The sequence below is a fragment of the Anolis sagrei genome, chromosome 6 (genome assembly GCF_037176765.1).
Source record: "Anolis sagrei isolate rAnoSag1 chromosome 6, rAnoSag1.mat, whole genome shotgun sequence".
NCBI lineage: Eukaryota > Metazoa > Chordata > Lepidosauria > Squamata > Dactyloidae > Anolis > Anolis sagrei.
The window spans coordinates 44,536,252-44,680,430 of record NC_090026.1 but is presented as its reverse complement, the minus strand read 5'-3'; the positions used below and the strand labels follow the sequence as shown (position 1 = coordinate 44,680,430).

The following is a 144,179-nucleotide window of genomic DNA, read 5'->3' as shown; positions in this document are numbered from 1 at the left end:
GTGAAACAACTGGTTTAGGCCTGAGGGTGAATCAGTTCTGGGCACCGAAAATGTTGATGCTTATGTCCAAAGTACTTAGCTAGTGCAATTGTGGGCTTCCATGTAATGAAAAAGAAATAGACCAGTCATCCCCAAAAAGCTGTTTGGGCCTCCAATTCCCAGAATTCCTGGCCATTGAACAAGCTGGGCAGGGCTTAGGGGAGTTGGAGGCCTAAACTGCTGGAGGGCCACAGTGTGAGGATGCTTGAAATAGATTGGTCTTGACCCATGATAAAATATAGTCCCCAGTTTCAGACAACATTTTCCAGTGCCTTTATTGTAATGCCTTAGAAACCTTTTGGTTGGGACATTGAATGACAGCTGGAGAAACCCCTTGCTTTTCTACATTATGGCAAAGATGAAGTACTTTGGTCACATCATGAGAAGACGGGAAAGCTTAGAGAAGACAATGTTGCTTGGGAAAATGGAAGGAAAAAGAAAGACCAAAGGCAAGATGGATGGATGGTATCCTTGGAAGTGACTGACTTGACACTGAAGTAGCTGGGGATGGTGACGGCTGACACAGAGTTCTGGCATGGGCTGGTCCATGAGGTCACAAAGAGTCGGAAGTGACTGAATGAATAAACAACAACACATAATTCATCCCCTATAATGGCAATTATATCTCGGGAACTCCTGGTGCATATACCTGGCTATGGTTGTCTGGGAAAGTAAGCTTGACAGACACTCTGTAATCACCAAGTAAACAGGTACAACATATTAGCTGGCATTCTGTCCAGTGGTTATGAGATCATAAATTGGACAGAATATGTTTGAACTGCTGGGAAATCAGGTTTATGGTTTATGACTGAAAATGATGCCCTAAACCAGGGGTCCTCAAACTTTTTAAACAGGGTCACAGTGCCTCAAACTGCTGGAAGGCCGGATTATAATTTGAAAAAATATGAATGAATTCCTATGCACACTGCACATATCTTATTTGTAGTGCAAAAGACACTTCAAAACAATACAATAATTAAAATGAAAAACAATTTTAACAAATATAAACCTATTAGTATTTCCATGAGAAGTGTGGGCCTACTTTTGGCTGATTAGATAGGATTGTTGTTGTTGTGTGCTTTCAAGTCATTTTAGACTTAGGTTGACCCTGAGCGAGGGCCGGGTAAATGACCTTGGAGGGTCTCATCCGCCCCCGGGCCTTAGTTTGAGGACCCCTGCCCTAAACCTACCTTTTTAGCCTAGCAACACCCCAATTTAAGAGTCTCAAGGTACTGCAGAATGGGAAGCCCGGGAAATTATATCTGCATCACTCTCCCAGTCATGGGGTGCCTTGGGACAAGCAGTTCTAGCAAGAGCCTTAGTGGTTTCTTCAGCTCTGTTCTTTACATTTGGGGGCAGGGAGAGGGGCATCGTCATTTTCATGATGACAAAGCCACCCATTGTGGTTATATCTGATTATACAAACCTTGGGTGTTACCTTTGTTTCTGCTGATGTTCTCTGCTGTTACTTTTAGTAACAGGTTGAGGTTCTAGGCTTCGGGAAGACAGTTCTTAGCAATATGTGGTGTTATTAGAGTGCTTGATGTCAAGATGCAATGAGAATAGTTCTAATTGAACAAGGTATAGGAACATTTGGGGAAATGCTCTCATGTTATCATAAGGGGTAAGTATGCGGATATATTTATTTCATTGTTTTTACTATCTAAAAATCAGTAGAGCTTAAGTTTTAAATATGTTTCTTCGTATTAAAAACTAGTGAATCAGCTTTTGCTTTTTCATCATTTGACCACTGATGTAACACCAAGGTGAATGCATTAAGTTCAGGGAACCTCTGCATTGTATGTAAGTGGAATTTCTTCATCAGCTTCTTCACGAGTCCTAACCATATTTCTGTCATAGCTGCTAGCTGTAAGTGTCCCAGTGTGTACTTTCTTATGGGTGATGCTTGTTGCAAAGTACCCCACAGCACATTCTCATTGGCTGATCAAAGCATTTATGTCTCATTTCTTTTTAAAGCAAATACTTCCCAGGACAGGAAAGTCAGATGAAGTTTATCTACCAGGGCCAGCTTCTCCAAGACCAGGCCCGGACTCTCCGCTCCCTCAACATCCTGGACAACTGTGTGATCCACTGCCATCGCTCTCAGACCACTGCTTCTGCCACTGCTGATGCTGGGGCCGCACCCTCAGAAACTGGGGGCATCGCGTTGAGCATGGGCAACTTGATGATTCCGGCCTTTATGGTGATGCTGGTGATCATCTGGTATTTCCGTATCAACTACCGCCAGTTATTTACGGCCCCTGCTACAATTTCTTTGGTTGGGGTGACTGTGTTTTTTAGTTTTCTTGTTTTTGGAATGTATGGGCGATGAGCTTCAACTGGAGAAGAGGGAGAGATCCCAGTTGGTTGCTCATTGTTTTGTACTTTCACTTGTTAATACTCTGTAACAAGGAAAGCACTTTGTCTAGAAAGTCTATATTGATTGAAGGAAAATACCCACAGACCCTTTGCTTTAAATTTTTTACTTGATCTCGATCTTTTCTGTAGTCATAACATTTGGAGACTTTTGAAGACTGTAGAAGAATAAGGCGACGTGGATTGCTCTGCTGTCCCTCTACCGACACAAACAGTTCTGTGACTCGGTCATTAGAAGCATTGCTCTTTGGCTTCTATGTTTTTAGGAAAACTTAATCCAGTTGCTGTGATTCTCTTGATCATTTGGAAGACTTGGAGCTCTTGAAGCCGACTTTAGAGATCCTCATTGTACTGAAATGCAGTTCCTTCCCTTCTGGCCTTTGCCATCTTCAAAGCCCTGCAGTACAACAAAGGGGCATTCAACTTAAACATTTGGCAATGTCTTTGTTGCTGCGTTGGGAAGCATGGAAGGATTAACTTTTGATATGTTCATTTTCTGCCCATTCCACTGTGACCAATTACATAATGCTTAGGTAGGTTTTTTCCACGAATGCCAGTGTATAACTCCTTTCATCCTCTGTTGGAGTTGAACAAATGGAACATGTGCCTTTTCCTCCAAGCACCAAGAGATGTGCATGTTGGAAGTAGGTATTAGTGAGCTACCTTATGAAGACTCTTTTCCATACTGAGTGGGCTCTGTATTTACATACTTGTATTTACATACCCTTTGCTCTAGGAAAGAAAGACCCAAGCATTTGGCTATGATTCCCTGCAGGAACACAGCTAGTAAACCAAGGCATGGTGCACCTCTTGCTGGCTAAAGGAAGAGTATCAGCTGCGCTTGAGCCTCCTGTCTAGTTTTCTAGCCACATCAGACAGCTTTTGGTTGGGTGCATGCTGGCGTGCCCTTACCCTGTCAAGCTCGATATATATCTGGCGGATGGCGTCTGGATTTGTCAACACTGTCCATTGGAGGGGATTATGATTTTTCTTCTACTTTGTACCAAACATGCTTAGTACATTATGAAAGTATTAAAGCCAAAGGTACCTCCATGGAGTTAACTCCAACTTTGAGAGATTAAGCTAGAAGGCACACTGCTGAAGTAGATTCTCCATCTTTTGTCTTTTATAAAAGAAATGCTGCTGTAAGCATTTTGAGGACTGGAAGACCTGAAACATATAAGCTAAATCACCCAAGCAAGGACTCCGCCCAGTTTCTGGGTTGTCGTTTCTCAACTATTTAAACTTGTGTTTCAAGGGCAAGAATTATATTTCTCAGCCTCATTGTCGCAGACAGAAACTTGAACTGAATAGGAAGCTACATTTTTGATTATCAGTGCCAAGTAAATTTCCTGCTCCTGCTCAAAACCTGTCTTAAACATTCTTTTTAACTATTGCTTTAGCTTGTAAAAATCAAGGCATTTATAAAAAGGTTGCCAATAATGACTCTTAAGTAAATCTGTGCTTGACATCTATGGTCTGAAATGTAGTCTTCTTTAAAAAAAAATCTTTGGAGGCTTTCAAACAGAGGTTGGATGGCTATCTGTCAGGGTGCTTTGAATGTGATTTTCCTGCTTCTTGGCAGACTGGATGGCCCACGAGGTCTCTTCCAACTCGATTCTGTGATTCCTGTTTGGGAAGCCATGATGTTATGAACCAACTTAAGATTGTGTAGTCAATTGAAGCATTTCCCATCATGTTTCCAAGGGGGGGGGGGAGCATTGCCATAGTGCAGTGTTTCTCAACCTTCCTAATACCGCAACCCATTAATACAGTTCCCCATTTAGTGGTGACCCCCAACCATAAAAGTATTTTTCTTGCTACTTCATGACTGTAATTTTGCTACTGTTATGAATCGTAATGTAAATATTTGATATGCAGGATGTATTTTCATTCACTGAACCAAATTTGGCACAAATACCTGGTACGCCCAAATGTGAATACTGCTGGGATGGTGGGGGGTGGGGTATTTTGTCATTTGGGAGTTGTAGTTGCTGGGATTTATAGTTAACCAACAATCAAAGAGCATTCTGAACTCCACCAACGATGGAATTGAACCAGTCTTGGCACACAGAACTCCCATGCCCAATAGAAAATACTGGAAGGGTTTGGTGGGCATTGACCTTAAGTTTTGGAGTTGTAGTTCACCTACATCCTGAGAACACTGTGGATTCAAACAGTGATGGATCTGTACCAAATTTGGCACGAATACTCAATATGCCCAGATATGATCACTGATGGAGTTTGGGGAAAAGAGGCCGTAACATTTGAGAGTTGTAGTTGCTGGGATTTATAATTCACCTACAATCAAAGAGCATTCTGAACCCCACCAATGATAGGATTGGACCAAATTTCCTACACAGAACCCCATGCTTTGAAGGGACTTGCTAGTGTGAGCCTCCCTCCAACCTTGCATGCTCTCCCTTGCCCCACACATGCGCACTACGCTGCCATGCGCTGAGCACGCCTGCTGTCTTCTTCCTGCTTGGAGTCCTCCCACACAGAACCCCCATGACCAACAGAAAATGCTGTGTTTTCTGATGGTCTTTGGTGAGTTTTCTGACACTACCCCCCCTGGATCCCGATCCCCAGGTTGAGAAACACTGCCATAGTGGCTACATCAGGGCCATTGTTTAACTGTGAGCAGCATGGTCACTTGGCAACAGTCAAAATGTGTAAGAATACAATACAATATAATGTGCAGGTGGGGGAGCTGGCCTCCAACACAGCTATTGTAACACAGAATGGAGGAGAATGCAAAGTTGTAGGGGCCTGTTTGTGGAAGAGAACATCATGTGCGTCACGACAGTTCTAACACATGTCAGCAACGTAGCTTTGCCATCACATAGTCACAGCCTTTGATGCAGGATCTCAACCCCCATGAGATTTACACGGTTGGCTTTTTATCTGTGCAGTCAGTCCAAATTTATTTTTGGGTGAAAAAGGGGGAAAAACCTGTTACCAATTGGGATATAAATTAGCAAAGAGGTGGAGGTATTTGCAAATTAACACAGCTATCTCCATCCCTTTATCATCAGTGTATGAGATTTTTCACTGTTAGGGAAATGAAACTCCAAATTAACTTTTGGTGTTACAAATTGGCATTTACATCCCATCAGCTATAGTATCCAAGGACATGGAGGATAGAAACCACCATTATGAGAGCAGTAAATCATCTATCTCTCAAAAAACATTTTCTTAGTAATGTCTATAGAAATACTGGCACCATTTGCCAACCTGGTAAATTGCAGATGTTTGGGACTGTGATTGCCATCATCACTGCCAACTGTGGCTAGTGCTGATGGAAATTGTTTTGCAAATATCAGTGAGAGACATAGCTGTTATATGTTCAGTTCAAATTCTGGATCAAGAAAAGCTAATGTTCTGTAAGATAGAGGATTTCTTTGCCAATCTCATTATTCACACTTTTAGAAGGACACAAGTTCTATTGCCATATAAAACTTTTGAGCTAGCTCCGGGCACTGCCTTCCATCCAGGCCTGCACAACCTGTAGCCCGCCAAGTCTTTGAGACTTCCAACTTCCAGAAGCCCTAGCAGCTTGTCCAATTGTCAGGAATTCTGGGAGATAACGTCCAAACACTGGAGGGCCACAGATTGCACAGGCCTGATTCATACCATACATTCATTCAGAAATTAGTCTGAAGGCATATCCACATTGACCTGTTTCCAATGTCAAGAAAAAACCCAGACCTCAGAAAGAAAGAGTGATACAGTATACAAAGCTGAAGAGAGATAAAGAAAAAAAGCACACCATAATAATTTCTACATATTGGGACAGTAGCTCAAAGCCTGAGTTGGACTGACAAGAGATCAATCAAACTACAAGAGAGGAGATTCCATCTGAACATGAGGAAGAACTTCCTGACTGTGAGAGCCGTTCAGCAGGGGAACTCTCTGCCCCAGAGTGTGGTGGAGGCTCCTTCTTAGGAAGTTTTAAACAGAGGCTGGATGGCTATCTGTCAGGGGTAATTTGAATGCAATATTCCTGCTTCTTGGCAGGGGGTTGGACTGGATGGCCCATGAGGTCTCTTCCAACTCTTTGATTCTATGATTCTATAATCTCTTCTCCATGCTCAGGGGAAATGACATAGACTGTTCCTTTGTCCCTGGTGGCACAACGGGTTAAACTGCTGAGCTGCTGAACTTGCTGACCGGAAGGTTGGTGGTTCAAATCCAGGAAGCAGGGTGAGCTCCTGCTGTTAGGCCCAGTTTCTGCCAAACTAGTAGTTCAAAAACATGCAAATGTGAGTAGATCAATAGGTACCACTTCAGCGGGAAGGTAATGACAATCCATGCAGTCATGCTGGCCATATGACCTTGGAGGTGTCTACGGACGCCAGCTCTTCGGCTTAGAAATGGAACTGAGCACCACCCTCCAGAGTCTGACATGCATAGACTTAATATCAAAGGGAACCTTTATCTTTACCATGCTCAGGGGAAGTGACATAGATGGTTTCTCTGTCCTGCTGCATATCCAGGCATGGAAAATGGAGATTTCAGGGCAGTACAGCTCTGTCTCCTGATTCACTGACTAGTTGCACCACAAAATAAAGGCTGCTTCAGTGCTCAAATGAAGGTAGCTTGAGTCCAAGAGCCCACCAGCAAACCAGTAGTAGTTGTTATATGACAGAGTGGGGCCATGTGGAAGGAAGTGCTGGATATCTCCTTATAAAGAATCTTTAAAAGTACATAAATAAGCATAATCCTGTAATTCTACTGCTTTATGATATCAACAGAATGTGAGCCAGTGTCTATGAATTATTTGGTTTTTCAGGTGAGACTAAAAATGTTAAGAATTTGAAGTCCAGCATGATGCTTTTTTTGATAAAGAGGCTCCAGAAGGCATCTTTCAAACAACACTTTACCTCAAAAGATTTTATCAACGTTTACCTTCTTCTACAACCCAGCAGAGTCAAAAATATATTCCAAAGAGATACCAAGCAGAGTTACAGTTTATTTACACAGGCATGCCACAATCCATGGATGGGCAGAAAAAAAATAATACAGATCTGACAGTATTTTTAAAGTCTATCTACCTACCTGTACAAGCTGAGATTACATACACAAAACATTTTTTAAAAAATCAGAGACCACAGTACAGTACTTAATCCATTGATTTTTCTGCACACGTTCAAAAATATCACATAGGTGCAGTTTTTAAGTTATCACTGACAAATTAAAAACCTCTCATCAGTCATGATAGAATACATGAGTTTTTTTCTTCAAGTGAAACAGGCCTATCTTAAAAAATAAAGGGTGCAAGTGCAGATACAGAGCCATATATAAAAAAGACCTGTCCTCCCACTGCTAAATTAATGTTCAAAAATTCCCCAGATGCTATATTTCCAAAGGCATCTACAACAAGACATCCATATGCTTCAATTGCAATCGCACAGATAAAACAAGGATCTGTTCCGTTCTGGCCACTGACGCACTGCAACAAGTGAGGAAAAGTGGTCAGTTTCATGAGTGGCCTGAACCGGTCGTCAGGCACAGAAGAGAAGTGATCCTGGCTGGAATCCCAGTTTACCTCTTTCCTTCTCATTGACTATCCAGTAGTTCACTTTAAATCCATCTTTACATGGCTTTCTCAGAATACTGGTTTGTGATTTTAGAAATACTTGCTAAAGCATAACGGTAAGTCTTGGTATCTAGACATACAGAACTGATATTTGGTAATTTTGACCGGATAACAAGCTGGAACAATTTTTGCATGTTTCACATAAGTAAGGCTACTCTCATTTTGGTACTAGCCTTCCTGTCTCCAGCTCGCAAAGCAAACAAGGAGGTCTAACCTTGGTCCTGAAGACACAGAGTATTGCAGACCTTTTGCCCAGAGAGAAAAGTGTGAAGAAGGGGTGAGGAAAGTAAACAAACTTAATAGTGTTAACTTGCTGGACAGGTTAGCCATTTTTCAGTCCTTACACAATTTTCGCCACCATCAATTACATGCACCTTGTGTTCAGTGTCCGCAAGGGTGACAGCTCCATCAACATGACAGCATTTAAACTACACAACCACTGAGAGATCAATGGAAACAGGAGGCAAGGGTTACTGTCCTCTTGGTTGGCATTAACTGCTAGCACAGGTGGCACAGCAGCACATTAAAGCAACCAAAGGCCCTGCAGTGACTGGGGAGAGGGAATACAGCAGCAAAAGCCATCTCTGGAGAGAAAGCTGCTTAGGAGCCAGTACCCAAAGGTTCCCAACACCAATGCAATAGCTGGTTATGCCACATAAAGGAATCAATGAAATTCTGAGGAATGCAGGCAGCCCGCAGAGCAGAGCTAAAGGCAAAGGGAAGCGCTCAAAGTCTGCAAGAATCCTCAGGCCAAAAAATATATATTGCTGAATTTGCTAAACCCCCACAAAACAGGGAGGTTTTGCTCACCATAGTGCTCAATCTCCCTACGTGCTGCTGGGGGAGAGGTGAGAGAGAGAAAAATGGCTCTTTTTTGATTCACCATCATCAACTATTATGGCCTTCAAGGGTCTCCATAACGTGGCAAAACTGTTCTGCTTTAGGATTGTAAGTGAAACAGCCTATTGAGCTGATTATAGAACTGAGCCTAAGGATTTTAGTAGCAGCCAAGACAGACCTTTCACCTATATGTAACTGAAGGGGGTTTTTTTTCTGGTAGAAGAAGAAAAGAGAAAAGGAACTAAATTGCAAGGAAGTGCTCGGCGACCCCAATCCAGAGAACCAGTACAGACAGAAAATATTGTTGCATTCTTTGGATTTTCAGTGCCAAACATACAAGCTATAATCCATAACATCGCTGAAAGTGGTCTGTTGTCTTATCCAAAGTATAAGCAATTCTGATGATAATTCTGTAGGAGGCAACCATCCTCTCCGCACCCATACACACACACACACACACACAGACTGCATAATGTAGGACAGAGAAGAATGCTCAAGACATTCCCTTGCTGTACATTCACAAGCATTTGTCTGACTTCGCCAGAGCTTGTTGGGAAGCACACGTCTTTCGAATTCTAAATCTTATTAAGACCCAGGAAGGGATGTCAAAGGAAAGCGCATGAGCGGACGGAAAAATGGCTACACTACCTCCAGAAGCAGCTTTAAAATTTCAAGCCTATATCCTTACCTTTAGGACCACCATGATTTATGGCACTAGATTTAAAACTGCAGCGGTTTGTAGAAAGGATAAAACAAGAGCCAGGAATAGGTGAAATGGAGAGGAAAAAAGTTACTACTAACCTAAAGTATGCACTTCACCCCCTTTCCCCCTAAGTTTGGCTCTAATACTCCAGCAAGATTTCTTCAAATTTCCTAAGAATAAATAATTCTTTCCCTCACACGTACCATGACAGGGAAGAATTACAGACGAACACCCGCAGACCTCAACACAAGCCTTCCTGCTTGGTTTCCATGAACTTCTCTAGTGGAATGTTAAATACCGCTATTTTAAAATTCAACAAAAGTTCAATAAAGCCAGTTGTTGGACACATATGAAGATGCGTATCTCCGTACAAGATGTGCAGGTCTTACAAGAACGGGCTTCTCGGGGTTGCAAATGTGTGCCCAATGGATGAATGAGAGCCATCAGCTGCACCAGCTTCCTGACACACGTACATTGAGAGGAAATGCCCATATCATCATGTCCATTCTGAATATTGCTTCATACAAAATTTCCAAAATCCCACTGGTGTCGAAGCACACACCATCTGGGAAGGAAGCAATTGTGATAGTAGCGGCAACAGTTTCAAATTCTCCGCCTCGCCCAAACTGATTCAGTAAGTGGAGGAAAGGCCGCAACACGGGGGTGCAAAGGGGAGCAAAGTGTGGCTTTAAAAAAAACATCCTTTTCAACAACAGAGCACCACAAAAGCTCGGCAAGGAAGAGGATAATTCAAGATCTTGTGAGGCCTCTCAGAACAAAAAGGCGGCCACTGAAGCAGAGACCTGGAAGGAAGGGCAGGTGCTGAAGGACATCCGCCGTCCTTCGTTCCCCCTCGGGCTCTTCTATATCAGACACACAGGGACACACCTCCCAAACCTGCCCAGTCAGAGTCTAGCGTTGCGAAGTGACACAATGCCACCGGATATATAATCATGATTGAACATCCACTAACATCACAATAAATAGACATGAGTTGAACATGGGGGAGGAGGAAGAATGGCTACTCTCCGACCGATGGAGGTGTTGGCCATCCTCCGGGCCCCCACCTCAAACCACCGCCACCTCTTCCCCCCGAAAGGGTGGGTGCCCAAAAGCAGTCCGATTCTTTTGCGCCACATCCAGTGGACGCAAAGGGCTGTGCAATGTGTGCTGGAGGCTTGAGAGGAGAAGATGGGAAGACATGCAGCCACCTCTCTTTCACAGTTAATTTTTTTTCTTTAAAAAAAGAGGTGTACACGAGAGCGTGCATGAGAGGACACCGTCCAGTGCCTTCCCCGTGGATTGGGTCTGAAGGGTGCCGTGGCACATCCCCTTCATCCCAGTTTTCACATCCCAGTGTTATTATTCAATTGATGTCATCATACAGGCTGGGAGTGGGAGGTGCCAGAGGTTTAGGCTTCAGTTTCTTCTTACTGGAGCTCATTCCGGGAGCACCTCCAACCAGGCTCATGTGCGGTTTCTTCTTTTTGGTTTTTCGGGACTCTGAGTTGTTTGTACCTGGGGAGGCAGAGAGAAAAAAAGGAGGACGTAAGCATCCATACAAGCTTCTGTTCTTTCCCACTTCAAAGTTTCAGTTTCCCAGATTTTTTTTTGTCGTGTCAGAAGCGACTTGAAAAACTGCAAGTTGCTTCTGGTGTGAGAGAATTGGCCGTCTGCAAAGATGTTGCCCAGGGGACGCCCAGATGTTTTGATGGTTTACCACCCTTGTGGGAGGCTTCTCTCATGTCCCTGCATGAGAAGCTGGAGCTGATAGAGGGAGCTCATCCGCGCTCTCCCCAGATTCGAACCTGCAACCTGTCAATCTTCAGTCCTGCTGGCACAGGACTGTTGCTGTTTACTGTTTGCGTTTTTGGTTGTGTTTTGGTTTTTATTGTATTTGTTGTTTGGGCTTGGCCTCATGTAAGCAGCTCAGAGTCCCCATTGGGGAGATGGTGGCGGGGTACAAATAAAGATTATCAATCAATCAACTTTATTTATACCCTGCTACCATCTCCCCGCTACCTCACTACCATCTCCCATAATAATAATAATAATAATAATAATAATAATAATTATTATTATTATTAACCCAATTCCTTCCTATAGGCTCCATTGAGTGGGACACCTTGAGTGCCGAATTGCTCTTGGGCTCAATTATTTATTTTTTTGCCCTATTGATACCCCGCCTTTCTCTACCCCAAAGAGGACTCAAGGCGGCTTACATATAGGCAATTATTCAATGCCTTAAAACACATACAAAACATTAATTAAATTAAAATTAATACATATTACATATTTAAAATTATTATTATTTATTTATTATTTACAGTATTTGTATACCGCTTTTCTCATCTCGAGGGGGACTCAAATACCCGGCATCTAATGGTTGCCTTTTGTAAGCTGCCCTGAGACCTCTCAACCACCCCCCCAGGGTTGGGAAGGATGGGGTATAAATGCTTGAAATAAATAAAATAAAAGTATTACATTCAATATTAAAATCACACCATTCAGAAATCGTAGTCAAAGGTGTTCCATGGTCACTGTACATATTCCAACCTGTTATTGCACTGCACTATTCTCCGAAAGCCTGATCCCAAAGACAAGTTTCTTCTGAAGGCTAGGAGGGAGGGAGATGATCTAATATTGCTGCGGAGGGAGTTTCACAGATGAGGGGCCACCACTGATAAGACCGTCTCTCGTCGCGGTTACAAAGGAGGCGGGACTGAGAGCAGGTCCCCCCAGACAATCTTAATCTCCGAGATGGTGCATAGGGGAAGATACGTTCAGACATGTGAGCTGGGATGGAACTGTTTAGGGCAGTGTTCCTCAACTTTCCTAATGCCATGACCCCTTAAATGCAGTTCTGTTGTGACCCCCAACCATAAAATTATTTTCGTTGCTATTTCATAACTGTAATTTTGCTACTGTTGTGAATCGTAATGTAAATATCTGATATGCAGGATGTATTTTCATTCAATGGACCAAACTTGGCCAATATGCCCAAATCTGAGTTTTGGTGGGGTTGGGGGAGATTGATTTTGTCATTTGGGAGTTGTAGTTGCTGGGATTTATAGTTCACCTACAATCAAAAAGCACTCTGAACTCCACCGACGATGAAATTGAACCAAACTTGGCACACAGAACTCCCACAACAAACAGAAAATACTGGAAGGGTTTGGTGGGCATTGACCTTGAGTTTGGGAGTTGTAATTCACCTACATCCAGAGAGCACTGAGGACTCAAACAATGATGGATCTGGACCAAACTAGGCATGAATATACCCAAATGTGAACACTGGTGGAGTTTGGGGAAAATAGACCTTGACACAAAGAATATTCTGAACCCCAAACTTCCCACACAGATTTTAGGACATATAAAAATATTTTTGTGAAGGGGTTGTGGTAATGGTATATCCCTCCAAGACCTCCTAAAGAGAATAACGCACCACCAAAGGCTTCCAGAGTTGCCCACCCTTTGTCTAAGTCCTGCATTATATAATAATAATAAAACTTTATTTATATACCGCTTTATCTCCCCGAGGGGGACTCAGGGCAGTTTCCAAGTAACATCACCAAAACATACAAACTAAACAGCATAACATAAAATTAACAAAACAACATAAGCATAACATTATCACAATAACACATGTATATTAAAAATAATCCTGCCTGTTCATAGCAATTCAAAGCCGGGCCAAGGCTAGTGCAAACTCAAAATATGAGGGGGCCTGGAATTAAGTACAGTTCTATAACAGGCTAACGGCAATAGCTGGTACGGGTCTGTGGCTGCTCATTTCCAGGGTCTATTAGATGGATGACCAGGGTAATAGGTAAGAAGTGCAAGGCCATATTCGACAATGTTTGGGGCTGGACTAGAACTGGTCATTCTCAAAGGCTTGTTGCAACCACCAGGTCTTCACACTCTTATGAAGGAGGGGAGGGATGGGGCCTGTCTTATTTCCCTTGGAAGGGCGTTCCAGAGATGGGGGCCACCATCAAGAAGGCCGTCTCTCTCATCCCCATCAACTGTACTTGTGACAGTGGTGTGAGCAAAAGGAGGGCCTCCCCAGAAGATCTTAAGAGTTTGCACCAATTCATAGGAGATACGATTGTGGAGATAGGTGGGCCCCAAACCGTTTAGGGCTTTATAGGTCACTAGCTGTGCCCTGCCACGCGTTGCTGTGGCCTATAGTAAAACTTATCAAAGTTGAGGTAGATATCTGGACTATTATGAAAGAGAGGTACCTGCCTATTCCTTCCCCCTTTTCCTCCCCCTTTCTCTACTTTCTTCCTTCTCTACCTCTTTCTTTCTTTCCTTCTTTCACTACTTGGTTTCATCCTTCTCTCTTTCCTTCATTCCCTCCCCCTTTCTTCCTTTGCCTTTCTTCCCTCCCTGTTTGCTTCCTTCTTTCACTTTTTATTTCCTTTTATTTCACCACCATCATAACAATAACAATAATGCAATGCATTGCCTCTGGGACCTGACACCTCTCCCATTCCCCCTAAAAGGGTCTTATAGGAACAATAGCATAATAATAATAATAGAAATAACAACCTTTACCCGCCACGTGTTGCTGTGGCCAATCTTCCCTCTTTCTCTCCTTCTTTCCCTCCCTCCCTCCCTCCCTCCCTCCCTCCCCTCCCTCCCTCCCTCCCTCCCTCCCTCCCTCCCTCCCTCCCTCCCTCCTTCCTTCCTTCCTTCCTTCCTTCCTTCCTTCCTTCCTTCCCATCTTTCCTTCTCCTCTTCTTTCTCTATCTCTTTCCTTCCTTCCCCCTTTTTCTTTCTCTTCTGCTGTCTCTCTTTTCTTTCCTTCCATCTTTCCTTTTCTTTCCTTTTCTTCTTCCTCTAACTTTCCTTCCTTCCCCCTTTTTCTTTACCTCCCTTTCTCTTTCTTCCTTCTTTCCTTCCTTCCTGTCTTTCCTAGATTTTGACAGGGCAGGAAGGGGCGGGGTGGGGTTTGGAGGTGGCCTGAAGTAAAAGGAGGTAAGATTGGGGCAGGGGAGTGATGGAGCGTGGGGTTGCGTGTGTGTGTGCGGCGGCGGGGGGAGTGATGGAGCCTGGGGTTGCGTGTGTGTGTGCGGCGGCGGGGGGAGTGGGGTTGCGTGTGTGTGTGCGGCGGCGGGGGGAGTGGGGTTGCGTGTGTGTGTGCGGCGGCGGGGGGAGTGGGGTTGCGTGTGTGTGCGGCGGTGGGGGGAGTGATGGAGCGTGGGGTTGCGTGTGTGTGTGCGGCGGCAGGGGGAGTGATGGAGCGTGGGGTTGCGTGTGTGTGTGTGGCAGGGGGTGTGTGTGTGCGGGAAGCGGCGCGGCGGGGCTTGGAGTGGGCATGGTTTCCGCAGAGGGAACGTTGGCCGGAAGGCCATGTGCGCGCGCGATGGAACTTGCGGCTGGGCGCCAATGCGCATGCTCAGTTGTTTTGCCGTTTTGTGAGTGTGTTGTGTTGTTTTTCATTTTGAGTAGATATGTTTGTACCTTGTGGGTTGTGTTATGGGCATGGGAATTTTGGTTAAGTTTCGTTGGGGGATTTTTGAGTTTTGTTGTTTTGCCGTTTTGTGAGTGTGTTGTTGTGTTGTTTTTCATTTTGAGTAGATATGTTTGTACCTTGTGGGTTGTGTTATGGGCACGGGGATTTTAGTTAAGTTTTGTTAGGGGATTTTTGAGTTTTGTTGTTTTGCCGTTTTGTGAGTGTGTTGTTGTGTTGTTTTTCATTTTGAGTAGATATGTTTCTACCTTGTGGGTTGTGTTATGGGCATGGGAATTTTGGTTAAGTTTCGTTGGGGGATTTTTGAGTTTTGTTGTTTTGCCGTTTTGTGAGTGTGTTGTTGTGTTGTTTTTCATTTTGAGTAGATATGTTTGTACCTTGTGGGTTGTGTTATGGGCATGGGAATTTTGGTTAAGTTTCGTTGGGGTTTTTTTGAGTTTTGTTTCCTCGTTGGATGCCCCTAACAAATTTATATATATAGATGACCTGCACCTTGAATTTGGCTCGGTAACTTATCAGCAGCCAATGAAGCTGTTTTAAAAGAGGTGTTGTATGCTCCCTATAGTTTGCTCCAGTAAGGAGCCTGGCTGCTGCCCATTGTACCAGTTGAAACTTCCGGGCCATCTTCAAGGGCAGCCCCATGTAGAGCACATTGCAATAGTCCAATCTGGAAGTAACCAAGGTGTGGACCACCCTGGCCAAGCCAGATTCACAAGGTATGGTCGCAGCTGGTGCACAAGTTTGAGTTGTGCAAAGGCCCTCCTGGCCACCGCCGACACCTGAGCATCAAGTGACAGCGTTGAATCCAGGAGGACCACCAAGCTACGGACCTTCGCCCTCAGGGGAAGTGTAACCCTGTTGAGCACAGGTTGCCACCCAATACCCTGGTCGGCCCCACAACTGACCAGAAGGACCTCTGTCTTGTCTGGATTAAGCTTCAATCTGTTAGCCCTCATCCAGTCCATCACAGCCATCAGACACTGGTTCAGGGTCTGGGAGGCTTCCTTGGAATTCAGTGGAAATGAGTAGTAGAGTTGGGTGTCATCTGCGTACAGATGGCACCCAACTCCAAAACTCCGGATAACCTCACCCAGTGGTTTCATGTCTTGATAGACGGTAGTACATTATCATGTATAGCTTTGCTTCTTCCACAGCAGTCCACACATGTGCATCCTACCATTCTGTTGCTGGTGCACATCTATGGGGGTGACTGCACAAAGGAAGCACTGAATGCCAACTCCTGCAACCAACTTAAGATGTATAATGTCTGTATACATCACCAACAGGGTTTTGGCTAATGTGTTTTACTTGGTGCGGCTTATTCACAATGTGAACCATCAGGCAGGCGCGTACTTGTGTGAATCATTGCATCAAGCGATCAGATCCCTCTGCAAGAGTCATCAGACCTGGTGGTCGGGTGAGTAAATGACAGAGAAGTGGAGAAGGGAACAAAGGGGATGGATTTACTCACTCCTGCTTCTTGCCTAGCCACAAGTCCTGCTGCCCATTTGTGTATGGTCCCTACAGATTCCCCCATTCTTGAAGAAATGTACTATAGACAGAGATAAAGGTTGCCAAATGAACCTTTATCTCTATCTGATGAACCACAACTGTTGTGTAAGTTTGTTTATGGCTGTTTCGCACATCTAGGTCACAGCTCAAATCAGTTCCTGGTTTCGAACCCCGCCCAACTTAGAACAAGGTCAGGAGGCCAAGAAAACATAGGAGAAGATAGCTTCATGTGGCCTTTATAGAGAACATGGAACCATAGAATCATAGAGTAGGAAGAGACCTCATGGGCCATCCAGTCCAAGAAGCAGGAAAATTGCATCCAAAGACCCCCAACAGATGGCCATTCAGCCTCTGTTTAAAAGCTTCCAAAGAAGGAGCCTCCACTACACTCCAGGGCAGAGAGTTCCACTGTTGAACAGCCCTCACAGTTAGGAAGTTCTTCCTAATGTTCAGATGGAATCTCCTTTCTTGTAGTTTGAAGCTATTGTTCCGCATACTAGTCTCCAGGGCAGCAGAAACCAAGCTTGCTCTCTCCTCCCTATTACTTCCTCTCACATATTTATACATGGCTATCATGTCCCCTCTCAGCCTTCTCTTCTTGAGGCTAAACATGCCCAGCTCTTTAAGCTGCTTCTCATGGGGCTTGTTCTCCAGACTCTTGATCAGTTTAGTCGCCCTTCTCTGGACACATTCCAGCTTGTCAATATCTCTCTTCAATTGTGGTGCCCAGAATTGGCCACAGTATTCCAGGTGTGGTCTAACCAAGGCAGAATAGAGGGGTAGCATGAGTTCCCTGGATCTAGACACTATACCCCTATGGTATAGTGTAAATTAAAATGTGAGTGCACATGCAGCTTACATTTGACCCACCCCTGCCGTAAGGTCCCTATTAGTAACCACCTACTATTACTGCTTCTTCTAATAAATAATAATAATAATAATAATAATAATAATAATAATAATCTTTATTTATACCCTCCCACCATCTCACCAAAGGGGACTCAGGGCGGCTTATATGAGGCCAGGCCCAGAAATGCATTACAATACAGTAACCAAAAACTTCTATTTACTTTTCTCCATCTGGACACTATGTATTTTCTTATTGTGGCCTGTAATTAGAGTAGTTTATTTGTAGCCTCCTATACCAGGATAGGGGCCCCTGATGGCGCAGCGGGTTAAACCGCTGAGTTGCTGAACTTGCTGACTGAAAGGTCAGCAGTTCGAATCGGGGAGCAGGCTGAGCTCCCGCTGTTAGCCCCAGCTTCTGCCAACCTTTCAGTTGAAAAACATGCAAATGTGAGTAAATCAATAGGCACTGCTTCTACAGGAAGGTAAAGGTGCTCCATGCAGTCATGCTGGCCACATGACCTTGGAGGTGTCTATGGACGAAGCCAGCTCTTTGGCTTAGAAATGGAGATAAGCATCACCCCACAGTCGGACATGACTAGACTTAATGTCAGGGGGAACTTTTACCTTTACTTTTATAAGGAAACTCTGGCCATTTCAGTATCACTGAATCATACTTCTATATTTCTGGAACATTGACCATACTCACTGGAGGTGAAATGAGCTAAGAGGCCAATGGCATTTCGAGGGGCCCAGATCATCCATTCCACTCTATGCCACACAGGGAACTCGTGCCATAGTAAGAACTCTTGCCACGCTCAAAGATTCTGTGGAATCTTTGAGCGTGGCAGAGGATTCTGGGTGTATGTGTACACAAGTGGTACCAGCAAAGTCTGGTAGGCGCAGGTGACGCTCTGGACAAACTAAAGGATTGTCCACTGTGGGATCCATCAAATCCACCCTAAAAATTAAGCACCCTTCTGAACATATTTCTACCATATACAGCCAGGGAAACAGGCTGAAAAGAATGTGGGATGGGCAACACCTGGTAAAACCTGAGTAATTGGACATGGTCAAGTATGAATGACAGCACAGGTCACTGGTTCAAATTACAGGAATAGAGATTCAACCTGACCATTCGAAAAAACTTCTTGACTGCAAGAACTGTTTAACAGTGGGACTCTCTACCTCAGAGTGTGGTGGTGAATCCTTCTTTGGAGGCTTTTAAGCAGAGGCTGGATGGACATCTATTGGGGGAGCTTTGATTGGGCTATGTATTGTCAAACACAGGGGAACTCCAGACAAGAAACCATCAGGAACAGCTAATCACTTCTCAACAAAGGATTCCCCCAGGCAGTAACAAGCCACACACACAAAAAAAACCTGTCAGGCCATCAAATGCTAATCAATGTTTCCAATTGAAACATTCACACCTAGCTCCAACAGACAAGAGTTCTTTCTCCCACCCTGGAATTTCCACAGATATACAGGGTGAGGCAGCATAACTTCCTTTTTTAAAATGCGCGCCATTCAGTCGGTTGAAGACGTAATGAAGCACTAGTGGTCTCGTTCGTAAAGTTTTGTCCTGACACAGTTCAGTCGCCATCATGCATTGGAACAGTGAGGAGCATGCTTTTGCCGTTGAGGCCTACTTTTCGAGCGGATTTGGAGTGGCCGGCCTGCTCTCCAGATTTGGCCCCTTGTGATTTTTTTCTATGGGGTTTTTTGAAATCCTGTGTTTATGTGAACCGTCTAAGGACCCTACAAGATTTGAAGACCAACATCCAGGAAGAAATTGCCAAGATAACGCCTGCTATGCTGGCAAGAGTCATGACAAATGCCAGAAATCAGTTTACTCAGTGTATGGAGAATGGAGGACGTCACCTACCTAATTTGATCTTCAAAACTACGTAAAACAAAACTTTAGGTATGCGCCTACATCAGGGGTCCCCAAACTACAGCCTGCGGGCCACTTCTGGTCCGCCAAGGGCCCTTATCCGGCCCACGGAGGAGGAGCGCTCCCCCCTCCCCACACAGTGCCCCTCCGTTGGCTGGCTCACGCTATCTGTCAGGCCCGATGGACAGCGTGAGCCAGCCAAGGGCAGCTGCTCCGCGCGGTCTACTCGCACGTAAAGCACCTCGCGAGGTGCTTTACTTGCAAGTAGGCCGCGCGGGCCTGCTCCCCCCTTGGCAGGCTCACGCTATCCGTCAGGCTGGCTCACGATAGACAGCGTGAGCCAGCCAAAAGAGGCTGCCCTGGCGCTCCATGAAGTCATGCCGGCCACATGACCTTGGAGGTGTCTATGGACAACGCCGGCTCTTCGACTTAGAAATGCAGATGAGCACCACACCCCAGAGTCAGACACGACTGGACTTCATGTCAGAGGAAAACCTTTAACCAGGAAAATTGTGGAAGATCCAGGGTGGGAGAAAGAACACTTGTCTGTTGGAGGTAGGTATGAATGTTTCAGTTGGCCACCTTGATTGCTATTTCATAGCCTGAATGTTTTTAGGGAGAATCCTTTGTTGAGAGGTGATTAGCTGACCCTGATTGTTTCTTGTCTGGAGTTCCCCTGTGTTTGAGTGTTGTTCTTTATTTACAGTTATAATTTTAGAGTTTTTTTTAATACTGGTAGCCAGGTTTTGTTCAGACTAGAAATAGGAAGATTTCCCATTCTCTGCTCCTGGAATTACTGCCTAAAGAGGGCTAGAAAGAACCTCCTCTAAGGGCCCTCCCACACAGCAAAATAAGATATGTGTAATGTGCATAGGAATTTTTTATTGATTTTTTTTTTAAAAAAACTATAGTTCGGCCCTCCATCGGTCTGAGGAACAGTAAACTGGCCCCCGGTTTAAAAAGTTTGAGGACCCCTGGCCTACATTATAACACCTACAACAACCCATTTGACTGGGCATTTCCTGCATGATAGGGCATTGGACTGGATGGCCCTTGTGGTGTCTTTCAACTCTCTGATTCTATCTAGTTTTGCTGAAATATTGCATTGCATGACCTATGGGTAACAGACAGTTCAGCCATGTACTTTTCCACTACACACAGCTGCTCAAATGCCTCCCTAAACAGCAAGAACTGTACTCACTGAGTCTCCTAGGCTTATGCAATGATGTCACTGGGCTTGTGCAACCATGAATAGGATGTTACTATTGTGCAATCACCGAAGGACTTCAACTGCTTTCGTATTGGTATTTGTGCTGGTGAGTATGACCAAGAGATTCCAGTCTTAGCCCTTACCATTCCGATTAGTATTCTGAATACTATAGAAAGAATGTAAACACTCAAAAGAGTGCTGTTTAATACACTGAGGTTACTGGTTTACAGTGACCACATTTCTGTGTACGAACCCACACGATCTCTTCAATCATCTGGAGAAGATGCTCGCCCTCCCGCCTCCTTCGCAGGCGCGATTGGTAGGGACAAGGGAGAGGACCTTCTCAGTGGTGGCCCCCCAACTCTGGAATTCACTTCCAAAGGATATCAGGCATGCCCCAATATTGGCAGTCTTTAGGAGGAGCCTGAAAACATAGCTGTTCCAGTGTGCCTTCCCGGAATAAAGAAATAATTCCCAGCAAAATGTCCTCAGAATGCACTTTAACATTGCGTTGGACTGCGCCCTTACTTCTCTCAAACCCTCCTACCAGATATATCCTACCTTGTTCATGCCCAGCGTTTATTTTTTAAATTTCGGACTATTACATTTGGCCTGGCCATGGGTTTTTAAATCTTCCTGTGTTATTGTTATATGTGGTTTATATTAATTTGTATTGCATTGTATTGTTTTGTTTATTGTTTTCTTGTTTATTGATGTGTTGTTGGGCTTGGCCTCATGTAAGCCGCTCCAAGTCCCTTGGGGAGATGGTGACGGGGTATACATAAAATTATTATTATTATTATTATTATTATTATTATTATTATTATTCTCAGGGCTGATCCTTTATAGGACACACTTCACACCATCCTTGCTACTCAGAGAAACCCAAAGCATTGCCATTTAGACGCGATGCACCCAGACACCCATTCCTATTCTTACTTGCTTTTGATGAGGCTGAATCAGAGGGAGAGATGTCTGACGATCCGTCCCATTGCAATCGATTCATGAGGGCTTGACTTTCTGCCATATCAAAACTGTCGTTCTCCACGCTTCCTTCTGCCTCAGGAAGTGAGCTAGGAAAAGGGCCAGGCATGTGAGAAGGGGAGACGGAGCAAGACCACCCACCTGAATTTCTGCAGACGCTTCCTAACTAGGTTTAATTTGGTGTCTCCAGCAAAAGCAAGCAAGCCATGGCCACAAAGCTTAACGCCTGCCCCTCTTCTCCCTTTCTTCTCATTTAGCTTGTGGGTTTTCTCTACATCCCCTTTACATGACAATAAAATGCTATCTGGAAGTATTAAAAAACTTCCTAAATACAAGAAGTTTGGAGAATAAAACACCTCCAATCATAGGAGTATCTTCAAGCCACCAGAAAACAACAACGGGGATAAAACGTATTTAGTCAGATACCAATTATACAAGTTGTCCCACTTAAAAAGATGAGAGAGACCTGTAATTGACATCATAGCTAGACCTCAACTATGAGAGACAACATGAGAAAACACATCCAGAAAATCACAGTCTTATTTTTAACAAATTTATTTGCAAATTATAGTGGAAAATAAGTATTTGGTCTATAACAAAAGTTCATCTCCATAGGTAAAGGTAGTCCCCTGACATTAAGTCCAGTCATGTCTGACTCTGGGGTGTGGTGCTCATCTCCATTTCTAAGCCGAAGAGCCAGCGTTGTCCGTAGACACCTCCAAGGTCATGTGGCCAGCATGACTGCATGGAGCGCTGTTACCTTCCCGCTGGAGCAGTACCTATTGATCTACTCACATTTGCATGTTTTCGAGCTGCTAGGTTGGCACGTCGCTCCCCGGAATCGAACCTGCGACCTTTCGATCAACAAGCTCAGCAGCTCAGTGCTCCATACTCATCTCCATACTTTGTTGTATATCCTTTATTGGCAATGACAGAGGTCAAATGTTTTCTGTAAGTCCTCACAAGGTTGGCACACACTCTTGCTGGGATGTTGGCCCATTCCTCCATGTAGATCTCCTCAAGAGCAGTGATGTTTTGGGGCTGTCCGTGGGCAACACGGACTTTCAACTCCCTCCAAAAGTTTTCTATAGGGTTGAGATCTGGAGACTGGATAGGCCACTCCAGGACCTTGAAATGCTTCTTACGAAGCCACTCCTTTGTTGCCCTGGCGGTGTGCTTGGTATCATTGTCATGCTGAAAGACCCAGCCACATTTCATCTTCGGTGCCTTGCTGATGGAAGGAGTTTTGCACTCAAAATCTCACGATACATGGCCCCATTCATTCTTTCATGTATACGAAGCAGTCACCCTGATCCCTTTGCAGAGAAACAGCCCCAAAGCATGACGTTGCCACCCCCATGCTTCACAGTAGGGATGGTGCTCTTTGGATGCAACTCAACATTCTTTCTCCTCCAAACACGACGAGTTATGTTTCTGCCAAACAGTTCTACTTTGGTTTCATCTGACCATATGACATTCTCCCAATACTCTTCTGGATCATCCAAATGCTCTCTAACAAACTTCAGTCAGCCCCGGCCATGTACTGGCTTAAGCAGGACATGTGTGGCATTGCAGGATCTGAGTCCCTGGGGGCACAGTAGTGTGTTACTGATGGTAGCCTTTGTTACGTTGGTGTCAGGTCTTTGCCGGTCATTCACTAGGTTCCCTTGTGTGGTTCTGGGAGTTTTGCTAACAGTTCTTAAGATCATTTTGACCCCATGGGGTGAGATCTTGCGTGGAGCCCCAGATGGAGGGAGATTATCAGTGCTCTTGTATCTCTTCCATTTTCTAATTATTGCCTCCACCATTGATTTCTTCACACCAAGCTGCTTGCCTATTGCAGATTCAGTCTTCCTAGTCTGGTGCAGGGCGACAATTTTGTTTCTAGTGCCCTTTGACAGCTCTTTGGCCAGTAGGTGACCAAATACTTATTTCCCACCATAATTTGCAAATAAATTAGTTAAAAATCAGACAATGTGATTTTCTGGATGTGTTTTCTCATGTTGTCTCTCATAGTTGAGGTCTACCTATGATGTCAATTACAGGCCTCTCTCATCTTTTTAAGTGGAAGAACTTGTACAATTCGTATCTGACTAAATACTTCCCCCCCCCCCCCCCCACTGTATAACCACTACTGTTTTCCAATTTTGTTTCCTTAATGACTGAAAACACATTTTCTTTGAATCTGTTCACCTCATATATTCAAGTTTCTCAATTCTCTGCTTAACTAAATGGTCTGCAAAACATTAAGGTTACCAAAAGTTATCCAATTGGAACAATATAACACAGTATAGAAATGAGCTTTAAAAAAGAAAAAGAGTGAAAAGGACATATAATTCTTCTCCAGAATGTTTCCAGTTTCATTTAGTATGAACCATATTCACATCTATTGTGAGAGGAGCGTTACGCAACGCAATTGCCATGCCCCCTTCCCGTCACACTTACGCAGAGGGTCCCAGGAGGTAGACCCTGACTGACCTCCGCTGTTCATCTGTGTGCTGGGGACAGCGCAAGGACCTACAGGCAAAGGAAAAGGTCAGACTGGGCACAGGAAGTGCAATATGTATTTCCTGTTTTATTCCCATCTCCTATTACGCTAAACCCATCAAGTGTCCAAAAGGATGGGCACATCTACATGCTGAGCACTGTAATGGGTATCCAAGGTTATCACAAGGAACAATGAGTACTCTACTCATTTACTCTATAGCAGGCATAGGGAAACATCGGCCCTCCAGATGTTTTGGATTTCAACTCCCACAATTCCTAACAGCATATGCAGTAGCCCATGGGAGCTGAACAGCACTGACAGATCGCAGGGGTGCATCCAGTAAAGAAGGATTAGTCTCTACTATCAGAAACTTGTGGCTGCATTGCTGGTGGTGCAGAGTGGAACAACTATCTGCTAGACATACATACACTGGAAAAAGAGGTATGGATACCTCATTCTGCAATATTTACAATATCCTTCAGAATTTTTTTTCATTGGCACAGAATTTGATTAACATTTGTTTTAAGTGCAGGACATACATAGTCCTGGATATTCTCTTTTCAATGCAGTGAGACACATTCATTGAAGTTTCCTGTTTTTGTTTTGATTTGATTTTTTGTTTTATTGGGAAATTTTACAGATATTTTTCTATCAAGTAGACTGGAGTCCCTAGTGGCTCAATGGGTTAAACCTCTACCCGCAACCTTTCTTTGTGAGCCAGGAAATTAGCAACTTAGTGAAGCTTGGGAGCCACTTTCCAGGTTGCACACATTCTCAAGGACTACCTTTTTGTGCCTTTTAGTAAAGACGACAATAAATAATTATAAGTACAATTGTGCAATTATAATTACCATCACTACAGCTGCTTTTGGGGGGGGGCACGGTATAAATAAAGAATAATACAGATTGTTTTAATTAGAAGTGACTTTAATCAATTTTAAGGAAAAGTGCTGTTGTGTTAGGTACTCCAGTGGCCTCTGAACATGGAGCCTTTGGCAAGATTTTCCCCTTGTTCCAGAAACGGAGACAAAAATGTTGCAAAGTCATGCCCTGTTTTCATTTCCTGCCCTCCTTTCCCTTGACCATTTCCAGCTGATTTTTGCTATAATAATAATAATAATTAGATTTCAAGAGCTTTTTAAAAGTTAATGGGTAGTCTAGGACATTAAAGAGTGATTTTGGGGCCTATATATATATATATATAGAGAGAGAGAGAGAGAGAAAGAAAGAGAGAAGGGCTCAAGGACTGCAAGAAAAGGGGTTGAGAACCAGGTCGGCCACAGCCCACACTTTCGTTCCCTCATTATAGTTATGATGTAATGTTATTTCTACATCAGTAGTATTTACTAATCTTTACCAACTTGTTAGTGGTAACTGTGACACTGTAATGGTGGCGGAGGTCAACAAAGGACAGAAAAGGCCAAAACTTCCATGGAAACTCAGTCCTGTATCAAACATCCAGCTTTCAGCCATGGTTAGGTGGAGAGAGCTGTTCACATCTACGTAGTTTCAGCATCATTTGAAGCACTGCTCCTTAACACAATTTAATCAAATGGGAAAATAATGGCAGCCTCCTATAGCCACCTGGTGAAAAAGTTATCTATAGAGTTCAGATTGTGAAATGAAGCCCAAATGCCAGCACCCTTCAACACACACTCGGATTTCTACAAAAACAGAGGGACGATTCAGTTCACCAGTTAAAGGAAATCAGGCAGATTTCTCTTAAGTGGCTTCTACATCCCTTCTGCCTGTCATAATCTGTCAGTAGACGCAGTTACATCAGGTTTGTAAACACTCATTTGCTTAATTAGGTGCGGAACGTTAATTATCACTTCCAAGAAAGTAAGCAGAGACATCTTTAAATATTCAAAACTAGCCGCCCCCCTGCCACGTGTTCTGGTGAACTAGAAAATAAAGTAATGAGAAAGTGTTGGTTTCCTTGTGTGTTATTGTCTATGTGTGAGTTATATTAATTGTATTGTTTATTTTGCTTATTCCTGTTGTTTTTATTGATGTGTTGTTGGGCTTGGCCTCATGTAAGCTGCTCAGACTCCCTTGGGGAGATGGTGGGTGGGTGTAAATAAAGTTTATTATTATTATTATTATTATTATTATTATTATTATATATGTACATTCTTTCTACTTGTGGGTAAACAGTATTTCTTGCTAGTTCTTTGTCAGTGTTGATGTGGAGATTGTCTGGTTTGCCTTCTCTGGAACATGTAACCTACAATTGTTCCTCTTAAGGGGTCCCTTTCAAATCTATGATACGATATCTGTGTGTGTGTGTGTGAATCATATCTATCTATCTATCTATCTATCTATCTATATCTATGGTTGGATGGCTCTTTGTCAGGAGGGCTTTGATTAAATTTTCTTGCCCTGGTGAAGGGAGTGGAATGGATGGCCTTAAGTATTTTCAGTTGGTCATGGGAAGTTTGCTCCAATTCTGTTGTTGGTGGGGTTCAGAATGCGCTTTGATTGTAGGTGAACTATAAATCCCAGCAACTACAACTCCCAAATGTCAAAGTCTATTTTCCCCAAACTCTATCTGTGTTCGTATTTGGGCATATAGAATATTCGTGCCAAGTTTGGTTCTGACCCATCATTGTTTGAGTCCACAGTGCTCTCTGGATACAACTCCCAAACTCAAGGTCAATGCCCACCAAACTTTTCTAGTGTTTTCTGTTGGTCATGAGAGTCCCGTGTGCCACGTTTGGTTCAATTCCATTATTGGTGGAGCTCTTTAATTGTAGGTTAACTATACATCTCAGAAACTACAACTCCCAAATGACAAAATGTCTTGTGTCTTGCGACCAAATTTGGCAGCAGTTCGTCCAGAGGTTTTTGAGTTATGTTAATCCCACAAATGAACATTACATTTTTATTCACATAGACTGCAGGTTCTCTTTTAATCTGGTGATTGTAGCATTGGGAAGGGACTCCAAAGGTTTAAGTATCACAAACAACTGATGAAAGGTAAATGATCACAGGCAAAAATAAAGCTTGCAAGGCCAGCTTCAAAAAACTGGGAATTCTCCTCTTGATCCCATTTTCAAAATTTTAGTCCCTTTAACAGCAGCAGGGACTTGCATGAGTGACAGGTAGCATTGTAAGTCAATGCAACTCCAAGATTCTCCAGTTCCCAATGGAGATTGTGCACTGTCCTGAATCAAAGGCAGCGAGGGGGAAAACCAAGGCAAAAATGTTCTTTCTGATTGGATGCAATTGGCCTGGATTCCCACCCAACCACCCCAACCCTTGCAATCTTGTGAATACCTCCCACTCTCCTTGTGACCCGGGAACTGTTGCACAGGCAGAGGAACTGAAAGAGGCTACAGGGCTCAAGAAAGTGGAAGAGAGGTCTGCTCTCACCGTGTACACATCTTCTTGGTGTGTTCAGAGATCACCCCACATTGCTATAGAGAAAGGGAAATAAAAACAACAGCACATGAACAAATAACAAAAAGGAAGAGTCCATCCAGAGTTCAAAACATGACAGAAGGCTAATCTCTATTCAGCAAAATGTTTTCCATGATCGTTCAGATTGGCATGAGAAAAATGCATGCGTACAAAGAGTCATTGAATGTTATGTCTTTGTGAACCTAAAGTGTCCACCCAGAGAGGAGGCTACCTTTCTGATCTCTATGTTAGTCATTGTTCCAGGTTTGCCTTTTCCCAATCTGGAAGTGCACCCAAACAAGTGATGTCAGGAAAAATACAGCACGCAAGCACATCTGCTGATGAGTAACTGTTATTCTCAAAAATAAGCCTGTGAGAGTTTACATTTCTTTAGTTATGAGAAATTGGGAAAAAAAACTGTTCCAATTACAGGTGGAAAACTTCTCAGCAGCAATGATGCTTGCTAAAAAAAGAAAAGAAAAGACAAACTGACAGTGATGTCAATCCTAACCAAGAGGGGGATATAGCAGAAGGAGGAAGAAAAAATATATCAGGCATTTGGAACCAATATAGTCTGGCTCACTACTTCTTAAACTGTGGGCCCCAACCCCATATGCTTAGTTCAAGGTGGAGGTCATGGAAAATTTGAAAAAAATGTTCTCAATACCACCTAATAGCTGTTTTAAGCATCACACAAATCTGATATTATTTATTTATTGTAATTATATCCTGCCCTTCTCAGCCCGAAAGTCCAAGGTGGAGGTAGTGAAAAATTGGAAAATAATTAAGTTCTCAACACCACCTAATGGCTGTTTTAAACATTACACAAATCTGCTATTATTATTTATTTACTGTATTTATATGCCAACCTTCTCACCCCGAGAGAAGAAAACTCAGCAAGGGACTCAGCAAGGGACTCACCGTGGTAAGCAAAGTACGAAGCTCCTCAGGGCCAAGTGTTTCATAGTTTATTCCAGCAGAGTTGTTATACTATAACGGAGAACAGACAGAGATGGAAATATTTTAGGCGATACATCAAATCAGAGTAATTATTTTCTGCATTTAAATCTCCAAGAATAATATTCTTGAAAGCTACAATACCATTGAAAGACCTTGGAAGTCTTCTGAGATTCTAGTTGTCAGCTACAGACAAGAGCTGTAAAGACCTTGGGGTTCCGGAAGAGGGACAGAACAAGTCACAAGGTGTGATGCTGAGCTAGACTCACCTTAAATGGGTCTGGGTTACTACTCAGCTCCCCTGGGGAAGAAGGAAAAAAAGAAAACGTGTAAAAGTGGGGGTACAGGTGGCCTCCATTCTACCATGGCATTCTTAAATACATTTACCCAAGAAGTCTGTGTTTGTTCTTAAATGTAAACTTATATATACCATGATGCCACCTGAGCGTCAGGCTGCAAGACCCTCTCAAAATCTGACAGCAAAAGTGGCCAAATTTTGCTCTTTGCACAAAAACAAATATGAGAATGAGTTAAAAAATATTCGTACTTTGGTTATATTAAAACTTCTCTTGGCTCCGCAGTCCTATCAGCACTTTCCATACAAGACCTCTGTCTCCCTAGTCATTGATGTGAAGTTTTGAAAGTTTTACATCTCTTTATTTGCAACTGCAGTGGAAGGAAAAATGGCTGCCCCCTTCCAATCTGCACGAAAGAAGCGCAATAGTTTTATTTATTAATTTAGTATCAAAAGCATTGCAAAAATTAGTATAAAACCGATAAAAATAGAAGGAGCGCAGACGGCTAAATATCTTTTGACCAAAAACGGGCAACAGCAATGGCATTGTCTGTAGCCTCCAACAATTCTTCCTCTGTACATGAGGCAAGGCATCGTGGACAAGCATACAGATGTGGAGTTGTCTGTTCTGCTCCACAGTCACATAGCGCAATAGTAGAACATTACAAAAAAGTCCAACACTTTAAAGTGCTCATTGACCTTTCTGGCGGGCGGCGATGAATTTGTGATTCTTTTGGACAAACTGCTTTTTGCTGTAATTTTATGAATTGTATGAAGTGTATTTTAATGTATTTTATATTGATGACCTATAATGTTTTTCTTATTGTATTGAATTTTATGTTGTTAGCCGGCCTGAGTCCCTCCCCGGAGGACTCTAAATAAACAAACAAACAAACAAACAAATAAATAAATAAAAGTTCAATGAAGAGCTGAAGCCTAAAATTCAGACAAAATGCAGAGAACTGCTATCTAAGGGTGTTTTGCTGTTGCACGACAATTCAGATCTGCGCACTGCTGCCCATACTGTTGACCCTCTCCAAAAACTTGGTTTTGAAGTGTTAAAAACATCATCCCTACAGTGCTGATCTTGCCTCATTGAACTATCACCTGTTTGAACTCCGGAAAGAAAACCCTACGTTGATGAATGTTTGATGAAGAGGTGAAGGCAGCAGTATAAAGTGATGCAAAGGCCAGTAAACAACAACAAAAAATAAAACAAAACCCTAAAAGTAGTCCAGAGTCCAGCAATAGAAGTAGCTTCCTTTCTGCATCTCTGCATGATTTGCTGCTCCGGCCTTGCCTCTTTTAAAGCATCACTTTCAATTACATCAGTCAGCAAATGTACCTCCTCAAAAAGAACTGACTGCACATTTGGCTGCTGTGGAAGTCTATGAAACTCCTGGTGAAATATTATTATTGTGTGTATTATAGGCTCCTAGAATGTTGGGATGACTATCAAGGAACTCTCCCACAGTGGACTCACCATTTTTATGTTTCAGGGACTTGGATCTTCGAGGGGAATTGGGATTCTGAAGTAAGAGGAAAAAGGAAAAAAACAAAACAGTCACTTTTCAAAAGTAACTTCCAGGTATCTAGCTCCTAATGCTAAACCTCAAATGGAGTCACTACCTGCTCAACTCAACCTTCACCACTACATACTTCAACCATCTTTGCAGGTGTAGCAGTAAAAGGAAGGCGGAAGCCTTCTGGTATTCCTAGGATGGGCAACTATTGAGGTTAGGGGGCAGTGCTGGCACCAGAGGGCCCACACTCCCTGTCAAAAACATCATATGATCACCTCCAAATGCCTTGTAAGAGGGCCTGGTAGCAATTTCGCTATGCAATTTTGTCCTGGACATTTTGAGCACAGGAGTGGCTTGTTTTTGTTTTGTATTTTTAAATAGGAAGAGACTTGGAAGACAGTTCAGCGGGACTACTAAACATGATTACATTGCTCTCCATAAGCGTAGAAGTCATTATGACATAACTGGGGGGGGGGGGGCAGAAAATGGTGGTTGGAGGGATACTAGAGGCCATATGTCCTTAGGGAACTTCACTTTCCCATTCTGTGGTACACAAAAGTATGCAATAGAGCTACAGGTGAAGGCCTAAACTCAAATTAGTCTTTCTATCTAGAACAGTGGATCTCAACCTGTGGGTCCCCAGGTGTTTTGGCTTACAACTCCCAGAAATCCCAACCAATTTACCATCTGTTAGGATTTCTGGGAGTTGAAGGCCAAAACATCTGGGGACCCAACGGTTGAGAACCACTGCTCTAGAGTGTATTCATAAAGTTAGAAGGACATACGTAAGTTTGACTACAACTCAACAACTATCAGGCTATACTACATGGGATTAACACAGGCATGGGCAAACTTTGGTCCTCCAGGTGTTTTTGATAGGATGTTCAGAATTGTGGGAGTTGAAGTCCAAAAAACGTGGAAGGCCGAAGTTTGCCCATGCCTGGACTAACAGATTTAGGCTTTACATTTCAAACTAAGGTATTTCAAAGGAAGCTTTTTGTTCAAAACACGTTGGTCTCTATAAATACATTTCCATGCACAGAAGGTTTCCCCTTTGATGTTTTTGTACTGTCTAGCAGCATTTGAAGAGAAATGAACTTGTGATGCCTCAAGTGAGGCAGGTCACACACTGAAAGATGAAAGTGCTACGCATGCCTGAAGACTATATTTTAGGTACCTGTTTATTCAATAATTTAAAAGGAAGCTCCTACCTTATCTGATTTTCTCTTCTTTGCTGGAAAAAGGAAAGAGAGCTGTTTTAAATACCACCAGAAGAATAAATGCAACCCACTCCCCCTCAGTTCAAGATAATTTTCCCTGAAATTCCAGATTTGGGACAACATGCTCTGAGCTGATGTCTGCAGATGCTAACTGTGTTTTGATGGCAGAGCCGAGTTGCTGGGAACCTTTTACTCCCCATTTTTCACTGTGTGGATGTTCTCGGTGACTACAACTCAAAGCCTACCAGGCTCAACCCTTCTGCCTCGTACCTAAAGATTGAAATTGGGTTCTTCAAAGGTAATCAATTTGTAAGAACATGTGAAAAGCATTGTGGAAATAGATTACAAGTCTATCTGTTCGAGCATTCTTTTTCACAGAGTAGGCAACCAAATTGTAATGGAAAGCCTCCAAGGTGGATAGATGAGCAACTACACCCTCCATTAACTGTCAATATGCTGCCTTTGATACTGGAGACAATACTAATGGCGATGGATATCGTATCCTTCAAACATGAGTTCTAACAACTGCAAGAGATTTGTATTGGTACTAGTTTATTCCATTAGTCTCCACATATTTCTTTATCGTGCCAGATGCAAATTGAGAAATGCCTTTACATGACTCCAGATTATTATCCTCTGCTATCCAGAAACTTTGTCAGGGACGTACCTTTCTTCTCAGATCCATATGACCAGTCATTATCATTTATATCATCATTATCTTCTTGATCACTCTCGGATTTATTCATGTTGTTACTGCTTGCTATCCTATAGGAACAGGAGAGAAGGAAACATTAATTTGGGAAGTGTTTACAAAGGAGTAAGAGTTTAAACATAAAAGTGCAAAATACCCAGTCATGGCAGACAACATTCCTGAAAGAGAGCTTTAAACAAAATAGTTTTTTTCAGTTAACAGGGAGCACTGGGTCTGTCCTATGACAGATTCATGGTTCTCATAAAGGCAGTAATGAGACCAGAAAAGTAAGGCAAATGCCCTATGTCAGGGTGTCAAACTGATTTTTGTTGAGGGCTAGATCAGCCTTATGGTTGCCTTCAAATGGACTTTTGTAATTGTAAGACTGTATAAATGTAAGTATGTTGCCCAGGCACTAAAAGCCTTGCAGGCCACATAAAATGACCTGGCAGTCTGGATTCAGCCCATGAGCCTTACATTTGGCACGTATGCCCTATGTTAACGAGTACCTAACCTCTTGTATAGTGGTTCTGTATCTTTGGATTTCAGGTCCCAAAATTCCTAACTATGACTCCATAAACATCAGGAGAACCAAGGATTGAGAATCACCGCCCAAAACAGAACCTCATATCCTCTCAAATAAGTAGTTCTCTGTCAATATATGTTTGTGGTTGTTCATTCGTTCCGTCGCTTCCGACTCTTCATGACTTCATGGACCAGTCCACGCCAGAGCTCCCTGTCGGCTGTCACCACCGCCAGCTCCTTCAAGGTCAATCCAGTCACTTCAAGGATACCATCCATCCATCTTGCCCTTGGTCAGCCCCTCTTCCTTTTCCCCCAGCATAATTGTCTTCTCTAAGCTTTCCTTTCTTCTCATGATGCGGCCAAAGTACTTCATCTTGGCCTCTATTATTCTTTCCTCCAATGAGCTGTTGGGCTTTATTTCTTGAAGTACGGACTGGTTGGATCTTCTCGCAGTCCAAGGCACTCTCAGCACTTTCCTCCAACACCACAGTTCAAAAGCATCTGTCTTCCTTCGCTCAGCCTTCCCTATGGTCCGGCTCTCACATCCATAGGTCACTATGGGGAATACCATTGCTTTAACTATGCAGATCTTTGTTGCCAGTGTGATGTCTCTACTCTTCCTCCCAAGAAGTAAGCGTCTCCTGATTTCCTGGCTGCAGTCTGTGTCTGGAGTAATCTTTGCACCTAGAAATACAAAGTCTGTCACTGCCTCCACGTTTTCTCCCACTATTTCCCATTTGTCAATCATTCCTGTTGCCATAATCTTTTTTTTTTTATGTTTAGCTGCAACCCAGCTTTCGCGTTTTCTTCTTTCACCTTGTTTAGAAGGTTCCTCAGCTCCTCCTTGCTTTCGGCCATCAGAGTGGTGTCATCTGCATATCTAAGGTTGTTAATGTTTCTTCCAGCAATTTTCACCCAAGCCTTGCATTCGTCAAGCCCTGCACATCGCATGAGGTGTTCTACATACAAGTTGAATAGGTTGGGGGAGAGTATACAACCCTGCCGTACGCCTTTCCCAATCTTGAACCAGTCTGTTGTTCCATAGTCGACAACAATTTTATTGATTAGCCAGTTGGCCTTATCAAAAACAGACAGTGCAAACACAACATACAACATACATCTGGTCCTATTAAAATAGAATACAGATATATAGGAATTTATCAACTTAAAACCAATGTAGCTTAGCCATAGATACATGCATCAACTATCCTCGTCTCCCCTGCACTGTACCCCAATCTGATCTATGTACTCTGATCTCCTTTTAGCAAAGGGCAACTTGTGTCGTCAGAATGGGGTTAAAACCAGCCAACAAAAATGAGGTTTTAGCTGCTGTATCCCAGCTTATTTTATTGCAAATCAAAGGCCATGAATATTTTTTCCTTTCTTTTTCATATAGGTTGCAGTTATGTAAAATGTGGTTCAAATTTTCAACTTCAGGGGCTCCACAGATACAGAGTCTTTCTTCATATGGGTTATGATTGAATCTGCCATGTCTCTCCATGGATTCAATTTGTTCAAATCTTGCCCTGGTAAAAGTGGTTCTTAGGTGTCTTGGCATGTCAGCTTTTAGGTATGGCACCCTCCATAGTCAGTTCTTACTGTTGCTATTTGGTCCTTATACAGATTCCTCAGGAGAGAGATAAGATATGTGTGTGTGTGTGTGTGAAAGATGTCCAGGTAAAAAGTTGAAAGCCTTCTATATTAGGAATTAATGTGATGCTGCAGGAAAGGTTAAATATGAATTAATCGTACTGCACTGTGACCAGAGACAATTCTTCACTTCTTTTTAACAATGATTATTTTGAAGTACTGTATTTAAAGTGCTCTGGAAAAAAAAAACTCTTAGCCATGCTTTCAATGCTGAAAGCATTGCTAAGAGATTTCATGCAGACCACTCTAACTGTCCCTGTCTAAAAATGGGGGCAGAGGCAGGGAGATAAAAGGAGAAGGAGGGAAAATAGTTTAACAAAAATCCTTTGGATTCAGAAAGGTCATGTCAGAAGCAGGGACCTTGTATGATTCACACATCTGCTCATTAGTGAGGATGTCATACCAGATCAAACATCACAATTGCTGATCTGAGCCACATGTATTTCTGAAGCAAGCTGCCCAAGTGTCAAAGTTGGTTTGGGGCTCAACATTTTGCATCCTGAGAACATCCACTTTCTTCATGTACACAACAAATAAGATGTCAGCTCTGAAAGCATCAAGACTGATTTTGAAAGTGTCTAGGCTTCCTTAGGCCTCATTGTCCAAGTTTGATGGCCTTCCAAGTATAGTGTCTTGGTGGTGGATACACAGGTGACTGTAGAGCCCTATTCTTGATCCACATGCTCTTCCACAGTGAAGACATCGATTTCCAGGTGGAAGGCAGTTCTGGTAAGGGTTGGCTTGATGCGCCTTCCTCTTGGCACGTTTCTCCCTTTCGCCCTCCATTCATACCTTTTCAAATTCCACAGCACTGCTGGTCACAGCTGACATCCAGCTAGAGCACTCAAGGGCCAGGATTTCCCAGTTTTCGGTGCCTATGCCACAGTTTTTAAGGTTTATCTTTAAATCTCTTTTCCTGTCCACCAACATTCTGTTTTCCATTCTTGAGTTGGGAGAATAGCAACTGCTTTGGGAGATGGTGGTCGGGCATTTGGACAACGTGGCCAGTCCAGTGGAGTTGATGGTGTAGGTCTTTGCTTCTTCCAGCATGCTGACATTTGTCCGCCTGTCTTTCCAAGAAATTTACAAGATTTTCTGGAGGCAACGTTGATAGAATTGTGACGTCTGTAGATTGTCCACATTTCACAGGTGTATAGCAGTGTTGGGAGAACAATAGCTTTATAAATAAGCACCTTGGTTTCCCTACAAACACTCTTTGCTTCATTCAGAAAAATATTGTACTCGCAGAGCTCAGGCGGTGTTGTATTTCAGTGTCAATGCTGACTTTTGTGGAGAGGTGGCTGCCAAGGTAGTTGAAATCGTCAACATTTTCTAACATCACACCAGTAAGCTGTATTTCTGGCACTGCAGAGGGATTGGCTGGTGCCTGCTGGAAGAGCACTTTGGTTTTCTCAATGAGAGACCGAGCTTCTCGCATGCTTCTGCAAATGTGTTTAGAGTGGCTTGAAGGTCTTCTTCTGAATGTGCACAGACTACATTATCATCGACATATTAGAGCTCTAAAACAGATTTTGTTGTGACCTTGGTTTTGGCTTTCAGTCTGCTGAGGTTGAATAGCTTGCCATCTGTCCAATAGATGATTTCCACTCCGGTGGGAAGCTTCCCATCAACAAGATGAAGTATCATAGCAAAGAAGTTGGAAAATAAGGTTGGGGCAATAACTCATCCCTGTTTGACACCTGATTCCACCTTAAATGGGTCACTTTGGGGGCCATTACTGTCCAAGACTGTTGCCATCATGTAATCGTGGAGGAGCCACAAGATGTTCACAAATTTATCAGGGCATCTGAATTTTTGGAGAATGGTCCAGAGAGCACTGCGATTAACTGCGTCAAATGCCTTTGCAAGGTCAACGAATGCCATGTACAGACGCTGATTTTGTTTTCTACATTTTTCTTGGAACTGTTGTGCAGTGAAGATCATGTCCACTGTTCCTCTGGAGGGGCAGAAGACATTCTGGGAAGGTGTCTTCTGAGACAGGAAGAAGGCAGTTTGCAAGGATTCTTGCAAGTATTTTTCCAGCAGAGGTTAGAAGGGCGATACCTCTATAGTCTCCACAGTTTGTTCTTTCCCTTTTTTTTGAAAAGGGTGATGATGATGGCATCCTTGAAGTCTGCTGGGATTTTCTCGGTTACCCCGACTTTTTCAATGAATTGGTAAGAGTTGCTGTGTCAGCACAGATCCACCCTCTTTGAAGATTTCAGCAGGATCCCATCAGGTCTGCTGGCTTTGTTATTTTTTTGTTGGCTGATGGCGTTGCTGACTTCCTCCAAACTAGGCCATGTTGCAAGCTCATCCCTGGTTTCTTGTTACAACAACAAATAAGATGTCCACTCTGAAAGCATCAAGACTGATCTTGGAAGTATGTAGGCTAACAAACAAAAACTCTTAATAAGAGTGAGTTAAGATGGATGGTGGAGATGGAAACCAACATAAGCAAGGAAGGATTTCCATCTGCTAGCAGGTAGACCTTAGTAGCCATTCAGAGCTCCACCATGATGAGCAAAAAGAAAAGCAGAATCACAAAGAAACTGCATTTGTCAGCAGGGCACAGAATGTAAAAGTACAGAACAGAAGCCACATGATTGGAAAGGAAACCCAAAGGCTAGCCAAAATAGATTGCATTTGTCCCAGCTCAAATCCTAGCCCTCTTTTCTTTTGCTTCCACTCCTATCCTCTCGCTCTCTCCAGTCCTCCTCACCTCCGATTGGCGATGCGGCTGCTGTTTCTGCCCATACCAAGGCACTTCTCCAAATGTGGGGCGAAGCGGGAGGCGGCGATGCTTCGACTGCAGTTTGGGCAAACACATTCCTTGTTCTTCCACTGGTTATAGACTTGGCCAAAGATATCCAGCCCTGGCTGATCTACAATTTCTGCAGGTAAAACAGGGGGAAAAGGGAGGGTTTCTTAACAGAAGGAGGAGACAGGAAAAGATCTGCACATTCAAGGAAGTCAAGAGAACCACTGCTAGGGATTACTTTGAATCTACTGCAAATTTTTTTAAAAGATGAGCACCACTTAAGTTAGAGATCTACATTGAAATCACTACATACCAGATGTTAGGAGAAAATAGCAGTCATCACATATTGTAAAACATGAATAATGGTTTAATCAAAGTTGGACAGTCTTATCTTAAATTACAGTGTTATGTAAATATTCAAAAACATTTAACTTACTGATGCCTCAATTAATGTAATTTTATTGGTATCTATTTTTATTTTGAAATTTACCAGTAGCTGCTGCATTTCTCACCCTAGGCTTATACTCAAAGTCAATACAGTTTCCCATTTCTTTGGTAAAATTAGGTGGCTCGGCATATTTTCAGGTTGGCTAATACTCAAGTATATATGGGTATATGAGAAAGGCTTTGTACAGTATCAGATTGCTATAATTCTTGGTTTCTTTTTTATTTTATGAAAATGAATACATTATATCTACTTGACATTATGGAGAACAACTGGAGACAAAACCATTTTTTCTCTTTTTCTAATGTTGATGTGTTCAGGGTTTTTTGGGGTTTTTTTTATCAAAATTGGCAAAACCAAAGAGATAGCTCAAAATTTAGGTGCTCATTATCATTCAGACCACGGTTATTGAATTTGTAGCATTTTTAATAAGTCAATTTGCAAGGATACTTTGCTACCCCGAGTCCCCGTTGGGGAGATGGTGGCGGGGTATAAATATTTATTATTATTATAAATATATAGCACTTTTACTGTTCCAACCTATGTAATTTCAGCCTAAAAGTATATATAATGAATATTGTATTCCTTTTAACATGTACAAGGGAACTAACACTGCATTTTCTAATTTTACTGAAAAATATCATTTTTCATATCTGGAAAAAAGAATCAGGGAAAACTGGGCATGTACCGTAACTTTGAAGTTTCCACAAATTTTTCTTGACAAATTAAAAAAAAATAAAAAAAATGTTTGCAAATAGAGACTTACCAAAGTCCTTCATACTATCAGGGTCTGTGTCATCTAGAAAGAAGTAGCCACACTTGACGGCCCGGTGCACCTCAAAGCACAAGCCCAGGCAAGCATCTTCAATCAAATCTGTATAAATATCATGAGCCACAGCCTAGAAAGCAAAAAGTCCAAAAAGGTAGTGTGATCAAGATGTTACAACAGAAAGACTAGTAGAGTTTGAAAACAAATCTCCCCTGGGATCAAGATTCCTTTCTCAAAGTTGAAACCCAGAGTCAGATGCTTATCCAGACCTCAGAACCCAAAGAATATCAAGATATTAATTTGCACAAATGCACCTTACTGAAAGAAGAGGCCTCACCAACTACACTGCCCCAATTACTCTGGTGTCCAGGAATATAGAAAGAAACCACATTTCAGGGGATCGCCAGACTTTAACCACTTTCTTTCGTATCCAAATATCAATCTTAATATTTGAATACAAACCAGTCGTTGTATTGGTAGCATTTATCAATTGGTAACATTTATCAAACCCACTCATTTATTTTAAAATATTTCTACATGGCCTGCTCTATCCAGGCAACACATAATAAAAATACAACATAATATTGCTCTAACAACATGGTTGGTTCAGAGTAATAATCTATATAAATAAAATGTAATGTTAGTTTGTGAGGATTAACATAACTCAAAAACCACTGGACGAATCGACACCAAATTTGGACACAATACACCTCTCAGGCCAATGGGTGACCATCACTCATAAAAACACAGCAGAAGAGATTTTAAAAGCAAAAACAAAACAAAACTAAAAATACATTACAACGCATATGCAAACACACACACACATATATACATGCAAAAACACATATGCACAAATATATGCACACACAAAACACATATACACAGACTGGGCCACAGCAACACGTGGCAGGGGACGGCTAGTAATAATAATAATAATACTTTATAGACCGCCTTCTCTCCCTGAGGCAATTCAGGGCGGTTTACACACACACAAAAGGCAAACATACAATGCCCAAAATGGATACAAACACCTCAATATATACTCTAATACAAAATAATACATAAAGACCGTAAACTTGTAACAAAAAAGAATTAACATCGAAATGAAAAACAGAATACTAAGAATAAAATAAAACATAATTATACTGATAACATAATTAACATTAAGACATATAACCTGAGAAAACGATTAAAATACATAAAAATGGCTATCATGGTTGTTCTTTAAAATGTACCATGGCAGCAATGGGATATAAATAAGTTAGCCAGCATTTCGATGGAATTAAAAAGTGTCCTAGTCCTCCTCCTCTCCATACACTAAAGTGCATTGGTGCATTTTTAAGAGTTTTTGAAGGAGAGGAGGTTGATGGCTGTTTTTATTCATTTAGGGAGGGAATCCAGAGACAGGGAGCGATCATGGAGAAGGCCGTCTCTCTCATTCCAACTGTGCTTGGGACGGAGGTGGGACCAAGAGTAGGGCCTCCTCTGCTGACTGAAGTGCACAAGATGGCCTGCATAGAGAGATGTGACTGGACAAATAGCCTGGACCTGAACCGTTTAGGGCTCAATAGGTAATGACCAGCACTTTGTATTTAGCAAACCAGCAACCAGTGGAGCTGCCATAACATGAAAATGGTTGTCTCCCTGTACGGAGCAAAATGACATCATTAGAAGGTTACTGATGCTGCATAATCAAAAGATTACTTTTCCCTTCCTCTCCCATCTTACAAGCCACTACTCTGCAATGTTGTCACTAAGAGAGAAGCACAACATGAGTCTTGGAGGGTATGGTGAGGAAGGAAGGAAGGAGAGAATATGATACATGTTTTAATGGCATTGGAAGTTTTGTAGAGCAAGCCACTCTGAACTGTGACTTGCTCTACAAAAAAGTACTATGAGTAGGCTAGGGGTGCAAGACCCTTGAAAAAGTAGAAAAAACACAAATAAAAATAGCTATGTTCTTTTTTTTTTTTTACTTGTGAGAACACCTCTATGAATCTCCAGGCAAGAAAGCTTTTGCTTTAAAGGAGTCAACTTACCTCCAACTTGCTGTTATCCAGGTCCGACAAAGTCATTTCCTCCATTTTCATTTGCAAAAGCTATCGGAGAAGGTGCTGAGAACGCAACATGCCCGAGGCCAGGCTCAAATGGGAAGGGTTCCCCCTAAGTGAAGACAGAAAAAAGAAAGGAAGAATAAGAAAGGAAGTCAAAACATTTGACTGTTTTGTTGTTTTTGAGTGTTGCTTTGTTTTTCTTTCTTTTTTCCTTACTTATTCTGTTACTCACCTTATATGTATATCTCATGTATTATGTATATTGTACTTTGGAAAAGCTAATAAAAACTTCTATTAAAAAGTGAAGTCAGAAAAAGGACACAATGATTTGCACAGCAATTTTCTTTCAAAGGGAAGGATGAGCGACTTTGCCTCCTTACTATTAATCATCATTATTATTTATGGAGTACTTTGAAGTGTTCAGCAGATTCCAAGTTTGCTTAAAATGCAACTCTTTGTCCCAAACACAGAGCTAGGAAATGCTTAGAATCCTACCAACACGTTACAGAATAGCACAATAGTGTAAAGATAATGGCTAAAAAGTGATCAGGGGTTCTTCATTCAACTTCCTAGTGTTAGATTTAAAACCCAAATGCACAAATTTCTGACCCTTGTGCTTGAAAGCAGCAGCAATAACTGAAACCTCAGGAGCCAGACTGCTTTATGAACAAATCTTCATGATGGAGCGCCAAGGCCCATGACTAGCCAACCTGCTTCTAGAAGTAAAACAAAAATACACTGTGCAAAATAGTAGATATGAAGTTGTGACTATCTGCATAATTTTCCCACACAACAAAGGTCAATTTAAGTAGATGCAGAATGGCAAAGTAGATACATGCCAATTTGTGACAAAGGCTCTCAATGGCTGCTAGCCACAGTGACTATATATTACCCCAAATATATCAAAGGCAGGTTCGCAGCTTGCGAGTTCTCCTGAATTCCTCGTTAAGCCTGGAACTCCAAGTTTGGGCAGCATTCACACAATTAAAACCGTACTTTGGAAAGTCAGATTTGGCCATGGTGGTCCATGCTCTGGTTACATTGCAAATAGATGACTGCAATGTGGGGTTGCCTTTGAAGACTGTTCAGAAGCTCCAAATGGTCTAACGGGCAGCAACCAGATTGCTCACCGGAGTGGCATACAGGGAGCATACAACACCCCTCTTACGTCAGCTACACTGTCTGCCAGCCTGCTACCAAGCACAATTCAAAGTGCTGGATTTGATCTATAAAGCCCTAAACTGTTCCGGCCCAGATTACCTGTCCGAACAGATCTTCCCCTATGAACCATCTGAGAAATTAAGATTGTCCAGGGAGGCCCTGCTCTTGGTCCTGCCTTTGCAGGCACGTCTGGTGGGAACAAGAGACAGGGCCTTCTCAGTGGTGGCCCCTCGGCTATGGAACTTCCTCTCCAGCGATGTTAGATCAGCCCTTCCCTCTTGACCTTCAGAAAGAGAGTGAAAATGTGGCTCTGGGATCAAGAACTCAAAGAACCATAGAGCAATAGATGGTCTGGAATTATGTGCAATGATTACCGGAATGTTCTGGATTATGATTGAGTCCCCTTTGGGGTAGAGAAAGGCGGTATATAAATATAGTAAGTAAATAAATAACTAAATAATATGAATATCAGTTGTTGGGAAACACAAGCAGTGCTATCTGCTTGAGGACTTTCCACTGGCCGCTATGGGAAGAGAGTGCTGGACTAGACTGTCCTTTGGATTCATTCAGCAAGGCTCTTATGTTCTTATAACACATCAGCCTGTGTGTATCACAAGCAGTTTTATCACTCAATGGATAGCAGGAGAGAACATTAGCTAACTCAGGATCATTTGCAACAGACGATCTAATGTTTTCATCTGGAAACCACTGGCCTAAGTGGAGCAAAGCCCACTAAATTTCACCTATGAAAGCACCTCGTATACCTTTGCAACATCTAACATTATATTTGTAGGCACTGCATTTACTGATCTCCCTGTGTATTCATGAGCAGAGATAAGAACATGGGATAAAAAAGCAAGTATAATTCTTCCCAATACCTTCAATGGACCAAGATTTTAGAACAGTATATCAAGCTGAAAACTAATTAACAGACACCACCACAAAATGTCAATGTATATGTACTTAGAAATGTCAACACTGTGTTAACAGATTGTGCATGTGCAAAGTGAATGCAGCAAACAACTTGATGAAATTTTTTTATAGATTACAGAAATGGAGGACAGAACGAGGAGAAAAAACAGAAATCTGAAAATAGAACTCGAGTTTATTTTGGGGTCCATTGCCTTCCGAACCTCCACCCCAAGACAGTAAAGATTGTCTGCCTGCTACATTATACATACTACCTTCCACAAATATCAAGGAAAAGAAATTCACGCTGTTTAGAAGGGTTTATTAAAGAGGAAACAAGGAGTGGTCCCCTTCTCCAACCGCAATAATTTATCCAGGGGGTGAAGTCTATGTCTTTTTAATTTGTAACATGTTGGATCACCAAAAAACAGCAGCATGGTTCCTTCTAAGATCTCGAGTGCTGACTCACTGTCTCTTTTGCTGAAAATATCCAGGCCCTCAAGGAAAACTGCAATCTCTGTCAATACAAATAAATGCAAGAAAGCAGCAAAACACAACGCAGGATGCCTCCCAGTACTGGCTTTGGCTAAGAGAAAGGTCCTTATCCACTTTTCAGCTGCAGGTAAGGGAAAAAGAATCGAGATAAGTTCTAATCTATTTTGGATGACAACTGCGTTCAGATTTTTAGTCCAGTCAAACAACAACAGATTGAGTTCTTCAGCCTCTCAATCAAGCTCTTAGGTGGGAATGGTATGTACAAAATATGGACAGAAAGAACTGATTTGAAATTGCCGGGCCTGGTAAACAAACAAGTATACGTCAAAAGATGCCTCTTTGAACATTCATGACTACTTGTTTTAATAAATAAAAAGATACCTTTTCATTTTATTTTGCCCCTGAAGTCAGGATTTTTTAAAAAACGAATGCACTTGTACCAGAGTCACTTAAAATTATGCACAATGATAAAATGAACTACACGCATACTCTCTCTCTCTCCTCTGCAGGTTGGCTTTTTTCTTTTAAGGGCACTGCCTTCTAAAAATCTGCAATCTTCTCTCTGCATTGAGAAAAGGAAACAACAAGAAAAGAAAACAAAAACACCCTGCAATGCTGAATGCACTACTAAAGCATATCTACCTCCCTTCATAAGACCAAGCCTAGATAGGAGGGCAGATTTAAGTCATTCCCCATGACAATTATAGTCAGGAATCCCAAACAGGAAAGCCGATTGCTCCCATTCCAGGTTTTTAAAACAAAGTATGATATCCCATAAGGAAGACTGAGAGAAGGAAGATAGATGCTTTTGAATGGTGGTGTTGGAGGAAAATTCTGAGAGTACCTTGGACTGCGAGAAGATCCAACCAGCCCATATCTCAGGAAATAAAGTCCGACTGCTCATTGGAGGGAAGGATATTAGAGGCAAAGATGGAGTACTTTGGCCACATCATGAGAAGACAGGAAAGCTTAGAGAAGACAATGATGCTGGGGGAAATGGAAGGAAAAAGGAAGAGGGGCTGACCAAGGGCAAGATGGATGGATGGTATCCTTGAAGCAAGTGGCTTGACTCTGAAGGAGCTGGGGGTGGTGACGGCTGACAGGGAGCTCTGGCGTGGGATGGTCCATGAGGTCACGAAGAGTTGGAACAAATAAACAACAAGAACTCCCCCCGCCCCCCCAAAGTTAGGAGCAACTTGAGAAACTGCAAGTCAGTCGCTGCAAGGACGTCTGCAAAGACGTTGCCCATGTGGGAGGCTTCTCTCATATCTCCGCATGGAGAGCTGGAGCTGACAGATGGAATTCATCCGCACTTTCCCTGGATTCGAACCTGCGACCTGTCAGTCTTCAGTCCTGTCGGCACAAGGGTTTAACCCACTGCGCCACCGGGGGTTTCTTGTTAAAGGGTGGCTTTCTATTTGGAGTAGGAACCTAGAACTGCAGTCCATACTGAAGCAAACTGAATTATGGAAAGCAATAAGCTGTGTTTCAATACAACAATGGGAAAGAAAAAGCCAGCTTACAAAGAGTGAACCCAGCTTGTAAGACCCGCCAGCGACTTGGGGCTCTCCCTAGCTCCCCATTGTTGGAAGGAATCCTCCAATACCAGACACAGACTTCATTAGCCTAACAAAGGGCAAACCCCAGGCACCATGGGATCCCTGGATACATCCAAGGCCTTTCCACAGCCAGCCATCTGGAATCAGACCAATACACTCACCCTATTCCCATGTCTAGACCCATTTGCCAAAAATAAGGAAGGCGGGGTGGGGAGCAGGGTGGTAATGGTCTCAATTGTAAACTAAACATCTTCCTGATTCGGGGAACTCTTCCTCACATCTGCAAGATCAGAGCAGGAAAATTAGAAGTTTGTGCCTTAGTTTTTTATGATTTCCCAACTTTTCTCAAATCCAAATAATGTCCAAGGGGTTACAAATAGTAATAGATTTAATAGGTTTTATAGAATTGAACTGAGTATTTAGACAAGTTTTAACAGGTCGGAAAACATTTCAAATCTTGGCAATGAGGCTGACTAATTTCCCCGATAGTTTTCCATGACCACCACTATCTCCTCCTAATAAACCACAAAACTCTCCCCTCCAAAATGCCTCTCAGCCAACTCCCTTCCACCCCTTAATCTGCTCCCTGATTCACTATTACTCAATTCATTCAGCAAAGCTGTTGTTCCCCCCTCCAACCCTCTTGCTTCTCTGCTCCACCAACATTATTTATTTATTATTTACTATATTTATATACCGTCCCTCTCAGCCCGCAGGCGACTCGGGGCGGTTTACAGTTGGTGCCAAGACCATAAAATACAATTTCAATACAATAAAAACAATCGGATAATAAAACCATAACAAAATCAATAAAAACAAGAACATTGGGGTCTCCTGTTAAAAACATTGTCCCACTCGTAAACCTTCATGTTAACTAAAATTCCCCCAAAATATAGAATTCACTGTCAGAAAAGAAATATTAATGTTTTCCTGAAATGCTTTCTTCCTAAGCCACAAAAAACAATTCCTTGGATGCCGAATTCAACTGATGTTTAAATAAAGCTGGGTTTTATTAGGAGACTGCCATTCTCTAGCATACATAAGACACACTTTCTTCTGTGAGGCACAGTTTCAGCTCCAAATTCTTTCTAACCAAAGGGACACACCTTTATCTAAATAACATTCATGCTCACCCCAATTCCTCCCTTGTATAGAAGGGTTGCTCAATAGTAAAGAAAAATGCATTCTAGGCATGCTCAGAGGCAATCTTGTCTTCACTTCCCACATTCCAGTGTTGTTAGGAAGACATTCTGGGGCTGAGCTTTGTTAAAATTTTCTCTGGTGGGAGAAAAAGACATTCTCCTGGGGGGAAAAACATAATTTAAAACAAACCTGTAAGAGATTCACCCCATTTTGCTGCTTCTGAAAATAAAGTGAAATGGTACTCAACTGTGAATCAGCTGTTTCACACTAGAATATTTTCCCCGCTGAGATCAGAATATAACTTGCTGGCTAGTCCAATATTTATGAAGGAGTTGGGCTGCATCATATAATGAGCTGAAGTCTCTCTTAGTTGAAAATGACTCAAAGGCACAAAACAACAATAAACTCTCCCTGCCCTTTCTGCTCACTTACCAGGAACTTGTTTCCTCCACTGCTACTATAACAAGCCATCCTTACACTTTTTAAGCTATCTCTAAATTCCCAACTGAGAACTCACTCACAATTGCCAAAAGAGTCCATTCACTGCCCAGTCCCCTTGATTCACTTACAAGGCTTTGAACAAAGACTTATTAACGACTGCTTACTCACCACCTTTGTCTTCTTTTTCTGGCCACACTTCCAGTCTTCCTCTACTCCTTTATTTTCTAATCTTTCCCTTCCTCTTCACCAGCCCCACCCTTTCTCTGACCACCACCCCACCTATTTCTGCTCTCTGCAATTTATATTTTAAAACTGGAAAAGGGAAGCCTAAGGAGATTCTTACCTGATTTAACTATTATTATTTGTGATTTTTCATTGCTTGTTTTAATTGTTTTTATTGCTATTTATTACTATTTCGTTTTTGTCTTTGTAAGCCGCTTGAGATTTACAAATAAATAAATCAGGTTATAAATAAAATTATTATTAGTAGTAGTAGCTTCTGTTCAAAGGACATTTAGTATTATGTCACGTTTTTTAAACTTTGTGGTTTTTTTAATACATTACAACTGTATCCTTGGTTCGCTCCTGATACGATTAATAATAATAATAATCATCATCATCATCATCCCCCCATCGGGGATTAAAAAACAAAGTATGGATTCTCAATGTTGCAATCCCAGATGACAGCAGGATTAAAGAGAAACAACTGGAAAAGCTGACATAATATGAGGATTTAAAGATCGAGCTGCAAAGACTGTGGCACAAGCCAGTAAAGGTGGTCCCAGTGGTGATCGGCACACTGGGTGCAGTGCCTAAAGACCTTGGCCTGCACTTAAACACAATTGGCGCTGACAAGATTACTATCTGCCAGCTGCAAAAGGCTACCTTACTGGAATCTGCGCGTATTATTCGCCGATACATCGCACAGTCCTAGACACTTGGGAAGTCTCCGACATGACATCCAATACAACAGCCAGCAGAGTGTCTGCTGTGGACTCATCTTGTTGTGTTTCAAAATAATAGTAATAGTAATAGTAATAGTAATAATAATAATAATAATAATAGTAACAACAACAATAATAAAACTTTATTTGTAGACTGTCCTATCTCCTCAAAGGGACTCAGGGTGGTTTCCAACACATATGGCAAACATTGAATGCCAGCAGAGAAACATATTAACAAATTAAATCAAAACAAAACACATCAAACAATATAAAACAGGCTAACTATAATGTTAGAACCAAATAAAAGTTATTATGGGAGTGGTAGCCCAACAATCTAAGCTTTTAGTGAGCCACCATTCCCAATCTCTGCTTCAGAGAAATCCAGCCCACTGAGCAATTTACCAGATGCATCCTATATAACTAACCTCTTCACCAGAAAAGCACAACTCATCTCTATTATCCTTCCTTGTTTGTTTATTTAGATATAGGTTCCTCAAGTCCAGCATCTGTTTTGCAACAATAGCCTCTGATTAATTCTTCTTACGCTTCACATTTATGTCTCACCTCTCCTCCCAAGGGTTTGAAGTGGAAGGCATGGTTCCTCCTCCTCCCATTCTATTGTCACAACAACTATCCTGTGAGGTTGTTGAAGCTCAAAAGGACAATACCTTCGATAGCTTTGGAGAGACTTGAGTCTAAGTCCTCTAACACTTCATCCACTACACCAGTGGTTCCCAAGCTTTGCTTCTCCAGGTGCTTTGGACTTCAGCTTCCAAACTGACCAAGCTGGCTAGGGCTTCTGGGAGTTGCAGTACCAAACACCTGGAGGACAAAAGGTGGAGTAATACAGCACTACACCAATACCGACTTTCCAAGCCGATGCCTTGGAAGCAGAGTTGGGAGCTGTGAAACAAGAAAGGAATCTTCCCAAGCTCTGCCACGAAGGCGATAAGCAGGGAAACAACCCTGTCTCCCATTGCGACTGAGAGTCAACAAAGTATTATCTAAACCACAACCAGTGCTAACTTATTTTTCTTGCAACCATTTATGAGGGAGAACGGTGATGCCATTAATCCCACCCATTAAGCTTCAGAGAATTATGGGAACGGACCTCAAGTTTCCTTAACCTAGCAGTGAAAGTTCCATCCAAATAACCTATTCAAGGATGCATCTACATTGTACAATGAATCCAGTTGCGCACCACTTTAACTGCTGCAGCTCCATTGCCATGGAATCCTGAGAGTTGCAGGGTTACAAGGTCTTTACTCTTCTCTGCCAAGGAGCACTGGTGCCTTACCAAACTATGTATCCCACGATTCCACAGCTCTGAACCACAGTGGTGAACAGTGGTGTCTAACTACATTCATCCTACAGCAGACCTTTCCAAATTGTGTGTCACGACATGTTCATGTCTCAGCTGCGGTGTGTAGGTATGTCACGCGAACGTCACAAGAAACCTCTTGAGTCTATGTGAAATAAGCAATAAATCATATATTTTTTCAAAAAACACAAATGGAAGTTTTCATGAAAGATGCTGTGTTCCCATACATTCCATAATAGCAATATTGCTATGTATCTCTTATAAGGGACTGGTTTACCCTCCAGTTTCCTAATATAACTAAATTACTGTGTTGCAAAATGATGCATGTCTAAAAAGTGTGCCACCAACATAAAATGTTTGGAGAGCTCTGTTCTAAGGTAAATGTTGTCCCCTGACATTAAGTCCAGTCATGTCTGACTCTGGGGTGTGATGCTCATCTCCATTTCTAAGGCGAAGAGCCGGCGTTGTCCATAGACACCTTCAAGGTCATGTGGCAGGCATGACTGCATGGAGCGCCCTTAGCTTCCCGCTGGAGCGGTATCTATTGATCTACTCACATTTGCATGTGTTCGAAATGCTAGGTTAGCAGAAGCTAGGGCTGACAGCGGAAGCTCACGGCGCTCCCCGGAATCGAACCTGCGACCTTTCAGTCAACAAGATCAGCAGTTCAGTGCTTTAACCCACTGCGCTACCGGGGACTCTGTTCTGCAGTGTAGATAAACCGTAAGAATGCCCCCAGTCCAGTTCAGAGTATCTGAAAGAGAGAATGGGACATGACTGGACCCTAACTGCCTTCCCCCATACTGGGCCCCTGGGTGCATCTACACCAGGGGTCCTCAAATTAAGGCCCGGGGCCCAGATACAGCCCTCCAAGGTCATTTACCCGGCCCTCACTCAGGGTCAACCTAAGTCTGAAACGACTTGAAAGCACACAACAACAATCCTATCTCATCAGCCAAAAGCAGGCCCACACTTTCCACTGAAATAATAACAAGTTTATATTTGTTAGAATTGTTCCTCATTTTAACTATTGTATTGTTTTTAAGTGTTTTTTGCACTACAAATAAGATATGTGCAGTGTGCATAGGAATTCATTCATGTTTTTTCAAATTATAATCCAGCCCTCCAACAGTTTGAGAGACTGTGACCTGGCCCTCTGTTTAAAAGGTTTGATGACACCCCCCCCCCCCGATCTACAGTGTGAAATTAATGCCATTTGACCCTACTTTTAACTGCCATGGCACAATGCAGCAGAACCCTGGAATTTGTAATTTGGTGAGGCAGCAGGACTATTTGGCCTCACCTGAACTGCCATGGACTCAATGCTATGGAAGAATGGGAGCTACATAGTTTGGTGAGGCATCAACCCTCTTTTGGAAAGAGAAGGCGAGAAAGTAACACTACAACTCCCATTAATCTACTGCATAGAACCATGGTAGTTCAAGTGGGGCCAAACTTCATCAATTCTATACACCGACCAATGTTGTTTTTGTTGTTGGTATTATTCTGTTCGTTTATACCCTGCTTTTTCTCTCCACAAGGAGACTCAAAGAGGCGTACATTAAAAACATTTCAATATGGCTTAAAATCTACAAATATTAACACATTAAACAGAATTAATAGAGGGCCCTTCCACACAGCCACATAACCCAGAATATCAAGGCAGATAATCCACAATATCTGCTTTGAACTGGATTATCTGAGTCCACACTGTCATATATTCCAGTTCTGTTTTATTCTGAGTTTTATCTTTTTGTTACATGTTTATATGCTTTATTCAGTTGTATTTTATACAACTGAATAAAGCATAGGTTTTTTAATTCTTGTGTTTATTGTCTACGTGTGAGTTATACTAATTGTAGTGTTTATTTTGTTTATTACTTGTTTTATTGATGTGTTGTTGGGCTTGGCCTCATGTAAGCCGCTCCGAGTCCCTTGGGGAGATGGTGGCGGGGTATAAATAAAGTATTATTATTATTATTATTATTATATCATCATCATGTCTTGATTTAAGCACCTTGTACCTTGTGTAAGCTGCCCCAGTCCCTTCAGGGAGATGGCTATGGGATATAAGAATAAAGTTGTTGTTGTTGTTGTTGTTGTTGTTATTATTCAATGTGCATTTTATACAGCTGTGTGGAAGGGGCCTGAGTTCCCTCCCAAAGTGTGGATGCACCCCTTGAGCATGGAGATGGGAGCTGTAGTTTGGAGGAGCACAGACACTCTTGGGCAGAGAAAGCCCAAGACCTGGTACAAGCCACAACTCCCATCATCGTATTGTAGTTTGAACTGCGACCGAGCTGCATTAATTACAATGCAGGTGCACCCCTTGAACATGAAGACGGGAGCTGCAGTTTGGTGAGGTACTTCTGGCAGAAAGAAGCTAGAGGCCTGGTAAATAAAACTACAGATCCCAGGATCCCAAAGCATGGATGTTTAAAGATGGGAGATGTAGTTTAGTGAGCTGCTCTTGGGCAGAAAGACGCTAGAGGCCTGGTAAAGAAAACTAAAGATCCCATGATCTCATAGCATGGCAGTTTAAAGATGAGAGCTGTAGCTTGGTGAGACACTCTTGAGCAGATAGAGGTTAGAGGCCTGGTAAACAAAGCTACAGATCCCATGATCCCATAGCATGGGGCCATGACAATTTAAAGATGGGAGCTGTAGTTTGGTGAGGCACTCTTGGACAGAAAGAAGTTAGAGCCTGGTAAACAAAGCTACAGATCCCATAGCATGGAACCATGACAATTTAAAGATGGGAGCCGTAGTTTGGTGAGGCACTCTTGGGCAGAAAGATGCTAGAGGCCTGGTAAATAAAACTACATATCCCATGATTCCATATCATGGAGCCATGACAACTTAAAGATGGGAGCTGTAGTTTGGTGAGGCACTCTTGGGCAGAAAGAAGCTAGAAGCCTGGTAAATAAAACTACAGATCTCATAGTATGGCAATTTAAAGATGGGAGCTGTAGCTTGGTGAGACACTCTCGAGCAGAAAGAAGTTAGAGGCCTGGTAAACAAAGCTACAGATCCCATGATCCCATAGCATGGAGCCATGACAATTTAAAGATGGGAGCTGTAGTTTGGTGAGGCACTCTTGGGAAGAAAGAATCTAGAGGCCTGATAAACAAAACTAAAGATCCCATGATCTCATAGCATGGCAATTTAAAGATGGGAGCTGTAGTTTAGTGAGGCACTCTTGTGCAGAAAGAAGATAGAAGCCTGGTAAATAAAACTACAGATCTCATAGCATGGCAATTTAAAGATGGGAGCTGTAGTTTAGTGAGGCACTCTCGGGAAGAGAGAAGCTAGAGGCCTGGTAAATAAAACTACAGATCCCATAGCAAGACAGTTTAAAGATGGGAGCTGTAGTTTGGTGAGGCACTCTTGTGCAGAAAGAAGTCAGAGGCCTGGTAAAGAAAACCACAGATCCCATGATCCCACAGCAGGGTTAACTGAGGTCTCTCCCAGCATGGGCCAGCCTTGAAGGTGTGGCAGCTAAAGTGGGACCAAACTGGATTAATTCTCCAGTGTAGAAGGAGCAGGGTGAAGCGAGGTCCCTCCTCCTCCTCCATCCCCTTTTGTTTCCCTTCAGTGCAGAGCCCTGATTCCCGCTCCCTCCCTCTCCACTCCTCCTCCTCCCCTGGGGACTTACCCCCCACTCTCTCCTGAGGCGGGCGAAGGGCCCCCATGCCTGGCCCCCAGGCGGCGTGCTGGGCCCCCGGCGACGCAGCCATGCCCCCTCCCCGCCGGGCCCGGGCAAGAAGGGAGCCAGTCCGGCCTAGCGCCTCCTCCTCCGCCTCCGCCTCCGCCGCCGCCTTCCCTCCAGCTCCAGCATCGGCGGCAGCAATAGGGAAAGGGAAAGGGGAGGGGGCCACCTTTTGCAATCGGAGCGCAACCTAGCTCGCTAGGCTCCGGCAAGGAGGCGGGGCCTGGCGGGGAAGGCCGCGGAGGAGGAGGAAGCGCACGCCTAAGAGCAGCGCGAGGGGGAGGAAGCCAGCCAATCGCAGCCATCCTTTTCCCCCTCCTGTCATTCAAGGTTGTATGCGAGGAAGAGCTGCTGCTGCTGCTGTAGAGGCTGGGCGCATCTTATTCCATCAGTGTTGCCCAAGCTCTTTCTTTTTTGCCTTCATCTCCCAGAATCCCTCATCATTGTCCCAAGCAGCTGAGGCTTCTGGGAATTGGAGTCCAAAACACCTGGAGGACCAGGGTTTTGATTTACACCAGAACTGAATCCAACTTTTAACTACTCTTCTACAACAACAACAAAACTTTATTTATATACCGCTCTATCTCCCCGAGGGGACTTAGAGCGGTTTCCAAATAGCATAATCAATACATACAATACTTATATTTGAGTATATAAAGGTAAAGGTAGTCCCCTGACATTAAGTCCAGTCATGTCTGACTCTGGAGTGTGGTGCTCATCTCCATTTCTAAGCCAAAGAGCCAGCGTTGTCCGTAGACACCTCCATGGTCATGTGGCCGGCATGACTGCATGGAGCGCCATTACCTTCCCGCCGGAGAGGTACCTATTGATCTACTCACATTTGCATGTTTTCGAACTGCTAGGTTGGCAGAAGCTAGGGCTGACAGCGGAAGCTCACGCCGCTCCCCGGAATCGAACCTGCGACCTTTCAATCAACAAGCTCAGCAGCTCAGTGCTTTAACCCACTGCGCCACCGTTACCTTCCCGCCGGAGCGGTACCTATTGATCTACTCACATTTGCATGTTTTCGAACTGCTAGGTTGGCAGAGAATATACGGTTTATTTATTTATCGTGTCAGGGGCAGACCAAACAGTTGCATTACATTTTTAACAAACAAACAAACAAAACAAAACAAAACAAAGTTTGCAGGCTTGGCAGTTGATTAAATGTCCTTTGACCAGTATCTGGCCACTTGGAGTGCCTCTGGTGTTGCTGCAAGAAGGTCCTCAGCAAGCGAGAGTCCAAAAGTGGCAGGCTCAAACCCAGCAACTCAACCAATGGCTGATACCAAATGAGAGACTCCCCCCTGGGCACACAGAAAACTGGGCGACTTGGAAGGCACTGAACAGACTGCGTTCTGGCACCACGAGATGCAGAGCCAACCTCAAGAAATGGGGCTACAAAGTGGAATCCACAACATGCGAGTGTGGAGAAGAGCAGACTACAGACCATCTGCTGCAATGCAACCTGAGCCCTGCCACATGCACAATGGAGGACCTTCTTGCAGCAACACCAGAGGCACTCCAAGTGGCCAGATACTGATCAAAGGACATTTAATCAACTGCCAAGCCTGCAAACTTTGTTTTGTTTTGTTTGTTTGTTAAAAATGCAGTGCAACTGTTTGGTCTGTCCCTGACACGATAAATAAACAAACCGTATATACTCAAATAAGTATTTATGTATTTATAGTACTTATATTTGAGTATATACGTTTGAGCCTGCCACTTTTGGACTCTTGCTTGCTGAGGTGTTCCAGCGAGTGTCTCTGTGGATCTTAGAAAACTATTTCTTGATTTAAGTCATTGACGAGCTGGCTGATACCCAAACAGGGGATGAGCTGGAGATGTCACAGCCTTGGTCCTTTCACTATTAGTTGCTACTTCCCAGTGAATGTCAGGTGGTGCAATACCGGCTTTGCCTGGGGACATGAGAGAAGCCTCCTCGCAGGATTGCAAGAAATCCAAGCATCCCCTGGGCAACGTCTTCGTAGATGGCTGATTCTCTCATTCCAGAAGTGACCAGAAGCGACATGCAGCATGCAAACAAGCAAGCAAAACAACCAACAGACCTTTTCAGTATATACGGTGTATACTCAGGCATGTAACCGGGGGGGGGGGGGGGGGCTTGAGGGACTTCAGCCCCCCCCCCCCCAAATTCTCATGATGGTCCACGAGAAGGCCTTACTGGTGCATTATTTAAACTGTTATGTTTATTCATATCATGATGTGATCACCATACTCAATATTGTATTGGAGTAACAATACAAAAGATTTGCTAGGGTAGACCCTCTTTCACTCAGACTCAGCCCCCCCCCCCCCCCCCATCAAAATCCTGGCTACAGGCCTGTGTATACTTAAGATTAAGGTGTATTTGGTTACAAATTGGCCACCCCCTCTTTTTCTCTCTGTACTTGTATATTTATAATTTTACTCAGCCTAGATGTTAGCCAGAAGAGATAAGGAACTATTTTTAAATAAGCAATGCATGGAAGTGGAAGAAGACAACAGAATAGGAAGAACACGAGACCTCTTCCAGAAAATTAGAAACCTTGGAGGTAAATTTCAGGCAAAAATTGGTATGATAAGAAACAAAGATGGCAGGGACCTAACAGAAGCTGAAGAGATCAAGAGAAGGTGGCGAGACTATACGGAAGATCTGTATAGGAAGGATAATAATATTGAGGATAGTTTTGACGGTGTGGTGAATGAATTAGAACCAGACATCCTGAGGAGTGAGGTTGAATGGGCCTTAAAAAGCATTGCCAACAACAAGGCAGCAGGAGATGACGGGATCCCAGCTGAACTGTTTAAAATCTTAAAAGATGATGCTGTCAAGGTGATGCATGCCATTTGCCAGCAAACATGGAAAACACAAGAATGGCCATCAGACTGGAAAAAATCAACTTATATCCCCATACCAAAAAAGGGAAATGCGAAAGACTGCTCAAACTTCCGTACAGTGGCCCTTATTTCTCATGCCAGTAAGGTAATGCTCAAGATCCTGCAAGGAAGACTCCAGCAATACATGGAGCGAGAGTTGCCAGATGTTCAAGCTGGGTTTAGAAAAGGCAGAGGAACGAGAGACCAGATAGCCAATATCCGCTGGATAATGGAGAAAGGCAGGGAGTTTCAGAAAAACATCTACTTCTGCTTCATTGACTATTCTAAAGCCTTTGACTGTGTGGATCATAATAAATTGTGGCAAGTTCTTAGCGGGATGGGCATCCCAAACCACCTTGTCTCTCTCCTGAGGAATCTGTACAAGGACCAAGTAGCAACAGTCAGAACTGACCACGGAACAACAGACTGGTTCAAGATTGGGAAAGGCATACGGCAAGGCTGCATACTCTCACCCAACCTTTTTAACTTGTATGCAGAACACATCATGCGATGTGCGGGGCTGGATGAATGCAAAGCTGGGGTGAAAATTGCTGGAAGAAACATTAACAACCTCAGATATGCAGATGACACCACTTTGATGGCCGAAAGCGAGGAGGAGCTGAGGAGCCTTCTAATCAAGGTGAAAGAAGAAAGCGCAAAAGCCGGGTTGCAGCTAAACGTCAAAAAAACCAAGATTATGGCAACAAGAATGATTGACAACTGGAAAATAGAGGGAGAAAATGTGGAGGCCGTGACAGACTTTGTATTTCTAGGTGCAAAGATTACTGCAGATGCAGACTGTAGCCAGGAAATCAGAAGACGCTTACTTCTTGGGAGGAGAGCAATGTCCAATCTCGATAAAATAGTAAAGAGTAGAGACATCAGACTGGCAACAAAGATCCGCCTAGTCAAAGCCATGGTATTCCCTGTAGTAACCTACGGATGTGAGAGCTGGACCTTAGGGAAGGCTGAGCGAAGGAAGATCGATGCTTTTGAGCTGTGGTGTTGGAGGAAAGTTCTGAGAGTGCCTTGGACTGCGAGAAGATCCAACCAGTCCATCCTCCAGGAAATAAAGCCCGACTGCTCACTGGAGGGAAAGATACTAGAGACAAAGTTGAAGTACTTTGGCCACATCATGAGGAGACAGGAAAGCCTAGAGAAGACAATTATGCTGGGGAAAGTGGAAGGCAAAAGGAAGAGGGGCCGACCAAGGGCAAGATGGATGGATGGCATCCTTGAAGTGACTGGACTGACCTTGAGGGAGCTGGGGGTGGTAACGGCTGACAGGGAGCTCTGGCGTGGGCTGGTCCATGAGGTCACGAAGAGTCGGAGACGACTGAACGAATGAACAACAACAGATGTATACTGTACATTGTGCTTATATTGTGTGTTATGATAAGGCCAATTGGCTGATCAATAAAAATGGTTTTGCTTCAATTTAAAAAAAATACATACAAGGAAAACAGCATAAACAAACAATTCACAAGACAATATAAGCATAAAAACCACAATAGCACATAAATATTTAAAATAATCCTGCCTGTTCAAGGCAGTTTAAAAGGCCAGGCCGGGGCTAGTGTCCGGGAAATTAGGTAGAGTCTATGGCTGTTCATTTCTGGGCCCTAACAGGAGGAGGTAACCTGAGTTATTGGTAGAAAAAGATGTGGCCAATTTCAACAGTATCTGGGGCTAAGCTAGAACTAGTCGTTCTCAAAGGTTTGTTTAAACCACCAGGTCTTCAGGCTCTTACGAAAGGAGGGGAAGGATGGGGCCTGTCTAGGAAGGGAGTTCCAGAGGCGGGGGCCACCACCAAACAGGCCCTATATACTCCAACATCTAATCCCTGGTTTTCTGCTTTACATTAGGATCCCTTATAATAAATAAATAAAACTTAATTTATATACCGCTCTATCTTCCCGAGGGGACTCAGAGCGGTTTCCAAATAACATAACCCATACATACAAGGAAAACAGCATAAACATAAAATTCATAATACAATATAAGCATTTAAAAAACCACAATAGCACATCTATATTTAAAATAATCCTGCTTGTTCAAGGCAATTTAAAAGGTCGGGCTGGGGCTAGTGCAATTTTAGAGGGCCCGGGAAATTAGGTAGAGTCTATGTGGAAAATTGCTGGAAGAAACTTTAACAACCTTAGATATGCAGATGATACCACTTTGATGGCCGAAAGTGAGGAGTAGCTGAGGAGCCTTCTAATCAAGGTGAAAGAAGAAAGCGCAAAAGCTGGGTTGCAGCTAAACATTAAAAAAAACAAACCAAGATTATGGCAACAAGAATGATTGACAACTGGGAAATAGAGGGAGAAAATGTGGAGGCCGTGACAGACTTTGTATTTCTATTTGCAAAGATTACTGCAGACACTGACTGCAGCCAGGAAATCAGGAGACGCTTACTTCTTGGGATGAGAGCAATGTCCAATCTCGATAAAATAGTGAAGAGTAGAGACATCACACTGGCAACAAAGATCCGCCTGGTCAAAGCCATGGTATTCCCTGTAGTAACCTACGGATGTGAGAGCTGGACCTTAGGGAAGGCTGAGCGAAGGAAGATAGATACTTTTGAACTGTGGTGTTGGAGGAAAGTTCTGAGAGTGCCTTGGACAGTGAGAAGATCCAACCAGTCAATACTTCAGGCAATAAAGCCCGACTGCTCATTGGAGGGAAGAATAGTAGAGGCAATGATGAAGCATTTTGGCCACATCATGAGAAGAAAGGAAAGTTTAGAGAAGACAATTATGCTGGGGAAAGTGGAAGGAAAAGGGAAGAGGGGCCAACCAAGGGCAAGATGGATGGATGGGATCCTTGAAGTGACTGGATTGACCTTGAAGGAGCTGGGGGTGGTGACGGCCGACAGGGAGCTCTGGCGTGGGCTGGTCCGTGAGGTCACAAAGTGTCGGAAACAACTGAACGAATGAACAAAAACAACTATTTCCCCAAGGGGACTCAGAGCGGTTTCCAAATAACGTAATCCATACATACAAGGAAAACAGCATAAACATAAAATTCACAAGACAATATAAGCATTAAAAACCACAATAGCACATATATATATATATATATTTAAAATAATCCTGCCTGTTCAAGGCAATTTAAAAGGCTGGGCCAGGGCTAGTGCAATTTTAGAGGGCACGGGAAATTAGGTAGAGTCTATGGCTGTACATTTCCAGGGCCTAATAGAAGAAAGTGACCTGGGAAATTGGTAGAAAAAAGATATGCCCAATGTATTATCGAAGGCTTTCATGGCCGGAATCACTAGGTTGTTGTAGGGTTTTTTTTTTGTTTTTTTTTGGGGGGGGGTTATGTGACCATTATTCTAGAGGCATTCTCTCCTGAGGTTTTGCCTGCATCTATGGCAAGCATCCTCAGAGGTAGTGAGGTCTGTTGGAGTTAGGAAAATGGGTTTATATATCTGTGGAATGACCAGGGTGGGACAAAGAACTCTTGTCTGCTGGAGCTAGGTGTGAATGTTTCAACTGACCACCTTGATTAGCATTTGATGGCCTGGCAGTTATTTGGTATTCGTTTGTTAGTGCCTGGGGGAATCTTCTGTTGAGAGTCAAGGAACATGAAAGCCACTGCAGACTACTTCAGCCAGAGAAGTCAGCCATAGCAGAGCACCTGGACACAGCATATTATTTGAGAACACAGAAATGCTGGACCACTCCAACAACCACCATGTCAGACTACACAGAGAAGCCATTGAAATCCATAAGCATGTGGACAATTTCAACAGAAAAGAGGAAACCATGAAAATGAACAAAATCTGACTACCAGTATTTAAAAAAACTCTAAAATTACAACAGCAAAACAACAGAGAGGGAACAATCTGAGACATCTAATCACCTCTCAACAAAAGATTGCCCCAGGCTCTGCCAGGCCATCAAATGCTAATCAGGGTGGTCAGTTGAAACATTCACACCTAGCTCTAGCAGACAAGAGTACTTTGTCCCACGCTGGTCTTTCCACAGTTATATAAACCCTTTTTCCTAGTTGCAACAGACCTCACTACCTCTGAGGATGCTCGTCAGCAGAGAATGCCTCTAGAACATGGCCATATAGCCCAAAAAAACCTACAGCAACCCTATAGCTAAAGCATTTTCAGCTGACTCCATTGTAAACATTGCATGTCCCAGTGGCACAGTGGGTTAAACCCCTGTGCTGGCAAGACTGAAGACCGACAGGTCGCAGGTTCAAATCTGGGGAGAGGCGGATGAGCTCCCTCTATCAGCTCCAGCTCATCATGCGGGGACATGAGAGAAACCTCCCACAAAGATGATAAAAACATCAAATCATCCAGGCGTCCCCTGGGCAACGTCCTTGCAGACGGCCAATTATCTCACACCAGAAGCGACTTGCAGTTTCTCAAGTCGCTCCTGACACGACCAAAAATGTTGTTACTTACAGGTTCATGTAATATCACAATCATCCACTAGGTGGCATTCACAAACATTTTATTATTGCCAAATTTTTCGCAATCCCAACACTGAGCTAAGCAGAACCCCATTTGCGGTGGGGACCCACGGTTTAAGAAGCAGTGGCCTACAACACCTAATATGCGTTGGCAGTCTCCATCCACGTACTAACTGTTTAAATGCAAAAATGCTCCACACAAGAACAGTGCCTCATAGTGGCTGTGAGAAAAAATAGTAGAGAGGGGTCCAAATAATTGGGAAAGCTGAAAATTTCCCCCTCTTATGGTAACAATCCCACCCTGCTGTGATGTAGATCAATGTTCTCAGGTCTTTCTGCCGAGAGAGGAGGAGAGGAAGGTGAGCAGCTTCTCCTCTCCTCTCTACACAGCAACCTAGGTAGGTGCCGAGAGGGGAGGAGAGGAAAGTGCATGGCTCATCAGCCACATATCTTCCTGCCGGGACGACCCTAGCCTCTCCTCTTGGCATAGCAACCCATCTGGGTTGCTGTGCCAAGAGGAGAGGCTAGGGTCGTCCCAGCTGGGTTGCTGTGCCGAGAGGAGAGGAGAAGTTGCATACCTTCCTCTTCTTCCCACTCACCACAGTGACCCAATTTCAAAATTTATTTTGAAATTTACAAGTAGCTGCAGCATTTCTCACCCTAGGTTTATACTCGAGTCAATATGTTTTCCCAGTTTTTTGTGTTAAAATGAGGTGCCACGGCTTATATTCGGGTCGGCTTATACTCGAGTAATATGGGTGATTACATTTATATAGTCTTACAATTACAAATGGCCTTTTGAAAGCAACTATAAGGCTGACGTGGCCCTTGGTGAAAACGTCTTTGACATCGCTGAGTAGACAGACTATGGGCCCTTCCATTCAGCCCTGTAACCCAAAATATCAAGGCAAATAATCCACACTATCTGCTTTGAACTGAATTATCTGAGTCCACAATCTATATAAATAAAAACGTAATGTTCATTTGTGCTATTCACAGAACTCAAAAACTACTGGGGCAATTGGCACCAAATTTGGACACAAGACACCTAACAACCCAATGTATGTTCACTAAAAAAATTGATTTTGTCATTTCGGAGTTGTAGTTGCTGGGATTTATAGTTCACCTACGATCAAAGAGCATTCCGAACCCCACCAACGATGGAATTGAACCAAACTTGGTACACAGTTCTCCCATGACCAAGAGAAAATACTGGAAGGGTTTGGTTGGTTTGTGTCCTTTGGTTTGGGAGTTGTAGTTCACCTACATCCAGGGAGCACTGAGGGCTCAAACAATGATGGATCTGGACCAAACTCTACACAAATACTCAATATGCCCAAATGTGAACACTGGTGGAGTTTGGGGAAAATAGAATCTTGACATTTGGGAGTTGCAGTTGCTGGGATTTATAGTTCACCTACAATCAAAGAGCATTCTGAACCCCACCAACGATGGAATTGGGCCAAACCTCCCACACAGAACCCCCATGTGGGCCACAGCAACGCGTGGCAGGGGACAGCTAGTGCAATGTAATCCAGTTCAATGTGGATATTGTACAGCTGTGTGGAAGGGGCCCTCGGCCCTTTCTACACTGCCATATAAAAATCCAGTTAATCTGCTTTGAAATGGATTACATGACAGTGTAGACTCAGGCCTCTTCTACACTGCCATATAATCCAGATAATCAAAGCAAATAATACACATTATCTGCTTTGAACTGGATTATATGAGTCTACACTGCCATATAATTCGTTCAAAGCAGATTATCTGGATTTTATATGGCAGTGTAGACTCATATCTTCGAAGACCAGGTAGGATCTGGTGCCTTTAGGATATTTAAGACCTTCTCATTTAAATCCCTAACATCAAGCTTTTAGTTAGTAGTTGGTACTGATAAATTTGCAGTGGAAGGGGAAAACCCACACAATCATATGCAGACAGATCTGCTGAGAAGTAAATCTCATTTACTTTAGTTGGGCTTATCTCCGTATAAAAATAGATCTAATCTGAATGTGCCTATTCCTAAAATTTCAATGTGCCCCTTTTCTGGACAATAGAAAATTCAAGAAGGAATCTTAAATATACCTTCAGACCTCGTATTACAGCATGAACTATCAGTACCACACTCACAAAGTTATATCCAACTCCCACATTTAGGTTAGAATTATCTATCTGTTGTGTCCAACTCCCACATTTCACTGTCAGTCCTATGAATACATACCTTTTCTAGTCTCTGGATTTCCCAGTTCTAGTGTGATCTGAAAACCAGTGTTTATTTCCAGTTTTGGCTTCCTCCGTCACAGGGGTGAAGTGATGCTGATGCTCTGAAACGGAGAAGGTGGTTTTGCTGGGCAACAGTTGCCAAGCAACACAAGTTTGGAATGATGCTTCTTCAAACAGAACTTAACTGAGCATCACCGAGCGTCCAATCGTTTTGATTTATTTTCTTTCAAATTTGAACACTGGCACATACAAGCTGCAGTTATTCCTTGTGGCACAAATCTTTGGAATTCTTAATAAGATATTTTGAAGTAGATATATCTCTTTAGTGGTGGTTTAACCTCTGTTTTAGATGCCTTTGCACCTTTTTATTCATCCAATTTGGAGACTTGCCACCTGCCTGACCACTGTCCCCAAATCTTCAGGACCTAAATTTCATTTTAAAATAATAATAATAATAATAATAATGACCACTCTATCTCCTCTAGGAAACTCAGAGCAGTTTCCATGTAACAAAACACCAAAATATACAGTATCTATGCCACGTTTTGACACATGTTGTTCATTCGTTCAGTCGTCTCCGACTCTTCGTGACCTCATGGACCAGCCCACACCGTCACCACCCCCAGCTCCTTCAAGGTCAGTCCAGTCACTTCAAGGATGCCATCCATCCATCTTGCCCTTGGTTGGCCCCTCTTCCTTTTTCCTTCTACTTTCCCCAGCATAATTGTCTTCGCTAGGCTTTCCTGTCTCCTCATGATGTGGCCAAAGTACTTCAACTTTGTCTCTAGTATCCTTCCCTCCAGTGAGCAGTCGGGCTTTATTTCCTGGAGGATGGACTGGTTGGATCTTCTCGCAGTCCAAGGCACTCTCAGAACTTTTCTCCAACACCACAGCTCAAAAGCATCGATCTTCCTTCGCTCAGCCTTCCCTAAGGTCCAGCTCTCACATCCGTAGGTCACTACAGGGAATACCATGGCTTTGACTATGCGGATCTTTGTTGCCAGTGTGATGTCTCTACTCTTTACTATTTTATCGAGACTGGACATTGCTCTCCTCCCAAGAAGTAAGCGTCTTCTGATTTCCTGGCCACAGTCTGCATCTGCAGTCATCTTTGCACCTAGAAATACAAAGTCTGTCATGGCCTCCACAATTTCTCCCTCTATTTTCCAGTTGTCAGTCATTTTTGTTGCCATAATCTTGGGGTTTTTTTTATGTTTAGCTGCAACCCGCTTTTGCGCTTTCTTCTTTCACCTTGATTAGAAGGCTCCTCAGCTCCTCCTCGCTTTCGGCCATCAGAGTGGTGTCATCTGCATATCTGAGGTTGTTAATGTTTCTTCCAGCAATTTTCACCCCAGCTTTGCATTCATCAAGCCCCGCACATCGCATGATGTGTTCTGCATACAAGTTGAGAGTATGCAGCCTTGCCGTATGCCTTTCCCAATCTTGAACCAGTCTGCTGTTCCGTGGTCAGTTCTGACTGTTGCTACTTGGTCCTTGTACAGATTCCTCAGGAGAGAGACAAGGTGGCTTGGTATGCCCATCCCACCAAGAACTTGCCACAATTTATTATGATACACACAGTCAAAGGCTTTTTTTTGACACATATGAGATCCAAAATGGCTTACAATTTAAGTTTAATACAATATAGTGGTTACAATGTATAATATGGACCTTATGAATACTGTTAATGCAATTAATGCATTTAAAGACACACATCATATTAAATAAAATAAAACATTCTTCTCAACCACTGAAAAGTCAAAGGTCTGTTTAAATGTAAAACTTAATGTCTGATGAAAAGGGACCAGAGAAGAAGCCAGCTGGGCCTCCTTTGAGAGGAAATCTCATAATTTCAGAGCAGCCACCCAAGGATGAAATCAATTATGTTGACTCGTCGCAGTCTGGTTTTAGGCCTGGTTACAGAATGGAGACAGATTTGGTTGCCTTGGTGGATGACCTGCACAGAGAAATAGACAGGGGAAATACGTCTCTGTTGGTTCTCCCGGATCTCTCAGTGGCTTTCAATACCATCGAGCAAGGTAACCCTCTGGGCCGGCTCTCCGGAATGGGACTTAGGTGCTTACTTACTTACTTAGGCAATCCCATGATCCCACAGCAGGTGGAAGGCGGTCCCGGTCAGGGTTGGCTTGACGTGCCTTCCTCTTGGCACGTTTCTCTCTTTCGCCCTCCATTCATGCCTCTTCAAATTCTACAGCACTGCTGGTCACAGCTGACCTCCAACTGGAGCGCTCAAGGGCCAGAGCTTCCCAGTTCTCAGTGTCTATGCCAGAGTTTTTAAGGTTGGCTTTGAGCCCATCTTTAAATCTCTTTTCCTGTCCACCAACGTTTCATTTTCCGTTCTTGAGTTTGGAATAGAGCAACTGCTTAGGGAGATGGTGGTCAGGCATCCGGACAACGTGGTCGGTCCAGCGGAGTTGATGGCGGAGGACCATCGCTTCAATGCTGGTGGTCTTTGCTTCTTCCAGCACGCTAACATTTGTCCGCTTGTCTTCCCAAGAGATTTGCAGGATTTTTCAGAGGCAGCACTGATGGAATCGTTCCAGGAGTTGCATGTGACGTCTGTAGACTGTACACGTCTCACAGGTATATAGCAGGGCTGGGAGGACAATAGCTTTATAAACAAGCACCTTGGTATCCCTACGGATGACCTGGTCCTCAAACACTCTCTGCTTCATTCAGAAAAAACGCTGCATTCGCAGAGCTCAGGCGGTGTTGTATTTCGGTGTTAATGTTGACTTTTGTGGAGAGGTGGCTGCTAAGGTAGTGGAAAAGGACCAAGGTACCTCTCTGGCCCGGCTCTCCGGAATGGGACTTAGGGGCATTGCGCTGCAGTGGCTCCATTCATACATGGAGGACCACACCCAGATGGTGGTGCTGGGGGATATGTGCTCAGACCCTGGCCATTAGGTTCTATTTTATCTCCCATGCTTTTTAATATCTACATGAAACTACTGGGTGAGATCACCAGAGTTTTGAGATTCAGTGTCATCTGTACACAGATGACACACAACTCTACTACTCATTTCCAGTGAAGTCCAAGGAAGCTCCCCGTATCCTGAAGCAGTCCCTGGTAGCTGTGACAGGCTGAATGAGGGCTAACAAACTGAAGCTTAATCCAGACAAGACAGAGGTCATCCTGGTCAGTCGTGAGGCTGATCGGGGTATAGGGTGGTAACCTGTGCTTGACAGGGTTACCCTTCCGGAGGACACAGGTCCACACTCTGGGGGTCGTCCTGAACTCAACACTGATGCTTGAAGCTCAAGCATAGGTGCTGGCCAGGAGGGCCTACATACAATTAAAACTTGCCTGCCAGCTGCCGCTGTACCTCAAAAAGCTAGATCTGGCCATGGTGGTCCATGCCTTAGTTACATCTCAGATGGATTATTGCAATGCACTCTACGTGGGGTTGCCTTTGAAGATAGCTTGGGAGTTCCAATTAGTACAAAGATCTGCAGCCAGGCCGACTAGGGCAGGTTGTAGAGAACATACAACCCCATCTTGAAGCAGCTACATTGTTTGCCTCTTTGCTTACGGGCAACAATGTGCAGGTAATTACCTATAAAGCCCTTTAAAGTTTGGGTCCTGCCTATTTACACGACCGCATCTCCCTATATGAACCTAAGATCCATGCTTCCAAGCGAGGTGGGTGAGGATGAAGGAGAGAGCCCTCTCAATCATGACCCCCTGTTGTCTTTTGATCTGTCCACTCCCGAGTCTGTTCAGGGACTTCCAAGATGCCCATTCTTGGTTTGCCCCTAGAGGAAAACCCTTGTGGGGGGCCAGCCATCTGAAAAACAGATGTCCAAAGTATTTGTGATATTGAGCAAGAATTTGAAGGGTTTGCCTTGGAGGCAGGGACCCAGCAGATCCACCACAGAGGGTACGCAATAACCCTGGTGAGAAGGAAGCGCCCAAAAGAATTTTCCCTGATTTTCCCAAATAAATCTCACCAAAGTTAAAGAAAATGCCACCGAGTTATTTCGCTTCAGCTGGAGCAGATGTGAAACTGCAATCATTTGCCAAAGCCGACATAAAGAACAAGGCAAAATAACACGGTTTATATGGAATATACAGAGCTGTCAAATTCGAATTTCCTGTTCCCGCCCCCCTCACCGGCTTCACACTGATTGGTTGGAGTCATCAGCTGGCTGGGAAGTGCAGCCGGCTTCACTGCGCCTCAGCCAATCAGAGAGCCAGCGCCGCTTCGGTCTCCCAGTCAATGAGAAGGAAGGAGGCAGTCTGGGTGGGAAACAATGAACCGGGAGAAAAGATGAATGGATTAAGTGGTTGATGCCTGGATAAACGCAGGTGATAGCTTACTTTGAGCTCTCAGACTCGCTCCTCTGTTGTCCTTGGTTTTTGGAAGTTGATCAGGAAGTCTGTCCCTATGTAGTCCCTTGGTATGGGATATGAAATCAGCTGATGATATCTTGTCAGTTTTGGCCAAAGGGATTGTCTCGAAAGGAAAGAGACGGAGGTGACAAAAACACCTTTTGTGAGTGATGATTAAAGGTCCTTAGGATCCATCCCTCAGATGGGCAAGTCTTTGACTTCTCTGAGGTCTGAGGAAGCGGGGCCATTTGTTTATCAGTCATGCAAAAATGTTTTTGGTAAGTCCTTTTGTTTAGGGATTTAGTTGGCTGGCGCTGCTGCCACAAACGGAGGAATGCCCTTCAGGACAACAGAGGGATCACATCTGCTGAACTGATTCAACAAGATGGTGATGAATAGTAGTGCAAGTATAGGACTACAAACAAGATTTAAAATGCCAAATCATTTAATGATACAGCAAAGCGTTTTTCAGAAGGCCAACTCCTCTAGAAGAGTCCAGGGGCCCTTTATCCCAGGATCTGATCCCAGGTTTTCTGTTTATCCCAGATTATCTGGCAGCACTTATATAATCCAGTTTAAAGCAGATAACCTGGGGTCAGAGCCTGGGATATAGGTCCTGCCTGGAATAACTATATTGAGAAGAATGGTTAAAACAAAGGAAGTCAGAGGAGTTGAAGAAAACAGCCCAAACATCTTTTATTTCCTGCAACTTTTCTTTAATTGTTTCCAGTAACGACATGAGAACAGAAGTGGTTTTCACACTTTATTATACAAAAGAAAAAAAAGGGTGCGTATGAACGGAAGATCCAGTTTAAAGTCTGTCCGGACCTTAGTCCAGGTCCTAGCCGAGTTGATGCAAATAGCAAAAACATCATAAGGAAAATAATGGATCTTTAGCTCCCCAAGTCTCATTTAGCAATAGAAACTGAAAATCCAGTGCATTTTTTGGCATTTTAAAGTATTTTTTTAAAATCTACAAAAAACACTTTTAAATATTAGAAAAAAACCGACTCCTTTTCCACAAGAACGTCTGCCTGGAACATCACATTTTCTCAACAGTGCAAAAATGCACTCAGTTCCGTCATCTTACAGTACAAACTGTTCTCTCCCCATTCCCCCATAACACTTTTCTCTCTTTTTAAAAAACACATTAGTACTGTAAGAATTACATTTTAAAGAACAGATTTTTTTCTTTTTCTTTTTTACTTAAAAAAACCACATCTACTAAAATACAACAGAGCTGATATATTCAGCAGAAATCAAAGCCAGGTTTGGAGGGACGAGAGAGAAGACGGAAGATTAGGTGATAAGAAATAAAGATCCTACAAATATCAGAAAGGTTGAGGCAAGAAAAAGAGGTTGGGTTGATTACAATTGGGCATCTCGTATCAGAATGAACACATGGCAATGAAAAGCAAAGTTAAAGGACAGGGAGAGTCCAGCAAGTTATAGTTATGGCTCAGGTGTCCACCTTACTTCAAACAGGTAGCATCCAGTAGAGTAGTGGTTCTCAACCTGGGGTCCCCAGATGTTTTTGGCCTACAACTCCCAGAAATCCCAGCCACTTCACCAGCTGTTAGGATTTCTGGGAGTTGGAGGCTAAAAACATCTGGGGACCCCAGGTTGAGAACAACTGTGGAGTAGAGCAACAGAAGGTAATGTCCACATAACCCTATGGCTGAGCAGCATTGAGGACAGGAGCTTATGTGCAACCCCTTAAACAATACTATGAGTGAAATAAAAAAAATACTGTATGCTCTACTTGAGTTCTTCACGCAGCTTTCCCTACTTTGCCCACAACCCTTTTCTACATGTGATTGCATTTTCCAGATCATTCCATATTTGATAATCTTGGAAACTGGGCAATCTTTGAGGCAGGGATAGCATGGGTCACTCAAAGCATGTGCGGATGTGATCCTGCATTGGTGAAGTTGTGCCAATAATCATATGGGCAATGACATAACATTTTTCTGTAACATTGTGAACACAAAAATATAAAAAATAACCAAGAAGTATCACATATCCAACATACTCCCAGAGTATGTGCCTGTACTTTATAATATAGTCTAAATCTTATTATTAAACTTTACAAGAGTAGACACATTAATTGGATTTATCGGTGCATTAGCATCATAAACTATTAACTGAATAGATCTACTCTTGTTGTGAGTAACCAACAATATGTTAGCTGGTACTTGCTACGTGGTATCTGTGAAGAAACTATTCCTATGTGTTCACATTAAGAGATACTTACCATAGCATTCAATGAACTGGGTGGCAGGTTTTTTGTTGACTTTTAAGAAATGTATGGGAATGGTATGGTGACAATGAATAGCCTATGGGCGTTCACAGAATTATGTCTTCCATGTTGTTGTATGGAAGCAGATGAGCTTTGGGTGGGCAGAGAACAAAGAGAAGGCAAGTGGAAACACCTCAAATTTCTTCACAGGTTGGTGAAGGAAGAATCAGGATTTTCCTCTGAGTGATATACAATAACCAGTTATCGCAACCTCTAGATTGCCCAAGTATTTGGTTTCTAAATATATGTTTTTCAGAGAGAAGCACCCAACATATTGGTTACAGAGTAATGGTTGATTTGTATTACCCTTTCAAAGTAATGGTGGGTCATGCAGAATTGTAGTTAAGAACATCTTGCATATTTTGTCTTCATCAATCCAATGTTAACAGTTGCAAACAGTAATTTATTCAGCACCCCAGTGAATGTTCAGGCTCTGCAAAGCTTAAAATAGGCCACAACAAACCAGGCGTACATAGCAAAATTAACTCCTGAATTGTTTTGAACTAGTCCCATTATGTATGTACAAATCCATACTGCCATACACGTGACAAGATTACTCTTACCATATGGAATCAGTGTGTTTTCCAGCATGACAATGTGAACGGCCCATTTTTCTCTCCATAAACATGTAATGGAAAATCACAACTACCAGCACTTCACTATGCATGTTACCAGAACAATAAGCAAGGAAACAAAATATTTCTTCTTCTATGAGACCATTTCCATGAAATTACCGAATGTGACAAAAATGTAGTAAGAATAACTCTGAAAAAGAAGTTAGGAAAAGCCACAGTGCTTTAAGACACTTTCTGTATCCGTGTGTCCAATTTCTTGGGAGATTTTCACATAATGCAACTGGCAGACTGGAGTTCCGGCAACTTTAAATAACAACAGGGTGACACTATGGGGAGCAAAGTGGGGGCCTCGATCTGACACACACACCTGATTTTTTCCTGTCCCCCCTCCCCGAAATATTATTTGTCCCCACATTTCTGGCATTACTGGAATCTAAAATGCCAGTTAAGCATTTTGGCATCCAAGGAAAAGAGGTAGGAAAAACTACCAAGGAAATGTGAATACAGGGATCGTAAGTGTGTCATGCTTTACAATGATATAAATGTGGAGACTGAAACCAAATGTTATACTTATGGTAGTGAATTCATATTGGAGGTCAAGGCCCTCACTTTGCCCTCCCAACATAGTTACAGTCCAGAGATATACTACATCTCTATAGTAAAACTGAATGGCAAAGGTGCTCAAGATGAAGTAATGGATTTTGGCCTAAGCGTGAAGCTGAGACAAAAATGACTAGTGGTAAAGAACTGACAAAATGAAGGTTGTGGTTTTTTAAGTCTACCTATCCCTTAAAGGTAGATGGTACTTTGGCAGGTCAAGGAAAGATTCTAGTGCTTACTCAATGGGTCGTTGTTGCTCCCCTCCATCACCTGACCAAAAGTGCAAATATACTATGGAAGCCCATTCATATTTGCATAACATATGCAGGTTGCAAAACAGTTTTTTTTCTTAAAACACTTGAAAAACAGTTTATTTATAAGTACAAAGTACACAATGCCCCTCTTTTTTGCAGAGGTTCCAAAGACCTTCTTTAAATCCATTCACCCAACTCCTAGAACTTCTTCAGTTCTGTGTTCCTGCTCTCTGCAAAGTTTAGAACAAGATAAATGAGAAAGAACACAGCTCAAATTTTTAGGAACTCTGAAAGTCTGTGTGGTTTTAAAGAAAGACTAGTCAGTTAACTAGACCAGATGCTAGAAAAACACATCTTGCTAGGATAGTTATGGGCATTGTTTTCCCTAGAAAATGTTCCATCTATCAATGCCATCCTGCTTTTATCAGGGTAAAAATGGGTAAAGAATGCACATGCTCACTGAAATACATTGGTATTTGCACATGCCTTTCTTGTATCCAGTTTTCTTCTCAAGGAGGGACTGATCTTCAAAAGATCCTTGATTCCAGAAACACCCACTGAGGTCTTACAAGTTTACGAAAGAGGCTACAGGATATTTTTGAAAAGTCAGAGATATGCATTTTGCTTTGCTGAAGTCGCCTTGTAAAATCTCAGAATTTGGCTGTTTACATTTCTCCTTTTGGGGACACCAAGACTGGGCTGAGCGTGACTCCCACTAAAAGGGACAAAAACCCTAAGAAAAAGAGAATTTAGCATAATTTAGCTAGGCATGAATGTGGAAGAGGAAATCCTGCTCAGCCTGCGTTCATGTTCCTCTGTCTTTGGAGAATTCAATTCCAGGCTGAGATCTTCACAACCTTGAGAGACACTAATAAAACTTTTATTTAAATAATAATTGTACAAGGTGCTGGCTTATGCCCTAATACTGTTTGTGTGGAAATCACAAAACACTTTGAAGGAAAGCTAGTAAATTCATATGAAGATGACAAGGGGAGCAATTCCTAATCAGATGCATCAAGGATAGGTTTTCCCTCTACCTGTACACTTCTTTTAGTGTCATCTATAAGAAGAACACTAAAAGAACACCAAAAGAACACTAAAAGTGTTATCTTTAGTGTTATCTATAGGAGCCCTTGGTGGCACAGTGGGTTAAATCCCTGTGCTGGCAGGACTGAAGACCGACAGGTCGCAGGTTCGAATCCAGGGAGAGCGCAGATGAGCTCCCTCTATCAGCTCCAGCTCCTCATACGGGGACATGAGAGAAGCCTCCTACAAGGATAAAACATCAAATCATCTGGCGTCCCCTGGGCAACGTCCTTGCAGACGGCAAATCTTTCACACCAGAAGCTTCTGACATGACAAAAAAAGTTTTATCCATCCCTTAACACCCCTTTTCTGCTTGAAAATCCCTATGTATGGAGCCCACTTTCTTCCAGAGCCCGAGGGAGAGTTTACAGGCCCTTCTGATAACAGCAGAACTATTTTGCTCTTCACCTTTTTCAATGTCCAGACCCTCCATATGTAATATTCAACAAGGCCAATAAAACAAGGGGGGTGCAATTTACAGGGTGGAATGGGCAGACATGTTTTTAAAGAAATGGAATAGTTTTCCCTGAGTCTGCAAGAGATGTTTGTAAAGCAGAGAAAAATCTGTTTTCCTGGCACTCATATCAGAATTTCCAGATTAACCCCAAGGAAACAGGTGAAGTACATACTTTGTATTCAATTTATATCTCTCACAAATTCAAAAGGGGGGGGGGGGATAACAAGGAAGAAAAGGAATAAAATGGGTATTGCATGTGGCTTTGCAGTCCAGATCTGAGTTGCAATTACTTGCTATGGCCTTAAAACTATGAAAACACTAATATTATCAAGCGAATCTTCCAAAGAATGCAGAAATAAAGATATATTCTTAAAAGACGTCAAATTACCTAATCCTTTTGCGTGGAAACATTAAAGTGAAATGCAGAGGAGTAGACAGGGAGAAGAAATAAAAAAATAGTTGTGAATAGAATAATAGGATGTAACAGTTTAAGTTCAAACCAATTTCATTTGTCCTACCTTTGTTCTGACACAGTTTAGCCTTATGTTCACAAATACTGAGATGTATAATAATTTATACCCCCATTTCTCTTGTCAGAGACAGAAATATTGCTTCTCTTTTCACTTAAGAGTGATTTATTATCATATGTGAACCCAGAATTCCTCAAATCTCAAGGAAATGCAAGAAAGGTGTAATTTTATTTTGGATACGGTGGGAGACTGAGCTGTCTAAGGATTGGATGGACTAAACTGGAATTGACTTTCTCTCTAAAAGATCCCCCCTTGGTCCTCCAAGCGGTCATATTGCCCACAAGCTCCCTAGAACATAGGTGGGAGTTTTACCGGCTGGAAAACATGGCAAGAGTATCAAGTGGCTCATTTGTGTACCTTTTCAATTTAGTGCCCGCTGATAGTAGTAATTTTATTCTTCTGTAAGTTTCAAAGTGGGAAAAGCTACGCTAAAGCCATGATCATAAACATGAAGCCATTGCCTCAAGCTTGTTTTTCTCACCCCAAACTAAAAATGACAAGATATATCTGTCCTCTTCTCTTCTGTTAATGCCTGGGTATAGAAATACTTAAATTCTCTTGCTAATCCTTGCTAGAAAAAACTCATTCAATCAATGAAAGGTACTAATGTGTTGCCTTGTCATTCAATAATTGATTGAATAGGTTTACTCTGAACCAACCATAATGGGCAACATCAGTACATAAGAAGTTCCCTTCTCTGTTTATTGCATTTGTCATCTCTGTATTGGTAGAATCCACTTGGCTTTTATTCCTACTGGACTAAAAAGAGGATATTTCTGGTTTTGATGGCAGTCATAATGCTTTATCCTTAAATTTCAGCGCAAATATAGCAATGATATTGCTTTTTTTTTAATGAAAGAGGGTAGCAAATACACTTCCATGTTGGATTTTGTCTGTTAACCACACACTTCTGCAGTCTGAATAAAACTATTGCATACTGAGGAAAGAAATGTTTGTGTCTTTTATATACACCTTAATCCCGCTGCCCAAAACTCTTGACTATTAGACTCTGGATGAGAATGAGACATAGGAAGTGCTTGGGTGTCAAAGATAAGGTATTTGTTGTAAAAAAGATGGTTGTCTTGCTTTGTTTACAAAATGTTTTTTTTTTAAGAAAAATGCTAATGACACAGATGATCCCCCGCAACCAAACACCCCTTTCCAAAGACAAGTCAACAAAATGCCCCATTTTGGTACAATTATTGGTCACTTCATTATAAAAAAAAAGATATATTAACAACAACAACAACCCAAAGGGGTCTGGCTACTACGGTCTTTTTCCCAAATGCTGGTCAGAAAAATGACAGGAAAAAAAATTCCACTTCCTGTAAAATAAAGTCAGTCACCTTGGAAGTCTTAAAATCGTCTCCTCCAACAGCATACCAGACATTTCCCTTTGCAAAAACAAAAACAAATCGTGTTTCTCCGTTCCTTCTCTCTCCCCTCGCCTTTGCCAGACACTCACATAAAACATGCCCACCCACCGGCCCCATTTGCCTCAGCAGGAAATGCTGGATATCCAGTTCGTCATAAGAAATAGCTAAGTGCAGCTGCAGCCATTTTGTCTCTTTTTTTGTTTGCCAAAGTGTGAAATATCAAGACTATACAAGATTGTCCGCTTCAAGGAGAGGTGGGTCTCACCGGCAAAGTCCAGAACCATCCATGGCTCATGCTCTCTGGAAACCTATCTCTCCTGGGCTGTTTGCTGGGGGTGCAAGGAGGGGGAAAAGAGAGACATTGCCATGTTGTTGGTTGTTTTTTTTTTTTTTTAGAAAAGGATTTGTACAAAGTCCCAAGCTGGTGGCTAGAATTGGGGGACGGGGCGGGGGGAGAGATGTCGATGTCAGGAGGAAAATCAAAGGGGGTTGGGATTTTGCCATGACCCCTGCCCACCCCTCACAAAAAGTGGGGAAACCCCAGAGAGATTTATGACGGGGGAGAAAAACAGAGGGGCATAGAATAAATCTCTCCCTCCGCCCCCATCATGACCACTTCAAAAAAGAAAAGAAAAAATCTCTCCGCTGGTTATTAGGTATTTTCTATCTGTCCCCATCGCACACAACCCCACGCTGTTAAATACAAGTGTGAGGCCTGTGAGGAAAGGAAAATAATAAAACCACAGTGATTTCTTTACTCTCCCCTTTCCCCCCCTTTCCTCCCCATTCTAGCTCTCCAGCTGTGGATGTTATTGTTATCCGGAAAAAATAAAACCGAATAAGAGTAGAGCAAGAAAGGCGGCCGTAGGAAGGGGACGGTTCAATTGGAGTCCGAATCTGAAGAGTCTCCCGAGGAGGAGGAAGAACTGCTGCTTCCCTCTGATTCGTTGTCGTCGTCATCGTCGTCCTCATCTTCTTCATCATCCTCTTCTTCGTTCTGGGAAAGAACAGGAAGGACATAAAATTCAGTGCAGTACACGAGATGGATGACATTAAGACATGTACCTCTTTTTCGTCGTTCCTCCCATAATGTTGTCCGCTTACTGTCCTTCCCTCCACCGGTGTGAAAGCCTGTCTTAACTACTCCATAGACTACGAGTTTATTTCCTCACAAACATTTATTTTTCTTATCCAGAGTTTTATCATTTTATGTTGTACATGTGGCCCGCTCATTGTGATTGGTTTCTCATTGCATTATCTTGTTCTGTTTTATTTAGCTTTGTTTTATTGTTTTCCTATGCTTTATCTATTTTATTGTGATATCAGTTGTGTTGTTTTGGTTTTATTTTATTGTATTTTGCTGTAATGTAATTCTGGGCTTGGCCTCATGTAAGCCGCCCCGAGTCCCCTTTGGAGAGATGGTGGCGGGGTATAAATAAAGTTGTTTATTATTATTATTATTGACACAAAAGCACAGTATGTCACAGCAAACGAGATCTATATGCTGGATTTCGTATCACAAAATCACAAGTCGAACACTTCCCAAGCATCTAGGACTGTGTGATGTATGTTTATTGTTTCCAAATGCCGGTTGAGATCTTTTGGCACGGCACCCAGTGTGCCAATGACCACTGGGACCACCTGTACTGGTTTATGCCAGAGCTTTTGCAGTTCGATTTTGAGGTCCTGATAACGGCTGAGTTTTTCCTGTTGTTTTTCCTCAATGCGACTGTCACCTGGTATGGTGACATCAATAATCCAGACTTTTTTCTTTTCCACAGTCGTGATGTCTGGTGTATTGTGTTCCAAAACTTTGTCAGTCTGGATTCCAAAGTCCCACAGTATTTTTGCGTGTTCATTTTCCACGAACTTTGCGGGTTTATGATCCCACCAATTCTTTACTGCTGGCAGGTGGTACTTGTGACATAAGTTCCAGTGAATCATCTGTGCCACAGAGTTGTGCCTCTGTTTGTAGTCCGTCTGTGCGATTTTCTTGCAACAGCTGAGGATACGATCCATAGTTTCATCTGCTTCAACAATCATTTTATTAGAACAGCCCTACTCAAGACTTGGGAAAAATATAAGCCCAGACTCTACAATAAGACCCCAATGTGGCTATCGCCAATGGAAGCCAGATATAAAAGAGATATGGGAGAAAGAACTTGGTTGATCTACAAGCAAATACTTAAAAAATCTACAAGAGGAGAGCTCACTCTAAAATCCTTCGAAGAAATCAAGCTTATGGATAAGAATCTAACATGGCTCCAATATATACAACTTCAACAAAACTTCAGAGAGGATAACAAATCTGGCTTCTGCCAAGAAGAAAACTTCTGGGACTCAATATTGCAAAAAGAGAAAAAGCTGATTAAAATCATATACAAAAAATTGTCAGGATGGTTTACGGAAGATGAACAAGTCAAAAATTGCCAAATTCAGTGGGCAAAGGACCACAGCATATCTTTGGAACAGTGGGAAACAATCTGGAATAAAAAATTAAAATACACAGCGGCAAACGATATAAAAGAGAATTGGTACAAGATGTTTCACCGCTGGTATTATACCCCCGAAAAATTATCTAAATTTAATAGAGGGATATCTAATTTATGCTGGAAATGCAAGAAAGAAATAGGAACTTTTATACACACATGGTGGACCTGTAAACTAATCAAAAAATACTGGAATCAAATTCACAAAAGATGCCAAACAATTTTAAAAACCAAATTCCCACTAAAACCAGAAACCTATCTATTAGGAATATCAGATGCAGGTCTATCCAAAAACCAAGACAAAATGCTATTTCTGCTCAGCACAACAGAAAGGCTTCAAATTGCAAAAATGTGGAAACGAGAAGAGACACCGACTGCAGACGACTGGACAATTAAAGTTTTTGACATAATACAAATGGACAGTTTAACACAGAGACTGAATAATGCCCGAGAAAAAACTGACTGGTCAGGCTTCAGAGACTTCACCAACAAGAGGAAGATTCCATTCCTAATAGACTTGTCCACCCTCTGAAATCAGAACCCAACGCGAATTCGAGAGGACCTGGGCGAACCCTATATAACCGAGAAAAAATGTTTCATTTCATTCCTTTCTCTAATCCTTAGTAGACTTTGGGAAGTTTCAACCATTTTAAGAATTGTGTTGGAGAGGGGGTGGGAACCACCTGTGGTGTCAGGACCTGACACAGGTGCCATGCTAGAAGACTGTACATCTGCATCTCCCACCTATCCCCCCAAACCATCCCTCCCCCATTCTTTTCCCCGATCCCCTCCCCTATACCCCCCCCCCTTGTACCTCTTGTTTGTATGCATATATGAAAAACTCATAATAAAAATATATTAAAAAAATTATTATTATTGACACAAAAGCACAGTATGTCACAGCAAACGAGATCTATATGCTGGATTTCGTATCACAAAATCACAAGTCGAACACTTCCCAAGCATCTAGGACTGTGTGATGTATGTTTATTGTTTCCAAATGCCGGTTGAGATCTTTTGGCACGGCACCCAGTGTGCCAATGACCACTGGGACCACCTGTACTGGTTTATGCCAGAGCTTTTGCAGTTCGATTTTGAGGTCCTGATAACGGCTGAGTTTTTCCTGTTGTTTTTCCTCAATGCGACTGTCACCTGGTATGGTGACATCAATAATCCAGACTTTTTTCTTTTCCACAGTCGTGATGTCTGGTGTATTGTGTTCCAAAACTTTGTCAGTCTGGATTCCAAAGTCCCACAGTATTTTTGCGTGTTCATTTTCCACGAACTTTGCGGGTTTATGATCCCACCAATTCTTTACTGCTGGCAGGTGGTACTTGTGACATAAGTTCCAGTGAATCATCTGTGCCACAGAGTTGTGCCTCTGTTTGTAGTCCGTCTGTGCGATTTTCTTGCAACAGCTGAGGATACGATCCATAGTTTCATCTGCTTCCTTGCAGTCTGCATTTTGGGTCATCCACTGATTTTTCAATCCTGGCCTTAATTGCATTGGTTCCGATGGCTTGCTCCTGGGCTGCAACAATCAGGCCTTCTGTCTCCTCCTTCAGGGTTCCATTCATTAGTCATACCCAGGTCTTCTCTTTGTCAACTTTTCCTTCAATCTTCTCAAGGAACTGCCCATGCAATGCTTTGTTGTGCCAGCTGTCAGCTCTGGTTTGGAGTGCAGTTTTCTTTTACTGACTCTTTGTCTGCTGTGCTTTGAGAAGTTTCCGATTATTGACTTCAATTAAAGCAGGTTCTTCGCTTTCCTTGATATATTCTGCCAGGGCATGCTTTTCTTCTTCAACTGCTTATTTGACTTGTAAAAGCCCTCTGCCCCCAGACTCTCAAGGCAGATAGAGCTGGTCAACATCATTGCGAGGATATAATGAATTATGAATGGTCATGAGGTTCTTGTTTTTCTGTCCAAATTGTCTAATTCTGCCTGTGTCCCGTTTATGATGCCAGCAGTATATCTTATGACAGGTATGGCCCAGGTGTTTATGGCCTTGATGGTATTGCCTCCATTAAGCTTGCTTTTGAGAATTTTTCTGACCCTTTGAATGTATTATTTGCTGACCACAGTTTTCACATGTTCATGTTTGATGTTGTCCAGCTGTAGTATGCCCAGATATTTATAGGCCTCTGACTGGTGACACTTGATTGCTTGGCCATTGGGTTTATTATTATTATATTATTATTATTATTATTATTATTATTACTATTATTATTATGTGGATATGAGGGAATATAAAGAGTGGATGCAATTACCCCAACATTTCAGCATTTGATGACAATTCAAAAATTTCTAGCTCTAATTACTTCAATGGCTCTGAATGAAAATGTACTAAGTACTTTTAGTGAAACTCCGAAAATGAATAAATCAAACTTTCTAGTATCCTATTCACCACAGTCTCCTTCTACAGTTGGTGAAAAGAATAAACACTGTAGAATAAAATTACACAAAGGAAGGCATTTCCTTAATTTGCAGAACAGGTACAAGATTATGGCAACTAGTTGAAGAATTTAGATTGACGTGACTCCTCCTCCTCTAGTTCAAAGTATGCAGAATGATGGTTCTAGTGACTTCCCGACTAGTGTTTTAACTGGTTCTAGCACCTCCTTGACCATGAATGAGACACTAGGGTTCATTCTCAATATGGATGTGATGGCACCTAATCTGGAAACCTGGCTGATATTCACCTTATTCAAATGGGAGTGAGGAAGGCTACAGCTGCTCTGTTGCAAGGAAAACACAATGGTCTATGCTCAGAGGTACTCTATTACTAACTCATATGTGCTAGAGGAGAACATCAACACCAAAATCAGATGCTCTAGCCAACTTCCTGAGGGATGACCTCATCCTGAGGACTCAGAAACGAAGTCCCGTCACTAAAACATGAAGTTTCCACAACTAGAATTGTACAACAGGGATGAACTGCTAGTTTCTTAGCCTTTACCTTTAACTGTGTGTCTGTGTTTCATTGTTTTTAGGCATTGAATGTTTGCCTTGTGTCTGTATATGGCTGGAATCCGCCCTGAGTCCCCTTGGGGAGATAGGGCGGAATACAAATAAAGATTATTATTATTGTATTGTCGAAGGCTTTCATGGCCGGAATCACTCAGTTCTTGTGGGTTTTTTCGGGCTATATGGCCATGTTCTAGAGGCATTTCTCCTGACGTTTCGCCTGCATCTATGGCAGGCATCCTCAGAGGGTGAGGTCTGGAGCTGGGAAAAAAGGGGGTTTATATATCTGTGGAAAGACCAGGGTGAGACAAAAGGCTTTTGTAAGATGGGCTAGGTGTGAATCTTTTCAATTGACCACCTTGATTAGCATACAATGGGCTGACTGTGCCTGGAGCAAACTCTTAATGAAAGGTGATTAGATGTCCCTGCCTGTTTCTCTCTCTGTTGTTTTAATTTTAGAATTTTTTAAAACTGGTAGCCAAATTTTGTTCATTTTCATGGTTTCTTCCTTTCTGTTGAAATTGTCCACATGTTTGTGGATTTCAATGGCTTCTCTGTGTAGCCTGACATGGTGGTTGTGAGAGTGGTCCAGCATTTTTGTGTTCTCAAATAAAATGCTGTGTCCAGGTTGGTTCATCAGGTGCTCTGCTATGGCTGAGAAACCTGATGAACCAACCTGGACACATTAAGAGTTTGCTCCAGGCACAGTCAGCCCATTGTATGCTAATCAAGGTGGTCAATTGAAAAGATTCACACCTAGCCCATCTTACAAAAGCCTTTTGTCTCACCCTGGTCTTTCCACAGATATATAAACCCCCTTTTTTCCCAGCTCCAGACCTCACCCTCTGAGGATGCCTGCCATAGATGCAGGCGAAACGTCAGGAGAAATGCCTCTAGAACATGGCCATATAGCCCGAAAAAACCCACAAGAACTGAGTGGATTATTATTATTATTATTATTATTATTATTATTATTATTATTAATATTGAGACAAAATCACAGTATATCACAGCAAATGAGATCTATATGCCAGATTTCATATCACAAAATCACAAATTGAACACTTCCCAGACTTCTAGGACTGTGTGATGTATTTTCGAATGATGCGCGCAGATCCAAGTAAGGTGGCTTTTTGCAGTTGACAGATCGTGATTTTGTCAATGTTTATTGTTTCCAAATGCCAGCTGAAATCTTTTGGCACGGCACCCAGTGTGCCAGTGACCACTGGGACCACCTGTACTGGTTTATGTCAGACCCACCTCCTCCTCCTCCTCCTCCTCCTCCTCCTTATTATTAAACAATGAGGTTTAATAATATGAGGTTTATTTTTATATATAGTTGGGGAAAATCTTGGAAATATTATCCAAGAATAATCCAACTAGGTGAAACTATAGATATTGGAACTATTTCAGGAGCCAGTGGCAACTCTCACTAAAGAAACAATACTGATGTTTTGCTGAAATGACGTTTTTGCAGTAATGGAGACTACTGGTCCATTCAGATGGAGCGATTGTTTGGGGGAGCTTAACTTGCGGCAGAGTCAATAATGTTCAAGGAGATCATACTCCACAACCTCACCTCATCTCCATCTTCACTCTCCTCTTCACTGCTTGAATCAGAGGAATCCCCTCCCTCCTCGGAAGAGTCACCATTGTCATCTTCATCCTCATCTTCCTCATCATCATCATCGTCATCGTCGTCATCATCATCTTCATCTTCTGATTCCTGAGGGCCACAAAGAGAATTTAATGGAGACATGGATAAAAGTACCACTAACATGCCTGTGGCTGGAATTCACTTTTTCAATTCCAAAACCACTGGAAGATTAAATGGTTCATCTTTTACTCTATCTTTCTGGAAATCCATGAATACAATAAAAGTCAAAATATGTATGTATCTAGCTATCTGTCTTAACAGTATTTAAAGTATGTATTTTCCAGGATGGCTCAACCATTCAGAGAGCTGCATCATGGCCACAGGTGATAGATCTAGACCAGTGGTTCTCAACCTGGGGTCCTCAGATGTTTTTGTCCTTCAACTCCCAGAAATCTCAGCCAGTTTACCAGCTATTAGGATTTCTGGGAGTTGAAGGCCAAAAACATCTGGGGACCCCAGATTGAGAACCACTGATCTAGTTCTTGGCATACATATCCACCATGTTCAAATTTAAATACTGGCGGAGCTTGGAAGGAATTGAGCCAGGATGTTGGGAATTGTAGTCCACCCACATCCAAATGCCCATTTCTTCCCTACATCCAGAGAGCCACTTGTATTTCTAATGGGTCCACTCATAAAACCCCAAACCAAACAATGACAATTTCTTATAAGTAGCATTACAAAATACCTAACCCAGGCATCGCTGGGTACTTAAGCTAGTAATTAAGAAATTCTGGTGAACAGTCACTTAGCTTCATCCGACCATTACAAAAAGGGAGCTAATTACATCTCTATACACCACTGAGTAATTATGGCAAAAACAATCCAACACTAGGAGGACTTCAGCAATCTGCCCCTAAGTTATATGTTTAAAATGGCTGCCCCAACCCACTTATAATGAACCCAAACAAAGTTTTCTATCTGTCATGTTCCAGTCAATGGACATCCGCTGCAAGAGTTACAACACTTAGTGAAAGCAAAGCTGAGGCACTTACAGATTTGGACTGTATTGAAGGTTTCATTTTAGGGTTTGGGCCACGCATCTTTCCCATATTCTTGCGTTTCTGTTGAAATATAAGCAAGGGTTGGCAGTAGTAAACAATGGAAAAGCTACACGGAAAGTAATAATCTTGGGCTTCAGACTTGCATAATATTCCCCTTCCTAAATCTTTCAACTTCATCACTAGCCTTATAAAGGTATTTAGTCTCTGTGGAGGATTGGGGCCTCCATGTTCTCTTTTAAATTTTAGCTCTTCAATGAACAAGGCTACTGTTTGCCCTGGAAAAGGCCCTCAGGAAGTTCTACTACTTTCAAGTTATGAAGAAATTATAAATGTGGATCACAGTTTAAGGCTTTGTTGCTATTCCAAATGAAATTTATCTGGCCTTCCCTTCCAAGAATTTTCCTCTAGACTACGCATAAGCAATCTTTGGCTCTCCAGGTGTTTTGGACTTTAACTCCCATACCGGCTGTTAGGAATTGTGGGAGTTGAAGTGCAAAACACCTGGAGGGCCAAAGTTTGCCCATGCCTGCTCTAGACCTTCTGTCATGTTTCTGTATCAGCAAAATATAATACAGTATGGCTACCTAAGAGAACTAGAATCAATCCAGAGCATCACACTAAACCATGGTGAAGGAAACTGAACTTTGATTTTTGGAATGATGGTTGGAGTTGACCCGGCACAGCTAAACTTTGCCCAAATCAAAAACACGCACATTCTAACCTTTGATGGAATAACACAGATGTGTTTATGAGTTTCTATGGAATGATTTTATGTTTTAAGAAGCAAAGACTTGAGTAAGACCAAAAATATCAAAACCTGAAGTGTTGTTAATATCTACTTTTTCTGGTCAAGAGCTAATATTACAATTCAGTTTCCAGCATCTCTGAAAACCTACATCAACTCAAGCCTCAGTGAACAAAAATTCCAACTGAAGGTTCAGAATATGTATGCGAATCCAATTTCCTCTTCACGCAGGTACACCCCTTTCCAAATTAGTTTTTGCTGGATTGAGGCTCAAAGAAATATTGCTGCCATCCTTATATAAGTGCTCTGCTTCTCACCCCCCTCCCCAAATCCCCAAATACACACTAGACACTTACACTGGAGATATGTTCTTTGTATGCAGCTTTCTCTTGTGGTGACAAGCTCTGTAAATAAAGCACAAGGGGGGGGGGGGGGAAGGAAATTGGATTAAAATTTGCAGCCTGATTCACAGCATTTGTAACAGCCAAAGACTAGTTGATACTGTTAGCTATTCTCTTTCTAGAACAGCCAGTTTTTATTATTACTGAGAAATCATTCGCAGTAATCACTTAATCCTGCACTCTTTTCCTGCGTTGCTGTTCTTTTCTACATTTTACCCTATGGCTGGTTAGTCTCGTTTTATAGACTGTGGGCCCTTACACACAGCCATATAACCCAGAATATCAAGGCAGATAATCCACAATATCGGCTTTGAACTGGGTTATCTGAGTCCAATCCACACTGCCATATAACCCAGGTCAAAACACATAATTTGAGCTTTTATACAGCTGTGTGGAAGGGGCCTGAGAACAAAAGCTCCAAAATACTGGTTTTGTAGACACCAGGACAGTAATGGAAACTTAATTTGATATGAGAGGTCAGGAAAAACTAAACAAAATCAAGATATCTGACATAATTTGGATCGAAAGGGAGACCTTTGGCTATACAACTGCAGTTAAATTTTAATACAGTTCTACTTGGAAAAACCCTCAGCTAAACTTTGTGTGGGAGACATTTATCTCTTTCAAGTGCCCCAGGTATAAGAAACGGGAGCTGCAGTCTATAGGTTCCTCACCCAATTCACCAAAACACTCTAAGGTCGTCACAAGAGTTGCTACAAGTAGTCCTTCCTTGCCTGAAAGAGCAGCTCACCTTCATCCACATTTCCAGCTGCACTTTGTACTGTTTCTGCTGTTCCTCAGCCAACTTCTTGTACTGCTCCTTTTGACCCTGTGAGATGCGCTGCCAGCGGCTCCCAATCTCCACCATCCTCTCCTTCAGAGGAAGGTGGTTCAGTTCGCCGTTTGAAAGCAGCTCCTGAGAAAACTTTTGATACCCATTCCTAGTGAGGAGGACAAGCAAACATGGGGGAAAAAAAATGTGAGTGAAGATGAGAAAAGTGGAAGAAAATAAGAATATAAAAGACTATGTGACATGCCCCCCACCAATGTTTTTTTCAAAATGTTCAGTTTTTTTCCAACAGTTTATCCTAGACCACTGCTTCTTAAACTGTGGGTCACGACCCCAAATGTTGTAAGCCGCTTTGGGTCCCAAGAGGGAGAAAAGCGGAATATAAAGATTTATTATGATGATTTGAAACACAACAAGATGACTCCACAGCAAACAAGATCACTTTGCTGCCTGCTGTACTGGATCACTTCCCAAGTGTGTAGAACTGTGTGATGTATCTGCGAATAATGCATGCAAATCCCAGTAAGGTAGCCTTTTGCAGCTGGTAGATGGCAATTTTCTCAGTGCTAATTGTGTTGAAGTGCAAGTGTGTTTATCATCATCATAATCAGAAACACAACTAGATGAGTCCACAGCAAACAAGATCACTCTGCTGGCTGTTGTATTGGATCACACGTTGGACACTTCCCAAGTAATAATAATAATATGTATATAACATCACAGCACACATGCACATTAGATCCAAGTGTTTGGGGTTCATCTCTGAATATCGCACTCTTCCCAAGAAACTAGAATATTTGAGGTATTAATAGATTATGATTATTTTTATATAATATATTATAATTTTATTTACATGTCCGTAATATCACATCACACATACACATTAGGTTCAAGTGTCTGGGATTAGTCTCTGAATATCGGGCTCTTCCCAAGGGCCTGGGATATTCAAGGTATTCAAGAATATGTGCAGTTTTGAGAAGTGCTGGCTTTCTTCTGCAGCATGTGGATTGATGTTCTTTCCAAATTAAAGCTTTTCCAGTGCTTTCTGAGGTTTCTTGGAATACCTCCAAGAGCACCAACCACTATTGGTTGTTGTTGTTATTATTATTATCATTATTATTATTTATACCCCGTGTTGTAATTGCGCAAGTTCCAGTTCTTTTCGTTAGGCTGATTCATCACCCATAGCTTTAAGAGCAGCCATTTTAATGTTAGCTTTATGAGAGTGGAGTTTAAGAAAACCCTTTCTGGTTTGTGTCAGCCATTTTGTCTGCCCCGTTGCCTGAGGAAAGGGAGCCATTTTAGATCAGAGATTACCAGAGAATTTTGGAAGCAAGACAGTTAGTCCCAGTGAGATCCAGGCTTGGACAAGCCATTTCAAGTCAATTTTATCAAACAGTAATTAGTTAACCAATAACTAATTAATGCCTTGGGCATTGGGTGCCCCAAAAGCCCTATACCAGAGACAGCGAGCAAGGAAAACTGTCATCTATTCTCCTCAGAAAATGTCATCTATTCTTCTGAGAAATCATCCCCTACTTGCAGATTAAGGAACAATCAATTACCCATCAAATTTCAAATATGGACTTTGTCGTGGGGAAATCAAGTTAGTGCCTGGGTAGAGATAGACCCAAGACCAGTTAATAAATCATTACCATTTCCTCAAAGCAATAGCATGGACATTAATTCTGTGGGGTTCCTTGCTCAAACAAGAATGCAATCCAGCATCCCCAAGCTGACAGAAAGTTAGGAGACGTTAATGCTAAAGAGACATTCGAAGCAGCTTGTGTGTGACAGCACACCCCACTTTTTCTCTCCATAAGACTCGAAGTGGCTTTAGCAGCCCACAAATACTTCTGGCCTCTCTATTAGTAGGTATTAGAAATCAATGTGATGTTCAGGTAATAAGACACCCTTTAAGGTCAACTTTCCATTTACAAATGGGTAGAACTTTGTATAGAGAAACTAATTTGATGTTCAGTGGCTGTGATAACTGTGGCAATCAGTGATAGGCTTAGCCAAAAACAACACGCGTTCATAAACTGTTTCCATTGACAGGAATCCTTCATGTTTGTGTGCAAGGAGTCCTTGATGATGAAGTTCTGAGAAATGCTGCATCTCTCAGAGGTTCTTACAATATGGCAAAGCTTTTCTTCGTGCATCCTCTTAGCCAGATCTGTCCTCTTGCAAACACAAGTGAGAAATAATGGACCAGAATACTAAAAATATATCAACCCAAATTTGATTGAAAGCCCCAATTAAAGTAGATTCAGTGAAGCAACTGGGTAACTGTTTACTTCTCCTTCAGAAAAAAGTGAATACATAAAGCTTGGGGAAAATCAAGTCTTTTTTACAAGTTTTTCTGCTGTTGAGATCATGTATGTGCCAATTCTAGAATGACGTTAGGTTTCTAAGGATTAAAGAAGTGTTGATCAATACTCACATGGGGGGTTTCTTGGGCTCACCCTGGAACTTCATCTTCTTGGAGGCATTTGTTGAAGGTGGTGGTGCCCTCATCTCAATCAATTCTCGCTGATGGAAAAGAAGATGAGGAAGAGAGAAAAATGAAGAATTGAGAAACTTGACTCAACTTGATGGGAAAGAAACAGAAAGTTATAAACAAACCGCAAGTCCATTTCCCATCTTTCTCAGTTACCCAGTGTCTTTTATGAAAAAATACCCACATTCATTAGTTTCCTTCAATAATTAAAGATCTGATTTACAAGAAAATATCAAAACTGTCACACTACATGAAGCTTGAGCACATACACATATGACTATCATAAGTTGTATAACAGAGGTCTACATGAACAATGCTTTAAAAATAAATCAGTTTTTAGTATGCAGGTAATACAAATTCTGTGCCAAGTACTTCAGTCTGTATAAATGACATCTAATCTTAGCAATAATAGCAATAATAGCAATAATAGCAATAATAGCAATAATAATAATAATAATAATAATAATAATCATCATCTTTATTTGTATTCCACCCTATCTCCCCAAGGAGACTCAAGACAGATTCCAACATATAACGGCAAACATTCAGTGCCTACATAACACAAGCACTGACATAAACTCCCAGAGAAACCCCACACATGAAAAAAAACATTAAAACCTAATGTCAAATTAAAGCCTAACATCAGTAAATTAAAACGAACATCAATGCGTAGTAAAGTATAATTATATAATAACGTAAACTCTAAACAAAACATCCACATTAATTTACAACAGCCCATGAGGATTCAGAAAGCGGTGTGGGTTGGTTATGTAATAAAATGAGGTCATTGGGCTGGTGTGGACCAGGAAAGCACAAATACAAATAGTTCTCAGTCAGAGGCCCGGTGTGATCTCTCAACCACCTAATCCTCCTCCTCTCCATATGCTATTGAGCAAAAGTAGATCTTCAGGTTTTTTTTGAAGGAGAGGAGGGAAGGGCCCAGCTTTATTTCTTTAGGGAGTTCCAGAGGAGGGGGGCGACCACAGAGGAGGCCCTCTCTCTCGTTCCCACCAGCCGTACTTGAGATGGGGGTGGGACTGAGAGCAGGGCCTCCTCCAATGACTGCAGTGCCCGGGCTAGTTTGTAAGAGATGTGATTGGTCAAATAGCCTGGACTCGTAATCTTATAGCCCATGTAAGTTTAATTGTGGAGTTTGTTTCCTAAAGGCACAAAGTCCATCTGAACAAATTTTTCAGGAATTAAAAAAATGTGCTGAGGATATGAATTCTTTTGCTATAAAATGCAATTTTTTTCAAGTTCTGATTTGGTACTTTTTGATCTGTACATAATATTCCATTTCTATTTTTTACTTGGTACCTTTTGTAAACAAACTCCGCCACTGAATCTCCCTATAGGTAGAAACCTGCTGATCTAAATGAAAGCAAACATTCTCTTTGTATTATTGTGTATTTGTCTGTCTTCACAAAGAAACAGCACAGCACATGCCTGATCTGTTGGAATCATCCTAGAATAAATACATATTCCACATAAAAACAAAAAAGGAAACACTAACATCATATCGTTTCTGATCTTCAGCAGCTTTCTTGATCCACATCAGCTTCTCTTTTTTCTCCATGTTGTTCCATGTGGCCTCCATGGCTTTTAGTGCTTTTCCCCGGTCGTTCTGAAACAAGAGGATGATTGTTACCATGCAGTTGACAGACTCCATGAACTGTGGCACTCACACTAGCACATGCTGGTTTCACTGTGACTAGACCCTGTTTTCATGTACACTATCATTTAAAACACATGTGTCCAACTCAAGGGGCTGAATCCGACCCTTTTTTATGTGGCTCTCCATATACTGGGCTTCAACTCCTGTATTCCTCATCATTAGACATCAAGACTAGAGGTGCTGACATTTGTGATACAACCACTATGTAAAAAAAATTATAGTTGATTCCCTGTATCCACATATTCTCTGTCTATGAGTTCAGTGTCCCTTTGATGGTAACCACAAGGCTTATGTGACCCTCAATGGAAACATGTTTGACATCCTGCCCTAAGCCATCCCTGATTTTCCCCACTGTCCCATTTTACCTTGAAGCGAGCAAGATAATCGCCGATAATACTTTGCTGCCAAATCTCTTCAGCTGTCTTGGGTGTCTCTGGAAGCTTGCCTCGATCTTCTTTGTCAGAACCATGCTTCTTCTCTGTCTGAGCTTTCATGGCAGTCTCACGAGCTTTGTACTTGGCCTAGGTAAGAAGACAGCAAAAATCAACATCAAAAAGGGCACATTAGCAAGGGGTGAAGGGAAACCAATGCAGTTAAGCCTTAGATCTCTGTTCCAGAAAAACCTGGGGTTTCGATAGAAGTTTGCCAAAGTCCCTCAATGAGAAAATCGGGAGTGGTGAATGGTAATAGCTTACAAGAGTGCTGTCCATCCTCCTTGAAATACAAGAATAGCTTGGATTACACTCACTTCATGCAGGATAACCCAGTGAGATCTAACAGATTTAGTCAGCTTCTCCAAGTAACACAAGATTCCTCAAAGTCCTATATGACAGATAGAAGGCATGCTGGAGTGAACTGTTTCCTGTAACTAGATCCATGGTCTGCTTTCTAGGAGTGGCAATCAATATTCTACCTTAACTTCTGACAGCTAAACAGGACGTAACTGGTATATTCTGAAGATGTACCTAGTTTACCTTGATGCAATTATCATAGATTTTGGAAAATGCTGCAGGATGAATAAACAATAAATTCTTGTAATGTGTATTTGAAGCCAGAACTACTTTAATATATATATCTAGATATATATGCACTTAAAATGTATGCAACTGAAACATTTTTTAAAGAAACTGCTCAGCATTATTAGTGATACATTTTGCTGTATAAAGCAGTTTTTCTATAAATCTTTTATGAACCATTTTTGAATTGCCATTAACTTGCCATGGGTATGTCGATGAGGTTCAAAATATAAACATTAAAATTAAATTAAATATTACAATTATTAAAACAAATATTAAAACAAAAAACTGTTAAAACTGTTAGAAACACTTCCTAACTCCATATAACAATACAAATCTTTGGCGTTTTTCAATGATTTGTTCAAAAGCCCAATATTTAAAGTAGCAGTCAAATGGAGGGAAACTGACAATTCAATCTGAGATCTATTTTCTATTAACATACCTGTTTATAAAGACCCGTAAACCATGATGGAATGTATTATATAATGTATTCATTTAAACATCAATCATTTGAACACTGATCTTAATTTAGCAAAAAACTTTATACACATTCATCAATGAGCATATTTCTGTAATTAAATTCTCTCTCATTAAAACTAAAAGCTAGGAATATAGTGACAACGAGCAAAGGGCCAACCCATACAGAAACAGTGATGAGAGGGCATTTAAACTCTGGTAAGCTGTTGTATGGAATTGAATTGTTGTTTGCTGCCCCCAAAACTGTGTCATTCACTCCTGGAGTAGATGCACATAAAATCAATTGTGTTTTCCAGGTTTGAAAGGAACATTGTCAAATTGGAAACGATTACATCTGACATTACTCTTTTTGCTTTTGTCTAGCCTCATGCCATTAAGTCCTGCCAACTGCTAGAAGCTGGAGATGCCAAGACTCTTTTTAAGTTGGAATTTTAGTCCGTGAACTGATGAAGAGCTGTAGAACCTACCCTCTAAGGCAGACCTGCACAACATACGGTCCATGGGTCACATGTGCCCCCACACCAAGGATTTCAGGCAGCCTGTGACAGCAGCCAGGCAGAGCGCACCCTGGGCGACAACAACGCAGCCACTGGCACCCGAGGAAGCTGTGGCCTAGACATTGGCCCTTTCTCCTCAGGACGAGACCAAAAGGAGGAGACAGATCCTGATGCCTGGAGCTCCCTGCCTACTCCTCCTCATCTTCTGTGCCCGCAACTGAGGCTCCTTTCTGGATGCCCTCCATAGTTGTGCTCTGTTCCTTCTGCTGATACCATTCTCAGAGGCTCCGATGTGCTTTTGGGTGGACAGGTGATGATGGGGCTAGCTAGTTGGTTAGTTGTTTCTCCTCAGCCTGGGAGCTCGCGCTCCTTTGGGTGACACATGGGATCAGTGCAGGCACACTCTACGAGAACGAGTACACTGAGCGGCAATACACACAAGTAAGAGAGACAGGGAGCAAGATTTGCAAATTGTTACGCTAAGTCCTTACAGGATCATATGAGCGTGTGTAAAGAAAAGCCTTATTGTGTGTAATTATCTTGTTCAGCTGGCTAAGTAGGTTAACCAGCACTCTTGTACCACACCCAAGGGGCTATAACTGTTTGAGTTGTTTCTGGTGGATGCTGGACTTCTGGTGGGCTGCTGCTGGAGTTCTGTTTCACCAGCATGGAGTTCCAGCAGGAGATGCTGATGGAGAAATGCTGAAGGAGAGATCCTGAAAGAGAGCTTCTGGAGAGCCTTTTCTCTGAGGAGACCTATGGACAAAGGCTTGGCTCTGGGGAGCAGTTTGAAGAAGCTACTCTGAGGACATAGCTATTTACTTCAGGTTTATTTTGATCTCTCATTTGCTGTAAAGATGAAGATGCTTTATTTTATGTTTCTTACAAAGACTGTGTAAATATATTGCACTGCTGATTTTTGTATGCAACATTATTGCCAGTTTTGTTTCATCTCTGCAAAGTAAAGAGAGTAAAGATTTTTCTCTTCACTTTTACTATTGGTCTGAGAGTATTTTGCATTTGGGTTTTGGGCGCTGGGACGTTGTGTTAAAACACGGGCTGCATAACACAAATTACCTCCTTGAGGGCACGAAGAGTGCAGATGAAGCTCTGCGCTCAAGGATGCAGGAGAGATGCCAAGACCTCCTTGGGCAGGTTCCTCAAGATCAGTGCTACTGCAGGCCCAGTTTTGGACATGCATTCCCAAATAATTTTAGCTTCTTACTATTGTCAAGTTGTGCAAATCTGCTCTAGAAAAAGGGAATGTTTTCTTGGATTGTTGAGTGGCTACTAAGATCATTGACATGCCATGGCATCTCCACCATAGCAAATACTGATTAATAGCTTTCTTGTTTAGCCCACTGAGAGCCTTTGACACATATACCCAAACCTTATCACCTCCACTCAAATGAAACTCCCTTGTCTAACCATCAATCAATCAACTGAATCATGGTTTCCCAAAAGCCATACCACATCTCCATCATCAGGCTTCTAAAACCAAGCCTCAAGACTTCTCCCCTTTGGCTCCATACAATATTCACAGATGTACTGAGGGGTGGCTAGTACATAAGAATACACAATGCAGGCCCTGGTGTGATCCAGTTTCACACCAGGTCGAGGGTGTTGCTGCAGGATGGCTGCCCCCTACCTCTTCTCAAGCTGTGGGGACAGCAAAAAAAAAAAAAAAAAAAAAAAAAAAAGGTAACGCAAGATGGAATGACAGGAGCGCCCAGGCTGTGACAGAATGGCTTGGCACTTTCTAGAAAGAACCAATGGCGTTGAAATGTTCCAGAACCTTATATGTAGGTTTCTAGCAAAATCTGCTTTTTATTTTATTTTTTCTTTTGGAAAAAAGGTGAGGGAGAGGGTCAAGATCCTGGTTTGATCTAAGTCAACAGAAAAAAAATATATCCAGCTGACTTTGAGGTATCCAGGAGTGTATCTTCCCACACACCTCCCACTCAAAAATATGGTAAGGAGAATATGTATTATTGATTAAACAACCTTTTTTTTCTCTGAAAGGTCATTCCACATCCGTGCCAGCAGCCGGGTCAGTTCATTCTCCGACAGTTCAGGTCGCTCTTCCTGCAGCTGCTTGCGTTTCTCCTCCGAGAAGATAAACATAGCAGAAACGGGCCGTTTGGGTTTCTCAGAACCTCCCTGTTAAAGAGCACAAAGGGACTCGTGGTTGTGCAACTCTGAGTTTGTATCTTTCTATCTTTTTGATTTTAAGCGATATGGAAAAGAATGATGACGATGATGATAAGAGGGGGAAAAATGGGGAATTTTATTCTTATTTCACCCGGTAGGTTAATCAACTAACACTTTAGTTGATAAGTCAACGGGAAAAGTATTTCGTTTCCACGAAGATAAAATTGTAATTAGTGCTGCTGCAAATTAAAAGCACATTTCCCTTTTAAAATATTTTGGTTCTGATGCATAATTGTAATGAAAAGATAATGAAAAAAATCAAAAAGGAAAGGATGAGTATTTATGTATAATGACGAGACTGGTAACTTATTATTATTAAACTGTCATTCATGTCACACTTGCTTTTAAAATCCTTATATTGGGGGGCCACACAATTTTATTTTACGTGATTAGTCCATAACTTGCTTTATAAGGTAGATGATTAAATCATTTTAACTAAAATTTCCAAAGCAAACCTAGCAGCCGCTCTGAATGAAGTCTTGAGGCTGGTTTAGAAGCAAGAATCTGGTTAAAGGCAAAAATTCACACAGTCGCACAACAGATGTTGCTTGTTGCCCTGGCCCATGGAGGATTGTATCTCACTCACCTTGCTGGCATCTGGTGAGGGCTTCTTGGAGGCAGGACTGGTGGCAACTTTCTTGTTTACTCCCAGCATCTTTTCCTCTCCCAGAACCCTCTGCTGTTCCTCTTCAGGTAAACTCTACATTTTGGAGGGAATTAAAAAAAAGATGAAATAAAAAAAACAAAAATAGACCAAAACTTCCTAGACGTCTTGACTTTTTTGTTCCGTTTGTTTAGATCACAGGTTTCCAAACTCATCTGTCCTACTCCTCACCACACACTCCTTTTTTAGAAAAGAATTAAGCGAGTGCCCTCCTGGAAATCTCTTCTTTAAGCAAACAAATAAAAAAATGTAGTGACAAATTTGCATGGTTTTATGTATATATATATATATATATTGACCTATATTAAAATCTACCATAATAATGATCACATTACATACAGAAAACTTAAAAATAGCAAAACATAATAATAAAATAATAAAATTGCAAATAATATTAAAAATAATTCTGAATGAGAAGGATGAACCTGGTGCTTCTACAAATGTACTAATATTCAGCTTTTTTTGTCAGCAGCATGAATTAAAAATTTTAAATACTTATTTCACATGCACTATTGACTACTTGTCAAACAATTCAGAAAGAAAATCTAAATTAGACTTAGTATATTATCACTTATTTAAAGTAGTGTATTGTAAACACACAATGCATTCAGGATTTCCTGACAATGCATGACATGCCCATCTGCCAACACTTTTTAGCTAAGATCTGTCAGCAGACATGACTTCTAGATAGTTCCAGAGCCCCCCACTATGGGAAGCACTGGGTTAGATCCTAGTATATTTAAGTATAAACTATTCAACAACATACTGAATACTTAAAGTCAGTAATTTCCTTCTAAATTTGTACCCCTGTATGAACCAGTCACATACATTCAAAAGAAGTGGATCAGCTACGAAATCAGGAAAATCAGCTGAGAAGGCTTATCTATATCTTTGGCTCTTGTGAGCAGACAAGCAGCATTATACTACCTTTTGCCTATAAACTTGAAAAGTTCACAAACTGTGGTTCGTCAGATGGCTGCACCAAACCTATTCCTACACACACACGCACACACGAGACATGTCTTTTCTCACTAACTAATTTCTAATATAGAGGTTCAGTTCAGAGTCCACTTGGCTGAAGGGCCTAGATCTAGTATGAGACAGGGGACTGGGATCCCATCACTGTTAAACAATGTATAGTCTGAAGTTGCATAGTTTAGTTTTATAGATCACATGCTATGCAAAAGAATCTAAAGTCAATGGATCACAATGGACACAATTTTAGTGGGAGACAGTAAAGTGTGTTCATCAGTCTGCGGAAAGCACTAGGTTACACTTACCTCCAGAAAACGCAAAAGTTCAATTTCATAATCTTTCTTCCTCTGTGGGGGCAATGTAGTAGAGAAGACTGTCAGTTCCTGAAGCACATACATTTTTAATGTCCTCTTTTCCCCTCTCAGTGCCTCCAAACTGTTCGACTCAGCAGGATTTGTGGGGACAGATTTCTAGACTTTCTAATAGATATTTAGTATCACGACAAACCAACACAGCTTGAGAAGCCTAAACAAAACTGATTTTTAAATTATTACTATAATTGTAATAATTTTATTCTGAAAACAGAAGTACAATTGACCCTCACACTTGCAGATTTAGCTTATGTATCACTTGGATCGGCAATTCTACTATATTGGAAGGGGAGCAAGTATGTTTTCCTGTTTCCCGATCCAAGTGATACATGAACTAAATCTGCAAGTGTGAGGGCCAACTGTACTTCTGTTTTCAGAATAAAATTATTACAATTATAATAATAATTTAAAAACCAGTTTTAAAGGCCAGATAAAAGAGATTTATGGGCAGTTTTTATCCTGAGACTGAGAAACAGCTCTTAATAACTCAGTGTGAAAGATCTGAAATGTTTGCTTCAGAGAAACTGCTAATCTCTCTTTTGACTTAAGACACCACAGAGGGGAAAACTGGATACCAGGCAGTAATTCCAGTTGCCAGGTTCCATGAATGAACAAACCGTTACTTCCTTTGTGGCTAAGGGAACTAATGGCTCTCAGAGCTCATCAAAATGTGCAAACTCAACATGGCAGATTTTAATAAACCAAGACAGGTTGTATCAGCAGTATATTATGATGGTCCACATTCTTCCAAGAAGTCTGCTAGCATTTTCAGATTGTGAAAACTTGAAGATGTCAATGACTGCCTAGTGGGATGGAAACATTTCTTTATCATTCTGGGTGAAAGCATAAAGAATCTGTAGTGGCCTCTGAACTCTGGGAAATTGTGGACAAAGCTTTTTTATTCAGATCTGTTCCATAAGGTTTTCCAATTCAATATTGTAAATGTCAATCACTGCAATAATTATTGGGAGCTCAGAGTTAAAGACGTAACCTTGTTGGTTATCCCGGAGACTTTCACATTTATCTAAAGTTGCATTCTTCCAGCTTGACTTGCTGACGGGGAAATGAAAGATTTGGATTTGTGCTGGTTCCCATTGAGAGGAATGCCTTGAAAAGAAAGCTGTGGGGACTACAGATCCATCATGCTTTTGTGGTGCTGTACAGGAATTTATCTTTCATTCCATGTGACTCAATGCCTAAAGCAGACAGAGGCAACTTGCGCTGGATTATTCTAAAGAGCCACCACAGGTTACAACCCACAAAACTGAAAACAAAAAGTACAGTTGGCCCTCCACATCTGCAGATTTAATTTTTGTATATATTAGTATTTTCCTAAGTGATTTCATACATTTTTATGGTTTTGATATGTACGGTGTAGACCAGGCATGGGCAAACTTGGGCCCTCCAGATGTTCTGGACTTCCTCCTACAATTCCTAACAGCCTCAGACCCTTTCCTTTTCCCCCTCAGTCACTTAAGCGAAAGAAAAGGGTCTGAGGCTGTTAGGAATTGTGGGAGTTGAAGTCCAAAACACCTGAAGGGCCCAAGTTTGGCAATGCATGGTGCAGACCAGGGGTCCTCAAACTTTTTAAACAGAGGGCCAGGTCACAGTTCCTCAAATTGTTGAAGGGCCAGATTATATATATATATATAAAAAAGAATAAATTCCTATGCACACTGCACATATCTTATTTGTAGTACAAAAACACTTTAAAACAATACAATACTTAAAACGAAGAACAATTTTATCAAATATAAACTTATTAGTATTTCAATGAGAAGTGTGGGCCTGCTTTTGGTTGATGAGATAGGATTGTTGTTGTTGTTGTGTGCTTTCAAGTAGTTTCAGACTTAGATTGACCCTGAGCAAGGGCTGAGTAAATGACGTTGGAGGGCCGTATCCAGTCCCTGCGCCTTAGTTTGAGGACCCCTGGTTTAGACTATGGATTAGATAGCTTGTATGTGTAGCTTCCTGTATATAATATATCATACCAACCCTGGGGTTCAGCTCTTAGATGTTTATAAAAACCAATTTCTGAATCGATTTACAAATCTGGCAAGGAAGCAGCACAGCATGTATAATACGAGAGGAAATCGAGCTTGGCTTCCTGTTGTTTCTACTTAAGCGTGCTGTGAGTGGCCTAAAATGGCTGCCGGCTTTCAAACAGTGCCACAAGGCCCAGTGACTGGATTATCAGCCTTGCCGTTATCATATTCCTTAAAGGAAGCCTACTTCTGAGTATCTGAAGTCTAGCTACCTCTTTCCTTATCCATTGTATTAGTGTATTTTCTCACTCCCACAACCTACATGGGATTTCTTGTTCATTTATAGGCCAAGCTTTTTTTTTGGCCTGCTTGAATTTCACTAAGGAAGGCAATGAGAGAAATTATACAGTTTCTCGTATCTCCACTACCTAGGATAGAGGAAAAATCCCCTCTTTTAAGAAGACCTGAGTTCAATAGGGGGGAAACCCTATTTTGTCATGGAGCCTGGTAGGAATGCAACAGGACTGTTGTCTGTGAAGGCCAGAGAAAGAATAATCCAGAGCAAGGCAGCCTTCTCCATGGAGGAGGGACATTTTACACTCACAATTTCTGTTGTTTCACTCCCCATTCCGTATATGCCTTCAAAATGCATGAGAATTTGACCATCCCAAATCAAAAAAGACATCAAAGTTTGAGGAAGGGTGGCAGACCTGCTGCCCTTTGCCAACATTACTGGAAAGTAACCATCATTATTTTCTAACACAGTTGTGAAAACAAAACACAGATATTTTAACTGGGATTCTTTGCAAAGTTCAGAAAAATTATGTCTTTTGACTTCTAGAAAACCCAACTAAGTGTTAACTATAGCTCAACTGGGTTTGGGGATATTGGGAACTATCAGGCCTCGTCTACACTACCATATAATCTAGTTTCCAAATCCAGATTATCTGCTTTGAGTTGGACAATATGTTGGACAAAAGTGTGGGTTTATATAATCCCATTCAAAGCAGATAATCTGGATTCAGAAACTGGATTATATGGCAGTGTAGACCCAGCCACAGCCAGAACCAAGTAGAAAGAAGAAGGAAGAAAGAAAATTCTTTATTATGGTCATAGACCAGCATAAGGAGATTGGGGTACATGCTCATAAAAACATAATACATTGCAATCACTACAGTCTAGGCTAATATCTAAAATACAGAAATGTATTAAAAAGTTAAAACATTTAATAATTAGGTTAGGTAAAAGTTTTCCCCTGACATTAAGTCCAGTCGTGTCTGACTCTAAGGGTTGGTGCTCATCTCCATTTCTAAGCTGAAGAGCCCGTGTTGTCCATAGACACCTCCAAGGTCATGTGGCCAGCATGACTGCATGGAGAGCCATTACCTTCCCGCTGGAGCAGTACCTACTCACATTTGTATGTTTTTGAAAAGTTAGGTTGGCAGAAGCTGGGGCTAACAGCAGGAGCTCACCCCGCTCCCTGGATTCAAAGTGTCAACTTTTCAGTTTAACCCACGACACTACTGGGGGCTTTCATATCAATTAGAAATTATAATTAAAATAATGCAGAAGGAAATGAGGAGGGAAGAGAATTTGGAGGGTGCGGTAGGAACATTCAGGGCATATGAGGGATCCAGCTACAGTCAGAAGCCAAGAAATGTTTCTAAACTCTGCTAGACTGACAAATTCAAAAGACATATTTTCCCCCCAACTTGTTTGTTTTCTTTTGCTGCTTTATAGAGTTAATCTGCACCATTTTATACTTCAGAGACATTGATGATAGCACCGTGTTTGCATCCTAAAAAATCCCAAAATCATATTCCCATACGGCATTCTAGTACTGAATTAAATCTATTCTTTTATCTGTGCCAAGAGCATGCAATTACAGCTGAATCCGGTCTTAAGAGTTAAAACATCCCCACAATTCATTGTATACAGTCACCTTCCTGCCATATAAGGCTAAGCTCACCTGATCACACTTCTTGTGGTAGGCATCTTTCTCCTTTTGGGAAAGCAGCTTCCACTGCTGACTGCAGAGCACCATCCGTTCTGTGCTCGGGACATCTTTCATGTTTGCCATCAGCTCAGCACAGTACAGCGAGTAACTATTCCTGAAATAATAATTTCCTTTATATGGCACCATCCTCTGAATTCAAGGATCGACACGATTTACATAAATAAAATCAACAATCAGACATCATTGGCAGTTGAAGCAGTTATCACTCCCAGGTCCAATTCGCACAGTCAATAACGGGGATCAACATCAATCACAAATATTTGGGTTCAGAGTACAGATTATAAATGCAAGCATTTTAAGTGCTCCCGCAATCAGAGAGCCACACTAGCAACCTCAAACCAGTTAATAATCATAGCCCTTGCCCAGGTTGCTGCTAAATTTTTGTGTGTGTTGGTGACAACCTCCCAGACGTATGCTTTTGCTTTTTAATTATATGCACTGGAAATATGTTCCTTGTTTTTAATTCAAATCATGCATATGAGAGCAAACACCCAAGGCAATACCATGTTTTCTGGCATATAAGACTACTTTTTAACCCAAGAAAATCTTCTCAAAAGTCAGGGGTCGCCTTATACACCGGGAGTAGACTTATATGCTGGGAGTAGTCATACACTAGTAGTCGTCTTATACGCCGGCAGTAGTCTTATAGAGCAGGTGCTGAAATTTCCAATCCGCATTGGAGAATCTGTGGTTGCTGCATATGGTGGGGGGAGCTCAAAAATGGCAGTGGCCATGTCCCTGCCATATGCAGTGACTGTATGAAAGCATTAAGGGTGATGCTGTACAAGTACAGTAGAAGAAAATCCATTCATCAGGATTCGTGGACTTAATGCGGTCCCAATGGTGAGGTGAAGGGGTGCCTCACCGGGAAGGTGTAAATGAAGGGCGGAGCAAGCTGCAGGCGTCCGGGGCACCCGGGGTATGGAAAAAAGAGATAAGAGTGGCTCTGTACCTAGAAAAACACAACTCTTTTACCTGTCTAGCCTGCCCTTGTATCCTATTACCATACCTCCTCCTCTGCCTCTCAGATCTCGCTCCTGAAGACTGAAGTGAAGCAGTGCAGGTGCGCATGTGTGAGATGTGAGAGGTAGAGAAGGAGGTACAGTAATAGGAAAATTACCATATTGAAATCAAATCTGATGCTTTTAAAAATTTTATTTGGTGAGCGTTGGAAGAGGGGTAGTCTTATACGGCGAGTATATCCCACACTCTATATTTTAACTGGAAAAGTTGGGGGTCATCTTATACGCACAGTCGTCTTATATGACAGAATATACAGTAATTCCCATATGCCTCGAGTTATAGTGAAATGTGTGTTTTTCTACAGTTTGCCAAATTTAGAGGCAGAATACTGCTTTAGTGCCCACCTCTGCTGCATAAATGAACCTTGCACCTTAATAAGGAAGGGGCCCTTGCATCTCATTCTTGAGTTTCCCTAGGTTTAGAGCTTTAAAGCCTCTATCAAGCTGATAGATCATATATACTCATGTATGAGTAAATCTCATGTATAAGTCAAGGGCATAATTTTGGGGCCAAAATTATGGATTCTAACAAAACCCATGGATAAGATGAGGGCTATTCCACAGAGAAGGGAAAGCTCCAGTGTTGTCTTAAGGGACAACTTCTTCTTCTGATGATGATGATAATTAAGGCAGTGGTTCTCAACCTGTGGGTTCCCCAGGTGTTTTGGCCTACAACCCCCAGAAATCCCAGCCAGTTTACCAACTTAGAGAGGTTGGTTCTTTTGTGGATAACAGCTATGAAACACTAGTCTATGGTTAAGTCGATCTGGATTTTTTAGGGTTGATTGTGTACAGTATGTGAGAACAATGACTTGGCCCCTTGTCTATGGAACTCCCTCTCCAGTGAAATTAGATTAGTCCCCTCCTTCCTGACCTTCATGAAAAAACTAAAAACATGGCTTAGGGACCAAATTTTTGGTCAGTAAATTGTAGTAGTGCAATAAGAGATTACACAATAACATAATGACGACTTGGATCAGTGCTGGAATATGACTGGGATTGTGTGATTTTAATTGATCTTTTAATGTTTATGTTTTAATTAGTTTGGATTTTAATCATTTGCTTATTTATATGTTTATGTATATGTGACACTGAACTGTTGCCTTTGTAAGGTTGCTCTGCCTCCCCTTTGGGGTGAGAAGAGTGGGGTACAAGTGTGGTAAATAGATTACAAATTAATCCCACACTGCTTCACGTTTTCAATTGTTCAAATTGACATTAATATATGGTACCCTGGGGTGAGACATATAATACATATAATACTAAAAAGGGAGGAAGAAGGGGAGGTTCAAATATTTATAACCTATTGAGAGATTAAGAGAGTTTTGTTCACTAAATAGAAGCCACATCAACAGGCTAAGTCAAAATATGCAATTCAAAATCTGATAGAAATCCCATATCAATGGTCAATTGAGATAATCTGATATTTATAAATGGTTGAAATACTAAATAGGCACTCTTTATTTTACTTTTACTGTTCTTTAAATGGAGGGACAGGGCTCTTCTAGTGTAAAAAACTTTCTTATTTGACTAGGCAAGTAACTTTTCCAACCTTAACAGCATAACACCATTTAAAAATATTTCCCCATTTGTTTTTATGGTTGGAAGGGCAGTTAACAAAGCCTCTGACAAAGAAATTTCTTTTTGCAAAGCCTCTTTTTCTTTCTACAAAGCCCCTATCTGCCTGGTTTTCTGTCTCTCTATCAGATTCTATCTGGAAGTATTCCCCAGATACTTCCAGGGAGGGACAAAAAAAGGTTTGGAAAGCTAGATCAGAGAAATTCTATAATTCTCCTTCCAAGATCCGTGTCCCTCTCGCTCCAATGGGAATTGTAATATTCTGCCATTGAGGTTTTTTTTACATTGTAATTTGGAAAGGGGAAGAAATAACTAAGGGTTATTCTGCTCTACCATTTCTTTATACAAGTTACAGGAATCTTACATATGACTTGTGGAGCTAAACATAAAATAGTGAGGACTATCATGGTGGTAGGACTGTTAATGGATTACAAAATCCTAGCTAGGGTACAGGGATAATTTTTCCATCCCTCTTAGCAGCAAGCATTAGAAATAGGTGATGGCTGATTAAAAAAAATCTTACAGTCAATGCTTTGAAACAGTAGAGTTCAGTACTAACTTGTTAGCATTTAATAAATGAATTACAATGTATTAAAATAATAACGAATAATAGTAACAGATTAAAATAATTAAATTGAAGCCATTCCAGAAAGTATACATGAATGCAAAACCTAATATAAAATGCATTCATTCATATGTATTTTTTCAAGAAAATGTGTTTTAAAATATTAAGAAGTCTTAGTATCATTGTTTGTTAATGATAAAAGAGAACTGATTCCTTGAAATAATTAGAAAGAAAGAATAATAACAATAACAATTAAATTGGAAGCCATTCCAGAAAGCATACATGAATGCAAACTCTAATATAAAATGTATTCATTTATACATATTTTTTTCAAGAAAATGTGTTTTTAAAATATCAAGAAATCTTAATATCATTGTTTGTTAATGATAAAAGAGGACTGTTTCCTTGAAATAATTAGAAAGAAAGAATAATAACAATAACAATAATTAAATTGGAAGCCATTCTAGAAAGTATACATGAATGCAAACCTAATATAAAATGCATTCATTCATTCATATTTTTTCAAGAAAATGCGTTTTAAAATATCAACAAATCTTAGTATCATTATTTGTTAATGATAAAAGGAGACCGATTCCTTGAAATAATTAGAAAGAAAGAAAGAAAAATGGTCTTAACTATTGGTCCATTGTAATTCATAAAATAATTTCACAATGGTCTTCAAATTTGTGAATGTTTCAGTCTTAGTAGAATCATTGTATATGCATTTGTTATATCTTTCCTGCCACTTTGCGTCCAGAATGGCGAATTGTATCGTTTGATGTATCAATAAAAATGTTAAATAATTAAATTGATGTATTTGATATCTTGTTAAAGTATTTTATACTGAGATTAAAAATGGCTTACAGTGTTACGACACATGGTAATAGCAACTGATAAGTTGAAAAATGTAAGAAAAATTTTAGCAAAATAAAATCAACTCAGCAAGAATTATGCTTGCAGTCATATAAAGAAGAGTGCCGAGAAGAAGATTGAGAACATGAAAGGAAGGGAAGTTTTTATGTATAAGTGGATGGATGCAGCATGTCTGAATCAGAGAAAAAATATATAATGTTAACGTTTCCCACTCTAACAATGCCTCTATCCTGTGCTTTTCAAGAATTAGAAAAAGCGAAATAATGTGACATAGTGATGATCACAAGAGGAGAGGGCTGCATAGCCCTGGTTTCAGCTGCCATAATCAACATCGATAATAATAAGTAATATAAAAAGACAATACTTCTGTAGGGAAAACATAATACACCCAAGTGTCATCAACCACCATGTTACAGAATACATTCTTTCACAGAGGGAAGCATGTTCTAAAATGGCATCTCCAATGAAAGCCGTTCATCTGAATAGTTGCTTTTAAAAAAGCATAGAAAACAAATGCCAAATTAAACTTTATATCCCAACAACCTGCAAGCTTTCTTCTCAAACCTGTGATGATTTTTTCTTTCTAAGTAATGAACTTCATATTGTTTATTACAAAATCTGTGGTTTCTGCATTTGTTGTTCTCTGCTTCCAAGGTGGCAAAAACTAAGATATGTGTGTTTACACGGCAAAGGGCTTAAGTAATTTGCAATTCTATTTTTAGTACAAATCAGGTTCATAATTTTACTCATATAAACTAAAACTTTTTTTAAAAAAATCCATAAAATTATCATAATAATATTTATTGATACCTTGGATTAATTCTCCCTAATGAGACTCATAAATATCCCAATTAACATAATTTCAACCAAAGCTGTACTGCTTCATGCAATAAAAGTAGCAGCGCAAGTTTGTGTCTGAGATGGAAGTAAGTATTACATACATTCAATTTCCTTCCAAACGTCTTGGCCTTTTTTCCATTACCCCCCCCCCCCAAATCTTCTGTTTTCCCTGTAATGTTTTTATATTTCTAGAAATTTATGTCTGTATATCTGAATACCAGTATTGTTGTCACAATCAATCCTTTACCGAGAAAACCTTACAAGGATGAAGAAGCAGAAACAGACCCCCCACTTTAAACAAGATCTACCACGGAGGGTAAAGGGAATGTCTTTGCCTTCCGTATTCAAACTGAAGTCATGGTCTTTTCACACACACACAACATTCCTAATCAAGTTATTCGTTCTCCATTTCAGCAGCTTAGTTTAGAAGGGGAATAAAACCTTTGGTTCATCCTGTTGTGAAAGGAGCTCCCCTTGGCACAATGTGCTGGCAGGGCTGCTGACCAAAAGGTTAGTGGTTTGAATCTGTGGAGTGGGTTGAGCTCCCTCTGTCAGCTCCAGCTCCCCATGCACGGACATTAGAGAAACCTCCCACAAGGATGGTAAAACATCAAACATCCGGGCGTCCTCTGGGCAACATACTTGCAGATGGTGAATTCTCTCACACTAGAAGCGACTTGCAATTTCTCAAGTCGCTCCTAACATGAGAAAGAATTCTGTTGTGAAAACAACTGGTAGTCAAAAAACATACACCTTTAGCTCTGTCTGGCACTTTTCGTTCTTTTACAGCCCTCTTGCACCACACAAGGCAGTTGCTTTAGTGACAACTTCATAGTCAGCAGATGGGACTATGGTAAAAAAGGGAATACCCAATCTGGGCTACCAACCATGGAAAATGAACACATCTATACTGTCGTCCCTCCACGTTTGCAATTTTCACTTTTGCAGATTTGATTTAAAAGGTTCTTTATGAATCTCTAGGCTCTCCAATGTGACTATATGATCAACTTCCTTCAATCATGCAAGAGGACCTAGAGATTTCTAAACACCACCTCTATAGGGATTTCTAGATCCTCAAATGTGATTCCTCGCTCCACTTCCAACAGTGGTTGCCCAGAGTTGTGCTGTAGAAAAAATAGCAATTTCTTTATTGATCCCCCCCACATTTCACAAGTATCCTGTGCCCCTAAAGTTCAGCAAATGAGAAGGGATGATTTTAGTAGATCAAATAGATGGAAAAAGATTGTGGATAATTGTTTGTTTCCTTCTAGTCTCTCGGTCAACTAGACAGGCTAATAATAGGACACCAAGTTTCAAACTTTTACCAGGAAATTATCTAAAACACTACTTCTTAAACTGTGAGCCCTGGTTCCAAATGGGGTCATCTATTGCAGGAAACTCTTGGGATCCCAAAAAATTAGCAACAATAAAAGTTTTCTGAACGTCACCTAGCATTCACCTTTTGTGCTTCAGCCATACTTCATAAAAGAGTTGCCTGATTGCCTTTTTAGCAAGCCTTATGAACCCTGATTTGTTATCCATAAATGTTTGATTTTTATACCTATTTTATATACCTATATCCTTGGGTCACATAAACATTTCTTGGGCTGAAAAGGGCAGTGAGTGGGAAAGTTTATGAAGCCCTGATCTAAAACACCAATGGCTATCTTTTCAGTGAAGCGCACATGTGTGTAAAAAGTCACTGTACAATACTGGTGAAGTCTTGTGTGTGTTTTCCCCCCACAATTCTATCAATATCAGAATATGATCTTCCTAATTTTATTCTCATTATTGCCTTGTGAGGCACATTCAGATCAGTAGAGATTGGCCCAAGGTCACCCAATGAGCTGAAACTGGATCGTTTTCTAAGACCAACACTAAAACCATCTTTCCAAACCAAGTACTGAGAATTGGAAGCAATCACATTTCCATTTGGATTTGTATCTACTACCATAAAATCTCAGTTATATATTTTACATCCAATTACACTGTGTAGAAATACTCCACTGCCAAAGAGAAAAAACCCCAAAGATTCTTTCATGCATTGCCGGCAACTCACGGAGGGGGCTTGGTGGGTCGACCATCAAACTTGTCTTTCAACTGCCTCTCGGCTTTAGTCAGGGTAGAACGGGGTGGCGCCCCTTCCTCAATGTTCATCTCTGGATGCTTCTGAATATAATCTCGCATCATTTCCTGCAGAGAGCAAATACAAAGAGTCATTAATACCATGGATGCAGACCACAAGGACAGGGAGAAGCCCTCCCTATGCTCTAGGGTTTTATGTGACCCTGACACTTGCCATAAGAAAGCAGAGAAAGGGGTTGCTTTGCAACTCCCTTCAAGCTCAATTAGAGGGAGTGCCACCCACAAGTCGGCTCTCGGAGCGCGGCTGGGTTTCAACAGCCGCGACAAGGCCGGCTGAGCACAGGGGGGAGAAGATGGATGGGAACTGCTGAATGTTCCCTACCTCATACTCCTTCCGCTGCTCCAGAGCCTTATGAATCCATTTCAGCCTTTTTTTGTCCGAGAGCTGAGACCATTGCTTGCCCAACGAATCCTTCACTTCCTTCGTGGTGGCCTGAAAAACCCAGGTGGGGAGGGGGAAATAAAAAAAATTAGGTAAAAAAGGGGAGAAAATGGGGGGAGGGGCAAAAAGGGAACACTGCCCACCCTAGTGGTATGGCAGTGGCCTAACTAAACTTTTGGAAAAACATATTTTTTTTCAAAAGAGGTTTCTCTATAGTTTTTAAGGGGAACAAAATACTTCAAGGCATATGAAATCTTAAAAGTCCATGCACAAAATGTGCTTGGGCTTATTTGTTCACTGAAGGTGAGAATTAGCTATCTTATACAAAATCTATTATCCTGAATTTGCTTGGTTTTAAACACCATGTTTGAAGCCCTTATGGGCAAGTCTGTAGGATCTCATGACCATACCCTTTTTTTATCCTCACTCACTGGCAAAAAAACTCAGCTATCTAGACAATCTAAAGTACAGAAGCAGAGTTTTCACAATCACAAGAAGTTGCATGCAAGTATTATATATGATCACTAAAAATCACCTTCATACCACATTTAATGTAGTCGAACTATATGCCTTTTAAGATAGTAAACAATACAAGATCGAGACTGCCATACTTTATTGTGTCTTCTAACCCAAGTGACAGGTGCAGTTTTTCTCTGCCTCTATTCTACTGCTGCAACTACTGCATTTCTTCAATTCTAAGACATGCTCTTTTTTTACATAAACATCTCTAAAAATGAGGTGCGTCTTAGAATTGCAGGTGTATCTTATGTATTTTTATTGGTGGTGGTACTGCATCTTACAACTGATAGCATCTTACAATTGAAGAAATTACAGTAATAGCAAGAACTTGAGAAAGTTGGGTTTTTGAAAAAACTACAGTTGTCCCCTGTACACCCAGCTAGCATGGCTAATCTGTGAAGTTATAGTCCAAAATTTCTAAATTCTATTTACTATCATTTCTGTATGACCATTGCCAATATGGTTGATACATTTCATAGCCTAGTTCTTTCAAGTCATTTACCTCCACAATTTTGTTCTTTTCTAATTATCCTGCACCAGGAGAGCACTCTTTTCCTCATCTAGTTATTTTACTATATTTTCCTCTTTCTTCCCCCACTTTCCCGTATTTTTTTTCCTGTACCTGCCTTAGCTAAGCCTCCCAAGCCCTTGTCAACCATCCCTAGAGAACTACTTACATCAGGGTGCATTTTCAGGTATATCTTCTTCTCATGGGTGTACCAGAGCTGCTGGGGAGTCTTGGGCTTCTCTGGGATGTCATTTTTCTTGGCATTCTGTATGAGGTCAGGGTGGTCTTCCCTTCACAAAACAAGAGAAAGAAAGGAGGTGAAAATGTTAAAATTTGGGAAATATAGGAATGACATTAAGTCAAAGAAGGATACAAACAAACTCACTATTGTATTGTCGAAGGCTTTGATGGCTGGAATCACTGGGTTGTTGTAGGATTTTTCGGGCTATATGGCCATGTTCTAGAGGCATCTAGAGGAATGCCTCTAGAACATGGCCATATAGCCCGAAAAAAACCTACAACCCAAACTCACTATTCTAATGATTTCTTTCTTGATGTTAAAAGTAATGCCCAGCTTGCACACTGCTCAGACTGGATTCCATCTATTATGACTTGTCTCCTTTGCTCAAAACCTTAAAAGATCAACACATTCCATGCCAATCTTCCAAGGTTAAGAAAGGGTAGAGCAGGCAACAGTTCTTCTTTCCTCTTTAGTCCAAGTCTGAACCTTATTTTTCTTCACCACCTCTCCAATTAAAGAAGCACCACCTCTCCAATAAAAGAAGCTAACATATATGTGGAAGATCACACACAACTCATTCTTAAGAAAAGGGAGAAATGTCTGTACAGGTACTGAGGTAGTTGCATGTAACTACTGTCAAGAGGAAGAACTATCTGAGAGAAATGGGAGAGAATGCTTATAAGAGAACATGTGGCAAATGGAGTGGAAGCCTGGTCACTTTTGATAAATGTCTGTGCTTTGGTCTTTGGAGAAGGATCATCCATGAATAGGAAAACGTCAACTGCGATTAGATAAATTTGCTTTTGTAGTAGAGATCTTTCTCCCTCAGCCATTGCCACAAAAGCAACTTTCTGTACCAAAGTTCACTTAACATTCAGTTTGTGTTTACAACGGAAAACAATAAGACATAAGCTTAAGAGCTGCCCACTTTTACCTAAATCTTGCCAAATTTCGCTCAAAGTCTTGTTTCTCTCGCTGGAAGTCCTGGATATACTTCATCTAGAAGACAGATAAAAAGAAATTATGATTATGGGTAAGAAAGAAGAGGAAAGTTGCATTGGGTTTCCAGAACACGAAATCGTTCATAACCTTAGAATATCAGAAATATCTCTAGTAATATCAGCCATGCTTAATCAAAGAAGCAATAGAAGATTCCAGGATAGTTTCCTCCTTACAAAGAATTGTGCCTTCTCTTGGCTCAATGAGCATAGATCCAAAAACCAAAATATATTTTCATAAACACATATTGTTAAAATAATATATCATGGTTTATAATAAATCACCTTTGTTCCTGCCTCTTGAGTTGGAATATTAAGAGGACCTATCCTGGATCTTCCTCTAATTTCTGTCATTTTTCATGATCATTAAAACTCTGAGAACAAACACTTTGCTGCTTCTAGATATATGAATGTCTATTCAGAGCAGCTTTCATGAACATTCTTCAGTCAGCACACTTAAATTTCTCAATGTGCTCCTTAATAATACAACAATGTTACGATAACGAGAGCCCCAAAGACATTGGCCATGCAAACACACCATCACAATCAATACATGCAAATTTCAGACTCAAAAAACTCATCATTTCCAGCCATTGCCAAACTGCAACAGAAAGATGTGTTCCCTAAACTAGTGGTTCTCACTCTTTGGTCCTCCAGATATTGTGACTTTTAACTCCCAGAATCTGTGACTGCTGGAAAAACTGGCTGGGAATTTTGGGAGATGATGTCCAAAATTCCTGGAAGATCAAAGCTTGAGAACAATTGCTGTAAACTCAGATGGTCTGGACTGTAGGACATTTGTGTTGGTGTAGTAGATATTCCCTTACAGGAGACTGCTACTGAAAACAGAGATATGGGAAAGAACCCACACTATGTTCTTCAAGGAGAAAAGGAGGGGTATTTTTAATTTCTCACAGGGCATCAGCTTGTATCTCACCTTCCACTACTGTAAATGTATGCTGCTCACCTTTTTCTTGTCAGGGAGCTCCTTATACTTTTTGGAAAGTATCTTGGTAAGATCCAGGTTACTCATTTCTGGATGCAGTTTTGCATACTTTGCTCGCTTCTCCATGAAGAAACGGAAGTATGGGGTCAAAGGTTTCTTGGGGAAGTCGGGATGTTTCTAAGCAGAGACAGGAAGAGAAACCAATAAGAAGTATTATTTTGAGGCTGCCCACTTCCCCATCAAAGTTTGTTGCTATTGAAACAACTCAAAGAAGTAAGATTGATGAAGCATTGGGTCCAGATGGTCACCCAGCTGTTTATTGTAAAAGTTTTACGGAAGAATTTTATTTGCCATTACAATGCATTTCAAGTTCCATTTTGAGGAAAGAGAAGATCTCTGAGGTATGGCAAAGTGTGATGATAAACTTAATACCTAAGGAAGGGTCAAGACCTGATGAAGACAAGTAATTATAGACCTATTTCACTACTGAATAATGATTGTCTGATTTTAGCAGAGAGATTAAAGATTTTACATATAGTTCAAAATTGAATTCTAAGGCAAATATGGGGCATTGTTAAATATGTAATAGGTATCTTGAAATATTTGGAAAATCACACCGAAAAACAGTACGTTTTCATATTTTTCAAGGCAAATAAAACTTTTTATTATTTGAATTGATAGGTTTCTTTTTGAAGTTCTACAAATGATGAAATTTGAGAAGTACATAGATAAAAATAGTTTATGATGTGCAAAAAGCATAATTTTAGGAAATGGAGAATTAACTGACATGTAACATTTTAAAAAAGGATCAAGGACTTTCTCCATTTCTGTTTATTTTGACTTCAAAGTTCTTAAGTAGGACTGCAACAGAGATATGGGAAAGAACCCACACTATGTTCTTCAAGGAGAAAAGGAGGGGTATTTTTAATTAATTTAATTTTAATTTGCTTTAATTAAAGCAAATCCCATATCAACAGGGATCTGTTCCTGGACTTCATATGGATATGTAAATACACTGAAAACAACAGAAAATGCCCAGAGATGACATTTGTATGATTTTTGTATGTGGATAAAGGAAACCATAGATTTGGTCCCATGGATAAGGGAGTCATGCTCTATTAAAGGATAGATGTTTAAATTAAGGGTCTTTGCAGATGACTTAATGATCATGCTGGAAAATTCTTTGTACGGTGTTGACATGCTATTAAAAACACTAAAAGAATATGGAGAAGTGGCAGCATTCAAAATCAACCAACAAAAGATGAAGTCGATAGTTAAAAATATAAGAAATCCAGCGAAGGTGAAGCCGATGACCAGATCTACCTTTAAAATAGAAAAGAAAGTAAAATATCTACTGCTGAATGGGAATTCTACGGTATATGAAGGTATCTGCACTAAAATATGGAAAACAAGATGTGCAGAGATGACACAAACTTACGTTTCTCTTGTTAGCAAGGATTGCAACTATTAAAACTAACATTGTGTCAAAATGTTGTTCTCAATTATGTCAACTGTACTTAATGATGTCCTATTTGGAAAACTGCATAGAGATGTATCAATTTTTATAGGACAATAGAAGTAGCATTGAATGAATTTTAAAGTCTTACAAGACTTTAAGCAAAGAAGAGGGCTGGGCTTCCCAAATTTGACAGTGTATTTTTCTGCCTGCTTTTTTGTTTGATTAAAAAACTTTATGAAAGAATGTTGCATATAGAAATATATAACGAGGTTTGGATGGCACAGGTATTTATGGATGATAAAGTGAAAGTACGGTACATGTAGAGTTTATTAACCATTACATAAGATGTGCCATCTTAAGGATTTGGAGTACATACAAACTTAGGCTATGTCCTAAAATATGTTTATGGATGTCAACACAAGAAGTTTCTTTTAGAAAATAGATAAAAGTAAACAAGCGAAGATGGCCGACATACCAAGATACTGTAGTGTTTGAAAAAACCAATATAGATTTAAGTCCAATGAAAACTTTATGTTTCAATAGCTTTAGATAACTTATTTAGTTTTAAACTAGATAAAAATTATCTGAATGTAAAAGAAATAAATATGATTTGTAGTTATGAAGACTATGATCACTTAATTGGTAAGATGCATAGAATGTTACTGAAAACAGATATGGAAGAAAACAAGTTAAAATACTGTATGACTCAAAATTTTGAGTACAGTATAATGATGGATCAAGGGGAAAATATATTTGAATTGACATTAAATTAGGATTTAAAAGCCCCCTTTTATAAAATGATGTATCATTGGCACTTGACACCAGAAAGCTTGGCAAAAATATTAAGAACCTACAAGTATTTGCCTAAAATGTAGCTTACATGAAGGAATTGTTGCACTGCTTAATCTGGAATATTTTTAGAATAAATATTCTGTTAAAATCAGAACCATTTCTATTGATATTGACGAGAGATGAAAAAGACACAGAAGATGAAAAGTTTCAGTATATGATCACTACAGCAAGATTGTTGTATGCTTAGATGTGGAAGAATACAAAAATACCATCGCAAGAATGGATAGTGAAAAAGTTTGAATTCGTAAGAGAAAAGCAATTGGATGCTTTTCTGAAAGACTGGAATCCTTTTTAAAACTTTTCAAAGTGTTCTAATTATGAGGTAAAATATGGAAAAAATAGGAAATTGGCGTAAAAGGGATTTAGCTAAACACGCACACACACATTCATACACACACCATTATTAAGAAATAAGCTAATCACTGTATGCCTACCTTTCTTTTATTTTCTGTTGCATTATTTTCTAACATTGTTTCTTTATCTAGTTACAGATTAGATGTCTATATCGATTTTGACAAATGTTGTCTAATGTAGCAGTTAGTTTGTATAGGTTGAGCATCCCTTATCCAGATTGTCAAAATCTGAAATACTTCAAAATACAAAATTCTTCACATGAGTGGCTGAGATAGAGATGTTGTTTCTTCCTGATGGTTCTATGTAGTCTCTCCACAAACTCCAACCCAACTACAAAAATGAATAAGCAAGAATACTAAAAAGGGGGGAAATAATGAATTAGGTCCATTACAACTGGCTTTTGAAAAGATGGTATCATAAGCCACGAGTGGGTAAAGTGTGAACCTAGGGCTGTGAATGAAATTGAAATGCTGTGAACAAGGTGACGAATGAAATAAAAGAAGCCAGAGCAACTGCTGGATTATTACCTTTATTACATGCACACTGAGAGACAATAGCACAATGACCGAGCGCATATTTTCCATGCACCAAGTTCCATATCTAATATTGGTCATCTTCCATTTAAAGGACGAGGTAGTAGGTAACAGGAAAGATCATGCCCAAGATCCAGCAGGTATTTTCCAAATCAAAATTGGCCTAACTAGATTTACAAATAATCTAATTTTTCCTCAAACACAAGGCCTTGATTACATCAAATAAAAGGTTCAACACTGGCATCTGGTGTCCACTGTGGTCTCACCCTGACAATCTCTTTTTTTAAAAGTTGTTTTTATTTAGAATAAGTTTGCTCCTTGAGATTGGAGCTGGAAAAAGAAAGATAGGCATACTGTGTTTTCATCTTGAGTACATAAAAAGAGTGGGAACAATGGGTTATAGTAAAGTGGGAAAGAAGAGCGTAAAAAGAAAAGAGGAAAAAAGAGAAAGTTGAAAGAAAAAGATAAAAAGGAAAAAAAAAGAAAAAAGAAGAAGAGAGAAAAAATAAATAAAATAATATATATATATATATATATATATATATATATAAATGGAAAAGTAGGGTAATGAGGAAGGGGTGGTTAAAATACTTCCAGGACCACCCAGGTTTGGGAAATATCGTATTTCTCTTGTCTTCGTTTGCCTTAATCGTCGGCTTCTTATTGATACTCCTTCAAGTTTCGTTCATAAATTCTTGATCTAAATTTATGACAATCTCTATGGGTATTTTTGGACCCTATTATCATCTGACACAGGAACTTTTATAAATAAAAGAAAATAACTCCAAATTGCTTTACACCTACTAGTCTTTAGTGCTCCATCAATGTATGTGCTTTGCTAGATGAGGCATCACACTGGTAGACACACACACACACACACTACTATGGCTGTATGGCATTTCTCCTACTTATGTTTAAACTAAATTACTTTGTAATGAAACTTTCAGAAAAGTCAGTGTGATATTATGGATAAGAGTGCCTGACTGGACATGAAAAATCTAGGTTTGATTCAGTGAGCCAAGAAACTCACTGAATGACCTACGGGGCAGACATTTACCATCCTGATCTACTTCCAGTGCTATTATGAGGATAAGTGGGGAGGGCAAAGATCCACATGAAACCACCATTCGTTCAGTGAAAGAAGTGTGTGATATAAATATCTCAAAACTCAATTCAAACTAAACTCAGAGCTTGAATGCACAATGGAAATGAGTATCTTGTGATCCCCTACAGTATAATCATGAAGTGTCACATGTTTTTTGAAGGATGAGGTGTGGTTACTGTGTTTTTGTCAAAAAATAAAACATTATAGTGAATCATCCACTTTCACAGGGGTTAAGAGATCACCTCCCTGCAAAAAATGGAGAAAGTGCAAACACTGTATGGCGGACGACTGGTGGCCTGGTTTGCAGTGAGCACAAAGATTGCGCATCAGGCTGCCGACCCTACAGCCACTGAACCTTTCTCAAAGCTCACAGCAAGGGGCGGTGAGGGATCAGCCCTGGTGAACATTCCTGAGGTAGCCAGGTCCTCAAGAGGTGAGCAATGGGGAAGGGTGGGTGGCACTGCATCATCTCCCATGCCACTGCTTTACTAGGGAACATTCCCATGAAGTCTTGCTCTCAATGAAGCTTCATTTGCATTTGTTCATCTTCTTTTCATCAAACATTTCAAAGGCCTCTGCCCACCTCCCTATCATCTTTTATTATTGCTTTCAACTTGGGGGCTGCCATTCACATGACCTCAGGAGGTGGGAGGTGATGATTCACCCCTTATTTATTTATTTATGACATTTATATGCCGCCCTTCTCATCCCGAAGGCAACTCAGAGCAGATTACAAGATATATATACATACAATATATTATATTATTATCATAGTATAATATCAGTATTCTGTATTACTATATTGTACTATACCATTATATTTTAATATCAGTAATATTACATGTAATATAAATATATATTATATATCCTCATTCTCAGATCCTCATCCTGATAATTTATATTGTCCTATCTCCCAGTGTTTTTAAAATTTTAGCTTTGAATGTGGCCCTGCCCAGTGAAATTTTCTGTTTTTAATTGCTTGTTTTATATTGTCTGCATCGTTTATTTTATTTCTTTGCATTTTATGTATTTTATTTCTGGTATTGTCATGTGTTTTTATTATAATGTATGTACTGTACTGATGGGTGTGGCCTCATGTAAGCCGTACCGAGTCCCCCTGGGGGAGATGGAGCGGGGTATAAATAAAGCTTTATTATTATTATGATGATGATTATTATTAGTAGTAGTAGTAGAAGTAGTAGTAGTATATTGCATTACATTGTAATATTATAAATATAGCTATATACAATATATTATATAATAATATATTACATTAATATTGCTACTCATTTCTCGAGAGAAGAACTACCTTGGGGATCTTGAACTTAGAGACCTAAGTTCAAGAGCTAGGTACCATGTAGGGGATGATCCTTCAACCCCCCCCCCCCCCCCCCGCGGTGATATGAATGGCAACCTTCAGCTTCAGTAGGCAAATGGGGTGACACAGGTTTGCACATAATCAAAACCGTCGATGTAAACCTTATGAACGTGGCAGGCCAATTGTACTTTTAATAAGCCTTTGTTACTGCAGGTCAGAAAGCAACTTTTTGGGTTACTCACCACTGACACTTTATAGTTAGTTACACTGAAATACACCAGAAAATGTTCTCCCCTTCTCCCCCTTTCACCATCATTGCAATTTTGTTTGGACTGTCCTGCTAGGGTTATCCCTACAATTCACTACACCTAGATAATTTGGGCATTAGTGTAGAAGAAGTAATTCACTCACACAATTATAGAGCTGGAATAAACTAAATAGCTGTAAAAGTTCAATTCCCTGTCATCTTTCCAAAAGAACTGTTGTACCTCTCATGCCTACGGCAGCATAGGGCATATAGAGAAAAAACCCTTTGTCCTCTAAACTGTCTTGTACAGCTCATACCAGCACAGCTGCTCCAAGTGTACATCCCATGCTGCTGTTTGGAGATGTGACCTCTTTTCTACCTCCTCACATTAATATCACCTATTTTCCCTTTCTGGGAGGAGTATCGGTATAGTTCATTTCAGAATGGAAGAAAGCAGAAAAAGCAGGGAACCATACCAGCAGAAAAGCGAGATATAACACAAATAAATAAATAAATAAATGATAATTTTAACCCCCCCCCCCCCAATTTTAAAATGCTCAGAACACATATAGTAGTGAATAACAGGCACACAAATCATCATGAAACAATGAAAAGTAGCAATTTACAGCCCTGCTCATTACAGCCAAGAAAGCAAAACCAAAACAGAATTGTGCCAGGTTGCTTGTGCAAAAATTAACTACTACTATAAAAGTAATAGAAGTCACACATTACTTTCAATGTCCAGTGTCTTAAACTACCCATGATCAAGGGTTGAAAGGAGACAAGATTAAGAAGCACAGAAGATGTTGGCTGAACTGTCATGCAACGTAAGCCAAGCAGGAAACAAGAGCAGCTGGCTTGATTCAGAAAGTCACATTGTATGCCTAGCCCATCTCTTCAAAGTCAACATACTTACCTTCAGCTTTTTGCCCTTGTAGGGATTTTTTACATGCTCTTCAGCATCCATTATCAGTTCTGTCAGGGTTCGATACTTCCTTACCTGCAGGAAAACCAGCAGTTGTTAAGCAATGAGAATCCAGCAATTACAATACTTTTTTATTGTTTTTTGTTATTTTTAAAGGTTTATGAGATCAAATAATGCCATGATTCAAGTTGGATCAAGAGCTAAGGACACAACTGCTCATGTGTGCAATCTATTGTTATTACTTTGTAACAGGAATAAATCATATTAACCACAGCCTTTGTCTTAGATAATGATAACAAAAGAAAATAAGATTTTACAGGGGCAATTATCTCTGCTAATTAATGGTGAGAAAGATATAAATAAAAATAAATTGTGTAAAATAAAATAAACAATTTGCAGATAAACCAGGGAAATGACTGACATTCAAATTATGAAGAGAAAATAAAAGTGATATTAATGTTGCAAAAATATATTTGACCCTCTGTACCCACGTCTTCTCTGTCCATGGATTCAATGGCCCTTTAAAGGCATCCATAAGGCTGATGCGGCCTTGAGTTTCACACCTTTGCTTTAAGGTCTATGTATTGGTCCAGGGACATAACGTGATGGGCTGTGGATTGAATCAGATTTGGTAGAACCATCAGGAACCTGTGCATGTATAGATCAAACTATACCTCTGTTGCCCATCCATGTGGCAGTATGGATGTAATGGTGTTGAATCTGAGGCTGTCTCTTGATGGTGTTGAATATGATGTTATCTCTTGATCATGCTGAATCTGAGGCTGTGGTCAATACAATCTTGCAATAACTAGTAGGGTTGGGTCGTTGTGAGTTTTTTGGGCTATATGGTCATGTTCACAGCAAAAACTCGCAGCAACCCAGTAATTCCGGTCATTAAAGCCTTCAACAACTAGTAGGATTGTTACAGAGAATCTGAGAAAACCCACATACTTTGTTCTGTACCTTCTGAGAACAAAGGGGTACTTCCATATTTTGTTAATTCACTCGCACCTGGAGGCTAGGAGGGTGTCTACAACGCTCTCACAGTAGTCACAGCTGTTCACCATGTTCTGTTCAAGTTTCAGATATGGAGCTGTAGCCATGTCTTAGTGAGAGGAGATTTAAGTGCACTGGCAGAGGCAGGCGATTCAATGCCATGTCGATAATCTTGAAGAACCAGTCCTTCTGACCTGAACAGGATCACCATGGCTCTCACCATCTATGAATCCTCCCCATCAGCAGCTTGGGTATTAGTGGTATCAGAGAGAAGGCACAGAGTAGGCGGGAAGAGCGGGGGGCACTTATGGTTTCTTCTTCTTCTGATTGGTTCCTGGATATATACTTTGGTGGCTAGACATTTGCTGTGGTGAATAGCTCTGACTATGATTGCGACCATGCTGAACACCTTGGATGGAGGCTCTATTCCCTTTGGCCACATTTAGGGTGCAATCTGTACACTCTGCCTCCAGAGATGGCAGGTTTCATTCCACCCAGTTCAGTAACTTCTACACCCCCATCAGCAGAGAGTATGATCTTATTCCATCCTCCTAATGTATGTGGTCCCTTATGGTGATGTTACCTATCCTTATGAGAACAGCCATAATCTGGATTAGTTTTGCAAATGGTAGTCTTGATGTTCCGAGTTTCACCCAGTTTCATTATGTTTCAATTCTTCCCAGTTCCATCTGCCCTGATCCAAGTGGGGACAGCTATAGGTTCTCAATCTCTCAAAATGGTATCTGTGCTTCTCTAAACCATCTCCAGCTTCCAGATGGTACACTCCCTGCTGACTGCTAGTGACAGCCACCATTTGAGGGAGCTAATAATTTGCTGATGTACCTTGATGGGTTGCTGGCTTCTTGAATCTATAGTGAGGGAGAAGAAACCAGTGAAGCTGCATGGTTTGAAGAAGCGCCCAAGGGAGGCACTCTATTGCAGCAATCATCAGCTTGTAGTTCACTAGCTGAATTGGTATAGTTTGGCTTTAGATGGCAAGAATGGACTTGGGCAAGAGTATTTGTCAAGTCCAGTGAGAGGTAAACTGTTCCCATTAAGATGCTGATCACTGCTCCAAAGTGTTGAATCTGTTTGTGAGAACTCTTCTTGGCATTTACTAAAAACTCATCCTGCCGCAGGGACTCCAAGATTTGCTGCATATCCCATTGGTCCTGCTGCCACAATATTGACCAATTCAGGAGATGGTGCAAATAAGAATGGATGTACAGGTGCAACTTCCTCCAGTATGCCACCAGGTCCATCCACCATGATTTTGATGAACACTGATGCCAATGACAGGCCAAACAACAATGCCTTGCATTGGAAGTGCTAATGTCAGACAAAGTGCAGGGACTGATAGTGAGACAGGTGGATAGGAATATGCCTCCTGAAGCTCTACAGATTATGGGAAATCCCCTGGCTGGTTGACCTCCAGGTCATGCTTCATTATCTCCATGTGGAATTTCCATTTCCATTCAAAGCAGATTCAGGATGACTCTTCAAATTCTGCTGTTTTCGGGAGAGAGGAGAAGGATGGAATAGCAATACCTTCATTTTTGGAGCAATAGCTCCCCTCTGTTGTGACTATCTGGAACAGATGCTCAACGACTTCCAGTACGTGACAGTATTTCACTGAATTCCTGGACTTAGGTAACACAATGTAGGGACCATGAGGCCCGTGAGAGAAAACAGAAGATATACCATTGTCTAAAGTGCTTCCTATTTTCCTTATTTCCTGTAGCTAGTGTCTCTTTTTAATCCTTGCTGCTCTCTAGCATTGGCTCCACAAACTTCCTTAAAGAGCAACCTCTCAGGAAAGGAGTGAACGCCGCACACATTCTAGGTTTTGAGTCACAGTTGGCACCTGTATTGCTATTGTGCTGTGCCACCTGCTATATCAACAGCTGCCTCTAGGAGTTTGTTCAGGTCTCATGTGGGGAAATCTCTTTCAAATGTTCACTATAATGAGGCTCTTGCCAACATGGATACAGCCATCTTAATGGCCCAAAAATTGCTTCCTCATCCTTCTTAAGGTCTGATTCTGCCCTTCTGTCCTAGGATACTGTTAGTGTGTCATCTCTGCAAAAAAGTCATGAGCACAGATGCAAGTGTCCACCAGGAGGACCTGCAGCTTCTCTGCAAGACATTTGTGGATATTATATATTAGCGGTGCTGGTGCCCAGTTGGTCACTGCAGGTGTGTTCCATTCATCTCCAAGGTTCATAAAGTTAGCTGGAGAAGGCATCTCCCATGTTGCAGGGGAGTTGGTAGGAAATACATCTTCAGCTACCCTTGGTAGGCCTCTGTCTTGCGGAGTTGGTGTTCGGTTGGGAGGATATGGCCTCTATTCACTTTTCTTAAAAGTGTTCCATGCAAAACAAGTGAGCAGATTTGGGAGCCAGTTCCTTCCCCGCTCCTTTGTCCTCTGAAGAGAGTTCCCCTTCTTCTGTATGAGAGGAGTAAGTGTAAAGGTCTCCATCCACATCATTCTTCTCAGAGTAATGGGTGGCTAATTTCTTGCCTACCTCAATGGTTTTCAACAGCATTTTCTGAGCTTCAGGGGATGGGGCACTGGTAAGGCTGTTTTACACTCAACAGACTTCCCATTCTCCACTTGCATCTGGGGTTTTGTAATTGGCTGTAGCAGCAAAGGTCAAAGAGTTATAAAGAGCACACCCTACATGAGCAGTAAGCAGGAAAAGCCAACCTTCTGTGAGATGGCTTCTACTGGAAGATCTCTCTTTTTCCGGCCTTAACAGGAGTGGGTAGGAGGAGCAACCCAATTTACAGCATGTTATTCCTTTCTTTGCTGAGAAATGCAACTGTGTACATATGATGAAAATGTATAAACTGTACTTAAAAACTGAAATAGAAGAGCAAGTTCCAAGATTGTATGATAAAATGCGTTAAGAGCTTTGATTATAACATGGAGATGGACCAATGGGGAAATACGTAGTCAAAAGGGGTGGAATTTATTTATTTCAATCCTGCCTTTCTTCACATCAGAGATTGTAAATGTCATGATCGTTAAGAAAAAATTTATAAACTGTATAATTGGCATATGATCTCAGAACTGTAAAGATGTATCTAAAATGCGCTGGAAATGTGAAATACATGAAGGGACACTTTATCATTTGTGGTGAACGTGTGAAATAGTATACAAACATTGTTACAGAGGATTACAAAGATAAATGTTCAATTAAAACTGGAAATTTTCTTTTGAGACTGATGGGCGTACAGTTGGGAAAGAGTCATGGAAGATCGCTTCAATATATCACCATCACAGTGATACTGTTGCATGCACAATGGTGGAAGATGGAAAATGGTTAAACTGACGGACACAGCAAAAAAACATTGGTCAAAGGCTGGAAACCACTTACAGACTTTTGACAAAAAAACAAAAAAATGGAAATGATTTACTATGGGTTTTGCAATAAGACCACTGAAAGAAAGAAGTTGTATTTTTTAAGACAAGATAAGAATATTAATATGCATACAGTATATAACTGCAAAAGACTTGAAGTTACTTTTTTCTTTTCTTTTTGTTGAAATTGATTATCTGTATTTTAAAATATTTTTCTTTCTTAATTTTTGTAGTTGTTAGTGCATTTTTATTTTTAAAAAATAACAACAGCTTTTGTCCTAACGAGTAAGTAACTTAACATTTCTTTCACTTCCTTTCATTCTCAAAATAAGAACTGAATTTGAAACAAAATGCAAATTTACTCTGAAAAATTATCAGCAGGTGATTAAAATGTAGAAGATCTCAATATTTCCCAGTCCGGTGGTGCAATGACTGAGAAGTGGACGCTCTTTGTAGCAGACACCCTTCTGTTTGTGTGCAGCACACCAGATATATGCACAGAATATACAACGGCGATGAACTGTAGGCAGGCAGTATGTTAAGTCTGTTTTAAATGTGTTTATAACAGCATTGTTTAAACAGCAATATAAGCTCCGTTTAAACTAGAGGGAAGTTTGAGTCCCCTAGGGGTGAGAAAAGTGGTATATAATATAACTAGCTGTGCCCTGCCACGCGTTGCTGTGGCCTATAGTAAAACTTATCAAAGTTGAGGTAGATATCTGGACTATTATGAAAGAGAGGTCCCTACCTATTCCTTCCCCCTTTTCCTCCCCCTTTCTCTCCTTTCTTCCTTCTCTACCTCTTTCTTTCTTTCCTTCTTTCACTACTTGGTTTCATCCTTCTCTCTTTCCTTCATTCCCTCCCCCTTTCTTCCTTTGCCTTTCTTCCCTCCCTGTTTGCTTCCTTCTTTCACTTTTTATTTCCTTTTATTTCACCACCATCATAACAATAACAATAATGCAATGCATTGCCTCTGGGACCTGACACCTCTCCCATTCCCCCTAAAAGGGTCTCATAGGAACAATAGCATAATAATAATAATAGAAATAACAACCTTTACCCGCTACGTGTTGCTGTGGCCAATCTTCCCTCTTTCTCTCCTTCTTTCCCTCCCTCCCTCCCTCCCTCCCTCCCTGCCTGCCTCCCTCCTTCCTTCCTTCCTTCCTTCCTTCCTTCCTTCCTTCCTTCCTTCCTTCCCATCTTTCCTTCTCCTCTTCTTTCTCTATCTCTTTCCTTCCTTCCCCCTTTTGCTTTCTCTTCTGCTGTCTCTCTTTTCTTTCCTTCCATCTTTCCTTTTCTTTCCTTTTCTTCTTCCTCTAACTTTCCTTCCTTCCCCCTTTTTCTTTACCTCCCTTTCTCTTTCTTCCTTCTTTCCTTCCTTCCTGTCTTTCCTAGATTTTGACAGGGCGGGAAGGGGCGGGGTGGGGTTTGGAGGTGGCCTGAAGTAAAAGGAGGTAAGATTGGGGCAGGGGAGTGATGGAGCGTGGGGTTGCGTGTGTGTGTGCGGCGGCGGGGGGAGTGATGGAGCCTGGGGTTGCGTGTGTGTGTGCGGCGGCGGGGGGAGTGGGGTTGCGTGTGTGTGCGGCGGTGGGGGGAGTGATGGAGCGTGGGGTTGCGTGTGTGTGTGTGTGCGGCGGCGGGGGGAGTGATGGAGCGTGGGGTTGCGTGTGTGTGTGCGGCAGGGTGTGTGTGTGTGCGGGAAGTGGCGCGGCGGGGCTTGGAGTGGGCATGGTTTCCGCAGAGGGAACGTTGGCCGGAAGGCCATGTGCGCGCGCGATGGAACTTGCGGCTGGGCGCCAATGCGCATGCTCAGTTGTTTTGCCGTTTTGTGAGTGTGTTGTGTTGTTTTTCATTTTGAGTAGATATGTTTGTACCTTGTGGGTTGTGTTATGGGCATGGGAATTTTGGTTAAGTTTCGTTGGGGTTTTTTTGAGTTTTGTTCTTTTGCCGTTTTGTGAGTGTGTTGCTGTGTTGTTTTTCATTTTGAGTAGATATGTTTGTACCTTGTGGGTTGTGTTATGGGCACGGGGATTTTAGTTAAGTTTCGTTGGGGGATTTTTGAGTTTTGTTGTTTTGCCGTTTTGTGAGTGTGTTGTTGTGTTGTTTTTCATTTTGAGTAGATATGTTTGTACCTTGTGGGTTGTGTTATGGGCACAGGGATTTTGGTTAAGTTTCATTGGGGGATTTTTGAGTTTTGTTGTTTTGCCGTTTTGTGAGTGTGTTGTTGTGTTGTTTTTCATTTTGAGTAGATATGTTTGTACCTTGTGGGTTGTGTTATGGGCATGGGAATTTTGGTTAAGTTTCGTTGGGGGGTTTTTGAGTTTTGTTTCCTCATTGGATGCCCCTAACAAATTTATATATATAGATAAATAATAATAAATAAATTAAACATAATAGTGCTGTGCTGATGTTTCCCTGCAAAACCCATTTTTCCTCAAAGCATGATTTTTTAATGTTAGAAGCAGAATAGTGGACCATGTCTGCACACAATGCTAAACTGTAGTATTACTACTATACTGACTATTCTGTTTAAGAACGAAGTTGTATACAAACATTTGGCTATACTTCCTCCTAAACAAGACAACTGCAAGCTCTGGTTCAACAAGAGTGGGAAGATGATAGATCTCCATGTACTGTCTGTTCTCTTAATTGACTTGTAACCGACATGAGTTTCTGCCTCCATTTTGTTTAACAGCAACTTAAAAATTCTCTTGCTCTGTCTGACAAACGTGGGGTTATACGGAGTGTTGTTCTGTGAATGAGAATTGTAAACTCTGTTGAGATCTGACTCTTTTAAAAATAGCGGTTCTAGCCTCAAATATCTTAAATTCGAAATGTCAATACAAGGGCATTTATCTTGGATGCAAAGGAAAATGGGGGAATGAGAGATCACTTCTTCACTTGGGCTCATTTGGCTGTCCACATACCACTACTTCAAGGTTTTGTATTTTATTTGAGTCAACCCCGTATTCCAGAATGTTCTTTCTAGAACTAATGGTTTTAATTTGCAAAATTAGAAGCTCAACACTGTAACTTTTATCTATCTTTCCCTTGTTCCAGTAAGAGGCTTATCCTGAGAAAAGTGGACGTAAGATTATTGGCTAAAAGAGATATGGAAGGTAGAACAGAGCCAACCGGCCTTCCTGGGCACAAAGGGTACAAAATATGTGTAATTTGTCAAGTGTGATGGTCCAGAACTGAGAGCGCATAGCATGTACAGTTATGGTGGTTTGCACACATAGATTTGGGTTATTTGGTGATTGGGGAGGTCACCGAAAGTAAGACAGAGGCTACTAAAGAATGGAGCAGTGCTGAACAGCCTGGATTGGGCATATCTGGTTAGCAGTGCGATATACCTGAAAGCCCAGACCGCATCTGAGTGTTTGCTCTGCATCCCAGTGTTTGCTCCACATCCCATCCAATGTGACATTGCATGACTTAAGTTCCCAAAGGGCCAAGCAGGAATTTACCTCAGTAGAGATCTCAATCCATTTCAACCTGCACATCTCGCCGGAGAAGTCCTTGAAAGCAACTTTGTCCCAATCCAGGTGGGATTCAGTGGTTTTGAACTTGCCACCATCATTGGAGGGCAAATTGTTCTTCATGCACTCCAAGAGGGTCAGCATATCTTCCTGGGTCCAACGGTCTGAAGAAAAACAACGAGGGAAAGGATACCTCTGTGTATAGCATTAAATTTTGTGGTATGAATACAAAGGTAATAGTGGGAAATCCTTTGAGGGGGAAGGGGATATCCCCTTGTGAGTCACACTGGCACACCTCATGTGACTTTCCAGTTTCAAAACTTCTTTCAAAATGATTTTTTTCTTTTCTGCAAAGTTTCAGGTGGCAAAACAGATTTACTTTCCACATATATTACCTATTTGGGGTGCAAAGAGACTAGGAAAAATAATAAATGGTGCTGGGCCTGAAGGCTTGAAGGGGCACAATAATGCCAAAGCCTGTAAACCACATTTTCCTAACCCCTACACTCAGGTTGATGCAGAATCTCGGGCCCTTGGACTGAATCTGGTCGCTATGAAATTTCTACAATCCTTTCATTATCACGCTATTATCTGTCAGTTTTTCCATTTTTGTTCGGTTTCCCATTCTAAAGGTCTGAAATGTCTTCCCTGTGACTTAGGTACTTGAAGTTAAGAATAAGAAGGTAAAATGTAATGGTGTTTTTATTCTCACCCATCCAGAGAATCTTCCCCTCCAAGAATTTCTCTGAAATTTAATTTAGCCTGAAAAGGGTTCCCGGGGGCCCCTGGTGGCACAGTGGGTTAAATTGCTGAGCTGCTGAACTTGTTGACTGAAATGTTGGCAATTCAAAGTTGGGGAGCAAGGTGAGCTCCCGCTGTTAGGCCCAGCTTCTGCCAACCTAGCAGTTCAAAAACATGCAAATGTGAATAGATCAATAGGTACTGCTTTTGAGGAAGGTTAATGGTCCTCCATGGAGACATGCTGGTCACATGACCTTGGAGGTGTCTACGGACAACACTGGATCTTCAGCTTATAAATGGAGATGAGCACCACCTCCCAGAGTCGGACATGACTAGACTTATTGTCAAGGGGAAACCTTTTAAAGGGTTCCCAACCCTCAAATTAAGGCTTTAGAACCAGTAACTATTTTCATTCAAATAAATTAGCTCCCCTTCCCTCCAGCTTTACATTTCTAAAGTCCCTGTAAGCAAGAATAAGGCAAAATGGCACTAACAGCATATACAAGATTCTTAGGGGAGAAACTTGGCATTCATTCAAAAGGTAATACAGCTGAACCCCATACTGTAAACCCACCCAACACACAGAGATAGACTTAAGATAACCAGTGGATACTCAGATATATGAACTTCAAAACACTAAGCACAAGGTGGCTAGCACAAAACTGAGATGCAATGTGCTGTGAAAACTGGGCACAGGCATTGCACCAGAAAGCATTCACATGTAATTGACTTATCATTTGAGCAAATTATAATAATTTCCTTAGCAACAGTCAAAATCAGGGAAACGCTGAGCTCATCACATATATAAATTTAAACCTTTTAGAGAATAATGTTCAGAATGGTTATTTGCAGTCTGAGATCTGTACAATTAAGTCGACCCTTCTCACCTTGATTCTTAGGGGCTGTCATGTCTAATTCGGTTGGACTGTCCGCTTCTCCGTTCATCCTCCACTTCTCAGACCCTAGGGTGACACCTCCTGGGTCTCCCCCTTCCAACTCCCTCTCTTCCCCCTTCACGGTGGCGCCAATCAACCGTCACTCTGAAAGAACGAACAACAAACCGGAGTCATGGTTTACTTCTCCGATGAAGCAGTACCACTGAGTATACTCCGCACACAGTATACTCTGCACACAGAGAACCTGACCATGGATAACACACCTGCAATCCTTGCAAATACAGCCAGCCCTCTACATTTGCTGGGGTCGGGCACAAACCCCCCACAAAAGTGAAAAACATGAATAAAGAAATCACTATTTTTCCAACCTGGGTGGACATCTTTCTAGCGATTTCTAGGTCGACTTCCACGGGAAGGTGACCATATCACATTAGAGGACCTAAAGGAAACTGATACAAGAGTCACACTAGAGGGCATAGAGATTCCTATAAGGAATACATCCCAAATCTGCAAAAATCAAAACCATGGATGCAAGGACCAACTGTAACAGCACATTATAATAAAATAATAAATAATAATAAAACTTTATTTATATACCGCTCTATCTCCCCGAGGGGGACTCAGGGCGGTTTCCAAGAAACATCACCGAAACATACAAAGTAAACAGCATAACATTAAATTCACAAAACAACATAAGCATAAAATTATCACAAGGCTTTTGGTCCTGGGAGATTTCAATGTCCATGCCGAGGCCTCTCTTTCCGGTGCGGCTCAGGACTTCATGGCCGCCATGGCAACCATGGGCCTGTCCCAACTAATATCTGGTCCCACCCATAGTGCCGGGCACACATTGGATTTGGTATTTTCTCAAGGATGGGATGGGGGTGACGGGGTGGAGGAGCTGACCATCGCTCCATTGCCATGGACCGATCACCACTTGATCAGGTTTAGACTAACTGCGCCTCCCAACCTCCGCAGGGGTGGTGGACCCATTAGAACGGTCCGCCCCAGGAGACTTATGGATCCAAATGGATTCCTGATGGCTCTTGGGGATTTTCCCACCTCCTTGGCTAGCGATCCTGTCGATGACCTGGTCTCCCGCTGGAATAGTGAGTTGACCAGGGCCATTGATACAATCGCTCCGGAACGCCCCCTCTCGAATAGCCGAGCTAAACCAGCCTCTTGGTTTACTAAGGAGCTGGCAGCGATGAAGCGAGAAAAGAGGAGGCTAGAGTGCGTGTGGCGCCGGAACCCCACCAAACCAGCCCAAACACTTCTGAAGACCTTTTTAAGGTCTTACGAAGTGGCAATAGCGGCTGCGCAAAAAACATCTCTGGCAGCCAATATTGCATCTGCGAAAAATCGTCCAGCTGAGCTTTTCCGAGTTGTCAGGGGTCTGTTACACCCGCCAAAAAGCGAGGCCTCAGACAACTCGGTGGCTCGCTGTGAAGCATTTGCTCGATTCTTCGCGGATAAAATTGAGCGGATTCGGTCAGGTTTTGACGCCATGTTAACGGCAGTCTCTGGGGATGTAACGAGAGCATCTGCTTGTCCAGGTTTGTTGGATTCATTTCAATTGGTTCAGCTTGAGGATGTGGACAGGATCCTTGGAGAGGTGCGACCCACTACATGCATCCTAGACCCCTGCCCATCCTGGCTGGTCAAGGAAGCCAGAGGGGGTTTGGCAGAGTGGGTGAAGGTGATGGTTAATGCCTCCTTACAGGAAGGAAGATTTCCAGCGAGCTTGAAACAAGCTATTATAAAACCGCTGTTGAAGAAACCATCACTGGATCCCACTCAATTCGACAACTATCGGCCAGTTTCCAATCTCCCCTATTTGGGCAAAGTCATGGAACGTGTGGTGGCAACACAACTCCAGGGGTTTCTGGTAGACACTGATTATCTAGACCCGGCACAGTCTGGCTTTAGGCCGGGACATGGAACTGAGACAGCCTTGGTCGCCTTGGTAGATGATCTGCGCAGGGAACTGGACAGGGGGAGTGTGTCCCTGTTAGTTCTGCTGGACCTCTCAGCGGCCTTCGATACCGTCGATCACGGTATCCTTCTGGGCCGCCTCATGGACATGGGGCTCGGAGGCACTGCTCTGCAGTGGCTCCGATCCTTCCTTGAGGGACGGACCCAGAAGGTGTTATTGGGTGACACCTGTTCGGCCCCACAACCGTTGTTGTGTGGAGTCCCACAGGGTTCTATCTTGTCCCCGATGTTATTTAACATCTACATGAAGCCGCTGGGAGAGATCATTCGGAGTTTCGGACTAAGATGCTATCTCTATGCAGATGACGTCCAAATCTGTCACTCCTTCTCACCTGTCACCAAGGAGGCTGTCCAGACCTTGAACCGGTGTTTAGTCGCTGTATCGGACTGGATGAGAGCTAACAAATTGAAACTGAATCCAGACAAGACAGAGGTCCTACTGGTCAGTCGTAAGGCCGAACAGGGCATAGGGTTACAGCCTGTGTTAGACGGGGTTACACTCCCCCTGAAGACGCAGGTTCGCAGCTTGGGAGTGATCCTGGACTCATCGCTGAGCCTGGAAGCCCAGGTCTCAGCGGTGGCCGGGAGAGCTTTTGCACAATTAAAACTTGTGCGCCAGCTGCGCCCGTACCTTGGGAAGTCGGACTTGGCCACGGTGGTCCACGCTCTCGTCACATCCCGATTAGATTACTGCAACGCACTCTACGTGGGGTTGCCTTTGAAGACTGCTCGGAAACTCCAACTAGTCCAGCGAGAGGCAGCCAGATTGCTCACCGGGGCGTCATACAGGGAGCATACCACCCCCCTGTTGTGTCAGCTCCACTGGCTGCCAATCCAGTTCCGAGCACAATTCAAGGTGCTGGTTTTGACCTATAAAACCCTATACGGTTCCGGCCCAGTGTATCTGTCCGAACGGATTTCCCTCTACGTCCCACCCCGGAGCCTAAGATCTTCTGGGGAGGCCCTGCTCTCGACCCCGCCTCTATCACAGGTGAGATTGGCGGGGACGAGGAGCAGGGCCTTCTCAGCGGTGGCCCCCCGCCTATGGAATTCTCTCCCCGGGGAAATCAGATCTGCAACTACGCTCCTTTCCTTCAGGAAAAAACTAAAAACATGGATCTGGGACCAGGCATTTGGACAAGCGGGTAAATAAAGAAGAACTCCACTGATGGCTAGGAAATGACTAACGGATTGGTTATATGGAACTCTGGAATCGAAACGCTGATTATAAGAATGACTTTTATATGATGTTTATATGATGTTTATATGATGTTTATATAATGTCTTAGGTACCAGTGCGGATGTTTTATTATGATAATCGTTTTAATTGCATTTGTATATCGTTCTTTTATATTTTTATATTTTTGTATACTCTGTATTATTATGTATAGGCATCGAATTCTGCCTTTTTTGTAAGCCGCCCTGAGTCCCCCCCCCGGGGGTTGAGAAGGGCGGGGTATAAGCACCAGTAATAAATAAAATAAATATATTTAAAAAATAATCCTGCCTATTCATAGCAATTAAAAAGCCAGACCAAGGCTAGTACAAACTCAAAATATGAGGGGGCCGGGAATTAAGGACAGTGCTATAACAGGCTAACGGCAATAGCAGGTACGGGTCTGTGGCTGCTCATTTCCAGGGACTATTAGAGGGATGACTGGGGAAATAGGTAAGTGTGCAAGGCCATATTCAACAATGTTTGGGCTGGATCAGAACTGGTCATTCTCAAAGGCTTGTTGAAACCACCAAGTCTTCAAGCTCTTACGAAAGAAGGGGAGGGATGGGGCCTGCCTTATTTCCCTTGGAAGGACATTCCAGAGGTGGGGGAAGGGGGGGCACCACTGAGAAGGCCCTCTCTCTCATCCCCACTAACTGTACTTGTGATGGTGGTGGGAGCAAAAGAAGGACCTTCCCGGAAGATCTTTTTAATTGCTCTGAATAGGCAGGATTATTTTTATTCATAGAAGGAGATGCGATCGCGGAGATAGGCAGGGCCCGAACCATTTAAGGCAGGGGTCCTCAAACTAAGGCCCGGGGGCCGGATGCGGCCCTCCAAGGTCATTTACCCAGCCCTCGCTCAGGGTCAACCAAAGTCTGAAATGACTTGAAAGCATACAACAACAACGACAACAATCCTATCTCATGAGCCAAAAGCAGGCCCATACTTCCCATTGAGATACTAATAAGTTTGTATTTGTTAAATTGTTGTTCATTTTAATTATTGTATTGTTTTTGAGTGATTTTTGCACAACAAATAAGATATGTGGTATGCATAGGAATTCATTCATGTTTTTTTCAAATTATAATCCGGCCCTCCAACAGTTTGAGGAACTGTGACCTGGCCCTCTGTTTAAAAAGTTTGTGGACCCCTGATTTAAGGGTTAGAGCAGTAATTCCATCACAATTCCCATCTCTGGGCTACCATGAGCCCTGACGGCCCACAGCCAAGAACCTTTTCACCCTGAAATTAACTTGTTATATATACTGCAATAGGAATATTTTGTCTGGTGTAAACATTCTTAGGAGTCACATAAAACACATACACAGACACAATCTCTTGCCTCTAGACCAAGAAAGGATGGATAATTTGTTCTCTATGTAAGTGCCTTTAGAGGGCAACTCTCATCCATCATCAGCGACATATGAACCTCAAAGGAAGGCAATACCAACCGGTATGGACAAAAATCCCCAAAATCAGTACCCTTGAGGGTCAGTGTATGTCAAAAATAACTTGGGAGGCACACTAGAACGAAGTATGTAGTTAAGTACTTTGGGGAAGGAGGAACTATAAAATGACCAAGGATACTGAGGAAACAAAAAGAACTATGCCATTGAGAAACAAGTCATTATAGGTTTCTATTTTCCTTTTGCCCGCAAATGGGGATTCAAAGCAGCTTACACATTTAAAACAAATGCAGATGAAAATATATACAAAGCCCCAATGAGAACATGCACTTTAAAAATGCAATGAAACAATCTGTACATTTATAAATTTAGTTAAAAACAAAAAAACAAACAAAACTTTAAGTGTGCAAAGGAATTCATGTTTTTTTCAAACAGTCTGAGGGACTGGGAACCGGACCTCAGCGAGGACCCTTGAACTAGAGCAGTGGTTGGTCCTCCAGGTGTTTTGGACTTCAGCTCCCAAAATTCCTAACAGTTGGCCAAGCTAACTGAGGCTTCTGGGGGTCAACGTCCAAAACACGTGGAGGATCAATGCTTGGGAAGCACTGCACCTGAGGAGGCATCTTCACACTGCAGCCCTCCAGCTCTTTGAGTCTCCAACTCCCAGAAGCCTTAGCTAGCTTGCTCTTGGTCAGGGATTCTGGGAGTTGGAGGCCCAAGGATGCTTCCACTAGAGCTGAAAGAGCATGCCCATTTGATATTTATTTATTTAAAACTTTGTATCCCGATCTTCTCTACCTCTGTAGAGGGACTCAAACCGGCTAACAGCAAGAATTCAATGCTCACAAACCTTTAAAACATCACATATGTACAATGTTAAAAATACATACCAGATAAAAAGCATAATGAAACATTCACCAGGATAAAAAATAACGTCCAACATATTGTGGTCAATACCTTAGTCAATGACCAGTCTCAGCCACCACTCTGCAAATGCCTTGTTCCACAACCAAGACTTCACTTGCTTCCTAAAGGTTAGGAGGGACGGGGCAGATCTAATTCTGGCCCAACTTACCTGTCCAAACAAATCTCCCCTTATGAACCTGCAAGGACTTTAAGATCATCTGGAGAGGCCCTGCTCTCAGTCCCGCCATCATCACAAGTACGATTGGTTGGAACAACAGACAGGGTCTTCTCAGTGGTGGCCCCTCGGCTATGGAACGCCCTTCCTAGGGAGATTAGATCGGCTTCCTCGCTCCTATCATTCCGGAAGAATCTTAAGACATGGCTATTTGAGCTGGCATTTGAAAATACGGAGTAACGGATATAATAATGGAGTAACTATATGGTGAAACTGGACATTGTTTTAATGATTATCGATTGAAGTATGTTTCATTATAATGTTTGATTTTATTGTTGCTGATGTTTTTATATTGTATACTGTAATTGCGTCCTTGGCGGCATTGAATTCTTGTCTTGTAAACCGCCTCGAGTCGCCGGAAGGCTGAGAAGGGCGGTATAGAAATATACTAAATAAATAAATTTCATTCGGGATAAGAGTTCCATAGCCGGGGAGCCACCACAGAAAAGGCCCTGTCTCTCGGCCCCAACGGACGCGACTGCGAAGGTGGCGGGACCAAGAGCAGGCCTCTCCGGAAGATCTTAACGCCGCTTGAGGTTCAGACAGGTAAACTGGGCCAGAACAGTAAAGCGTTTTGTAGGTTAAAACCAGCACTTTGAATTGTGCTCGGAAGCTAATTGGCTAATCCCGTGGCTGCCTCATGCAGAATTGTGGGGCTTGCCGTTTGAGTGAGCTCAGGGCTGAGAGGGGCGGTATAGAAATGTACTAAATAAATTTCATTCGGGAGAGAGTTCCGTAGCTGGGGAGCCACCACAGAAAAGGCCCTGTCTTTCGTCCCCACCAGACACGACTGAGAGCAGGGCCTCTCCAGAAGACCGTAATGCCCTTGATGGATACGTTCAGACAGGTAAACTGGGCCAGAACAGTAAAGCGTTTTGTAGGGGGTTTTTTTTGTCATGTCAGGAGCGACTTGAGAAACTGCAAGTCGCTTCTGGTATGAGAGAATTGGCTGTCTGCAGGGACGTTGCCCAGGGACGCCCGGTTGATTTGATGTTTTTATCATCCTTGTGGGAATCTTCTCTCATGTCCCTGGATGATTTGATGTTTTTATCATCCTTGTGGGAAGCTTCTCTCATGTCCCTGTATGAGGAGCTGGAGCTGATAGAGGGAGCTCATCCGCCTCTCCCTGGATTCGAACCTGCGACCTGTCAGTCTTCAGTCCTGCCGGCACAGGGATTTAACCCACTGCACCACGTTTTGTAGGTTAAAACCAGCACTTTGAATTGTGCTTGGAAGCTAATTGGCTAATCCTGTGGCTGCCTCTTGCAGAATTGTGGGGCTTGTAGTTTGAGTGAGGCTCAGGGCCGCTTTGGTTGTAAAGGCCCCTCCCCTAAACTACAAGCCCCAGAATTCTCCAGGAGTCAGCAGCAGGATGTCACTCTGAGCTAGAGCAGGCCCTCCTCGGCGGGAGGCGGGGCGAGCAGGCCAAGGGGCGTGGCCTGCGGGGCGCGCTCTTCCCCCGCCTTATGGCTCTTCGCAGCAGCCAATCCCCGCCTTGCAGCAGAAGAGAGAGCCAGCGCGAGGCACAGCTGCTGCTGCTGCTCTTGGCCGCCCCCTCCTTCCTGCTTGCTTGCTTGCCTTCCCTTCCCTCTCCTCTCTCCGCTTGTCTCCAGGCAGGGAAGCCGCCAGGGTTGTTGCTGTTGCCGCCGCCGCAGCTGCTGCTGCTTCGCCTCCTCCTCCTCCCCCGCCTCCCTGCTTCTCTCCACTCCTCACGCCCCGCGGGCGCCTCCGAAGGAGAGACCTCACCGACGCCGACGCGCCTTCGCCCGCCTGCCTGGCTCCCCGCTTCCTTCTCTCCCCCTCCTCCTTTTTTAATGGACTCCAGCCTTCTGCTTCCCTGCCTTCCTTCCCTCCTCCTTTTCCTTTGGCTCCTCGGCTTGGTGGCGGAGGCAGCAGCCTTTCCTCACCGAGCTCCCTTCCTATCTTTGGATCCTCGCCTCCTGGAATTAATTCTTATTTTACTTTCATCCCCAGGAGCCTTTTTTCCCTTCCCAGAAAAACGAGGCCATCTTTGGATCCTCGCATTTTATTTCTGAAAAATATTTTTTCTCTATTCCCAGATGGAAGCTTCCTCTGCTCGACAACAAACGCCCTCGTTTCTGCCCTTTGTTCTTGTGGGATATTATAACCTTTTCTCTCCCATTTCCCCCCCTAAACCAATCCTTTCCCCATTAATTTCCATTCTTTTCTCAACCCAAATCCCTTCTCCTATTATTTTCCCCCATTCTCAGACAATTTGCTTCTCAACCCAAATCCCTTCTTTACTATTTTTTCAGATGTTTTTCCCAACCCAATTCCTTTCTTTTGTCATATTTCCAATCCCAATCGGAAGCTTTTTCTCAACCCAAAATCCATTAGATTGTGCCTCCCTTTCCCATTAATTTTCAATCCCAATCGGAAGCTTCCTCTCAAACCAAATCCCCGCCATTAAACCACCTCATTTCCTTCCCCATATTGTATTATTTTCCCCCCATTCCCAACCGAAATCTTTATATTTTCAACCTCAATCCGAAACTTGGTTTCAATCCGAATCCCTTCCATTAAACCGTGCCTCTTTTTCTTCCCTATATTATATTATTTTCCCCAAATCGGAGGCTTCATTTCGACCCAAATCCCTTCCCTTAAACTACCTCCCTATGTCCCCCCCCCTCCAAATTATCTCAACCCGAATCCCTTCCTTATTATTTCCAACCAGGAGCTTTCTTCTCGACTGAAATACACGCCTCTATGCGATTTGCAATCCCAATCGGAAGCTTTTTCCCAACCCCAAATCCCTTTTTGTATTTCCCCAAATCCCTTCTCATATTTTCCCTTCCCTTCTTAAATTTTCCCCAACCCCAAATCCCTTCTTTCCCCAAACCCCTTGTATTTTCCCTTCCCCAACCCCATTATCTCCTTATATTTTCCCTTCCCCAACTCCATTCCCTTCTCATATTTTCCCAACCCAATTCCCTTCTTATATTTTCCCTCCCCCAACCGCAACCCCATTCCCTTCATAAATTTTTCCTTCCCCAACCCCATTCCCTTCTATTTTCCCTTCCCCAACCGCAAACCCATTCCCTTCTTATATTTTCCCTTCCCCAACCCCATTCCCTTCTAATATCCCCCTTCCCAATCCGAATCCCTTCCCTCCTTTTCTTACTACATCCTCCCTCTTCTTCCCCTTCTTTCTCCCCCAAAACAAGCCGCCTTGGTGGAGAAACCAACCTCTGGGGCGCCTCCGCAAAGAAAGAAAGAAAGAAAGGGAAGAAGAAGAAGAAGGGAGAAGCCGAAGCCAGGGCTGCTGCTGCCTTCGCCGCCGCTCAAAAGGAAGGAAGGACGAACCCGCCTCGTTGTGGCAAAAGCGAAAAGGGGAGGAGGAGGAGCAGCAGCAGCAGCAGGAGCCGGAGAGAGGAGCCGCTGCAGCAAGAGCCCCATCGGAGCCGCGGCTGGAGGAAGGGGGGCGGCGGGAGGGAGAGGAGAGGAGAGGAGGCGAGGAGAGAGAGAAAGAGGAGAGAGCAGCGAGGCAGGCAGCCATGAAGGAAGAAGGCATGGCCGGCGGAAGGGCTGCGAAGCTAGGCCTACCGAGGGGAGGCGCTCCCCGGGGGGATCTGGGCGAGGAAAGGCCGCGAGGGTGGCTCCCGCTACCCTCGCGGCCTTTCCTCGCCCAGATCCCCCCGGGGAGCGCCTCCCCTCGTGCACCCATTGGGAAGAAAACACCCCAAACCAATAAGCACCCATTGGCGTTGCTTTCTTTGCACAGAAAAGGCACAATAGGGTGGCCTTCACTTCCAAAATACATTTAAGGATTCCCTTTTTAGTCGGGGGTCAAAATAAACAAAAACGGGGAGGATTTAGACTTTACAAAGGGGGGAAAATTGGGGGTTCGGTTTCTCTTTTGATACCGAAAAAAGGGGAAGATTTGGACTTTGTAGGGGGATGATTAAGTGGGGGAAATTGGGGGTTCGGTCTCTTTTGACACCGCCAAAGGGGAAGATTTAGACTTTATAGAGGGAGGGTAAAGGGGGGAATTTGGGGGGGGGGGTTCAGTCTCTTGACACCGCAAAAAGGGGAAGATTTAGACTATAGGGGGAGGATTAACGGGAGGAAATTGGGGGTTCAGTCTCTCATTTGACACCGCAAAAAGGGGAAGATTTGGACTTTATAGGGGGTGGATTTAGGCTCCATAAAGGAGGGAAGATTTAGACTTTATAGGGGGAGGATAAAGGGGGGAAATTGGGGGTTCAGTCTCTCTTTCGACACAACAAAAAGGGGAATATTTAGACTTTATAGGGGAAGGATAAAGGAGGGAAAATTGGGGGTTCAGTCTCTATTTTGACACCGGCAAAGGGGAGAATTTAGACTTTATAGGGGAGGATTTAGGCTCCATAAAGGGGGGGGATATTTAGACTATAGGGGGAGGATAAAGGGGCGAAATTGTGGGTTCGGTCTCTTTTTGCCACCGCCAAAGGGGAAAATTTAGACTTTATAGGGGGTGGATTTAGGCTCCATAAAGGTGGGGAAAGGGGGAATATTTAGACTTTATAGGGGGAGGATTTAGGCTCTGAAAAGGGGGGAATATTTAGATTTTATAGGGGGAGGATTTAGGCTCTATAAAGAGGGGAAATTAGGAGTTCAGTCTCTCTTTGACACCACAAAAAGGGAAGATTTTAGACTTTATATTAGGGAAGAATAGAAGCGATTCAGTCCCTTTGCCAAAGAAGAGCCTTTCTTCCATGGCCGCCACTCGTGGCCCTTCTCTTTCCTGCTTTCGGCAGCCGCGTGGCAAAAAAACCCCCGACTTTCGAATCAATATATCCCCAAAAGTAAAGAACGGGTTGTGTTTTTCTTCCCCAGTTTGCTTACCGTTGCTGCAAGAGCCTCTCCTGCCTGTTTTCCCTTCTTGTTTGCTTGCAGCTGCTGCAAGAACCTCGCCTGCCTTGCCTTCCCCTTCCCTTCTTCTCGCCTGCTTGCTTCCTCCGGAGCGGCAACAAAAGCGCCTCCTTCCTTCTCTCTCTCTCCCTCCCTCTCCCTCCCCAGATGGCGGTGCTCACCCTCGGCTCAATGGCGAGCCAAGCCCCGGCTGCAGGAAAGAGAGGGAGAGAGGAGGAGGAGGAAGCAGGAGTAGCAGCAGCAGCAAGCAGAGGCTCTCCTCCTCCTCCACTTCGGATCGTGCCTTCCTCTCTCCCTCTTTCCCCCTCCCCTCCTCGCCCACCCACTCCTCGCCTTTGCCGCGGGGGGAAACATCTCCCCAGACAGACCGACCCCCCTATTCGTCCCCTGGCCTTCTTACCTGCTTCTCGGGGAAAAGGCAGCAGAGAGAGGCTCGTTGTTTCCGGAGGAGCGCGGGTTGACTGCACGCCAGCTCTGCAGCGCTGGCCCCGGGCGTGGACTCCTCGCTCCCGTCCCCGCAGAGAGAGCTGGCGCGGCTTTCCCCCGCCTCCATCGCGCTCGCTGTTGCTGCTGCTGCTGCCTCTGCCTCCTCTCTCTCTCTCTCTCTCCCTCCTCTCTCTCTCTTCCAATCCGGATCCTTCAGGCCAGAGCTGCTCCTGCTTCCCTTCCTCCTTCTTCTCCTTCTCCTCCAAGGCAGGACCCATCTTGGCTGCTTCCTCCCCGCCTCCTCTCTCTTCCCTCTCTGTGCTCTTCTGTCCGCCTTTCCTTTTTGCTTCTCTCTTGTGTTTTTATTGCTCTTTTGCTTGTGCAACACTGTTGTACTCCAACCAGAAGGGAGGGGGGAAAAGAGAGAGAGAGAAAGAAGGAAGGGAGGAGGAGGAGGAGGGGGCCAAGCCCTACATTTGCCACAAATCCTCTCCTCTTCTCCGTCTCTTCTTCCTTTTGGCGGGGATCACAAATCACACACGCACTGCAGTCGGGTTTTTAATTCCTCCTGAGACCTCCCCCTTTTTTCTCTCTTTCTCTTTTCAAAAGGAAAGAGAGATAGAAAAAGATCCGTTTCTATGATGCCCAAAGCAAACCATTCTTTTCTGCCACTGCGGACATGTTTTTTTTTGCAACTGAGCCATCTTTTTTTTTTAAAGGGTCCCTCTTTTGTTTGACTTGTAAACAACTAGTAAGAAAAAAAACAAACCCAAAAGGGACACTCCTCTTTTGATTTTTTTGTGGAGGGGGAAAAAAAATTAATAATCATGACGTTTTTCCAAAGCCAAAAAGGCAAGCTTGTCTTTTTTTCCCCTCCTCCCTCCTCGTTTCTGTCTCTCTCTTTTTTAAATTTTTTTTTTTTTTTTACTTTCCGAGCTCCACCTTTGTTGTTAAGGGCGTCATCTCCGGCTCCAGCCAATCCTCGGCTTTGGGAGCTGTCTGTCAAATTAACGCCGCTTCCAATGCGCAAAAGCGACTCTTTGACGCGCAGACGAAGACGCCATTAGGTGTATTTTTTATGGTGAGAGGTAGGCGGGTTCAGCCAGATCTATGCAGTCCTCTTCCCCCGCCTTAAAGTAATAATCATAAATAGTATGGGATTCCATTGCCTTTATTTTCTGCTCCGATTTGTAAATAGAAGAAGATTTAGACCATGACCATACAGCCCGAAAAAACCTACAACAACCCAGTGATTCCGGCCATGAAAGCCTTCGACAATACATAGAAGAAGATTGTCTATAGGCCCTCCCAGACAGGCCTTCAGTCCCAGGTTTTCTGCTTTAAATTGGATTATGTTGTTGTTGTTCATTCGTTCAGTCGTCTCCGACTCCTCGTGACCTCATGGACCAGTCCACGCCAGAGCTCCCTGTCGGCCGTCACCACCCCCAGCTCCCTCAAGGTCAGTCCAGTCACTTCAAGGATGCCATCCATCTTGCCCTTGGTCGGCCCCTCTTCCTTTTGCCTTCCACTTTCCCCAGCATAATTGTCTTCTCTAGGCTTTGCTGTCTCCTCATGATGTGGCCAAAGTACTTCAACTTTGTCTCTAGTATCCTTCCCTCCAATGAGCAGCCGGGCTTTATTTCCTGGAGGATGGACTGGTTGGATCTTCTCGCAGTCCAAGGCACTCTCAGAACTTTCCTCCAACACCACAGCTCAAAAGCATCGATTTTCCTTCGCTCAGCCTTCCCTAAGGTCCAGCTCTCACATCCGTAGGTGACTACAGGGAATACCATGGCTTTGACTAGGCGGATCTTTGTTGCCAGTCTGATGTCTCTACTCTTTACTATTTTATCGAGACTGGACATTGCTCTCCTCCCAAGAAGTAAGCGTCTTCTGATTTCCTGGCCACAATCTGCATCTGCAGTCATCTTTGCACTTAGATTATATTAAATTGGATTATACTACCTTCGTTACTTGGGTTTGGATGGGAATCTTATCAATCTTCTTCTATCTTCTATATCAGGGGTCCTCAAACTAAGGCCCAGTGGCTGGATGTAGCCCTCCAAGGTCATTTACCTGGCCCTCGCTCAGGGTCTACCTAAGTCTGAAGTGACTTGAAAGCACACAACAACAATTATCCTATCACAACAGCCAAAAGCAGGCCCACACTTCCCATTGAAATACTAATAAGTTTATAGTTGTTAAAATTGTTCATTTTAATGTATTGTTTTTAAGTGGGGTTTTTTTTGCACAACAAATAAGATATGTGCAGTGTGCATAGGAATTCATTCATGTTTTTTTCAAATTATAATCCGGCCCTCCAACATTTTGTGGGACCATGACCTGGCCCTCTGTTTAAAAAGTTTGAGGACCCCTGTTCTATATAAATAAAAATATAATATTCGTTTGTGGGATTAACAGAACTCAAAAACCAGTGGGCGAATTGACACCAAATTTGGACACAAGACACCTAACAATCCAATGTATGTCCTTCACTCAAAAAAATTGATTTTGTCTTTTGGGAGTTGTAGTTGCTGGGATTTATAGTTCACCTACAATCGCATGATAAAACTGAACCAACCGGGTCATACAGGACTCCCATGACCAACAGAAAACACTAGAAGGGTTTGGTGAGCATTGACCTTGAGTTTGGAAGTTGTAGTTCACCTACATCCAGAGAGCACTGTGTATTCAAACAATGATGGATCTGGACCAAATTTGCCACGAATATTCCATATGCCGAAATGTGAACACAGATGGAGTTTGGGGGAAATAGACGTTGACATTTGGGAGTTGTACTTACTGGGATTTATAGTTCACCTACAATCAAAGAGCATTCTGAACCCCACCAACGACATAACTGGGGCAAACTTCCCACACAGAACCCCCATACTTGAGGTTATCCAGTCCAAGTCCCTTCACCAGGGCAAGAAAACGTAAATCAAGACCCTCCTGACATTTTTATTTATATAGATGATTCACACACAGAGATTTAAGGCGCTCCATTGGCTGCCGTTTACCTACCAAACCCAATTCAAGGTGCAGGTGCTTACCTACAAAGCCCTAAACGGTTTGGGACCTGCCTACCTGCGTGACCGCATCTCCGTGTATGAACCCACACGATCCCTTCGTTCATCCAGAGAGGCCCTGCTTATGATCCCACCTGCATCACAGGCATGTTTGGTGGGGACGAGGGACAGGGCCTTCTCTGGTTGCCCCTTGACTCTGGAACACCCTCCCCAAAGACATTAGACTAACTAGCACCCACGTTGGCAGTCTTCAGGAAGAATCTGAAGACCTGGCTATTCCGATGTGCCTTTCTGGAATAGGATAATCTCCAGCACTACGTCCCAGAAGCACTTTATTAGAGTTTAAGACTCTCTGCACATTGCACTTGCCCGGAAATCCAAATACCACCTGCCAGACCCAGCACTTTTTAACTTGTACCCATCACTGGCCTGGCCCTGGTTTTTATTGCATAATTGATGTATTGTTTTTATTGCTTATGTTTTTATTTTGCTTTAAATTGTACTGTTATTGTTTTGCTGTTGTTGTGTTGAGGCCTTGGCCTTTGTAAGCCGTATCGAGTCCTGCGGGCGATGCTAGCGGGGTACAAATAAAGTTTAATAATAATAATAATATGTAATTTCTTTATACTTGTGGGTAAACAGTATTTCTTATTAGGTTCTTGTGGGTTTTTTCGGGCTATAGGGCCATGTTCTAGAGGCATTTCTCCTGACGTTTCGCCTGCATCTATGGCAAGCATCCTCAGAGGTAGTGAGGTCTGTTGGAATTAGGACAATGGGTTTATATATCTGTGGAATGGCTGGAGTGGGGCAAAGAGCTCTTCCCTGCTGGAGCTAGGTGTGAATACACCTATCAGGCCAACGAGTGACCTTCACTCATAAAAACACTGAAAAACACTGCAGAAAGGGCTTAAAAAGTTAAAAAATCAGAGCTCAGCTTTCATTTCTTATACTGCTGAGAAAAAATGACAACTCCTGTGTGATTGGCTGTTTTTCTTTTATTACTGAGGTAAAAGGAAAGCTGCTCTGTGATTGTTATTTCTTCTGCTGAGGTAAAATGAAAGCTGCTTTGTGATAGGTTGTTAATTCATTTACTGCTGAGGTAAAATGAAAGCTGCTTTGTGATAGGTTGTTAATTCATTTACTGCTGAGGTAAAATGAAAGTTTGTCTGTGAGTGGTTGCTTTGGGCATCACAGATTCCACTTTGTCTACTCCAGGGCTGCTAGTTTGACTCTAAATACACGCATACTTATGAGTGCACCGTTGTGTCCAAATTTCATTTTACTGTTAAAAGGTGTGTATTGGAATGCAACCATATGTCAAAATGTCAAGTCAATCGACCAACTACTTTTTGAGTTTTGCGAGCACAAACATACTCAGGCTGAAATTTTATATATAATGAGTATGTTTATTTTGTTGGGTGAATTTATTGGGTGACCCTCCTCATAAATGTATAGCAGAGTAGCTTATTAACAGCACCAGTAGCCCAAAGTGAACAAAAGAACAAAAACACAGACCAATGTTATCTTTTCTTTTTCTGAAGCTTCTCACACAGACTAAAGAGTTCCCTTGCTGAGGCAAACTAACACGAACAGCTTTGGCCTACTAACTCTCCTCAGGGCTAGCTACTAGCTCTGGCCCACTAACTCTAACAGGCTTCGGCCTACTAACTCTTTCCTGCTTGATTCACACTTTTGTAATCAAAAATACCCAGTTAATTTTTAATATTTTTGACATATTTATACCCTGCTTTTTCTCTCCACAAGGAGACTCAGGTCCCTTCAACACAGCTATACAAAATCCACATTGAACTAGATTATATGGCAGTGTGGACTCTGATAACACAGTTCAAAGCAGATATTTTGCGGTTTTCTGCCTTGATATTCTGGATTATATGGCTGTGTGGAAGGGCCCTCAGATTTGAAATCCAGCTACAAATGGCGAGGCAGTACTTTACTTCCATTGTTTGTGTTGTCAGTAAAATATAGGACTGGCAAAGAAATGTGTAAGGCAGTGTTTCTCAACCTGGGGGTCGGGACACCTGAGGGTGTCGCGAAGGGGTGTCAAAGGGGTCGCCAAAGACCATCAGAAAACACAGTATTTTCTGATGGTCATGGGGATTCCATGTTGGAAGTTTGAGCCAATTCTATCGTTGGTGGAGTTCAGAATGTTCTTTGATTGTAACGAACTATAAATCCCAGCAACTACAACTCCCAAAAGTCAAGGTCTATTTTCCCCAGGCTCCACCAGTGTTTGCGCATATTGAGTATTTGTGCCAAGTTTGGTCCAGATCCACCATTGCGTGAGTCCACAGTCCTCTGGATATAGGTGAACTACAACTCCCAAACTCAAGGTCAATACCCACCAAACCCTTCCAGTGTTTTCCGTTGTTCATGGGAGTTCTGTGAGGCAAATTAGGTTCAAATCCATCTCTGGTGGAGTTCAAAATGTGCTTTGATTATAGGTGAACTATAAATCCCAGCAACTACAACTCCCAAATTACAAAATCAATCCTCCCCCAACCCCACTAGCATTTACATGTGGGTGCATTGGGTATTTGTGCCCAGTTTGGTCCAGTGAATGAAAATACATCTTGCATATCCAATATTTACATTATGATTTATAACAGTAGTAAAATGACTGTTGTGAAGTAGCAACAAAAACAATGTTATGGTAGGGGGTCACCACAACATGAGGGACTGTATTAAGGGGTCACGACATTAGAAAGGTTGAGAACCACTGGTGTAAGGCCTCTTTTCACAATGTATTAAGATCCCGTGAAATAACAGGATGTGGCTCTAACGTCAGCATGAAATTAGAAATAAGAAAATGCAGAGGGCCCTTCTACACAGGCCACTATCCCAGAAAATCCCACAATATCTGCTTTGAACTGGGTTACATTAAGATAATGTGGGATTTTGTGCCTTGATATTCTGGGATATAGGGCTGTGTAGAAGGGCCCAGAGTGTGAGAATTACTTTAAATGTGTGTGTCACATAAAAGCTTCACAGTGGCAATTTGTAAAGCAATGCTAATGACAGCAACTCAAATATCCTAAAAGCGGTAAAGCAGATATCACATCAATGTCTTTTTTAAAAAAATTGTTGGCTGGAATCCTGTATGGGAATGGTATTTTAGTAAGTGTTTGTGGGTGTGCAGGAATTAGATGCACAATGTCTGTTTCCAGTAGAGGGCTGTTGTTATGTAACATAGCAGAGCCGGCAAAGGAAACAGTGCACCGTGGGGACTATTGCTGATGTCCTGTTAGGCAGTTTAGCAATTCACTAATGGTTTCTTAGCCCCTCTACTATGTAATTAAGATTTCAGAAATTTATGTTTGAGTGAAAGGTCATAATAGGATTCGGATTGTTGCCTCTATTCCGGCTTCTGTTTGAAAGAACTATTATTTTTCTGGAATGTGAAATGTTCCTTTGGTACCCTCTGAATATTTTGCATTGACGTGTTGGTGAAAAATGCCACAAGTTGTTAGGGACAGGTTGAGTATCTCTTATCAATCCAAAATTGTCGATGTGGGTGACCGTGATAGTGACACCTTTGTTTTCCAGTGATTCAATATACACAATTTTTTCATGCACTAAATTATTTAAAATATTGTATAAATTTACTTTCAGGCTATGTGTATAAAATATATATAAAACACTTTGAGCCATGAGCCCCACCTCAAACCGTGTGCCCCTCCTCAAGCTATGAGGAGAGGCAAATTAGAAATAATAATAATAATAATAATAATAATAATAATAATGTTTTAAAAAACATTAATAGTGTTAAAAAACAGAGTGTGGATTGTCGATGTTGCAATCCCAAGTGACAGCAAGATTGAAGAGAAACAACTGGAAAAGTTGTCCCGATATGAGGATTGAAAGATCGAACTGCACAAGCCAGTAAAGGTGGTCCCAGTGATGATTGGCACACTGGGTGCAGTGCCTAAAGACCTTGGCCTGCACTTAAATACAATCGTTGCTGACAAGATTTTGTCAGCTGCAAAAAGCCACTTTACTAGGATCTGCACGCATTATTTGCCGATACATCACACATTCCTAGACACTTGGGAAGTGTCCGACGTGTGATCCAATACAACAGCCAGCAGAGTGATCTTGTTTGCTGTGGACTCATCTTGTTGTGTTTCAAATAATAATAATAATAATAATAATAATAATAATAATAATGAATTTCATGTTTAAAATTAGATCCCAGCTCCAAGATATCTCATTACATATGTTTATGCAGATACATATATTCCAAAATATAAATGCAAAGCACCTCTGGTCCCAAGCATTTCTCTGCAGCCTCTACAGTTATCCATTCTGGAAAGCAACTTTTTTTTTTTTCTCGTGTCAGGGCAGCCAGTCAGTTATATTACATTTCTAACAGAACAATGCAAACAAACAGAGAAAATACAAAATGTGTGAGTTTAGTAGTTGATTAAATGTTCTTTGACCAGTATCTGGCCACTTGGAGTGCTTCTGGTGTTGCTGCAAGAAGGTCCCCCATTGTGCATGTGGCAGGGCTCAGGTTGCATCGCAGCAGGTGGTCTGTGGTTTGCTCCTCTCTGCACTCGCATGTCGAGGATTCCACTTTGTAGCCCCATTTCTGAAGGTTGGCTCTGCATCTCATGGTGCCAGAGCGCAGTCTGTTCAGCGCCTTCCAAGTCGCCCAGTTCTCTGTGTGCCCAGGGGGGAGTCTCTCATTTATTATCAGCCATTGGTTGAGGTTCTGGGTTTGAGCCTGCCACTTTTGGACTCTCGCTTGCTGAGGCGTTCCAGCGAGTGTCTCTGTAGATCTTAGAAAACTATGTCTGGATTTAAGTCATTGACGTTCTGGCTGATACCAAAACAGGGGATGAGCTGGAGATGTCTCTGCCTTGGTCCTTTCACTATTGGCTGCCACTTCCCGACGGATGTCAGGTGGTGGGACACCGGCTAGACAGTGTAATTTCTCCAGTGGTGTAGGGCGCAGACACCTCGTGATAATGCGGCATGTCTCATTAAGAGCCATATCCACTGTTTTAGTGTGGTGAGATGCGTTCCACACTGGGCATGCATACCCAGCAGCGGAGTAGCACAGCGCAAGGGCAGATGTCTTCACTGTATCTGGTTGTGATCCCCAGGTTGTGCCAGTCAGCTTTCGTATGATGTTGTTTCTAGCACCCACTTTTTGCTTGATGTTCAGGCAATGGAAAGCAACTGACTCTGTCGGACACCCACTTTTGCTTGTAGGAAGTTGTATACCATCTTGGCATTAATACTTTTAGTGTAATTTTTAAAGAGTTTTAAAAGCTTGTCATGTTGTAAATGATTGTGTTGTATTATGTGTGTTTATTTAAGTTGTTATTCTATAATGTTAATTGAGTCTGTTTTTAACTCTTTGGTTTGATTGATCATTTGTTGTTTTGGCATTGAATGTTTGCCATTGTGTTTATTTTATTGAAAACCACCCTGCGTCCTTTCGGGGAGATAGGGCGGTATACAAATAAATTATTATTGTTATTGTTGCTGCTGCTGCTGTTATTATTATTATTATTAGAGTACTGCTACTCTAAAGTGGTAGCCTCTGGACAAATGTCAGTCCCAAAGTGTTATTTTAGAGCAGGGGTCTTCAAACTAAGGCCCGGAGGCCGAATATGGCCCTCCGAGGTCATTTACCTGGCACTCGTTCAGGGTCAACTTAAGTCTGAAACAACTTGAAAACACACAACAACAACAACAACAACACTATCTCATCAGCCA

At 42.1% G+C, this 144,179-nt stretch overlaps 3 protein-coding genes across 11 annotated transcripts in view; 1 reads left to right on the top strand and 2 right to left on the bottom strand.

Annotated features, from left to right (window-relative positions):
* Window positions 1–3,888, top strand: part of TMUB2 (transmembrane and ubiquitin like domain containing 2) — a 16,090-nt gene extending 12,202 nt beyond the window's left edge. For all 3 annotated transcript variants that reach the window (XM_067470073.1, XM_067470074.1, XM_067470075.1), the window contains exon 4: window positions 2,017–3,888. In XM_067470073.1, the coding sequence (XP_067326174.1) occupies window positions 2,017–2,371 (355 nt within the window). In that variant the 3' untranslated portion in view covers window positions 2,372–3,888. The remainder of the gene's footprint in view (window positions 1–2,016) is intronic.
* A 3,482-nt stretch (window positions 3,889–7,370) lies between these two features.
* Window positions 7,371–52,177, bottom strand: ATXN7L3 (ataxin 7 like 3). Of its 2 annotated transcripts, XM_060781136.2 has the most exons (13): window positions 51,897–52,176; window positions 40,254–40,377; window positions 38,212–38,344; window positions 36,962–37,133; window positions 32,041–32,138; window positions 31,365–31,387; window positions 30,114–30,159; window positions 28,605–28,636; window positions 28,300–28,368; window positions 27,352–27,395; window positions 23,934–24,005; window positions 21,444–21,577; window positions 7,371–11,078 (listed from the first exon to the last, which is right to left on the bottom strand). In XM_060781136.2, exons 2-13 carry the CDS (start codon window positions 40,302–40,304, stop codon window positions 10,927–10,929), a joined length of 1,026 nt encoding a protein of 341 aa, XP_060637119.2. In that variant the 5' UTR covers window positions 40,305–40,377; window positions 51,897–52,176; the 3' UTR covers window positions 7,371–10,926. The 2 variants fall into 2 exon arrangements, with proteins under 2 accessions (XP_060637119.2, XP_060637121.2); XM_060781138.2 differs by lacking the exon at window positions 21,444–21,577 and having other exon boundaries at window positions 51,897–52,177.
* Window positions 52,178–72,728: 20,551 nt separating this feature from the next.
* On the bottom strand, window positions 72,729–135,471 carry UBTF (upstream binding transcription factor). 6 transcript variants are annotated; one of them, XM_060781130.2, is made up of 21 exons: window positions 135,380–135,471; window positions 124,338–124,490; window positions 122,698–122,873; window positions 114,859–114,942; window positions 108,096–108,251; window positions 107,065–107,129; window positions 106,059–106,179; window positions 104,803–104,913; window positions 104,395–104,528; window positions 97,410–97,551; window positions 93,390–93,431; window positions 92,032–92,145; window positions 91,239–91,394; window positions 87,610–87,765; window positions 87,083–87,193; window positions 85,513–85,601; window positions 83,031–83,220; window positions 82,235–82,282; window positions 81,125–81,193; window positions 80,052–80,198; window positions 72,729–74,015 (listed from the first exon to the last, which is right to left on the bottom strand). In XM_060781130.2, exons 2-21 carry the CDS (start codon window positions 124,393–124,395, stop codon window positions 73,899–73,901), a joined length of 2,286 nt encoding a protein of 761 aa, XP_060637113.2. In that variant the 5' UTR covers window positions 124,396–124,490; window positions 135,380–135,471; the 3' UTR covers window positions 72,729–73,898. The 6 variants fall into 6 exon arrangements, with proteins under 6 accessions (XP_060637113.2, XP_060637114.2, XP_060637115.2 ...); XM_060781131.2 differs by lacking the exon at window positions 135,380–135,471 and adding an exon at window positions 134,953–135,083; XM_060781132.2 differs by lacking the exon at window positions 135,380–135,471 and adding an exon at window positions 133,315–133,501.
* Between the last annotated feature and the right edge of the window lie 8,708 nt (window positions 135,472–144,179).

Bases quoted from the DNA above. Each gene is read 5' to 3' on its own strand.
- ATXN7L3 (XM_060781136.2), bottom strand. From the start codon at position 40,304: ATGAAAATGGAGGAAATGACTTTGTCGGACCTGGATAACAGCAAGTTG. The intron at 32,139-36,961 runs GTGAGGAGGACT...CTGTTCCTATAG, and splicing joins AGCCGCATCGCCAATCGGAG to GATAGCAAGCAGTAACAACA. The intron at 28,637-30,113 runs GTGAGTCCACTG...CTTCTTCCCCAG, and splicing joins GTCCCTGAAACATAAAAATG to GGGAGCTGAGTAGTAACCCA.
- UBTF (XM_060781130.2), bottom strand. From the start codon at position 124,395: ATGAACGGAGAAGCGGACAGTCCAACCGAATTAGACATGACAGCCCCT. The intron at 106,180-107,064 runs GTAAAAGTGGGC...TGTTTTGTGAAG, and splicing joins CGAAATTTGGCAAGATTTAG to GGAAGACCACCCTGACCTCA. The intron at 82,283-83,030 runs GTGAGCTGCTCT...CTTTATTTACAG, and splicing joins AGCTGGAAATGTGGATGAAG to AGCTTGTCACCACAAGAGAA.